Genomic DNA, 121716 nt, shown 5'->3' with positions numbered 1-121716 from the left:
CCTCTGGTTTCTGACCAGTTTTAACCCCTCATCCCGCACATGTGAGAACAAAGGCCTGGAGAAGGAGAGAGGCCCCTGCTGGGACTGAAGGGTTGGGGGAGGGAAGGAGAGATGGAATCTGAGGGTCTTCCAGGGCCAGCCCTGCTACCAGATGTCCGGTTCTCCCTGTGACGCTGGGCCAGGGCTGCCCCTACCACAGGAGCAGCCTAAAGGCAATTTGGGAACCACTGTGGGGCCAGAGAAACACCCCCGCTCTGCAACCGCCTTCCTGTTTGGCAGCCTGGGGAAGGTGGGGTATTCAAACCCACAACTCAGGGGGAGAGAGCCTGGGACCAAATCCAGATTCATAATTAGCCAAAGGATCCCCATTCCCACCCCCTGCTTTGCCTCCAAACCCAGACGGAAGCCCACCCACCTGGTGAGGCCTGGGGGCCAAAGTGCACCCCTGGGAGGCCTAGCTGGGCTGGACCCAGAAAGCCCAATAGCGTGCTCGCAAGCTGCCCCCGTCTGGGAGGAACAGCCTGATTAGGGGCTCTTCACGTCACAGCTGCCTGCCGGATGCAAGATGCATCATCTGGCTCCGCTGCTGAGCTTTGTTTCAGGAAGCAAACAAAGCAGCGAGGGCTCACCCTCACCCCCACTTGTATTCCCGGTTGAGGTCAGGACGCAGGCTTCTCCTCACCTCCTGGGGCTGTGCTAGTCGTCTGAGCTTTCAGCAGCTCTGTGGGGTGATGCCTGGACAGCCACTGCTGAGCGGGACAGGGAAGCTGGCCAGAAACTCGAAAGATCCATTTTAAATCAAGTAGGTCCCTGGGCACCTGAGAATACCTGGGGGAAAAACACTGAGGACCTGCCCAGTATCACCATGGGGATCTGCCTTCTGCAAACGCAACTGGTTCATTAAATGCAAACGCAACTGGGTAGTTGGTGAGCAAGAGGCAAGAGAAACCCTATTTTTTTCTCCCCTCTTCATCCTGGAACGCGTTCCATCAGGCTCGTCAGTCCACCGTACCGGATTTACACTGCGGTGCAACAAATCACTCCAGAACGGACCGGTTTGCTCGCGGCTCTGCGGGTGAGCGCCCTGGGCTGCTCGCCCCTGGGGTCCGCGCAGTTGCAGTTATCCTGTGGCTTCGGGGCTCGGATGGCCTCAGTGGGCCCCATTCACCTGGGCCATGTGCTCAGTGGCTCACGTGTCTGGGGGTTGGTGCTGCTACCGGCTGGGCCCCTCCTGCTCCAGGAGGCTGCCCGGGGCTCCCTAACGTGGCAACTCTGTATTTCGAGAGGTGGGAGCAGAGTCTGTTAGTACTTGGCTCCAAAACGGGCACAGTGTCACTTCTGGTGCATTCTCTCGATCAAATCAAGTCACAAGGCCAGCCCCGGTTCGAGAGGCAGGAAATCGGGAGACAGCGGCAGTCCCGTGGCAGAGCAGGGAGGGCTGCGGCCATCTTTGTGACAAGCCACACTCCCGGCCGGGTAGCAGGTGCATCCCCCTAGCCTCATTTCCAGTCCGGGTTTGACCGAACCGCCTCCCGCTCGGGGCTGGCCATGCCTCTGGTAGACGGGCGAGGAAAGAGCCCCAGGTCTCAGGCTCTCCACCTCGACCTTCCCTCCTCCTCCTCACTCTCTGTGCCTCAGTCGGCCCCCCAGGGTGATGGCGGGGTGCAGGGGAGGAAGAAAGATCTCCTTAGGCTGGGGCGGTGGTGTCATCTGGCACAGTGGTCTCTGAGGGGCAGGAGGCTGCTAGAATCGCGACTTTTTCTCTCACAGGGGCTCGCTGGGCCCCTCCAAGTCGCTGGCTCCCCGAGGGGACGCTGTCAGTCCGCACTGTTCCCCCGCGAGGCCAGTGCACCCTCAGGATGGCCGCTTTCTGCCGGGGTGACTCACCAGACAAGTGGTTCAACCCCCCGCCCCGGCTCCTCTGCATCTGTTCACTCCTTCTTCCCCACGGACCAGCTTTTCTGCCTCTTTATGCCGGTGGCATGGTGAAAGTGGCCTCCCACGGCTTCCACGTTTACCTGTTACCCTTGTGGTCAAACGACTGACTGACCTCAGTTCCAAATGCCTGGAAGAGAACAGTGGCTAGGCTAAGGTCACGTTTACCCCCGCTCTGATCAGCTGTGACCGGGGGACGGCACCATGTGGTCTTAATACGGGTGCTCAGTGCCTGCCACATGGGAAGCACGTGAGAAGTGAGAGATGTTGTGGGCTACCTGCACTGCTTCTCCCTACTCTTGCCTTTCCCCTATCTTCTGTAGACAACACACATTATCTGACGGTGTCTGTGGGTCAGAAGTCCAGGCACAGCCCAGCTGGGTCATCTGCTCAGGGTCCCCAGCGTCCAATCAGGGTGTCAGCCCAGCTGCTTTCTTATCCGAGGCTCAGCTGGGAGGAATCTGCTCTGGACTCACTTGGCCTGGCAGACGCATTTCCTGTGGCTGCAGGACTGGGGGCTGTGGCGGCCTGCTGGGTGTTGGTTGGAGGCCACCCCAGACCCGCGGTCGCCTGCAGTTCTTCTGAAGGTGGCTATGTTCAGGTGGGCTTCTCAACACAGTGCTTACTTCACCGGACCGGCCAAGAGAGTGTCTGCTGGTAAGACGGAGACTCATCAAACCCCCTTACCCCGAGGCGCAGTCAGGTTTGAGAACCACAGACGAATGATCCCTGAGATGCTGTGGAACATTGAGTCCCACCTTTCACTGCACAGTGATTCCTGTTAATTTGTCTAAAAGAGGGCGCCTGGATGGCTCAGTCAGTTACATGTTTGATCTTGGGGTCATGATCTCAGGGTCCTGGGATGGAGCCCCACCTCGGGCTCTCTGCTCAGCGGGGGATCTGCTTCTCCCTATCCCTCTGTGCTCTCTCGCTCTCTCTCTCTCTCTCAAATAAATAAAATCTTTTTAAAAATTTGTCTAAGGGGCGCCTGGGTGTCTCAGTCGTTAAGCGTCTGCCTTCGGCTCAGGTCATGATCTCAGGGTCCTGGATCAAGCCCCGCATCGGGCTTCCTCCTGCTCCGCGGGGAGTCTGCTTCTCCCTCTCCCACTCCCCCTACTTGTGTTCCCTCTCTCGCTGTGTCTCTCCGTCAAATGAATAAATAAAATCTTAAAAAAAAAAAAATGTCTAAAACACCCCTTTTCCAGTTGCATGGCAGGCATGAGACTGGGGGCGAGGGGTGGCCCCTTCCAAAGGATAACACCCACCACTCTCTGAGGGCTTGGCCTCGGGACTATCCTGTGATGGCAGCGGCGTCTCGGGGCGACGTGCGGCGGCTCCGACAGAGGAAGCCCGGACCCACAGAGGTCGGACAACTTGCCAGGGTAGGCAGGGACTGCAGGAGGTCTGCCCGTCGCACCTCCCGACTCCAAACCTGCCTGGGTCTACACCCTGGCTCCACCGGGAGCTAGTCCCGTCACCCTGTCTCCGTCTGCAAAATGCAGGAAGTGCAGGTACCAAAGCAGCCGTCGGGCGGGCTGGCGGCCGCCTGTGAGAGCCCCAAAGTGAGCCCGGCGGGAGCCTACCGGCGCCCGCCCCGCGGCCTGCGCTCTGCGCGTCGGCGGTTCCGGGAGCGCTCCCTTCTCCCATCTGGGCACCGGCACGCGAGGCCTTGCTCGTGTTGTCCCCTTACAAATTTAAATTTCACCTCCTCTCAGCTTGGGCTGCCATACAGAACGCCGTCCACTGGGTGCACAGACAGCTAGACATTTCTTTCTCCCAGACATTTGGGAGTCCGAGATCAAGGCGCTGGCTGGCTGGGTTCCTGTGAGGCCTCGCTACCTGGCTCGCAGGCTCCCCGTGTTCTCACGGAGGGAGCAAGCTCTCTGGTGCCTCTTTTCCATAAGGGCACGAATCCCATTGGCCCAGGGCCCCGCCCTCATGACTTTCTGTCACCCTAATTACTTATTCCAGATATAGTCCCACTGGGGGCTAGGGTTTCCTTCAACATGTGAAGGGGGGGGAACATGGTTCAGTCCACAGCAGGCCTTTTTAGGCTTTCCCCAGCAGAATGAGAGACAACTTCTCCCTTTATTTTTTATTATTTATTTATTTGGGTGGGGAGGGCAGAGGGAGAGAGAGAACATCCAGCAGACTCCCAGCTGAGCACTGAGCCCCTTGTGGGGCCCCATCTCACGACCCTGAGATCACGACCTGAGACGCCACCAAGAGTCAGATGCTCAACCGAGCCCCCCCAGGCGCCCCCAACTTCTCTCTTCAAACCTGGTTCCTCACCTTCCCAAAGGTGTCCTCCCTCACAGACTACTCCCGTGAATAAACACTAGATTCCCCGTCAAAAAGTGCTCAAAGGTGTTATTTGAGGCTCCCCTCCTGCTGGAGGCTGGCTTGGGCCACAGAGGCCAGCCCACACGCCCAGCCCACCCCAACGCGGCTGAGCAAGGCTGCCTGACGGTGCCAGGTGGGGTCAGGAAAGACAGTGCGCGTCCTATGCGGTGTGGCGCGGCGTCTGGGTCAGTAGCCTAAGGGCGGGGAGCGAAGCCACCACTATGTCCAGCAGTGGTCCTCGGCCACCTCTGCTTTAAGGCCACCTCAGGGCCCACCTTGAGGGGTGCACCTGGTGGGGGAGAGCCTCTCTCCCTGGGCTGTACCCTTCTCCCCCTTCCTGGGGGCCGGGCCTTGGCTGAAGGCTCAGGACTCCTCACTGGCCCCTCTGGCTCTCCATCCCTTTCCCCAGGGCCAGGGAGGAGACTCAGTGTCCCGCGTCGTGACGGGCTCCTCTGCCCTGTTCCCTCAGCCAGTAGGCAGAGGAGTGCTTTGCTTTGCAAGCTGGAAATCATCCTCCTTGGCAGATGCCTCTCCTCCCTCATGTCTTGCCCACACCTGGACAGCCCGGACTACCTATGACGTCGCTGAGGCTTGTGCATTGGGTAGATGCGCCATGAGGGATGAGAGCAGGGCAAACAGGAAGCTCGGCTGCAGGAATGGAGAGAAGAGGCAGAGTGGGCAGGCCAGGGGAGGGGGGGTTCTCTCTCTCTCCAAATATTTACAGATCTTAGGACAAAATTTCAACATTGTACATGGATCTTTGAGGTACATGTTAATAATAAGGTATCTTCAAGGTACAAATTCATCTCCTAACACATCTGAAAGGTATACAAAGTCTCAAAGAATCACCTCACCGATAGCCAATTAATTACACGTGACCCCTGAAGAATGTTGGGGTCGAGGTCAAAAGTCCACCTATAACTTGACTCCCCCAAAACTTAACTTATAGCCTACTGCTGACCAGAAGCCTCACTGATAACATAAAGGCAATTAACATATATTCTGTATATTATTATTTACTGTATTCTTGCAATAAAGTCGAGAGGAAAATGTTAAGGAAATCATAAGGAAGAGAAAATATATTTATATTATTGTACCGTATTTATCAAAAACAACCCGCATGTAACTGGACCACACAGTTCAAACCCGTGTTGTTCGAGGGTCAACTATACAAGGGGAAAAGGTATCCTCACAGGGAAGAGATCTAGTGGATTTCATTGTAATCAAGCGATCACGTTTATCATCATGGAACAGGTTGACAATATACACTTCCTGACAGGAAACAATGGAAAGCACTCAATGTCACCGATGTCGTTGACTCACTCAAAATGTTGAACTTGAATCCAACCATGAGGAAACAATTAGGCAAATCCAGGTAATGGGACGTTGTGCAAGGCAAATTCTCTGACCTATTAAGAAATAATGTCACAGAAGAAAAAAGAGTAAGGGAAAGTTCTAGATTAAAAGAGATGAAAGAGACACATGGCAATCATATGCAATGCATGATTCTTAGTTGAACCATGGACAAAAAAATTGTAAAATCATTCAGGGGACAATTGAAAATTTCTGAATATAGACTGCATTGTGCAGCGATCTTCTTTAAGGTTTATTTATTTTAGAGAAAGAGTGCACATGAGGGGAGGGGCAAAGGGAGAAGGAGAGAGAAAATCTCAAGCAGACCCTACACTGAGCATGGAGCCTGACGTGGGGCTCAATCTCACGATCAGGACCTGAGCTGAAATCAAGAGTCAGATGCTTAACCAACTGAGCCACCCAGGTGCCCCTGTGCAGTGATGTTATTATATCAATGTTCAATTTTTTGTGGGGTGTTAGTAATAGTATGATTATACAGGAGATTTTTCCGCTTAAGATATATGATGAAATATTTTGTAGTTAAATACCCTGATGTCTGAAATATACCTACAAATGGTTCAGCAAAAAAAGAAAAAAAAATCTACGTATATATGGAAAGAGAAAGGGAAAGAGAGACAGAGAGACAGAGAGACACAGAGAGAGACCCTGATAATGCAACTGTGGCTAAATATTAACATCTGGTGAATTCTGGATGAAGTGTATATGGATGTTAATTGCACCATTCTTTCACATTTTCTGCAGGTTTGAAATTAAAGCGAAAAATATCAATTCTACTCCATGATATATATTTGTAAAACTGATACAGCTAGCTACTGTGAATGTCAAAGAAACTATGTGTTTAGAAACAATAGACTTTCCCTGTCCAGATCCCTAAAATGCACATATTCAGTGATCCTATTTCCGGAGACTTGAAAACAGGAAAAAAAGCCACGAGCACAAAGCTGTTCACTGCAAGGCAAACAGTAGAAAGATGTCTAAATAACTGACCGGCCTCAGTTGCCTGGAATATTGTTCAGCGATAGAATTATACTGTGAAACGACAGGGTCATGTGGAAACGCTGAGGCTGCACTAACAGAAGGGGGCAGCAGAGAGCAGCCCCCAATAACAGGCCGAGTCAGGCCCCACTCTCTCTGAGATTTGTGATTTAGGACAAGCTACTGAACTCAGCACCCCTGAAGTTCAGTGCTTGAACCCGTAAAACGGGGATAACAAACTTTACCTTTTACGATTGCTCTGAGGATGAAATACCTTGCAAGCCCTGAGCACCATTCCTGGACAGAGGGGAGTGCTTACAGAGTACGAGCCGAGCCGTTACTGTTGTGACTATTTCTTCCCAGTGCAGGAATCTCGGTGGAGGCACCCACTTTGGACTTTGATAATAAAGTGGACTTAGTCAAACAAAACGTGACCATGGACGAAGGGTACCGATGGTGGGGAGCAGCAAGGCACCTGAGCGGCCTCAGCTTGCGCAGGGAACGGTGAGAAGCCCAGCCCAGCTCCGACAGAAGTCCCGCTGACGTGGCCACTCATGGAAGGCTCTGGATGCCAGCCCACTGCCTAGGACTTGGTTCCGTGCCTTCTGGGGGGGGGTGTCACTGGAGGACCTGCCCCACATCGCCCCCCAGCAAGGCGGCCGCCGGAGCTGGAAACACAACAGGATGGCCTCCTGTAGTCCTATGGTTCAGTGTTCCATATATTAGTTGGCTTGTTCAAATCTGTATCTTTCCTGCTTTGTTTTATCAATTTCTGAAAAAGATGTGCTAAAAACCTCCAAACATGATTGTAAATTTGGATGTTTTTCCTCCTAGTTCTTTAAATGTTGCGGCTAGGGACGCCTGGGTGGCTCAGTGGTCAAGCATCAGGCTTCGGCTCAGGTCATGATCCCAGGGTCCTGGGATGGAGCCCCGCAACGGGCTCCCTGCTCGGCGGGAAGCCTGCTTCTCCCTCTCCCACTCCCCCTGCTTGTGTTCCCTCTCTCGCTGTGTCTCTCTGTCATATAAATAAATAAAATCTTAAAAAAATAAATAAATGTTGACGCTGGCAGAGGGAAGAGGAAATGACCAAACAGACAAAATCCACAACACTGTCAATTAAAAAGAAAGCAGGAGGGGTGCCTGGGTGGCTCAGTCAGTTAAGCATGATTCGATTTGGGCTCTGGTTATGATCTGGGGGGTCACGGGATAGAGCCCCAGGTCGGGCTCTGCGCTCAGCGGGGAGTCTGCTTGTCCCTCTGCTCCTCCCTTGCTCACTCTGTCTCTCTCAAATAAACAAGTAAAACCTTAAAAAAAAAATAAAAGAAGGCAACGAAGGGAAAAAACCCAGAATAAGTGAGACAAACGTAAGCATAAAATAAGACTGTATACTCAAATCTAAATCTATAATTACACATAAATGGATTAAGGGCTCTAAATAAAGAACAGAACTTGTCCAGCTGGATTAAAAAATAAAGTCCCACTGTAGGCTCTTTCCAGAAGCCACATCTGAAACAGAAAGACACAAAAAAGTGGAGTCAAGTCAGTCTGCCAGTGTGTCAAGCTCCTCCGGGAGGGAGTGGTTACATCAGGGCATGCATCAGGCAGCAAACTGTGGTCTGCGCACCCTCCCACCCCCCTGGCAGCCCCGCTCCCACTGGACCCCTCCACCGGCCTGGAGGCTGTGGGGAGCCCGCTCAGACTGACAGGTTAAGCCCCTTCTCACTCTCCTGCTTTACAGGCTGGAAGGCAGAGGGCAGACTTCAAGGGCCCCTGAAATGAGCTCAGGGTGGGGGAGGTTTGTACCCTGGTCAGTCCGCAGCCATTCGCTGAAGATTCCGCACAATGGGGGCAGGCAGAGCTTCAGCCTTCTCTGCTCTCCCCCTGCCCCCCCAGGCCCCTGGAATTCCTGAGTTCAAAAAGGCCCCTCTGTTCATCTCACCAAAGACCACATTTCCTTGTGAAATAGGTGAAGGAGATGCACACCGACTAAACTGCATACAGATTTTCCACCAAATTAGTGATTCTAGATTTTCCAGCTAACAACCATAAAAGCTTTTTGTGCTCATGGGGCAGTGGACCTGTGAGGCGAACACGCAGATCAGGAAGCTTCTTACCATTCATTTTATTTGTTTTCCACATTCTCAAAAAAAAAAAAAAAAGAAAAGAAAAAAAAGACTTGAGCTTCCTATATGGTCGGATTGGATCTGGACCACCGAGACTGGGCTCGTCCCGAGCATCCTTGTCTGCAGCGCAGGGGAAGGCTGGAAGGAGGGTCACCCAGCGGGTGAGGGCACGTGCCCGGCTGCCAAGCACCGACAGGGGTGCAGTGCTCCTGCAGGCTCCGCCAAGGACAAGCTCTGCAAATTCAAGGTCACCTCTGCCCTCTGAGCTCATTTGCTCCTTCACTCCTGCTGCTAAGGGTCTGTGTGATGCCTGATATTCATGAAGTCCACCAAACAAAACCTTAAAATGCCATTCAAAGTGGGTGTTGACCACCTCCATGACCGCTGCTGACTAGGGGGAGAAGGGACAGGAGGCCAGTGGGCAGGATTGAGGGGGGGCTGAGCAGGGGCACCCAGAACCCTCCTCCTCCTGACAGCACCCTCCGCCCCTCCCCCCAGCCCTGTCCTCCCCTCTCCATGGGCTCCGAAACGTGCCCAGCCCTCGCTCACTGAAGCCCGAAAAGGAATTCACTCATCTTCCTGAGGTCTTTGAGGGGAAAGTCTAGAAGTTTTTTGTTCCTTTTGCCCTTATCAAGTATGGCTACACATAAAGACACTGCTTCTTTTAAACATTCAATGACATGATCTTCTAGACATTAGCTTCCGAGACAGTCCTCTTGGGACTTAGTCCTGAACAGAGGGCAACGACCCCACTGTGACTGGCGGGCGGCCCAGCCCCTCCCCCTTCCCTCCAGAGGGGCAGCCAGGAGCGCAGGCCAGGCCCTGCCTGTGTCCCGGGACCCAGAGCAGGCATGACAGCTGCAAGCCTACAGCCCCTTTTGGGCCCCGAGTTGGCCTGGGCCTCAGCCCTGGCACCTGGGTTCCCTGACTGCCGAGCTGACCACACCAGCCCGGCCCGGTGGCCCCTCCCGGGCAACGTGCACACAGTTCCCGAAGATTCTTCACATCCAGTAAGGACGAAAAGTGGGAACATAAGGCTGGGGGAAAAGCTCTGAGCCTGGGGAAGGACATCAGGCAGGTAAGCCACAGGCAGGACTCCCAATATACGACCGAGTGGGGTGGGGCCCGGAGCAGGCCCTTCTGGGGGCCTCTCCTCCCAAGACGAACTCAAGAAGACCAACCCAGTCCCTTACGCGTGTTATGTTTTGAAATCCATGTTGAAGTCCTAACTCCCAGTACCTAAAAACATGACCTTACTTGGAGACAGGGTTTTAAAGAGGTGATCAAGTCACAGGGAGGGCTCTGGGGCGGGCTCAGTCCGACGCTGTCCCCACACAAAGGGGAAATCTGGACGCACGCGTTGGGGGAGAAAGCTACGTGGCCATGAAGATGGCCAGTGAGACGCCAGGAGGGAGCCCTGGGGCAGACTCTCCCTCCCTGTGTCAGTAGGAACCGGACCGGCTACCGCCCTGAGCCCGGACTCTGGCCTCCAGGCTGTGAGAGTGAGTGTGTGTTGTTCACGCCTCCCGGTCTGTGGTCTGTGGTCTGTGGTCTGTGCTCACAGTATAACGTGCGGGGCTCTTCTGAGGACCCATCTGGGAATTCTGTTCCGCAGCTGATCTTCCCAGCCTCCCAGGACACTGCGGAGTTCTCTCGAGGGTGCAGAGAGGCAGGCAGCTGAGCCGACCAGGTACTTGTCCTGCTAAGAGAACCAACAGTGGCCCTGGTCCGGCCCTGCGGGGCCCCTTCCTAGGAGCCGAGGGCCTTTCCCTCAGTCCCCCAGTTCTCCTGTCAGACTCCACACGGGCAAATCCAGCTTCAGCCGAGGGGCAGGGTTCTCTCCAAGTGAAACCCATGCCCTCGATTTACCAGGAAAGCAAGGGCCAAGCCCTCCTCAGTGCTGAGATCAGGAAGGGCAGATGCTAGGAAGCGGGGTGCTCGTGGTCCCTCTGCAGCTGCTGGAGTGCCCAGGCAAACGTGGTGTGTGCACGCGTGCAGGCACACCAGTCACCTGCAAGCTAGGACAGTTCCAGTGGGAAGGACAAGACGGGGAAGCAGCATCTGAATGAACCTGAGCCAAGAAGACCAGAGGCGTGGCTGAGAAATGCACCCCCAACAGTGGCCTCCCTGAGCAAACAGCGTCCTGGAGTCAGGGGTGCTCAGGCCAATGGCAAAACTCCCAGCCCCTTCACAGCCCAGAAGTGGGGAAGGTTCGGCTGGAGCAGGGTGAGGGCGCGGGACAGCCCCTAGGAGAAGTGGCCAGGCTCGGGACAGCTTCAGCGGGACTGAGCTGATGAAGAAGGTGGTTAGGGGCCCCCCACCTCGGCGCCCTATGTTCCCCACCCCACAGCTGCTCCTCAGGGGCTCTCTGGCCCCCAGCCATCAGGCTGTTTGGATCCTTGGGCTGGCTGCCGGCCCCAGGCGGCACCATGGCTGCAAACTGCGGCTCTGCATCTACCCTGGCTGCAGAAGCCATCTGTGGGGGTAAGGCAGTAGGCACTGAGGGGGTCGGGGGACTCCGGTGACCCCCAGTGTGTCCAAGGGAGGCATGCACAGGCACCACGGCGCGGCAGCTGCATGCTGAGGAGGGCGGCTGCTGGGAAGGGCTGGAGTTGGGCCCAGAAGGTTCTGCCGTGGGGGCATCTGGAGGCAGCTGAGATACGGGGCGGAACCTTCGGCAGGAAAGGCCTGAGGCGTCACCAGCCCTGCCGCCTTCCGCCTGACTACGCAGGATCTTTGGTTTCGGCCTGGTGGGCCCCTTCTGTCTCCAGTAGGGGAGGTGTCTGTGAGCAGGGCCATTGGCCCAGCGAGGTCCCCGGGAGGGGGCCCACGGCCAGGAAGCCTGGCACTTCGGCCCAGGGCCCCGAGGGCGCCTCCCTAGCCGATCCACCTGGGTCCTCATGGTGGCTACTTCCTGAGACAGGCCTGCCAGGGCCGCAGCGAGCCGATCCAGCTTCTCCGAGAGGGCGGCGCCAAGGCTGCGGAGCTCGGGCTGCACAGAGCTTCCGCAAGGGCACGGCTGGGGGGGCGCCTGCGGCAAAGCCGGACGGATGGTAGCTGCAGGGGGTGGCTCAGGCAGGCCTCTGGGAAGTGACTTCCTATGGGACCCGGCTGCAACCAAAGCAGGGACACGGGATGAGCGTTCACAGGCTGTCGGAACCTTTCTCTGCCCCCAGGGGACTCCTTCAGCATCCTCCCCATCCACTAAGGCCCGGCTTTAGATGGGACAGAAGTGACTCAGGCTTGAGAATATGGATGCCAGTGCTCACGACATCAGAGGTGGCACATCTCCTGGCTGCTCCCCAAATTCATGGACAGGATAAGCCACGGGCTGGGTCTCAAGCTGTCCTAGGACAGTGAGTGGCCTTCCCACCTTCTAGGAGAAGGACCACTCTTCAGAGCAAATGGCATCCCAGACCACCTAACGCTGCCCTACTGTGTCAGTGGGCAGGGTCTGGAGAAGGCTCAGCAGACAGCAAGATGCCAAGGCCGTGGACAGCATCCGGGAGAGGGGCCCAAGAGGGCCAGAGCAGCCAGAGGCAGGATGCTTCCAGTGACGCAGGGGACTCAGCACATCCATCCTGACCTCTACCCTCCCAATTCTGAGGTCAGAGTCATAGGATCTTAGATCTTATTTTTTTAAAAAACCACCTAATCCTTCACTATAAAGCCCCTTGGAACTGGCCTCCACTCCAGACAAACCTCACAAGAAAGCCCGGTTACCACCCGATTGGTGGGGCTGACCTGCTTTCCCCCAGTCCTCTGCACCCCAGCCCAGCTCTGCCCCCTCTTCAGCACCACCAGGTTACAGACAGAAAGAAGTGACTTGTGGAGCACCGTGGGCACCCCTGATGGGCTGGAACGCTGCCTGGTCAGCTTCTTCAGGAAGGATCTAAGCTAAGGCCTAGCAACCTCTGGCCAGCTCAGTGCTCTCAGTAAAACGGCTGTGCCTGCAGAGCAGCGGAAGGGGCAAGCCAGCGACGGAGCCCCAGCCAAGTGATGGGGTGAGGGTCTCGGCGCAGGCCCTACAGTGAGCCAGGAGACCCAGCCCCACGCGCTCCCTCCGCGCACCTCTGACAGGTACAGGGAGGAGCTTGCTCGGGGTCAGGTGTGATGCAGAACCCTGTCTCTCCAGACGCCCTTGGCCAGGTCGCTCAACGCTACTGGGCCCATTTCCTCATCTCTCTGGAAAGTCTCCTCAAACCCCAGACTTTGAATCTGGGTGTTATCTACACTGGAAGGCTCGCCTCTAGAAAGTACTTTTATGAAAAAACCAGCTATTTCTGTGAGAAAACACTGAATGAAATAGCAACCTAGAGTTCGAGGAGAGACCCTTCCTGCCTATGACCCTATGAAGGCTGCTAGGTACCAGCCTGCCCCACGGGAAGGAGCTGAGCAGAAGGGAAGCAGGTGGGGGGCCACCGCAGCTACCTATCCCCTGCCCACCCCCTGCCCACAGGGCTCCTGATGACTTGAGGGGACAGGGAAGCCCCATGTTCACCTGCAACACTTGGTCTTCCATTTCCAGACCCTGGACCCCTGGATTCTTCACTGACCCTGGGCTTCCAGGACAGGGGCCCAGGGGCTGATCCAAGAGGCTGGCAGGGCCCTGGGCCAGGCCTCTTCTCTGGCTGAGGAGCAGGGCAGGGGTTCCCAGCTGCCCCTGCAGAAAGAGCACAGAGCACCGGGGGCATGGATACCCCTTTTGACATGCGGATATTTGGACATGGCCTAAAAAAATTGAACTTTCAACTTTCAAACAATGGTTAAATGGGATGCAAGACAGATACAATTGTCCTGTCAGGGAGCCCGACCCTGGCCGAATGGCCTGCTGGGGCATGTGTGAGGAGGGTAGAGTGGATTCGTTCGGGAGTCCTCCGTAGCCAGGGTTGACACCTCTAGCTCTACCACAAGGTGAAGGCCGGAGGGAGCAGATGGAGAGGACCATGATCTGCAGGCCCCACCCTGGTGAGGGGGGCACCTTATGGGCCATGGGAAACTGGCCCGTGCCCAGCCTGCTCTGCCGTGTCCCACGGGAGGAACACGGGTACGGCCCAGCCAGTGCAGGGGCCAAAGACTGAGTTGGGAGGGAGCTCCCTTCCCCAACTGCTCACCGCACCCCTACCTCCTCCAGCACTGCCCAGGGGGCCAGGCCGGCCCGGGGTTTCTGGGTACACGTCTCTCCAGGGCAACTGGGACCTGCCCCCTGTCTTCTCTTCTGCTTTTCCTGCGGGGAGAAACACCGGGTCAGGCCTGGACTGAGGAGCGAGGCTGCCTGGGGGTGGGGGTGGGGCGGGGGGGCAGGCATTTGACAGGATGACCTCGAAGTTCTCAGAAGACATCCATCTTGGGTACACATACAGTCAGCCGCTCGACCCAGCGACGAGCAAACCCTCCAGACATGGAACCAGGCTGCCCCGCCCGACCTCGTTCAGAAGGCCCAGTGTCACGGAGATTTAGATAATTGGCCACTTGAGCGACCCCGCTCCCCCCTCCCTGTGCCCTAACTCCCGCTAGGATGTTTTAAATTCCCCAGTGAAGAGCGAACCCGCTGAACCCGCTGAACCCGGACACCGCACTCTGGAGCTGAGTAAAGGCAGAGTCCCGGGCGTGCGCGTTACTCTTGCTGTACCTCTCTACCTGGGACCCCACGGCATGCCCCGCAGGGTCTGGGGTCATAGATCCTGTTCCTCCAGGGTCCCTGATGGCTTTTGCTGACATGCGTCCTATGATTCTAAGAACCACAGGATTTACCCCAAGGTGGGGGGGTAAATGTCCACGGGGCTCCCTACGAGTAACATGGGCTGGGAGAGCGCCCCAGGCACCCCTCGCTGAGAGCATCACCTCTGATAGGCTGGGGACCAACACAACACTATATATGTGTACAGACGTTATTAGCACATACAACGTGTAGGTGTTCTAGGGAGAGAGCATGTATATGTATTATGTTCATTGCCCGGCTTTCTAATTCAACACACTTGTTGAACAATGCTGGGGCCCTGGGCCCTACCTTCTCTCTCAAACCCGGCTGAACCTGCAGGGAACTCAAGCATGACAAAAGCAGAGAACTTCCGGCAACAGTCAGGCAAAGTGAGATTCCAGGCCCCCTCCCAGGAGTCTCCGGGCTCACCTGCACCGAGCCTGCAGCGGTCCCCAGGCTCTGCTCTCCCCGGGCCTTCACCAGGGCTGCTGCCAGTGGGGGCGCCACCCGGGCGTGGGGACAGAGGGCCAGGGGCCTTGCAGCCAGGAAGGCGGTCCCTCTCTGGCAACACAAAGCTGGTGTCAGGGCAGCGGCTGCACCCCGGGGGAGGAGGGAATGGCTCCCTGGCCTCCTCTGTCCCCTGCAAACTCACCCTGAGGGAGCAGCTGCCAGAACTCGTCTCCTTCTGAGCTGCTGAAGCTGGAGCTGGGGCTGGGGCTGGGGCTGGGACTGGGACCTGCCAAGCAGGCGAAGCGCAGGGGCCTCCCGGGCAAGATCCCCTTCAGAGAGTTCTCCAGACAGTGGAGTGGGGAGGGTTTCGTGGCTGCGCCTGGGCAAATGACAACAGAAGAACATCCTGTCCATCAGCCTATGACAGGCAGGAGGACCCCCTACTTTAGTGCACAGGCACGCAGAGCTGGTCCCCCTGCAGTTCAGCCAACGGCCCCACACAAGCTCTGGGAGACCCTCTCTGGCCATGGAAGGCGGGGAGGAACAAAGCCAGCGGGGAACTTTCCTGAAGTCTCAAGTCCCTGGTACCAGCCGCCAGCAGTCTGGCTCCAGACAGGCTCCGGGTGTTGAGCCCAGTGGCCCCTACTTGCTTCACTCGGGACCGGGGCCCAAGAGCAGAGACTCAGTCCTGTCCACAGGAAGCCTCCCAGAGCCAATTCTCTTCTGCTGGGAATATTTAGAAATACCACATTTATCCAAGTAAGCCGGACCCTGCCAGCCCACTCCGGCAGGGCTAGGAAGGAACACCGCTGTAAGTACAAATGAGCAGCGGCAAGAGCAGAGGGAGATCCCCCCCCATCCCCATTACCCACCCCCCACCGTGACCCCAGGCAACTACTGCAATAAAGGAAATAACCAGTTGTCTCCCAGAGAAACCCCAAGGCCGCTGAAAACCGTCCCCCGCTTTCCTTTCAGCGACCCATTTACGGTCTTCTTCCAGCACACCTCGGAGCACTGCAGCCAGGAGTCTGGGGAATGCTCACACGGCCCAGCATGCACCCCAGCACCCCAGCACCCCAGCACACAGCCCGAGGCGTGGGGCAGCCAGCACACTCGCCCCAGCTGCCCGGGAGCCGGGCGCTGCACTGGGGTGGAGGGAGCAGAGGAGAGGGAAGGGGGAATCGAGTCCCTCATCAAAGATTTTATTGGGAGGGAAGACATGCCACGGAACACCAGGACAGATGTCAGCTCACCATCCTGGGGCCACCTCCACGGCCCTGGCCTGGTGGCCCCATGGTCTCTGAGCCCTCGCTGGTAGCAGATGGGGCCGCTGCTGGAGGTGAGCGCCTGGGGGCTGGCCAGCCGGAAGCTCCGGGTGGGTGCTTCCCCCTGACTCTGTCCCAGATGAGCTGGCTCACAGGCCTCGCCTCTCAGTCCTGTTTCAATGAGAAGCCAAGAGGCCTGTCAGCCCCATGGGGCACTGAGGCAAGGAAGTCACTGGACAGAGCACAGCTTCTACCATTGTTGGCTTCTTGGGCACGTGAGCTCCAGGTGCGGGACACACGCTAGGCCTACAGGTGTTCCCGGGAGCCGCCCAAACCTTCCAGGACCTCTTTATCCCCAGACCTGGCCACCTGGAGTCCTGGGGGCCCCACAGCTCAGCGAATGTGCCGGACACCAAGGCCCTCGAAGCCAACACAGCCAGGATCGAAAGGTACTCCGCTGCTAAGGCCCTGGCTCAGGCCTGGACTCGAGCAACAGACGGCAGGGCTTGCAACTCACCTGCTTGGCCCGTCCCAGGCGCGCAGCCCCGGCTCCAGCCCCGGCTCCAGCCCCGGCCCCAAGCAGCCCTGGGTGTCCTGCCCTGACTCCACCCACCACTCAGAGGCCGGCGGCACTGTTTGGCTTCCCGGCCTCACACAAGCTTCTGCCCAGGCCATTTCCACCGCGTCTTCTCCTCTCAGGGCTGGAGGTGGGCCTGCCAAGTGCGTGGGGGGGACAGGGCCGAGGCTGGCCTTGTGAGAGTCGCCCTTCCCTGCTCTCCGACGCCGGGGCAGCCGTGCTTTACCTTCCCTGTCTGCCGTCCAATTCTTGGGCTCCGCTCTCTGGGACCCCCTGTCCCCTGCTGAGGACCAGGACGAGGCTGACTGCGGCCTGAGCATAGGTATCTCTCTGAGACAGTTCTCCAGGCCCTGGAGCGGGGAGCTTCCCACTGGGCTTCCTGTGAAAACCCAACATTTGCAATCTTGGATGGTCAGGACTCAGTCTCTGCAAAGCCTGGGAGCCTCGCCGCCACCCCTGTGGCCAGGGCAGCTGGGACCACGGAGGAGGCTCAGAGGACCTGTCATGCCAGGCACCTGGTCCCCAACACGTGTCAGTCCTGGCTGTGGGCAGGCCCACTTGGGCTGGCCCTGGAAGAAGCCAACCTGTCTGAGCCATCGACACAGAACTGGTCAGTGGGCTGTGACAAGGGCGATCAGCCACAGGCATGACACCCTGCTCCACCCCTGGGAGGGAGGCCACTATGCTGCCTCGCCCACAGACAGCCCTGAGGCCCCCTCCACTAGTCGGAGGGAAACGCTAAAGGTGCCTTCACCTCCAGATATGATGTAGCAGGTTGAGAAGACCAACACTAGTGCAGTCGCAACTTGGGGAAAAAAGACAAATAAATCGCAAATACTGCATTTCTAGTGACAGAGCCGTGGAAGCAGCAGAAAGTAGATGAGCCGAAAGTCCAAAAAGGAAAGGCCCTTCCTGCGTGAGCTGACATCGTGGCCATGCTCTTTCTGGAAGGCGTTTGCTGACGCCAGGCCAGGCAGGGCACGAAGAGAGAGTATCAGAGCTTTGGGCTGCCGCGTGGGGCCGGAACAGCAAAGTTCAACTACAAGAGTCCCAAATGCAGTTTCCCTGAGTTCTACAGCAACAGAGGGAGCTGGGGAGCTGGGCTGGAAGCTTCTAAAAGGCAGCACGAACTCTCCTGTGGTTTGGGTTCCTTAGAAAGCTAAGTGCACCCACAGAGGCCGCACAAACAAGCAATGTGCTAACCCCTATGGACGGGTACCGAGCAGTGGTTAGGAGGGATGGGGTGCTGCTAGGGTCCAAGAAAAACGCAGACAAAATTCAGGATGATGCCAAAGGGAGATGGTAAAACAAAAGGCAAGGTGGAAAGCTGCGTACAGAATGCTACCGCCTGTGTGAGGGAACCAGCAGCTGGGCCGCGCAGAGAATGCCCTTGGAAGGTGAGAGAACGCACATGGAGACTCAGGGAGGGCGGGGGTCGGGGGAGGGGTGGAGGGAGACATCATCTCTCCTCCGCAATCTTTTATAGCTTTTGAACAAAACCCTGTGATTGCCTATTAAAAACTAAAACTTAAAAAGAAAAGTTGGCTGCACTGGGGGGGAGGAAAGAGCCCCCACAGCCTGGCAGGAATCCAGGCTGCCAGGGGCACTGGGAGGCCCCAGAGCTCCACAGGCTCCAGCTAGCCCGGGGCAGAGTGCTGGGGCAGCTCTAGGCCTTCCGCAGACAACAGGATACAAAGGCGAGCCAACAGGGGACCCAGTGTGTGTGGACAAGGCAGACCAAGAGCGCCTGGATGATTCAAAGGGGGACACTACAGAGTCCTGCAAAATTCCAAAGAGGTGTGACAGCTAACCGTGGCCACCTCTTCACCAGGCGGGGGGGAGGAGGGGAGGCGGGTGCTTGGAGAGACACAGGTCACCACAGACACTCCTTAAGGTGCTTTTATATGAACCTCGGGACATTTTGTCTTCAGTCAGAGGTCAGTTTGATATTATAGGCATTTCTTTGTGGCTGGGATAAGGAAAAAGTTGACACTAAAGGAGACCTTTTTCTATTTTGTAAGGGGTCTTAGCTGTTGTCCTGCCCCTTCGGAGCTAAGCACCCCCCCCCCCGCCCCCCACCCCACCGCCACCCTGCAATAAGTCCCATGTCTGCTCCTGCCTCAACATCCCCAGCTCTGGTCCAGACACCAGGGATGGCAGCCTACCCCGGTTGGGTCAGACACGACGGTAGGCAGGGGGCCTCTCATCCTTCCCCAGGACTGACCCCCAGGCTCAGGCCTGCCAGCTCACCTTTTCCAGGCGGACGCCCCTGGCTGCCCCCAGGGCTCTGGAAATCCAGGTCCCCATCGGTGCTGCTGGATGAGGAGAAGCTGGGAGGGGTGCTGTGGGGACCTGAGGGGAGGGCAGGGCTGCCTCTCACATAGCCCTGCAGACTCAGAGCCAGAAGAGGCCCCACAGTCACCTCTGTAGGAAACAGCACAGCTGACATCATGAGAAAGCCACTGGACAAGAGGTCCCCTGGGCCCTGGGCTGGGGGTGGGCAACCAGGATACCTACCCTAAAGGATCTCCCACAAGGGTCTCTCCTTAAGTTAGGGGTTCAAGCACTGGTTAAAAAACCCACGTGAACCCAACTGTTGGTCTCATGGGGCTAGAAAGTAGGAGCCCTCAGAGGGGGCAGTGGGCAGGAAGAGTCGGGCTTCCACCACATTCGGGAACTCTTATCAATAAAGGGGCTACAGAAGGGCCTGCACCTCCAGAGGCCCAGGATGAGGAGCGGGGCACCTAACAATGGGCTCAGCACCCCTGAGCCCAGGGCCCCGTCTACCTTCAGTGTGTGATCTGCAGGGCTGCAGCTCGGGCCTCTGAGACCCGGGGTCTCCTGGCTGAGGGCTCTGGAATCCAGAGGTGGCCGGCGGCTGGGGAGGTAACGACCCACTCAGGGGAATGCCCTTCAGACAGGCCTCCAGGGCTTCCAGGGGTGAGCTCGAGGCACTGCCGGCTGGGACAGGGGAGATGGCCCTATCACCATCTCAGGCACGTTCCCCTGGCCCGGCCCTAGGCTGGCTGCCCCAACCTGCCTTCTGCAGGGGCAGCAAGTCCTGCGCCAGGCGTGGAGGCCTGCCAGGCAGGACACCCTGTGGGGGACTTTGATTCACTCTCTGTTCCTACAGGGCAATGACAAATCTGTACCCCAGCCCAGGGGTAGGGCGGAGAGACCCACATGTATGTAGGGACCAGCTTCCTGACAGGCAGGAAATCTCTGTAAACTAAAGTCCTTGCGATGGAAAGCTCCCAGGCCCTTGGATTAAGGAGGATGTAGGTGAAGAGAGGGGAGTCACTGCCTGAGGACAGCCAGGGCCTCCCCCTGTGGGCTGGACCTGCTCCCTCCCCTGTGGGCTGGCAGAACCTTGTTGGTGAGGCTGAGAATCCCACTGGAGGACTTGAGAGATGCCCCCAGGCCTCACCTTGAGCTATGGGACCCCAGCTAGGCACTCGGGCCCCTCTGGTCTCTCCGTCGCCCCGCTGGCTGCTGGCGGCAGAGGGGCTGTGGGTCCACTTGCTGAGCTGACAGGACGCAGGCACGGGGAGGCTCTGGGCCCAGCCGTCCTCCATCTTCACCACAGAGAGCACGCTGCCAGCTCCTGGACCAGGCCCGGGAGGAGGGGTCTGCAGGGGTCTGGGCCCTGTGGGAAGCCCCCATGAGGCCATTATAGGGTCAGGACAGGGCTCCCAAGGCCCCCGGCCTCCACAGCAGTCTCTGGCTCCAAGGTGGTCACTGCTCAAACACTAGTACATGGAGCAGCTCACACTCCCATCTTGCCCCAGGTCCTCTGGGGCACCTCTAGAGGTTTCTACTGAGGGACGCCACATCAGGCTCCTCGGGGGGCACCAAATCAAGGTCTTTCCTCCAAGGCCAGCAAGTCTGTGTCAATTCGACTTCCTCAGCAGTCTGAGAAGCTACCGAGTATTGGTGAGCTACAGTGTGTGGAAACACTACCCAAGCCCACATGAATATGACGCGAGCACCCAATTCAAAATATGCCCCAGGTGTCCACGGGCCATCTTCTGTTCTCGGGCCTCCCCGTCCCTATGCTCCATTCCTCCCTTCTGGAACTTTCAGCCCTACTCTAACAGCCAACCTGGATAGTGATCATGGACTGATGAAGCACCTCCTACAGGCCTAACTCCATTTACAGGGATGGTCCCTAGCATGTGGCAACTCCGACCTACACGCAGAGGCGAGGGCCTAAGGGCCTGATGTGGAGGCCTGCCTGGAGCTGGAAAAGGAAATGGATATTGTCCTGGGGCCCTCCCTGCCCAGTCAGTGGCTTTTACCTCCAGAATTCCTTTGGCAGGTCCCTGGGTCCTCCTGTAGCGGTGGGTCCCCTACTCCTGAGGGGCGAGGACGCCTGTGCCGGGCCTCCGGGATCTCCTTCAGACAGTTCAGCAGACCCTGGAGGGGACAAGCCCCGGAAGCTGCCTCTGTCTTCACTATACAAAAAAGGAACGCATTTTCACCCTGAGCCCAGTCATGACAAACAACAAAAAGTTGACAGTCCAGGTAAGGGCCAGAAATCTGGAAATGTGGGTCTTCTTGCAGTTCATTTAGACCCGCACAGGCCACTGTCTCCTTGTGCTTAGTTTAAAAATGCCTGTCTCGGGCGCCTGGGTGGCGCAGTTGTTATGGGATGGAGCTCCATGTTGGGTTCCGTGCGCAGCACAGAGTCTGCTTAGGACTCTCTCTCCTCCTCCCTCTGCCCCTTCCCCACCACCTCTATCTCTCCCCCCCACCCCCACCTCTCTAAAATAAATTAAAAAAAAAAAAAAAAAAGGCCTGTCTTCACACCTCCCTGAAGCAGACGGCTGGAAGGAGGGAGAGGAGAAGGTGCAGCATCAAGGTGGGGCACGTACAGGGGGAAAGAAGCGAGCAGACAGGCCCCTACCTGCCCGTGGCTCCCTGGGCCCCAAGCAAAGCTTCTCTCTAAGGACCAAGCTTTTCACAAACACACACACACAAGTACGTTACTGTATCTGAGACTCACTGTACCCAAAGGTGGGAACGATGATCCCCTTTCACAGATGGGGAAACCAAGGCTCAAAGGCTTCAGGAACCTCTCAGAGTCTTCACAGCTCCTGCCCCTAGCACGCCCCCCCGCCCACCTACTCTAAGTGCCCACTTAGAGTGATAACTCGGCAGCTCCTCCTCAAGGTCCCATATTAGGACGAGTTAAAAACACAAAAGGATCCAGGGCCAAGTCTGTTTTTGAGTTTCCTTCTACCAGCTGACCAAATGTCATTCTCCTAAAAAAGCCACCCGGCTCCAGCAACAGGCCACCGATGACAGTAGGGCAGCCGTATTGGGAATGCTCCTTTGGAAAGAGACTGTATTTGCAGAGACACGGCCACAGAAAGGCAGTTTGAGCTTTTCTGGGGCTTCAGAAACCTTGCCCTGAGGAGACAGGTCCCCAGGGGACTCACCTCCCCAGGGTGGGCTCTCAGGCCTCAGCTCCGCTCCGGTTAGCTGGGAGGTGCCCTGGCTGGGGACAGGAGGCAGCAAGCCTCGGGACACCTCAGGGTGCTGGGGTCCAGGCACAAGGATTTCCTTCAGGCAGTTGATAAGGCCTTGCAAGGGGCTGCTCCCAGGAGAGATTCCTACAGCACCTGCAAGACCAGCCAAGGTCAGGGCCGCCCTGATGATGGTGGCTATGGGACTCTCAGAAGGTCTGAAATTCCCACCTGTGTGAACAGGGACACCTGCCATGTAGGGCCGTCAGGGGGCCGAGATGAGAGAGCCACCTGACAGGCTTGTGTGAACCGAGCATGCCTCCATTTCCCTCCCCCGCTCAGCTCCAGGGCACAGCCCGCTCTCAGCAGAGCCAGCCTCTCACCTGCCCCCAGCGTCGCTCTCCCCTGTCTTCCGTGGCCCTTCTTCCTGCTGGGGCTATAGGGAGGAGGGCTGGGCTCCCCACCTGGGGCTTCCAGGCCTTCCTTCTCTGTAGGTCTTGGTTTGTCAGGAGTTTCTGTTACAGGAGAGACAGAAAGGTCTTTCTAGCCCTGGCTCCTGGCCCTGAGGAACTGCCCCAGATTGGTCCCCATAGAGGACAGGCCTCTCAGCCCCCCACACATCCCTGGGGGGCAGCCAAGTCCTGGAAACTTGGATTTGTGGCAGAGTCAACTCCTGCAGGCTGGTCCTAGGAACCCATCCTGGCAAAGGCAGGGCTCCTTTCCCTGTTTCCTTCTGGTGTCATTGTAAACACCAAGACTGCTTGCTCTGAGTAACACGGAACCCCCCAACTCCAGCCTCTGACTTTGGCTCAGTAAGAGAGTCCGGCAGCCTTGACAAGCAGGGCCCAACCTTGTACTCGTGCTTCTCAAATCTGAGCATGTGGACCCCCAGAGCAAATCTGCCAAGTGACACCTAAAATGGGGTCTGTTTTTCAGGAGAGCCAATTTTAGTCCGTATTCATTTAAAATATTTTAAATGAAAGATATTCCAACAAATGCAAAATTTGCAAGAATTTTTAGAAATACAACGAGACCCCAGAGAAATTCTAGCTGCCCTCCTCTGCTCTTAGGGCTGCCTTGGTGAGAAGGTCTGAGACTCAGGTCAGGCGCACACAGGGGTGTCCCTTGCCAACAGGCCGGCATGTTGGAAACTGCCTTCCGCTCCCTGTGCATGACCACACAGGACTCTGCAAGCAGGGCTAGGAGAGAGCTGCTCAGGGACCGAGTATCACACTTCCTCTCTGCTCTACGGACAGAGGCCCCTGTCCTGCTCTCTGGGGAGCGAGCCCACTTTAGCAATAAGAGAAACTGAGTCCTAGAGATCATGAAGAGGGCACAGAGTCCAGTCCCCCTGCCTCCAGAGTCAGAGCCCTGCCCCTGCTGGGTCGCACTCACTGATGGGGACGGGGCTCCCCTGGCCCCCGGCTCCAGGCAGGTTGCTGGACGATGAGCCACTGCTAGATGTGGTGGCCAGGTGGGGCCAGCCAGTAGGCGTGTCTGGAAGGCAGCCGAGCAGGCCTTGGAGAGGGCAAGTCTCCACAGTCACAGCTGCTATTGGGGAGGAGGGAGAGGACACTCAAAACGAGACTTAAGCCCAGCAGTGGGTAAAACGCCCCCACCATTGTCCCATCCGGGCCCTTCCTTGCCCTGTGCCATTGACAATGACCTGGATGTCAGTATCCTCTGCATTGTCATTCCCGGGCTCTGAAACATAGATTCATAGCCCCAGCATTGGTCTGATAAGATCCTCCCCACCCCCACTTTCTGGGTCATTTGCCACTGAGCAGGCTCAAAGGCCAGGGCTCGTGGGGACAGACTTCTCGAGGAAGTACGGTCTGACCTGAAAGCACCCAGTGAGCAGAGCAGGCGGCAGGACCAAGAGTCCGAGGATATGGGCAGAGCACAGGCTGGGGGACTGGGCCCCACTGGCCGTGCAGACTGGGCACGGCTTCCTTCTCATCTCCAGAACAGGACCTGGCCTCACCCGCCACACAGGGCATGATGCGACAGGTAGAAACCAGCATGAGAAAGGCCAGGAGCCCTGTCTCACGCCCTACCCATGCCTTCTTGGGGGCAGACATGCTACCAGGGATGACCCAGACTGCTCCACCTAGGGTCTAGCAGGGGCTTGGCAGGCCCACAGCACCCAGCTTTAACTTGATATTGTCCGACTTACCCTCGGGGCTCCCCTGCTCCCCGTCCGGGCTGACTGCCCCGCTCCCACTCTCACTCTCCGGGCTGACCTCCCCGAACAGGAACTCCGGAATCTCCTTGACCAGCTGCACCAGGGCAGTGAGGTGCAGGCTGTGCGGGGGCGTGCCTCCTGCCGAAGAGGCCGCAGTGAACCCCCACACCCTCAGCTCAGCACTCACGCTTCTGCATGTGACTACTACCCAGAGTTTCATGTCATCCTCCTACCACGCGGGTAGCAGCCCAGAGGAGACTGACCTCCGGGAAGTAAAAAGGATCTGCCCCAGGCACAGCTGGGACTAGGGGCTGGGGACTCTAGGTAGTGTCCCTCATTACCTGGTACTTCTCCAGGGGAATGCCACGGAGCGCGGCCTCCCCACCCCTCCCACCGGCCAGGCCCTCTGCCCTTCCTGGCACCCCTGCCCTTGCGGCCCCACCCAGGCTGGGCCCGTGGGCCATATCTAGCATCTGAGGTCAGCCATGTGGCAGCACCCTCGGAAGCTGCAGGCTGGCTCTGCACATCAGTGGCAGGAAGGAGGCCTGAATACGGGGTGCTCTCCACGGGTGACCCCAGGTTTCTTCCTAGCATTGCATACAACGGGCAACAGTGTGCCAGGCTCACAGCCCAGGGCGGCAAAGGGTGAAAGGTCCCAGAGAGATTTGGCTATAGAGTGTGGCAAGGGCTGAGGGCACAGTGTTCCCTGAGGAGTAAAGCCAGGGGCTGAGGACTGCATGGCGGAAGGGACTTAGAGTGAGTCCAGCTGGGCCCAGGACACCCAACGGGGCCTGACCCTCAACTATCAGAACTACTCACCCAGGGGGCCTCCTCCCCTAGGAGGCTCCTGCCCCTCACCAGCGTAGCTCCTGCCTTCCGTGGCTCCTCCAGGCTCCGTAGGAGACAGGAAGGCAGAGAGGGGGAGCAGCTCATCTGTCCCTGGGAAAGAAAAGAGGGAGGGACAGCCCCTGGGAATGGAAGCTGGCCTCCACCTACCACAATCACGCATACACCTGTTTACGTGTGTGTTCACATGATCACCCAAACCCCAAGAACTGCGGGGCCACCGGAGGCTCAGAGACCAGGCTGCTCGGTGTTTGGCCCGTTCTGGGGTGCCCTGACCGAATCTTACCCACAACCCTGGTGCAGACTATGGAAACAATGGCATAAAAGATCTGTGAGGCCCTCAGCTCAGCCTGAGGCTCTCGGAACACCACCTCAAACTGTATTCATTCTATAGTTAAGACTCAGGCCTGGCGGGCTCAAGGTGACTCAGGACCTGCCTGAGTCACCTCCCTTCACTTTTCCTCGGGGCTGGGGCGGGCTCCTTACCCAGGGAGCGCAGCGTCTCGTAGTTCTCCCGCATCACGTCGCGGTACAGTGCCCTCTGCCCTTCCCCCAGCAGCTGCCACTCCTCCTCGGAGAACCTCACGGCCAGGTCCTGGAAGGCCACGGACACCTGTGGGCACAATCTCCAGGGAGTTGGTGGCTCCCTCCCAGTGCCGCCAGCCTCACCGTGTCTCCAGGGGTACACCAGGGAGTGGGGAGCAGTGAGAGTGTGGCGGAGGCCTGACACGTGGGAGCAGGTGAAGGAGTGCTTCACGGGAATCTGCTCACGAGACAGAGATGGGGTTCGGACTGTGTCCACCAAAAGGTATGCTGAAGTCCCTACCCTTGTCCCCCGTGAACGTGGCCCTATTTGGAAATAGGGTCCTTGCAGATGTAGTTAGGGTGAGGTCAGACTGGAGTAGGGTGGGCCCCTAACCCAGTATGACCAGTGTCCTCATAAGAGAAGACACACAGTCACACGGGGAGGAGAAGGCGTGGTGACAATGGAGACAGAGAATGAAGTGACACAGCCACAAGCCAAGGAAATGTGGGACCACCGGAGGCTGGAGGAGAGGAGGAGTAGAGCACCCTCTGCCCCTTCCCTAGAGCCTTCGGGGGGCATAGCCCCCCACGGCCCTGGCTGGGGTTCCCTCGCCTCTGGCACAGTGAGAGGATCCACTTGCCGGTGAAGCTGCCAGTTTGTGGTACTTCGTTACAGGCACCCCGCCCCCAGAAGTCCTCACAGTCCGTGGCCGTCAGCCTGGGCCTAAGAAAAGGCCGACTCCAGGCTGGGAAGCCCAGCCAGCTCTAAATTCACCACGGGAGAGTCACTGGAGTTAATAAGCAAACTTCGCCTCGACTGTGCAAGGACCTGAGGTCCTATCGCTACGGCATTAAAACAAGATCATAGATAAAACAAATAGTAAGTACGACAAAGAACAAAACACTCCGTACCTTTTAGTGGGGATGACCCAACAGTCAGGAATCAAGCAGGCAGAATGCTTACGGGGCTCCTCCCAGCCACACCCCAAGACAGAGAGCGAGAGAGAGAGCATCTCAAACAGCCCGGGACGTCTCGAGGAGGCCAAGGCTCCCACACCAGGGCAGACGACCGTGCGACCAGGAATGAAGAACAGCCGTCGACGCACCCATGCTCACCGGTGGCCCTTGATCCTCAGACCCCAAATCCTACGGCCCAGCTGCTCTGCCAGACTCCAGGCCCGTGCTGGGCTGAGCCTGCCCTCACTTTCCCAGTCTCACTTGACCTTCAGGCCCCGGCCAGCCACCGTGATCCCCGTGGCTGTGACCCATGGCATTTACCACCAAGCCCGTGCAGCACATGGATACTATGCTCTGCAGGAGCCCTTCCAGGCCACCAGTCAGGCTTCCTTGCCCCCTTCCCCTCCCCCCATCCCAGCCCTCTCCTGGACCTCTCCACTCTGCATCCCTGTGGGCTTGCAGCCTGGTATGCTGTGGCCTACTCTGCAGGGAAGGGCCTGGAAGAGACGTGGAATCACCCTTGGACAGCATCCCCTGCTTTGCAAGATACAAGAAACATTCGGTCCTAACTTCTTTAAAAATCCTCACTAAGTGGGCTTTAAAATGGCCATCAGACCCCAGAAGATTACCAGCATCTGATAGGCATGTATTTAAAATTACAGCAAAGATTTGTAAGAAAAATGACTGAATAAAATGTAAACACTCCTAATAAAGAAGTTAATCTACTGCCTTGTTTCATCAACTCAAGTCAGTGACTTTAAAAACTATTGCTGCTACCAACTCTCAGCGTTGTCACCACCAGCATCTGCCCCCCACTCTGCCCGTCCCCCTGACAGCTGGAACCGTATGGTCACGACTGCCCTCCACTGCGCTGCTGAACTGGTCAAGACCCCGTCCACACAGCCGGCTGGAGGCAGCCTCTCCGCGGCCTACTGCCTTTGGTCCAGTGGTTCTCAAGCTCTCCCGGCCAGCCAGCAGACCTTCTGGAAGTCCTCCCCACCCCTCTAGCCCAAGTACAGTGTCTCCCTTTCAGGAACACGCTCAGACACCCTCAAAAACATCTCTCAAAGAGCCATCCCCATTTCTTGCTGGATTCTGGACAGATACAACACAGCCAACAGTAGGGTCTAGCTGCTGACCCTCTCCCCGTGCCCTCTCCATGGGACGCAGGTCATGTGAACCACAGCCAGCCTGAGCATCTCCCACCTGACGGCCACTGCCGGAGATCAGGGCATGTGGCCGCTCCTCTGCAGGCCAGGTTTCCCCGACACAAGCTACCCTGCGCGTGCACCAGGTACGCAAGACACTCAGCCTAGCCCGGCCCGGCTCACCTGAACACTCGCATGTTATGGGCACTCTGCTGGATGCCAAGTGAGCTGTGTCCCATGCAGGCTCTATTCTCAAGGGACCCAGGCATCAGAAGTGGGATCCTTTGTTTCGGAGCATTTCAGAGCTCTCATCGATTAACAAAACGGATCTCTGCAGGCAGCTGGTCAGACACTGTTACCCCACGTGTGGGGTGAGGGTTCACACGGTGCCAAGTGGGGAAGCAGCGAGTGGAGCTGGTAGACCACCACAGCGCCAAGTCTAGGAATGGGGCCCTCTGAGCTGAGATTTCGGTGCTTTTTCTGCTGTGCTTAATTGTGACTGTAATAACCAATGACCTCGGCAAACCTTAAAAAAACAACCATCAGACAAACATCTCATTTTCAAGATTATTATTTCCCAGTCAAGTTTGAACTCAAGATCTTGAGTTCAAAGAAATGTTCCTGTAGACACTGCTGAATGGCAGAGTCCAAATGGCATTGCTCTGGCTGGGACGTGGAACGTGGGAGGACCCAGCAGAGTCACGTGACACTGGGGGGGGCTAGTTTATCCCGAGATGTCAGCAGACAAGTTCTCTGTTTAACAAATTGAGTGAAAAATACTCTCTCCTCAGCTTCTCCCATCAGAAGCTTTTTCCAGGGGCACCCGGGGGGCTCAGTCGTTAAGCATCTGCCTTTGGCTCAGGTCATGATCCCGGGGTCCTGGGATCGAGCCCGACATCGGGCTCCCTGCTCGGCGGGAAGCCTGCTTCTCCCTCTCCCACTCCCCCTGCTTGTGTTCCCTCTCTCGCTGTTTCACTTTCTGTCATATAAATAAATAAAACCTTTAAAAAAAAAAAAAGCTTTTTCCAACCATTATAATGACTGAAAAAACAAAAGCGCTTTTAGGTTCAAACGATTTACTTCTGGTTCCTTTTAATTAGGGCTGATTTCCCTGCCTCATCCTTGATTTACTAAATCAGGAGTAAGCCCAGAAATCTACGTTTTCAAGCCTCCCGTGATTCTGACACATTCTCAGTTTAGAGCCACAGGGCAGGGGAGCACTGCAGCCCAGTCATAGGCTGGAGTCCTGCCCAACCCTGCTGGAAGTGAAAAGTATGCTGGGGAACGGACCCCTGAAAACAGATTCGGCCCTCTTTCTTCCCAGGAGCCAGCTCTCAAACGTTGTGCATTTGTGAACCAGAAATCAGACAATTGCCTAGACCTTTAAGGAGCAAGGATCATTTAATGCCAATTTCCACCCAAAATGGGATGTCTCTTCAATTTCTCCTTGAATGCCTTCAGTAATGGGTGGCTCACCACATTCCCGGCAGCTGGTCCTATCCCTGGCCCAATCTGGCATTTAAGAAGTCCTGGACACAGGGGTGCCTGGGTGGCTCGTCAGTTAACTGTCGGCCTTCGGCTCAGGTCATGATCCCAGGGTCCTGGGATGGAGTCTCGCATCAGGGCTCCTTGCTCAGTGGGGAGCCTGCTTCTCTCTCTCCCTGTGCCCCTCCCCGCCTGCTCATGCGTTCTCTCTCTCTCTCTCAAATAAATAAAATCTTAAAAAAAAAAAAAAGGAAGCAGCAGCAGTCCTGGGCACACAGATAAGGTAGGTACCGCATGGAAGTCAGAGCTGGTCAAGAGCCAGGAGCCAGGCTGCCAGAATTCCAATCCCTGCTTTGCTTCATATTAGCTATGCGACCTTGCCAAACTACTTAACCCACATGGGCCTTGGTGAACTCATTTATAAAATCAGGATCATAACGACCTGCAGCATGGGGATGTTGTGAAGAGTAAATGAATTAATATAGGAAAAGTGCCTGGAACAAAGGCTGGGATGTCGTAAGCGCTGTGATTAGTGTTAGAGCCCCCGCACCTATTTGGTCCGCCTGCAGGTCAGAGCCGGAAGCCCCAGCTACACAGAATGGGCTCTTCCTCACACATTACTCCTGACTTCCAGTGCCTCTTTATCTCCTCGCTAAATATACCCAACTCTTTTAGACATCTGGAAGAGATGGTTTCCAGGTCTTTCACCATCTCAGCCTCAAGACACATTCTTCAAGACAAAGTTCTTATAAAATGGAAATGGGACCTGGCTGTGGCCAGTACAGAGGGTTCAATCAATGGCCTCCCTCTGCCCAGAAAAAGCGGAGGAAAAGTGAGGAGTGCGTGTGTGAGCAAGCATGAGTGTGCAAACACGTGAGGCACCAATGCTTGCCTCAGGGGAGGGAAACACACTGCTGGCTTGCATCTGGACTGGCTGTCTCCTCCGGCCCTGCTTCACCTCCTCTGTGGCTCTCAGGCCTCACTCCCTCAACCAACTGGAGAAAAGCTTTCTGGATTGACCCAGGACTAATGTAACTGTGCAACCTCCTAGCTCGCTGCAGCCATGCCGGTCCTCCTAGAACACCCTTTCTACCCTGTCATTAGCCCAGCATGAAAACCACAGCTTCTGTGCCCACGGGACCCATCCATCTTTCCGCAGGCCTTTCCAGCCTAGACCCATTCTCCCAGCATGCCTCAGCCTTGGGTTCCCAGTTTGAACCCTGCACGCTGCTGCCCCTCACTTATGGGCTGTGCTCACACATCCCTGGGCTTTTGGGAGTCACAATGGACAGGACAAGAGGCGTTCCCTGTAAATATCCATCTGACTGTTATCTACTGCCCCCCCCCCCCAAAGCCACTCCTAGCCACCTTCTCTGTGAAGCTACACAGTGTGAGGATGCATCCTTCTTGGAACATCAGACCTGAAAGACTGGTGGTCCAAACCCCTCATTTTGTAGAAGAGGAAACTGTAGCCTGCGGAGAGCCTAGCACAGGACCAGCGGGCATACCCCGAGCAAGGGTGTCCTTGGGCTGCTTCACTGCGCAGCCAGAGCCGCAACGAAGGCTGCCCCTGCTCCCACAACATCCACTTTTCCTGGCTTCTCCCAAGAGCTTGCGGGCCATGAAGGACTGGAGGTTCTGGTTCTGGTTGGCTAGATCCGGCCACAAAATGCCCAGGCCCATATCCCAATACCCACCCACCTTCAAACCACGGAGTCTACAATTGACTGAGGTTGGCCCAAGTTCACGGCCACGAAAATTACAGAACTGGCTCCCTGCACCCACCCTGAGGAACCGCAACAATTCCCCATTGGTATCATCATATTTTTCTGGCATCTTCCCAGCCCCGCACACTACCCGCCCGCATTGCCCAGGCTACGACAGATGGGGGCTCTTCTCCACCTCTAGAATCTACACACCTTACCAGGTAGATAAAACCTGGGGCCTTCTTTCATGCCCCCTCCCCCAAGGATTCAGGATCCTACCAAGAATAAAAGCATCAGATTTACTCATTCCCCCGAGGCCTTCATTCACGCCCACGACTCCCAGGATAACTAAAAATTAAAAGAAGCCACGCCGAGGGAGGGCGATGTGTAACCCAAAGGAACGAGTATCCGAAGGTGGAGACAGGCTCCACGTACAGGGTACTGGGGAACGAAGCTTGGGGAGGGGGTCCGGGGTCGTCCAAGGACCTCGACTTCTCCGCGCGAAATCCCGCGCACCAGCCCCGCCCGGCCGAGCACAGCCCGATACCAAAGTTGGCGGACCCCCGCGTCTTTGTCCCTCTACCACGAGACCGCACCACGCCGCGCCTAGCTGACCGGCCGAGGCGTCCGTCGGTCCGTCTGTCCTCCCGGTTCGCCTCACCTGTCGCGCCATCCCGGGACTCAGCGTCCGCTCTCAGCTTCCGGCGCGGCCCGCGGCGCCCGTAACCCGGCCGCAGACTGTGCCGCGACCCTCGGCGAGAGCGGCGACTGAGGTCGGCGCGGGAGAAAGCGGGGCTGGGGTCGCGGGCAGTGGGGAAAAGGGGAGGCCGAGCACGCCCCGGCCTCCCGGCTCCCCCCACTCCAAGAGGGGTGGTCGGGCTTCCGCCCGGAGACCCCCAGCCTCGGCGGCCCGCTGGGCGCAGGCGCGAACTACACGTCCCAGAGGGCGCCGCGGCGCGGGCCGGGGGGCGGTGCCGCGGGCCGCCTCCTTGAAGCCCCCTCCCCACCTGCTTCGCTGAAGACCTCAGGAAGCTGCCGGGAGGGCTTCTGCGCCGGGTCCTGCCTGGTGGCCAGCTTGCGGATGTGTTGTTCCGAGGTACGCGTCCATCCGTCATCATCCATCCATCATCTGTTCTTGCGTCCAACATTTACTGAGTGCGTCCTCTGTGCCAGGTGGAGACGCTCGGATGAAACGGGACCCGCCTCTCCCAGAGGTCACATCCCGTAAACCGACCGTTTCCGAGGCCGCGGGGAGGTGTGTGTGTGTGGCGGGGGGGGAGCGGCCGCTGGGGTGGGGAGGGGGCTGCAGGCCAGACTGCGCGGGCCGCGGTCGGGGGTGGGTCTGAGTGGCTGCCAGACCCCCGCGCATCCTCAGATCTGCCACCCCGTCCCCTCGCTCAGCAGAGCATCGAGCCGGGTCATGACATCTCGTGTGTGACCAATTGCTGGCCTATTTGGTTGATTTAGGTGACCCCAGAAGCGCCTGGAACGTAGAACGCCCTCAAATAAATGTGTGATGAGTGAACGAAGCGTGGGCCCCACCATTGTCCTGGTCTGGACCCGGCGGGCTGGGGGTGGGGGGAGGGCCCCGGCTGAGGACTAGGAGCCTTATTCCCGCTCTGGAGGACCACCCCCCGTTAGAACAGCTCAGGGAAGGTGGGCGTGTGGAGCCAAACCGGCTCTGCGAGACAGAAGCAGGGGTCCAGCGAAGCGGAGAGGCCCGCCGCCAGGGGAGCCCGCTTCCCCCGCTTCCCTCCCCGGTAGGTCCTCTTCCTCTGGAATATTTGGGGAAAGAGAATTTCTCGCGCAGCAGTCCCAATGTTGGTCCCTGCAGCAGCTCTGGCCTGCCATGGGTCTCCGCTGGCCTTGCTGCTGGTCACCTCCCAGAACTCTGGGGTACAGTGTTGACATCCTTGGCTCGGCCTCCAAGGAAAGGCGCGGGGGGAGACCACTCTCAGTCACTGCCCAGCTTCATACCCGGGCCGAGCCCCCTCCTTCAGACCTAAAGAATCGCTGACACCGGACCAGGGTGTGTCTGTGTAGCCGGTTGTAGGAGCATTTGAAGATACCACAAGCGTTTCAGAGCATGGAAAAGGAAAGCTTCAAGCTCAGCACCCGATCTCGGGACCCCTAAAGGCCATAGAGCCTTGTGGTAAAACCCTTGCCTGTGCTGTGACCCACGTTCTTGCTGAGGTAGACTTCCTCCCACTAGCCAGCGTGTACCTGCCCCCACACCAGACTCTGGGTCAGCCGTGGCTAAGATTAATTCACCAACAGCCAATTTGCTGAATGACCAGTTTGCCAAAACTCAATTTGCTGAATGGCCAGTTCTCCCAGTGATTGGGAAACCTTCCTACCCCTCCACGCCCAAAGTTTTATTTGTACCTCCGACCCCATTCCTGCATCCCCCCCCCCCCCCGCCTCTGTATCTGCAGTGCAAGATGATTGTGGAGAACTGTCTTAAATTCCATTTAAAGTGTTTATTTGGCAGTTCTGGACAGGGACAAAGGCAGGAGGGCGGATGGAACAGATTTTTTTTTTAAATGCTCAATAATTCAAATGGGTTTGCAGCAAATCGATATCCAGTGGTTTAATTTTCATCACATTTGGCTTTTGGCTACCTGGCCATTCTGTGAATTGGCTTTTGGTGAATTAGCCAGCTATAGTTTTCCCAAGCAAATCGGCTAGCTTTCTCTTAAAGATAAATGGTGCTGTCCACTCCTCCATGTGAAAATGGCTCAATTTAAAAATATTTTCTAGTTTTCATTATTTCTTTTTCTATCCATGAGGTTATTTAAAAGTACTTTTTAGCTTCAAAACGTATGGGTCCTTTTTTAAAGTTATCTTTTTGTTATTGAGTTTTACCTTGTACAAGAGAATATAGTATACGATGTTGCTTTTTGTTAAGGATTTTCTGAGACTTGCTTTATAATCAAGTATGTAATAAATATTTGAAACTTTTCCATGTTTTCTTTGAAAGAGCATATATATTCTAACGTTGGTTGTAGGGATCTAGTTAGGTCTATTAAATCAAGATTATTGATTGTGTTGTGTCCTCTCCATCTTACCATTTTTTGCCTTTTGATGTATCAGTTACTAAGAAAGATGTATTAAAATTGATTAATGTGCATTTGTCAACTTCTCCCTGTATTTCTGACAATTTTTGCTTTGTATATCTTGACACTGTGTATACAAGTATAGAACTGTATTTTTCAGGGAAAGTTCATTTTATTACTATGAAGTAACACTCTTTGCCCTAATAATACTTTTAATCTGTAATTCATTTTATCTGATATTGATATAGTGAAACTAACTTTATTTTGGTTAGTATTCATTTGGTATATCTTTTCCCATCCTTTCACTTTCAAGCCTTCTGAATATTTATGTTTCAGGAGTGTGTTTTATAAGAGCATATAGCAGAGTTTGTTGTTGAATCCAGTATGACAATCTCTATCTCAATTGGCAAATAGTCCATTTGCATTTATTGTGATTAGTAACATATTTTTATTCATTTCTCCCATCTTTTTTGTGCTTTCTATTTATTTTGATTTTTTTTCTATGCCTTTCTTTCCATTCTTCTATTGAATTGGTCACTTTTTCTTTATTCACCTTTGAGGAATTCACCTTAATTCACCTGTTGCTACTAATTTGAAAATTAATTAGTCTTCCTTTTCTATACTTTTAGGGGTTACTCTTTAAATTTTTACACACACATCTGATTTGATATGGTCTAACAATAATTAGTATTTCTACCCTTCTGCCACACAAAAGAAGAACTTTAATGTATTAGTTCAATCACATCATTGCCCTTGTCTTCTGTGTAATTGTTCTCTTTGGTTAAATCTTATTTTTAAGCCCTCCCCAACTCATTTTTTTGTCTTGTATAATCAGTACTGTTTGGATTTACAAGTATGCTCACTAGTATTTTTGTTCACCATTTTTTCTCTTGTCTTTCTCCTTCCTTCTGGGTTCAGTGTTCTTCTTTCAGAATTACAAGTTTTAAAAGTTCTTTCAGCAAGGATATCTTAGAAGTAAATGCTTTCAGTTATATTTCTGTCACTTCTGAATGATAGTTGAACTGAGTAGAGAATTCTAACTTATGTTACTGTCTTTCATGCAGAATACTTTTTTTTTTTTTTAGATTTATTTATTTGAGAGAGAGAGAGCATGAGAGGGGGGAGGGTCAGAGGGAGAAGCAGACTCCCTGCTCAGCAGGGAGCCTGATGCGGGACTCGATCCTGGGACTCCAGGATCATGACCTGAGCCGAAGGCAGTCGCTTAACCAACTGAGCCACCCAGGTGCCCATCATGCAGAATACTTTTTTCCATTGTCTTCCACCCATCATTGCTTCTGTTGAAAAGTCTGCTGTGATTCTAATTATTATTCCTTTGTACATGACTTGTCTTTTCTGTTTGGCTGCTTTTAAGATCATCCCTTTGTCTGTGGTATTAAGGCTCTGCCATGTGCCTAGCTGTGGATTTATCTTTTTTAGAACTCATTCCTAATCTGAGGTCTTTGTACAAGTCTGGAAATTTCTCAGGTATTATATCATTATATTTCATACGTGTAGAATTCATATTTGACATTTATCAGAACTCTATTCTATTCTGCCCGTCTCTTAGCCACTCTTTTTTGTTTTGCATTTTTTTTTAGACCTTTGTGCTTCATTCTTGGTAGTTTTTTAAGATTTATATTCTATTTCATTCACAAATCTCTCCTCTTTCTGCCTAATCTGCTATTATACTATTAATTTCAATTATTGTATTTTTCATTTTAGATGAGGTTGCTTCCTCTTTTTGAACGTCATATATTCTCATACATTCAATTTCCTGTGTCTTTAATAATTTTGACCACACTTACTTCATAGTATCTATATGATATTTCTCCTATCTGACATTCTTTATTTTGTCTGATGGTTTTCACCCATGGTTGGCTGATTCCTTGTTAATTTTATTATTTTGAATTGTGAACCCGTTTTAAGTCAGGTTTCATCCATAGGAATTCTGTGTGGCCTGGCTTGCAGATGTGCCCTTCAGTGTTTGTGTCTGCTTTTTCTGGGTACTCCATAATCATTATTAGCCTAGGCACACTTTTTATGTCAACTTTTAGCTTGGGGAATTTCTGAACCATGCAAGTTGTGTAAATTCAAAGTTCTAACAAGTGTGAAGATAGATCTGCGGTTATGAATTTTCAGGGGAGATGCCCCACCCCCCCCACCCAAGAGAAAGACCTCTTGTCTGCTTGTGCTGATGTCTCATTAGCCCACCCTTTTACTAATGGTGTGGCTCTCTGGGAGTCTGACTTTACATGCGGGAGGGGCATTTCAGGTCTAGACCTAATCTCCTGGATCCACATGGCTGTTAAAACCCAACACCTCAGCTGTCTCACCATAACCACAGGCATTCTTGGGGTCAGAACTTTAGTTCATCCCCCACCCCACCTCCAAGATAATCCTTTATTGTCATGCGAGATCAGCTGTACCTGGGATTGGATATTTGTTTGATATCATTTGATAAAATGATATTTTATGTTTCAATTCTGGGTGTTTTGAGGTAGAAGGAGTTTTAGATGATCTAGTCTACCATATTTCTGGTAACAGAAATCCTTCTATTTTAAAATAGCCCTCTCAGGCGCCTGGGTGGCTCAGTTGGTTAAGCAACTGCCTTCGGCTCAGGTCAGGATCCTGGAGTCCCTGGATTAAGTCCCGCATCAGGATCCCTGCTCGGCAGGGAGTCTGCTTCTCCCTCTGACCCTCCCCCCTCTCATGTGCTCTCTCTCTCATTCTCTCTGTCTCAAATAAATAAAATCTTTAAAAAAAAATAAAAATAAAAAAATAAAATAGCCCCCTCTTTTGTCTAGCTGTCCTTATCAGTCACATGACCATTTCTTCATTTGACTGTTTTGCCCACCACAGTTTTTGCTCAGCTCTGTCTTTCCTATGTCTGATATCAAGTGGGAATCAAATATGTCTTGAGTGAATGGATGATTCCATGGATGAACAGATGAATGTCAGTCACTGCTCTGATGTCAGACAACATTGTTAGGATGGAGTAGGGGCCAAAAAGCCCATCCATGCCTCTTTGGGGAAGATGGATTAGGGACAGTGGAGTGCTAGAGCTGGCTCGCGCTGGAGAGTCACTTGTTAGTGTATCTGCCCCATTCCATGTTTGGTGATCTTATGTTTGTAGCTTGAAGTTGACCACGGTGAGATTATTTATACCATGGAACTGGGAAACACTAAAAATCAGTAATGCCCTTCCCCCAAGAGCTGGTTGTTAAATATTTAGCAGCATACCACTGATGTGGAGCAATGAAAATGTGTAGAAAAAGTAAGCCTAAGCCTATGTAGAACAAGACCTGTGGTAAGTGAAATATGAAGTCAGAGTTGGAGGAACCTATCACTCTGGGGCTGTGGTGCTCAGTGACAGGGTTTTAAGTTACCCATGACTTTTTTTTTTTTTTTCCGGATTTGGGAAGTCTCAATATCCTAAGGCTCAGTATTAGGGAAAGGAGCTGAATCTTTAGTGAACAAAAGTGAGAGTAGGGGGCACCTGGATTTGAACCAGGGACCTCTTGATCTGCAGTCAAATGCTCCACCCCTGAGCTATACCCCCAGATGTAGGTGTGGACCTAAGTAATACCTTTACCTGTGCAGCCACACCCAACACCCCTATAAATTTTTGTACCAAATATTCATTGGCCGGGCCTCCTGGAAGCTACCAAGCCTACCTCACTACAGTTTTCTCTCTCTGATGCAAAACAAGCAACAGGTTCCCCTCCCTGTAGCTGCCTCCTTGCTTTTTCTGGAAGAGCACTGACACCAACATTTAAAGCTGGAAGGGCCTTCAGAGTCACTAGTCTGTGCCGTTCACAGTGGGCATCTGAATACAGACATTCAAGATTACTAGTCTTCCACCACACAAAGCCCTTTACTAAAGGGATCAGAACCTGAATCCACTCTTCGTGATCCTTGGGTTTAGAACCCTGTTACTGAACCAGCGACTCTCTTATCTTCCTCTTGCCCCTATCTTCCATCGGTCAAAACATGTAAAGGCCACATAATTGGAGCCATCTGAATAGATTTATACAGCCCTCAGACCATCAGGGGACTAGAATGCAGGCTTCATAGAGCATGAATGTGCCACACAGCTCAAAGACCAAAGGGGAAAACTAATGGGGGACACCAGGATTTGATGTGGTGCATGAACTGCATCCCTTGGGCCAGTCTCAGATTTTTGTGCTTAGGAATCATCTCGGGAGCTTGTCAAACATGCAGATACGATCTGGGGTTAGGAACAAGCTCCTTATGGAAAGTCAGGAGACCGACCCACTTTGAGAAACACCTGCCGCAGGTCTATCTCAGCTTCCCTTTGCGCCACCTGCAGGAAGACTCGGGTACTGCAACACCTAAAAAAAAAAAAAGGAATGGGTTTGGATTCCAGCGACCGCTGGGATCAGCCAGGATTAGCCAGGATTAAAACCAAAGACCATGGTCAAACTGCTCATCTTCTGAATCCTGCTCTAGATCAGTGGTTCTTAATTTTAGGGTGCCTCGGAATCATCTAGAGGGCTTGTTAAAACAAAGATGGCTGGGCCCCCACGCCAAAGGTTTGTGATGACGAGTTCTCAGGTAATGCTGATATTGCTGGTCTGGGGCCACACTTTGAGAAGCACTGCTCTAGACCTCCACACACCTGTGACCAGGCCCTTGTCATACTTGCAGCCACACCCAAGGCACGTGTCCACCGTTACTTCTGCATGTTCACCAGGCACTGGTGCCTTCACTCCACCAAAGACAGTGTCCTGAGGTCCCTCTCCTCTCCTCCCAATGCCTGCCTAGGACCGACTGGGGTGCTCGTAGTTGTCAGTTAGCCCTCTTCCCATTTTCCCATTTAGTAAACTAACACCCAAAAAGGTTTCTACCCCTCCCCAATATGGGGAGACCTTGTTCAAGCAAGTAAAGGCAGACATGCACCTCTTCTCTCTGGAGCAGCCCAGGATGAGTTCAAAAGCCTAGTTTGTCTCAGCAAACTCAGGCTCGGGGCGGGGGGGTTGCAAAATTATTCCTGTCCACAAATGAAGCAGAAGACAAGAAGGTATCTTTGGCCCCACAAAGGAAAGTATCCAGGTTAGAACGTAGAAATATGGCATTCTCCTCCAGAGATGCAGCCAGACTTTCTTGTCTGGAGATTTCCTTCATAGAAATGTACTTCTATTCTTAATTTGCTATGAGTCATTTTTTTAAGCCATGAGTAGTGAGAAAGACAGATAATTAACAAAAATCTATCTTACTATAATACAGGCCGTAATGCAGGCTGTGAGGAAAACAAAAACAGAGCAAGGGGATAAAAGTGATGGGGTACAATTTAGACAGAACCACCAGAGACAGAACTCACCAGGCCTTGCTGATGAACTGATGGTGGGCAGAGCCCTGAGCGAAGAGAAGGAGCACCGGGAGGTTCTGGAGGGGCGCCCTGGGAAGAACAGCAAAGACCAGTGTGGCTGGAGGCAAAAAGGGAAGGAGTTAGGGGAGGAAGCAGCCAGGGCCAGCTCCTGCAGGTCCCATAGGCTGCAGCATGGACTTAGATTTTGTTCTCGGGAGAGGAAAGGTACTGAACGGAGCGGGAAACATGATCTGACCCCCGTCTGAAACGGTCGTCTCAGTGGAAACAGAAGTAGGGGGGAAAAGGCAGGGGGAGACCTGCCAAGAGAGTATGACGACAGGTCAGGTGGGCCTGGACCGCAGGTCGTGACCATGAGAACTGCTGAGATGCACATAGTCAAGTCAACAGGACTTGCTGCCGGCTTCGGATGCCAAAGAAGGAAGTGACCCAGCAGTGGCTGGCAGGGGTTTGGCCCGAGTCGCCAGGAGAATCATACCACTTAGGTGGGCAACACGGGGTGCAGCAGGGAGCTGGCTAGGGGCGAGAAGTAATAATTCTGTTCCTCCCATGTTTGGTTTGAGGGGCCTATTAGATCTTGAATGAGGATGTCCAGTATGAGGCGCTGGCTCCGAAAGGAGGCTGCAGGTCCCAATGGAGGGTCCATCATCCATGGGCTTTTCGTGTCCTTGTTTCTCCCCAGGGTTCATCTCTGTTCTCCGTCAGCTGTGGATTTAGTGAGATTCTGCTCTAATAAATGCTTTCAGATCTTGTTCATCTGAAATGTCCTTCCTTTGCCTTCGTGCTTAAATATTAGTTTACCTGGATCCAGAATGCAGGCTTGGAGGAGGTTATTTTTCTTCATATGTAAAAAATATTAATTTTATAATAGTATAAAATATCAATAAAGACAACTTTATTATTCAATTATTCATCTCACCAAAGCATCAAAATTTTTTTAATTTCAAAATGCCGTGGTTCAAGATCTACACAACTAAAAGGTCATGTATATCAGTGCTTAATACTTTGGATTATAATTCTCAAACTACAACCTATTTTTTTAAATAACACACACAATAAAGGAAGGAATTACATGATTTAGAAAATATGCATTTTAAACAATCCTTAATAATTATGACCATCCTGGGTTTAGTGTGAGCATATTTATGTCAACGAACAGTGCAAACTGTACATTTGAGGCTGTGGCGATTTGAGTTATGGTTGGAATTTTTTACTTTGGGGGAAAATGTGGGGGGGGTTCCTACTAAAATATAGATCTGCCTGTTAGATCTGTTTAATTTTACTTTATTTATGTATATATTTTCATTTAAACATACAAATTTTTAAAATAAGAATGTTTTCCTGATTATAATAAAGCAATAAAGACGGTATAGACCCACGGGACAAAATGGATGACCGCTAACTAGTTTCGCATAGAAGAAAAAAAAAATCAGTCCAGCTGAAATAGAGTCTGTAGAGAAGTTTGTAGGGGAGGTTGATGGCCAGAGGGATGCAGTTCTGCAGGTTCATTGAGAATGAATGGCAGTTAGCATACTGGAGGATAGCCGGCTATTGCAATATAGTAAAAAGGTGCTAGTTAGGGCCTCATACCATGTGTGGGGGTATAGCTCAGGGGTAGAGCATTTGACTGCAGATCAAGAGGTCCCCGGTTCAAATCCGGGTGCCCCCTGTCGGTTTTCTTTCCACCCGGGGCTCAGCTGACAGATGGTGGGAAAGGCCATCTTCTGCTTCAGGAGATGGAAAAATTGCTCGTCCAGAATTGGAGGTTTTGTCCTGACCCTCTGACGACCTACGTATATGTTTGATCTCTCCTAAGTCCACAGGAGGCCGGGGGCGCACCCAGAAGCAGCAGCTGCGAGACTTCATAGGTTCAGCCGCGCGGGGGGGGGGGGGGGGGCGCCGGGGGGGCCTGTGCGCATGTCCCTTGGACCTCAGGCCCAGGGACCCGGATGCAGGAGGCCGGGGAGGGCGCCTTTATTGTAAAAATGACGCATATCTCTACCCTTCCTCCTTTCCCCCTCCATCCCGATGCGCCCTAGATCTGACAGGCGCATTTGGGGGAGGACTACGCTGGGTGATTCTAAAGGGCGCTTGGCCTAAACGTATTTGGTTCTCAAAGCGGGTGCCCTCGGCAGGGGCCCGAGAAGCTGCCAGGTGCGGAAGGAGGCCTGGTAGCAAAGCGGTCCGTCCCGGCGCAGCAGAGCCCGCCGGTCTCAGGCAAGCCCACGGAAGACGTCGGCTACTTGCTGGGTTAGAGCTCTGCCTACGGCAGCTGGGGGGAAAGGCGCCTTGCTCCTAGGCGGGTCATTTGAACACACATCCCGCGGTCTCTGATCCGTAATCCAGGGAGCCCCCACCGGCTGTCATTAAAAATATGTATGTTGTAGACTTTATTTCTTAGAGCAGTTTAAGGTCACAGAAAAGCTGAGCAGAAAGTACAGAGAGTTCTCATATACGCCCCCCCACACACACACGGTTTCCCTGTGGTTAAGATCTTGCACTAGTGTTAAAACTGGTGAACGAATATCAATCGATACATTATTATTAACTGACACCTATAGTTTACCTTAAGTTCCCAACAATTTAACGGGTTTTGACAAATGCATAATGTCACGTATCCACAATTAACTAACGTCATGGATAGTCCCACTGTTGTAAAAATCCGGCCTGCTATAACTAGTCATTCCTCTCCCCTCCTGCCAATCCCTGGCCACCGCCGATCTTTTTACTGTCCCTAGTTTTGCCTTTTCTAGAATGTCATAGAGTTGGAAACATACTATATGTAGCCTTTCCAGATCAGCTTCTCTCACTTAGCTATAGGCTTTGCTCATTTCTTTTTATGGCTGAGTAATATTCCATGGTATGCACCTGCCGCCGTATTTATGTAGACTTGTCGGCATTCCAGATAACTGCCTCTTCCTGCAAGAAGGGAAGAGAGAAATTAAGAGTATACTTATCTTGATTAGCACTGAGTAATATACATATAATACTGAGTAATATACGTATAATATATGGAAGTGTTGAATCACTATACTGTACATCTGAAACTAATATAATGCTGGATGTTAACTACATTGGAATTGAAGAAGAAGGAGGAGGAGCGGGAGGAGGAGAGGGAGGAGGAGAAGGGAGGGGGGAAAGGGGAGGGGGGAGGGGGAGGAGAGAAGCAGCAGATCAGGCCTTTTCCAGAAAACCTCCCCAGGCTCTGACAGCACTATCCAATTTCCCCCATTCCTTATTCTGGCATTGATCCAGTCTCACTTATGAGACTTGCGGTAGATAATATGCAACTATCTTTCTTACACCCCCAATGTTTGAAATTCCTTTCCATTGGGGGGGATCCACAGCTGTGCATGACTGGTGGAAACCAGGACCTACCTGCACTACCAAAGGTACCAGACTTTGCCCTCCCACCAACCCCAGCAATGCCCTCAGCTTAGCCAGTCACACACACATGATTGAGACTTGGAACATGGAATGAGGCAGGAGTTTGGAATTTATTCCAGGGGAGCTCTGACATTGGCGGTGGGGCTGATGGCTGCAGCCAGTGTGCAGTGGGGGCATCACCAACCCCCTAACCAGGATGCTGTTTGGGGGCAAAGGATCTTGACCTCCTGGCTGTCCTTTAATTCTGCCCGTTTTCTGAGTGTAGATTGCTAGGTTTCCTTGAGAGGTCTGAGATTTTTGTCTTCGTGCCAGTCATTTCCTTGTTTGCTTCAATTAGCCATTATCAGTTTCTATTTTTGAGATGGAATGCTGGCCGTGTGAAAACTGATCCTAGAAGTCAGGTGCAGGAAGTGAGGGGAACATGGCATTGGTTATCTGGTCTGGTTGGGGCTAAAATCAGTGACCATCCGGCCAGTTATTCAGGAATTGGAACCTGGCAGTCATCAGTCACTGACACACAGTGACAAAGCAGGGAAGTTCAATATTGACTGGGTCACCTGGGCCGAAGTGCCCGGGGAGGGCCAGGCCCTGATGTACTAAGTTACCATAGAACACCAGCAAGCACCGTACAGTAGAGTGGCTAATTCTGTCAGCACGGGAACTCAGAGAAAATGAAGTTCAAATGTGTAAACCCTCTACTCTAGCCAGCACCAAGTGCAGAGAGCCTTAACTCTTACCTCGGAATAACTGAAAAGGCCTCCAACCAAAAGTGGGTTACTGACTTACAAGGTCAGTTAAAGGAACAGTATCCTTGTCTCATGCGTGAAAGATAGGACACGAATCAGAAAAGAGTGGGGTCTTCGCACCCACTCGGCGTTTATCCAGTGGACTCAGAAACAAAGGTCAAAACCAGGCGTGGAGGCCAGGAGCCAGCTCCACCAAATGCACTTCACACACCCCGCCCCCCAAACCTGGCCATGCCAGGGAAGGGCACCCAACTTTCCAGTTACCTCCCCTAATAAAAAGATGGTGTTTTAGGGCACCTGGGTGGCTCAGATGGTTAAGCGTCTGCCTTCGGCTCAGGTCATGATCCCAGAGTCCTGGGATCGAGTCCCACGTCGGGCTCCCTGCTCCTTGGGAGCCTGCTTCTCCCTCTGCCTCTCTCTCTCTCTCTCTCTCTGTCTTTCATGAATAAATAAATAAAATCTTTAAAAAAAAAAAAAAAGATGGTGTTTTAGAGGCCAGGCAAGCAGCCAGCAGCCAGCAGCATGGAAGCAGGTGGATTATGTTAGAAACATCATGGATGGGGCGCTGCTTTGTTCTCACTGGAACACTTATTTTGAGTTTACATCATGTTTTTGAAGTGAAACAGGTTACCTGTGTACAAAGGAATGCTATAGGTAGGCTGCACGGGAATGAGGAAAGAATCTCCCTTCCTCTCCCCCATCTCCCACCGCAGTGTCCTCTGCGGTCTCTGGAAAGTGAATCTCACCGGTCTCTGATGCCCCCTAACATCCCCTCGGTTACTGCCCTGATGCCTCCTCCGAAGGACTGGTGGGTGTCCTCACTGTGTGAATGAAGGTCTGCAAACTGGGAGGGAGGGAGGGGGAGGGGGTGGGGGTGGGGGGCATACGCACGGCCTGGGCTCTCCTGTTGTGGGGCAGAGGAAAGAGAGATCTCTGACCTTATAGCAGGGGCCCTTGGGTCCGGGCTGTGGGCCCCCAAACAGCAGCCTTCTAGCCCCCTCGGTTATGCTGCCGGAAGGATTCAGGGGCTACTGCCTCGCTGGCGCTGTCTCTCCCGGGTTCAACCAAGCTCCTCGGAGACTGCCTCAGGAGGGGACTGGGCCGGGGAGAAGGTGGGGGTGGGGTGGAGATGTGAAGGAAAACAGAGAGCCAGCAAGGGTTAGGCTGGGGAGGATGGGGTAGAGCCGGTGGAGCTGAGGGAGGAGGGAAGGAGGGAGGGAGGGAGGGAGGGAGGAAGGAAGGAAGGGAGGGGGGCGGGGTCCCGCAGAAACCCCGTGTCTCCCGCAGTTCGGATGCGGCTGCAGCGGAAAAGCGCCTACTAGACAAAGCGAGGGGTCTCTGGGGAATGGGAAAGCGGCCTCACGGCTACAGAGTGGTCCCTGGTGAGTTTGTGCTGGGCCTGCTGGTCTCATAGGCCTACCAGCAAGGAATAGAACTCACGCGGCGCTATGGGATGCTTGGGTGTGGCGTCACAGGTGAAATAGTGTAAAGAGGAGGCAACCAGACGCAAGGGGGTGTAGCTCAGAGGCAGAGCGTTTGACCGCAGATCAAGAGATTCCCCGGTTCAAATCCGGGTGCCCCCTGCTGGGCCTCCGCTTTATTGCCGAACGCGGAGGAATGGCTTCCCGGATACCACAATCCATTTAATGTCACCAGATGCCCTCCTTGCCACTTTCCCCCAGGCCCCGCCCCGTGTCTTTTCCTCGCTTAGCATTTTGAAGTGTGGTTGACCCACTGGCTGCAATTCTTCACCTCGCGGTTTCTGTGGCTTTTGCTTGTGACTCTTCTTTTTCTCCCCGACGGGCGAGTGCGCTCTGCACCCCCTTGCTCTGGGCTCGGCCATAGGTATCAGTCTGGACCAACCAGGAGACAGAACCCACACAGTAACTTAAGTGGGAAGTTTAATATAAAGAATTATTGTGTTATGCAAAGAGTTACTACAAAGGTGCAAAGAAAACTAAAGTTATGCGCGGGGAGAAGAACCCAAAGAAGGACAAATTCGGAAGGGGGCCCCTCCCCAAAGCAGGAATTAGACCCCGGGGGAAGGTGTGGTTGCAGCCCACTCGCCAGGTTGCCGCAACCTGACCTCGTATTCACAGTCTCCGGGCAAGCAGCAAGCAAACCTCTTGGGCACGGGAGAGGCACCTGGGGGTGTGAGGTCTGGAGCGTGCAGCATCTGCGCCTGGAGGGCTCGGGGGACCAAACCTCTGAGGGGCAGAGACAAGCGGGGCTGGCTGGCGCCCGCAGGTGCATAAGCAGAGTTGGGAGGGCCCCGAGAGGTGGTCGCCAGCCCCGCCGGGGTACGAGGTCGCCATGGGACTCCATTCTTTGGGGGCCTGGCTGGGTCCTCACACACCCACACCTCTGACCAACCATGCAACAGAGACCAAGGGGAAGGGGAAAAAAACAAAACGAAACAAAACACCACCACCACCACCACCACCACCACCAACACGCAGCAGAAATTCGGGAGACAATTTCCTTTTCTCCAGCAACGTCCCTCCAGCGCCCTCTACTGACAGCTGTTCATATTACAGGAGAAACGCTTACAGAAACCAGTCGGTTATTGCAGGGCAGGTATGGGGGCATGAATTTGGACCGGAGAGTCAAAAAATTGATCGCTGGCACATCGTGTGACTTGTTTTGGCCAACAGGATGTTAGCAGGTTATGCAGGAAGGGGCTTGAGATCAACTTGCAAGGTTGGGTTTGTCCTCCGGCACTTCTGCTATTACCATGAGATGTGTTTATCCTGTGAGCGGCTGCCCCTTCAGCCTGGACCCCAGCGTGGACACACATGGCCCAATCTTAAGTCCAGTTCATCAAGAGGAGCCAAGGCCGGCTGGACCCGCAGCTTGAAGCGGCCTTACTCAGACAAGCCCAGCCTCGATCAATTGATTCACATTCAATATTCTGACCCACGGGCATGAGAATAAATGCTTATTGTTGTGTGTCACCGGTTTGGGGTGGCTTGTTTTGCGACACTATTGTGGATTAGACTAGCAAATACTAAAAGTGACATACAGAAGGGGGCTCCTGCTATAACAAAAGCCTAAAGTACATGGCATGCCTTTGCAATGAAGCAATGGGCAGCAAAAGAGCTGTTAACAATCAGTGGGAAAATAGGAAAGTACTATTGGCAGGAAGATCAGAGGCTCGTGGTAACCTGGAAGGCAGAAAATGTGCTTGCACTTGTAGTGTTAGGGTAGGATATTTCAAGGAAAAACATCGAATGCGTGAGCTATTTTGTTACAGGCTGTTTTTGATAAGGTACTGCAAAAAAAGATTTGAGTTCAGAAGAGAGGTTACTGGTTTGCAGTCAGAATTTAGAGGCAATCTAGATAGCTCAGAATTGCATAGTCAGAAAAATGAAACCATTCTCTCCAAAACAAAGGTGAGGCCCTTCTTACAGCACTTTAGGAAAAAGACTAACTCCAGAGCCTTCCCGTAAGACATAGTCTCAAACCAAGTCAAGCTTAATACACTCATAGTTTGAATGCACTTTATTAAGAGCACTGAAGAATTAAACTGGTGCCAAGTATATCCTCTCAGTTGGACAAAAGTATTCCTAGAAAGACTAAGGGTGTGCCCAAATACTTATAATTGAGCCGGAGGGAGAGCATATGTCAAAAAGAATTGTGATCATGTGGCTTTTGGCACATGGAGTCAAATAAATAGAAAACCCACACGTTGCTTGAGAGAACTGTACTATCAAAAGCATTACGAGCTTGGACGAAAAGACGTGAAGACTGGGAAGTTAAAAGGACCTGGGCTTCTAACATTCTACCGGGGGAAGCAAGCTGAGAAGAAAGCTCAGCCACCAGAAAGGACATATTTTCCAATGATCTCTTTAAAAAATTGCAGAGGGGGCGCCTGGGTGGCTCAGTTGTTAAGCGTCTGCCCTCGGCTCAGGTCATGATCCCAGGGTCCTGGGTTCAAGCCCCACATCGGGCTCCCTGCTCCATGGGAAGCCTGCTTCTCCCTCTCCCACTCCCCCTGCTTGTGTTCCTTCTCTCTCTGTGTCTCTCTCTGTCAAATAAATAAAAATCTTTAAAAAAATAAATAAAAAATAAAAAATTGCAGAGAAGCCTGAAGGAAAAGGAAGACTTCTCAGAGTCATGCAAAAACAGTGAACGGGGAGCTCTCCCGAGGCAGCAGAACCAGAATCTAATCATACTGAGTTTTGGGGTGGTTTGTTATATGATATTATTGTGAGAAGCCTGACAAATACTGACATTGGGATCCAGAAGGGGGCTCTGGCTGGAACAAAAGGTAAAAGCTGAGTATATTGCGCATGCAGGAGAGAGGTAAGTAATTACGACCAAGAGGGCAGACCCCAGTGGATTAAAATGTTGGCCCCGGTTCTGAGCTTATTCTGTGTGCACCCTTTGCCATGAGACTTTTCAGATGCTCTCATGTTCCCAAGGAACAGATTTCCCCGCCCTTGATGTAGGGCTTGGTCCTGAGACTCGCTTTCACTGATGGGTTGTTAGCACATGGATTACAAGCTGAGGCTTGAAACCTGCTCGCATAGTTGGGCAGGACATTTTTGCATTTCTGCCACTGCCAGGAGAAAAGTGCCCCTGCTAGCTGCCACTCTTCCAACTTGGACCCAGGAATAAACAGACTTTCAGCAAACCTGAGCCCAACTCACATCAAGGATCCAAGCACAGATGGACCCCCAGCTTGAAGCAGGGCCACCAGGTCAAGCCCAGACTAGATCCACTGCTTGCCATGCATGAAAATAAATGTTTATTGTTGCATTCATCTGGATTTAGGGATGATTTGTTATGAAGCATTATTGTGGACATAGCTAATCCAGGCATGATTCTTACACTTCCTCTCCCTTCCCCTCCCACCAGGTACTGAGTGAGGTGAGGGGAGGAGACTGCAGTTTATCCAAGGAGTTCAGGTTGTCGCTACAGAGTAGAAAAGGGCTATTAGACAAGGGAGGGTCTCTGGGGAATGGAAGGCCCGACTCCTGGCCAGAGGGTGGTCTCCAGCCAGTTTGTGGTGGGCTTGCCAGTTTCATAGGTGGACCAAGAGAGAATAGAATGTCCAGTGCGCTAGGGAATGCTTGGGTGTGGCAGCGCAAGTGAACTATGCTAAAGAGGACTGTAATTCTAGTAAGGGGGTATAGCTCAGGGGTAGAGCATTTGACTGCAGATCAAGAGGTCCCCGGTTCAAATCCGGGTGCCCCCTGCAGGTGGCTTACCTTATTGCCAAGTGCAAATGAACAACCTCACTTAGGGTCCTGCTCATTGTAAAGTCACCTACATCAGCACCCTCCCTGAGTCTGTGTCACTTTCCCCAAGTGCATTCTGGGGCAAGGCGCATGTCACGGTGCTGTTGTTAATGATGTGTATGTGGTAGAAGTTTCTTACTTCCCTCTTGAAGTTTATGTTATGATCAGCGGTTACCTAGCCTGTCTGCACCGGAATTACTTAGGGACCATAGTAAAAATACAGATCAGCCCTAGGAATTAGGATTTAGTAGAACTGAGGAGGTGCCTGGGAGCTTCTGTTTTGGGGAGGCACACCCCCCCCTACTAACTTCGATGGTAACATCCACTCATTCCAAGTGGCTGGAAAATTATTTTGGAACTTACAACGCTATGTCATTTTAAACAACATTCTGGTGGCAAACATCAATGATTTTTCAAGTTAGTGCCTTCAGCGCAGGACCGAGGGAATTGTAAGAGGTGGGCGAGAAGCACAGAGAGTGGCCGGGGGTGCAGAGGTAAGAGAATGTGACCATGGTAGCATGGTGACAGATCACACGGGCCCAGTCCTGCTAGGCCTGATGACAGCCCATAACTAATAACTTGACTCCACAATGAAGTTCAAAATTGAAACACACTTATTAGACAAGACCGAGTAAAGCATTTGACTGACAACCTGGAAGTCCCTGATTCCGATTCAGATGTGTTCTTTTTCCCTCCCAACCTTTGAGCCCTCTTTCCATCTTTTGAGGATCCCCAAATATGTGAGCCCTGGTGGAAGAAATGGCTCTGCTTGCAGCTGCAGAATTAAAGGCTATTTCCCTTTTTCTCCCCCTAGCACTTCTGGCCAAACAGGTGCTCCTGACTCACACTACACTCAGACCGAGTGACACAAATTCCAGGGTTGGCAGAGCTCAAGCACCGTCCAGCAGCTCCTTAACCGGTGCCCAAGAGCCTCGCAGGCTGAGTCCCCTTGGATCGCCCCTGCCTCATGAACCTACAAGCCCCAACCTTCCCTTCCGGGCTGCGGGCTCCCTGCCACCTGGACAATGATTGTCTCATCTTTTCCCATGGACAGAACCAGTTTCTGTTTCTGTAACAATGTGCCTAGCCTGATACAGCATTTGGAGTTGGTTGCAGGCAAAAGGTGCACATGAGTTAAATATTAGGGAAAAGTGGGGTGGATTTAGGATTTCTTTTCTGCCCTACTCGGGATAGAAGAAAGTGGAAATCCAGTGGATTCTTCAGGGCTGGAAATCTGAGAACCCAAGGGCTCTCAGTGGTAAATGAGCTGATAAATCGATCACGTAGATTCAACTGACCAATGGACTGGTGGCAGCTTATCCACCTGGGAAGCATTTAATGGCTGTTTATGGTTGATGTCCATTCTGGTCAATGTCCGTGCTGTAGAGACGGCTAAATATTTTGAGTATCACCCTTTCTTGGAATAGAGTTCCCACTGGAGGACAAAACCTTCAGGGACCAGCTGTTGTTATAGAACAGGATGAAGGGCCAAGCCAAGGCTGATAGTCTAGGGAAGCTCAATGTCATACAATGGAAAGCTCAAGTCTATATTCACTTCTGACAGGGACAGACATGGCAGACTTCTTGACCACTGCACTAAAAACTCAGCTCGTGCTGCTGAATGACTGAGATCCTGAAACACAAAGACAAGATCATCCAATGGCGAGCCCAGCTGGGTCCACAGTTGCACCCGCCTCTTGGATGCATTGCCGCTGCAGTGAAGCTTCCCGGGATGTCAGGGCACCTCCTCAAATTCCACAAGCAAGTTGCTACATCTTGCTTTCACCTTAGGCCTTATTGGGGCTTTTCCTGTTACCCAGGTAATGGTTCCAGGGAAGACAAAATACTCAGGCACAAAGGATCTCCCTGAATGGTCAGGTAGAACAAGGGGGGTGGTTACTCCTTGCCAAGTTCTACCTCCGTGTATGTATGTTTTTATACTTTATAATCCTCAAAGCTTTTCTCTAATATTTAACTCACGTGCACCTGCACGCATGCACACACACACAAACTTTGATATCTCCCGTTTGAGCGAATGTAATGGCCTAGCCTTTCTGCTTTTTAGTCAGTAATGACCTGAGGTTTGTAATAAGAGAAACAGCCCTGTTACTTAGTCAAGGGGGTATTTAGCAGACACGTCAGCAAAAAATAAAGAACAGGAAAACGCTGAACTCCTAAGGTCCCTTTCTCTCATATGTCCAGATGTGACAACGACTATTTCCTTGGTCAAGCACAGCGGCCATTCCTATATATTTGCTGATGCAAGTGCCTCAATAAAAACTGGTGTTGTGGGCATGTAGGAATTGTTTTTGGCTTCCCAACACCCATCTCCGTTCCTAGTAACATCCCGGTTTTCCTTGGATGCAGGCTGGTAGAACGGGAATCTAGGACCTTCTATACCTTGGGGGTAGGCATGCCCTGATGCTAGCTGTCTCATGTAGATGCTATCCTCGGGGTTCAGGTCACGGACAAGAGACAAAGCGCCCAGAGTGGCTGGTTCTGGATCATGCACATGGAGGTCCCTGACCACGCTGGCCTCTTGCCCTGAGTCTCTGAGGCCCATGTGGCCATGCCTTTCCCAAGCTTTATTTTCTGCCTCCTAGCAATTCTGTGATGTATTTCCAATCAGTTCTTTTCTCAAATTAAAAAAGGCAGTTTGCTGAAAAATACCACCTGATACAACTGCCTTCAGCTTCTTCTTGCTTTCTAACAACTGGAATGTGGCGTGATGACACACTTGGACGGGCCCAGTGGATGAGGGACAGAAGCTTTGTAAGAAAAATCCATCCAGTTCTACAGAAATGCAAAAACTCTCCCAAATAATAAGACCATTGGAGCCACCAAAATGAGGTCAGAGATCCTGAATCTGGATGTCCCTGTGCTCTGAGACCACCAGCCTGGACACTGGGTCCTTGGTGCAGCATCATCAGGAAGGGAGCAGGTGGGATCGGGGCAGTTGGGACCTGTCTCCACCGACCCATTTTGAATCTTGTTGGAATCAGCCTCTTTTCAGATAAAAGCATCTCTTGTTTAAGGGACACAGACAATTGGAATTGTTGCCTTTTTTTTTTTTTTTAAGCAAAACTAACTCGTGTGGAGAAAAGCAGATAGGTCATTTCAGAGATAATACGTTCATAATTTGCATATCACTTCTTACAAAGATGATACTGTTCTTCTATGATGCTTTTAACATGAAAAAGAATTGATTACTTTTTCATGCCAATAAGAAAAAGCTTTTAGGACACCTTTCCCGGTGGCTAGAGAGGATTCCTCTGTATGACTGCTATGACTGCAATTGATTTAGCCAACCTGCCTTTGTTGGTCACCTATACAGTTTCTGACTTCCACCATACGGACAAATCTGCAAAGGGTCTTGTTAAAGATGCATCTCTGTTTCTTACCTCGTTTTGTCTCGATATGCTATGCGCATTTGGATGATTGTCCTTTCTGTGCATCCTTGGGGTCTCTGTGGCCTTTTAGCGTCATAGGGGTAACTTCCGGGGGAAACATCCACAGAGGAAGAGACCCCTGGTCACAGCCCAGGAAGCAGTAGAAGCCTGAGTCTGGTGCTCAAATAGCCAGTCCTTGTATCTGGTCCCAAGTCATCCAGCTGTGCTGAGCTGACGGTGGGGGGCCAGCATGGTGCCATGACCTCTCTGGTGAGGCATCTTCCCTTAAAGTCAAGGAGTAAGGGATGAGAAGAGCAGGGCGGTGGGGGGCAGCAGAGAAAGCAATGTAAGGCAGCCCAGAGAACCCCATCGTGCCAAGGATGAGCGTCAGAGCGGGACCAGAGCGAGTGGGGCTGGTGAAGTAAAGCCTGAGTGGGAGGGAAGAAAAGAGGGAAGATTCCAGCTCTAAATGATGCTTTGTGCCCCCCCACGGAGCCTGAGGAGGTGGCAGTGCTGTGGGCAGGGAAGATTTCTAGACATCTCTGGAGAAGGAAAGAGTAAGTTCAGAGTCAGACAGAGGTCTGTCTGGATGAGGTTAGTCAGTCAGTCAGTTCCCCTTAGTGCACTAGAGATGAGTTACAGTGCACTATGGCCCACAGGTGACATGGGGCCCCTCAGCAACGCCCAAGCCGATAAGGGGGCATAGTTCAGGGGCAGCGCATCTGACCACATACCAGGTAGTCCCTGGCTCAAGGCTATGTGTCACCTGTTGGCCCTTCCTTTTGTTCTGACCACATGTTTGCAATCACCCTGTCCTGCATCTGGGCTCCAGTGACCATAAATCTCTCATTTCCATTTCTCTGCCTTTCCATGCATTACACCCTCTCTTCAGCTTATATCTTCCGTCCCACACACGGAAACATGCAACAAACAGAATAAGGGGACAAAAGAAGATAGATGAAGGGGGTAGTTCATCTCCTGCCCAGTTTAGTGCAAAGAGGCCTTTAATCATAAACGTGGATTCTAGTGGTAACTTGGTCATTAAACCAAGCTGTGTTTTGTTCGGGCATGATTTTAATTGCTGTCATTTTTTTTCCAGATCTCTACCATGTAGGGCACAACGTAAATCAATAGCTCCAAAATCATCAAGAGCTTGTTAGAAGCTCCCATCGTCCCTTGTCCCCTTCCCAGAGAGTCTGGTTTAGGGGGCCCAAGAACCTTGACTTTTCCCAGCCCCCCCCAACCCTAACTTCAGAGGGTCTGTTGAGGAGCCAGTTCTGAGCCCTGCTCCTTCTAAATGAGTCCAGAGGATGTTCAAGCTGCAAACCTCAATGTTTTCAAGGCCGGGGCCTACAGCTAGGGGCTGAGGAGAGGAAGAACGCTAGTTCTGAGTAGAGGCAAGAGGCAAGGGTGGGCGTAGCAGGTGGGGCATGCTTACAGGGGCATAGGATGGCAGAGCACTACCAAGAACATATCACAAGGTGGAGATGGTCAGGGTGTGGCTCTGCAGGATTAGAGTGCTTATTAGACATACATAAGCAAGTGGGGGTATAGCTCAGGGGTAGAGCATTTGACTGCAGATCAAGAGGTCCCTGGTTCAAATCCAGGTGCCCCCTATTATGCTGGCTTTTACCCCCTATAACAGCTGTTGTTCCCCCAACATTGAAACCTCTATGAGGAAAGAAGAGATGGACCAGGACTCCTCGGTTTCACCTCCTGTGTTTCTCAGACACAAGTGGGCTCCACCACCCAACCCCACTGTGCTGTGCTGGTCAGGCCCTCTCTGGTGGCTGCAGGCAGGGCTTTGTGTTATTCTTTGACTGCCCAGTACCTGAACCCCAAACCAAAATAGTGAGTCTTGGTGGAAAGCCCAGCTCTGCAACCTGCTGTACCAAACAGATGTGCCAAACATTGCCAGCCCCTATCCCCCTGACTGCTGGCTGGGGGCCCAGCTCACACTTTGCAGAGTGAGCTTCATTCCAGGATCTAGAGCTCGGCGCAGCTGTTGGTTCATCCAGCGCCCCCTGGGGGCCACAGTGCCTCCTGCCCTGCATGCTACTCCGCAGTGGCTCTGGCTGGGATTCGGGCCGCTGGGGTCCCTTGGAGCCTGACTCTCCCACCGTCTCTCCAGGGCCATGGGCTCCTGACAGCCTGCCAGGGACTGTCTAGTCTGTTTCCATCAGACAGAGGCACATTCTGGGTTTGCACCTGTGTGCGTGACTAGTATGGGAACTGGTACCCAGGGTAATTTGCAAGCAAGAGATCCTCAGAGAAATGCAGATATGTGGGGATCCGGGGTTAACTACCAGACCTCGTTGTACTGAAGGCAGGAAAAGTCCCGGTTGGTCCCTCCTGGCTAGGAAGCTAGCAAACCAGTGTTAACAGACGCATTGTTGCCTGCAGTCAGCTGAAATCAAGTGCCCACAGAGAGCAAGCGCCCTGGTGGCAGATTCTAACACCCCAGGAATGACTAGATCATACTACATCCAGTTCTCAGAAGGACACACGGGGCTTCTGACGACTGTGCCAAGAAAATCTGCCTAAGGCACCACGTGGCAGAGCCGAACACCAGAGGCAAACTTTGATCCAGCAGTTGCTAAATTCCCTGAAATTCGGAGACTCTTGGTCTCTTGGGTGAATGTTGGGGCATTTATCAGGGAAGAACAGTCCTCCCAAATTTGTAATTTATGAGAGGATATGGAGAAATCAATCCCAACTCCAAAGGCCACCAATCCCCACGGATTTCCTCTTATATCCGGACTGATGGAAGGGCTCACAGAGGGTCCAGCACCCCTGTCCCTGCCCACTGAATGCAGAAGCTGTCCATTCACTGTGGAAACTGAAAACACCCAGGGGGTCTTTCCTGTCCATCAGAATCTTTGCACTTTGGAATCCAAATAGCCTGTGGCTCCAGGAGGGGACAGTGTGCGGTCCCCGCCCAGGGAGAGGCAGGTGTGGTCTGACTGTCCTAGGCAGTGGCTCAGCCAGCAAAGTCAGAGTCCCCATGCCAGTTCAGAAGGTTTTTAGGCTTTGGTAGCCCAAACAGGCAGCCTTAAAGCCCATCCCTGCCCCCTCCAGATGTGCAAAGCCCCAGACGTGAGGCCTTTCAAGGCAGCTGGGGCTGCTCAGCGGGAGGGTGGTGTTAGCCTTCCTGGCCAGATGCCTCCCCCAGGCTCAGCCCCGGGATTCGGCCTTGGGATGAAGAAGGGGAAAAAGAGATCCATCCAGCCAGTAGTCGAACAGGTGAAGCTGGGGGGAGAGGGGAGCAGGGGTTAGAACAAATGAGCCCAGGAAAGGTGGAGTGAAGAGGGAAGGTGGGGGAGGTAAGAAAGTGTATCAGCGAGAGACAGGAGGGGAGGGGCTGAGCAGGGCGGAGGGGGCTTCAGGGCATTCAAATGAGGGTCAGTGGGAAAGGGGAGGGAGCTTCTGGCCAGGAGAGGGTGAGTCAGCCAGGACATGGGGCCGGCAGGAGTAAATAGAAACTACTGGGTCTTGGCTGAGGAGGGTCCCTCCCTGGGGGAGGCCACAACCATGAAATGATGTCAATTAGGAAACAATGTGAAGTAAGCTCTGGGTCCGGGGAAAAGATCTGACTGCGGGTCGGGAGGGCCACAGTTCAGATTCCCAGGCTGCTGTGAGCTCATCCTGTTTAGTCCTAGATGTGGGGTGGACATCATTCAGATCATTATTTGGGGAGGCCTATCTCCTCCAGCCCGGGCAGGAAGGAAGCAGCTGAAGGCAGTGGGCCCCGTCGCGTCTTGTCCCAGGTTAGGGAAGTGGAAGGAGCCCAAGATCAGCCATGTGGGATCTGGCCCCAACCCTATGATTAATCAGGTGTGTGTGCTTGGGCACATCTCTTAATTATGGCCTCTTTTCAAGCCTGTAACATGGGGCACCAAACTAAATTGGTGGTTTCCAATTCTGACTTTCCACTGGGATCATCCCATGAGCTTGTTAAAAATAGAGTCCCTTGGCCCTGCGCCCAACTATGCTGATTCAGGCAGTCTGACCTGGGGCCTGCGAGCTGTATTTCCATGAAAGCACACGCCATGGCTCTTACCATCTCACACGCCAGGTGCTGTGATGGGCCGTCCAGCTGGGGACCCTTGGCCTTAGAGAAGTCCAGAGCCCTCCACTGACACAGCCCTGCTTTGACATTGACGTCCTTGGCCAAGGACAGCTGGCATAGGCAGGGGATGGTGCAGAAGGGGATGGTGGGCAGGAATGCCTTCCACCTGAAGCAGAGCGGGTCTCAGGGACTGACAAGACATGAGGGGGTATGTCAGTGTCTGAAGGAGTTCTGGAATTAATGACAGAGGCCAGAAGTCTTCCTGTCAGAGTGAGGTGAGCTTTTAAGGACAGATGTTGCTTACCTGTTCTTGATTTTTGGAATGCGACTCCAGCTTCCTTTCCCTCACTGGAGCCCGTGATTCTACACCAAGGACAGAGAGAAAAGAGGCCCCGGAAGGTCTCTCTTCTTCAGCGTTTCCCTCCCTGGAGTCAGTCCCACAGCGCCAAGCACAATCCTGCTCTTTCCTGGGGGCGTGGGTCTGTGAGTCCTGAGCAGGCCTCAGGGGGAGCTCCACAACCTGAGTCAGGGAGCCTCAGGCCAGAGCCTCTGCAGGGCCGCCAGCACGCTGGGCTCAGAAAACTAAGCAGCAACCCTACTGCAGGGCTCCTTCTGGCTCAGCTACTCTTGTAGGACAGGGAACCCACTTGTGATTAAAAGTTAAGGAAGGGCACACACCCAGATTTGAACCAGGGACCTCTTGATCTGCAGTCAAATGCTCTGCCCCTGAGCTATACCCCCTGAGCTAGGAAGATGGTATAAGTAACACCTCTTGCCTGTGTTGCTACATCAGGATTCAGTTTTGCTGGTTGGAATGTCCTGGCCAGTTCTGCTTCTCTCAGCTCTGGCCTTCCTCCTGCAGGAAGCCAGCCCTTCCTCTTCCTGTCTCTACTGTGTGCACCTGGCTGAGGATGCCCCTGGTCGCCTTGTTAACCTTTACAGGTGGGCAGAGCTTTAAAATCATCCAGATTTCTCTCTTCAGCCCTAATGGTTGTTGAGCATCCACAGCAGGTCAGGGACACTGGGACGGTGACATAACTGTGACAAGTTGCAATTCTTTCCCTGTGGGGAGAGAAGGTTCAGAGCCCATGTCCAGCGGTTACTTAATTACACAGAACGTCCATAACGGGCACCTGCGTGGCTCAGTCCGTTAAGCGTCTCCCTTCAGCTCGGATCATGATCCCGGGGTCCTGGGATCAGGCTCCCTGCTCAGGGGGGGGTCTCCCTCTCCCTCTGCCCCTCCCCCCGCTCGTGCTCGCACTCTCTCCCACTCTCAAATAAATAAAATCTTTAAAAAAAAAAGAATATCCATGATAATTTGTCAAGTGAAAAGGCAGGTTACAAAACCGTGTGTCTGAACAAAATTGTTGATGATCTCAGCTTTTTTCTGTGCTTTTATTTATCTTTCAAGTTTTCCATGTTGAGTTTGTGGCCTTTGTAAAAAAAAAAAAAAAGTTACTTAGGAAAAATTATACTCTAGGAGAGTTCCACTCCTGGGAATTTATCCCTCAGAAATACTCATGTGAGTGCACAAAGACGCTGTAGGTGGAGACTCGTTGCAGCTTTTACCTTTTTTGTTAGCAATAAATTGGAAACCACCTAACTCTCCACTGACAGGGAACAGGTTACAAAGCAGTCAGAGGATGGGGTATGATGCAACAGAAAAAGATGACATAGGTCCGGAGTATGACAATGAGAAGACTCTTAATATCATTAAGGGCAAAAAGCAAATTGCATGGCATGTGCATGATATGAACTCATTTGGACTTTTAAAAAGATACCAGGTATATATATTATTATAATAAGGGGCGCCTGGGTGGCTCAGTCGGTTATGCGTCTGCCTTTGGCTCAGGTCATGACCTCGGGGTGCTGGGATGGAGCCCCTTGTAGGGCTCCCCGCTCAGCGGGGAGTCTGCCGCTCCCTCTCCCTCTGCCCCTCCCCCCTGTTCATGCTCTGTCTGTCTCTCTCTCTCTCCAATAAATAAATAAAATCTTTTTAAAAAAGATTATATACACATACAAATATTTACGTATAAACACATAATAAATTTTTATATATATAAAACAATTTTTTGAGAGAGAGAGAGAGAGGTGGGGAGGGGCACAGGGAGAGGAAGGGGGAATCTCAAGCCGACTCCACGCTGAGCCCAGAGCCTGACCCAGGGCTTGATTCCCCCCACCCAGAGATCGAGACCTGAGCCGAAACCAAGTCGGACACCCAACCAACTGCGCCACCCAGGCGCCCCTAAAAATATAAATTTAAATATAAATTTGTATATTTGTTTACATGTTATATACTATATATAACACATCTATAAAATATGTATATCATCTACTATGGGAGAAAATAAACCAGACAGCTACTGCCAACGAGGGGGTGGGGGATTCTTTCATTTTCCAATTCACACACGTAATAACCCAAACGTCTACACACTCCAGCCTTGCAGGTACTGCGTGGTTAAAAAACAACTGAGAGAAAGCACTACGAATATTCTTTCCTTTCCTGCCTTCCGCAGCTGCACGCCTCCTGATTCCTGCTCCTCCCTAGACCCCGCCGGCCCCAAGCCCCTCCCGATCCGTCCTTCCCCCACTACCCCTGCCCCGTGGTGGTGGCAGGCATTTGTCCTTTCTGCTGGTTTTCTGCCCCCCCCACCTCCCCTCCAGCGCTGTCGTCATGGTTTCACACACCGGGCGTCCACTGTCCACCCAGCCAGGATGCACGGTGTCCTCGGTTGGTGTGAGGACAAAGGGCCAGCCCACTGCCCCCCCGGGGGACCCCAGCACCGCCCGGCCCCTCAGCCACACACCGCCGCTGCCACATCTGGCTTCTCCGCCCCGACCTCTCAGCCTCCCCAGAGGCCTCTCGGACTCCAGGCTCTGGGGCCAAGGGTATAGGGAGGGCGCACCCGACGGGCCCACAGACCATGTAGGACTCTGAAAATCATGAGAGGAAAGCTCGCCTCCCAGGTCAGTGGAGACTCACAATAAAGTCAAAGGGTGACATTTCCAAAGGTAGAGAAAGGTTTTCGTATCCACACTCAAGAGCAAGACAATCGAGGAAGGGACAGGCCCCGGCTCGGTGATGAAAATCGCGTACACACAGCCTCAAATACGCAGGCTCTCTCCCGTAAGAGGGAGATGGTTAAATCAGGGGGCGGGGGCCACTAGGGAGCCCTCAGGAAGGGCAAGAAACAGAGACAGCTCCTGCACAAATCCGGAGGGTCCCGCGGGGGAGAGGTCACACGGACGGAGGCTGCCCCCAGAAGTCACTTTCAACATCAGAAGGTGTCGTGGGAGGGGAGGCACAGGAAAGGAACAAGCCACCCGGCTCTCGGCCAAAGTTCCAAGTGTTTACGAAACTGGAAAAAGAAGCACTGAGTCAGAAATTTGAGTCTCTCGCTAACAAAAAGGAGTCAGCTTCAATGAAAGGGAAACTCCAAAGCACATCCCTGAGGATAAAAGAAGTCTTGTTTTTTCAGGCACTCATGTTGTATGCTGATAACAGAACGCAGGATAGAGAACCTTTGCAACCCGGGGTGTCAGACGGAGAGCTCTGGGTCAGCTGACCGAGGTAGACGAAGTCTGACCACGCTGTTTCTATGCTGCCCTTTCCCGCCGTCCGGTGTAAGGGGGTTGAGGCCTTCTTGCTGTCAAAGAATTTATTATGAGAACCTGTTTTTAGCCCATCAAAAGTGTAGATTTCTGTTGTTGATCGAAGCCTGGAGGGTGGGGAAATGGGAGAAAGGTCATAAAAGATGATGGGTGTGAGGCATAACAGAAATCATGGCTTGCCCTTGTGAATTCCATGCCATATCTCGGAACTCACAACGAATTCTGAGACTGTCTACCAACATGCTCCGCTGCTCCTTCTCCAAACCACAGAAAGTCATTACACACTTTAGTTTTGAGATGGGTGATATAATTCACGGGTTCCTTATGCAGAAGTTTACTTGTAAAGCTTGAATAAGATATACGATTGTCTTTAATAGTTCCTCAATGTGCACTTGAACATGTGGAGAGGGGCCTACCCTCTGAGCCACAGATCCCAGCCCTTTGGCTTGGAAAGAGAAGACCCCTTCCACCCCATTCACAGAATGCCTGAATTGAGAAGGGAGAGTATTGAGGACACAAGGCAGAGACAGTGACTGTCCCTGATACTGTTAACATCGGGTCACCGAGGATGCCCACTTAGAGATGAATCTGAGAAGATCTAGAACACAAGGTGCTGGGCAGACCGAGCAACTATGGTATTAAGCTTCACCATTTGATGGTTTGGGTGGGGGAAAACAACTTCACATTGACGTCTAATAAGGAAGAGGAAGTTTTAAAAAAAATGCAGCATCAGTTTAAGTTAGGGATAAAGAGGGGGCACCCAGATTTGAACTGGGGACCTCTTGATCTGCAGTCAAATGCTCTACCCCTGAGCTATACCCCCTCCTGCTATGGTGTGACTTAATTAATATTCTTCATCTGTGTAGCCACACCCAGACCACCTGTAAAGTGATGAGTAACCCCTTCGGAAGGCGCTCTCTCGGGGACCGCCGGGCCTACTTCAGGGAAAACTCACCAGCATGCTGCATAACAAGCAACAGGCTCCTTCCTCAAAAGCCTCACACCCTGTGTCCTCCTGGCCTACAGCCCGTAGGAAGGTGGGAGCAGTAAAAGGGTGAGGGGGCCGTCCCAGGGACAGAGTCTCAGGCCCCACACGTGGTGGGCAATCTGAAACAAGACAAGTTTGCCTAAAGACAGCACTTAGCAAGGGCTAAGCTCTTAAGGAGCAAGTGAGTTGAAGACAAGAAAGAGAAAAGCAACCCCGAGCATCCACAGCCCCTGGCAGGCTGACTTGGCGTGGGCCCTGAGTGAGCACTCTTCATCTGGTCTGAAAAGCTACAGGGAGTTATTTTAATTCTTGTTGGACTCGGGTGGATGGTGCCCTAGGCTCCTGGTCAAATGAAAATCCTCTCTGAAGGAATGCACCAGGAAACAAGCTTCCTAGAACTCCCACGGGTCGGGTTTTAATAAATCTAAGTGTTCGAGAAGCAGCATAGCATGGAGACCCACAGCATAGACTCTGAAGGCAGAGAGCCTGGATCCAAGTCCTGCCCCAGCTGTGGGACCTCTGGCTGGTTACTTCCCCTCTCTGTGCCTCGCTGCATACGCTGTAAAATGATAATAACATATACTTGATGCACTGGTGGGTAGATTAAATGAGTTAATCCGCATAAAACACTTGAACCAGGACTGGCACATAGGAAGCTCTATGTCACTGTTTGTGACTGAGCAAATTTAAAAACGCACGAGGAAACTAGCTAACATTCGTGAGAGTCGACAGAATAGGAAACATGGGAACTGGACCTGCAAAAACTCCACCTATGACATTATTTGAATGAATCAAAGAGTATCTTAAAAGAGAGAAATGAAATCTAAACTGAGGAGCAAAAGATTCAGAAATGGTCACATATATTCGAAAAACTAATCAAAACATTCTCGAAATGAAAGATGTAATTAACTTGTTTTTATTTCTTATTGAAGTGTTATTTACACAAAGCACACAAATCTTAAATGTACAACGCAATGAATGTTGACATATACACACACCCAAAACCACCACCCAAATCAAGACACAGAAAATTTCTGGCACCTCATAGGGTTCCCTTGCAGCCCTTCCCAACTGCCCCCTCTCCCCAAAGATAACCACCATTCTGTCGCCATGGATTAGTTTTGCCTGTTCTTGGATTTATTCTTTTGAGTTTGCTTCTTTCACCCAACCTCAGGGTTCTCAGACTCATGCCTGTTTAGCCACTGTGACAGTAATGTGTTCTTTCTGATTCCTGTTTAGCATTCCATTGTATGACTGTACCATGGTTTATTTATCTATGCTGCTGCTGGTGGACGTTCGGGCTGTTTCCAGTTGGAAGCTATTAAGAGAAATGCTGGTATGAACCTTCTTATATGTACATGTGCACTCTAAAGTATATAGCTTGGAATAGACTTGCTGATTAAGAGAGCGTTCGCATTTTCAACTCAACTGATAAGGCCAGACAGGTTTCTGAAGTGGTTATATCAAATTGTACTACCACCGACAGCATAGGAGAGTTACTACTGCTCCATATCCTCGTAATGCTCAGTACCATCGGTCTCCATTTTAACCATCCTGGTGAGAATCTAGTGGTATCTCCCTGTGGCTCCAATTGCATCTCCCCAAAGACTAATGATGTTTGAGCATCTTCTCATATCCGGATTGGTCATTTGAGTGTCTTCTTTTGTGAAGGGCCTGTTCAAATCTCTTGTTCATCTTTCTATTGGGTTGTCTGTATCCTTTTTATTGCTTTGCCCAAGTTCCTTTTGTGTTTTGGATATGAACCCTTCATCGGTGATATGTATATATGTGTATCATGTATTTACAAGGAAGTTTGGAGGGACCATGTAAGAGTAGAAGTTTTGGTGAAGGAAATGACCTTGTTGGGAGACAGGAGAGTGAAGAGCTTTGCCATTCATTGAGTAGGAAGTTGGTATACTGGCACCTTTATCAGCTAAAATCGTGGATTTTTCCACTGACCCAGCTCAGTCCTGCTAAACTCACTCACTCTGTAAGTTGTATTGTCCTAGAAAATTTTCCATGCCATCTGAATATTGTATTTTATTGGCACAAAGTCACTCATAATATAATCCTATGATCTTTTTAATGTCTTTGGAATTGTAGTTAGGTATCCTTTCAAATATCTCTTTTATTGGTTATTAGTGTTTTCTCTTTTTCCTTTGTCAGTCTTGTCTGGATTAACATTTTTTATTATTTTTTTCTTTTTTTTTTCAAAGATTTTATTTATTTATTTGACAGAGAGAGAGAATGAGAGAGAGAGAGCACAAGAGGGAAGAGGGTCAGAGGGAGAAACAGACTCCCTGCTGAGCAGGGAGCCCAATGAGGGACTCGATCCCGGGACTCCAGGATCATGACCTGAGCTGAAGGCAGTCGCTTAACCAACTGAGCCACCCAGGCACCCTTATTATTTGTTTCAAAGAACAACTTTTGCTTCATTGGTCCTATCTCTTATGCATTTGTTTTCTATTTAATCAGTTTATGCTTTCATTAATTCATCTTCATTACTTTCCTCTTTATTTTTCCTTTGGCTTTATTGTCCCTTTCATTTTTTAAAATTTTTTATTTTTTAGAGCGGGTGGGGCGGGTGCAGAGGGAGACCAGGAGAGAATCCCAAGCAGACTCCATGCCCACCTAGCACGTGAGTTCAACACGGGGCTCGATCTCACAACCCCAAGATCATGACCTGAGCCGAAATCAGGAGTCAGTCGCTCAACCGACTGAGCCACTCAGGCGCCGCTTTACTGTCCCTTTTATATCTTTTTTGGGATAGATGCAGAGCTAGTTAATTTTCACCTTGTCTCTTCATAATGCTGTGGATGCAAGAATTGCCCTCTGCACACTGCTATGGTTGCAACTGACAAGTTTCAATATCTGGTATTTTCATCATCATGTAGTTCAAATATTTTCTAACTTCTAACTCAATTGCAATTTCCCTTTTGGCCCCTGGATTATTTAAGAAGTGCAGTTTTTAATTTCTAAGAAGGTGGGATTGTCTAATTATTTGTTAGGTTTTCTTGTTATTTATTGTTACTTGAATTTTAATTTAATTTGGTCAGGATACATACTTGCTGTGCTTGAAATACTTTGGAATTTGTTAAGACTTGCTTTACACTCAGAATATGGTCAATTTGTGTGAATGTTCCATGAGTGAATGGGGGGGAAAATGCAAGTTCTCTAACTGCTGAGTGTAAGGTTCTTTATGTGTTCATTAGGTCCTATTTGTGAATCATGTTGTTCAAGTCTTTTATATCTTTCTGATATTATCTCTGCTTGTCCTATCAAATCACAAAAGAGGGTTTTAAAGATCTCTCGCACGATTGGAGGGTTGTCCATTTTCCCTTTTTAATCTGTTAATTTCTGCTTCATACGTTTTGAGGCTTTATTTTTAGGTGCAATCAAATTTAGAATTGTGGTACTTAACTGGTTAATTGAACACTTTATCAGTACAAAATGACCATCTTCATCCCTGGTAATGATTTTTGCCTCAGAAACGATTTTGTCCCGTATTAATATAGCTACAAGACATATGGTTGTCATAGTTACATCTCTTTCTGTCCTTTTATTTTCAATATATTTATATCCTTATGTTTTCTACCTATCTCTTGTGACCATCCTATAGTGGTTGTTGTTTTTATCCAGTTACATTCTTTGTCTTTTTACTGTGGTATTTTATACATTTATATTTAATGTCAATACTGATAACACTTTGGTTTAAGCCATCTATCTTCTTCGTCCTTCAAGTTCTAGGTTCTTTTGCCTCCTTTACTGTCTTCTTTTGGCAACTATAGGAAGAGACAGCGGGAGTTGACAGATGAGATCCCTGCACCGTGGAATGGAACTGGTAAAAATCCACAAGAGGCCAGGGAGCTAACAGATTTCTCTTGCTGGTAGGATCACACAAAAGATGGTTAGTGTGGGGCTAACAGATCTTTTAACCAGAGTGTAGGCAAGGGAACCGGCAACCTTGTCTGCTATTGAGAGTGACCTAGACTCCTTGGATTGGCATTTGCCTAGAATAAAAAAGAAGGAGCTAGAGAATAAAATCATTAGCACTTTTCCTGTGCTGACCTGGGTGGGGACAAGTGTCTCTAGGGGACAGCAATTTTCTCACTGTCCACAAAAGGCGGACTCACAGAGGTGCAGAACTCGACCACAGCTCCAATAAAGCTACACCCCTCCCCACAGCAGACCCTCTGACTCCTTCGTTTCCATCACAGGCTCATCGAGGACATACTTCCCTCCCCCACTTCTGTCTTCTCACTCCAGCACAAAAGCTCGTGCAGAAGCAGCCAGACTGCAGCTGCTTGGTTTCCCGCCACACCTCAGAGACCCCTCTCTTCCCCTCTCTTCTTTCCCATTCTTCTCAAAGAAAACATGCCTCTCCTCCCTTCCAAGTAAACCACTCCGTCTCTACTCTGGTCCCCACAACTGAGCTGACTCAATTCTTTCTCCATCTTATTCCTTCCCCTAACCAAAAGCCGGCTCCGAACTCTAGCCTAAATTAGATTAGGCTTCCCACCTTCCCCATAGCTACTCTGTATTTCTCTCTGGACAAAAGTAATCCACGCATCTGACTCTACCTTCTCACACTATTGCTCATGCTGTACCTCTCATCAGCCACCAAGTCCTGTATATTTTATCCTGAAAGTCTCTCTGGAATTCCTTTTCTCCCCTGCTTCTGCTTCCTTACTCTGTCTGCGTCACTGGGTGAGTTCTTTAACTCTGTTAGCTTCAGTTTCCTCGTCTTAAACAGGGATGAGTTTCTTGTGACAAATACGGTTCACTTCAGATAAACTGCCCGGCGTGGTACTAGCACATAGTAGGTGCTCGAAAAAAAAATAATACCAGTTAAGGAAGGGTCTTTTGGCAAACTTGGTCATGTAAGCATTCTCTGTAATGTCTCCTAGGTGATGTCCCCTAAATAAAGGGACTGGCAAAGAAGTCCTGCTTCTTTGCAGTCCGAAGGACTCCCTGTGACCCACAGAACAAAGTCTGAATTCCGAAACGTCCCTTACAAACAAACTTTCCTTTGTTGAAAGTCTGCATCTGACATTAGGTCACAGTCACGTGCCCTCCCCCCTGTCCCCTGCACAGCCGTCGTGCCCACACACACACTTCCAGTCTCCTCCAGGTACACACACACCCCTGCACGCATGGTCGCACACACATGTGCACCCACTCTGCACACACAGGTACATAGAAACACGCACCCGTGCATGACTTTTCGATCCAGAAAACACTCCAAATACATGGCGCCTTTGTTTCTTTGTGCATGTACTACCCACACACTGCCTGACATTCACCGTCCAGACCCAGCTGACCCCACCATCTCCGTAGAGCCCTCGCCGAGTCAGCCCAGAGGCGCCAGGCTCCTTTCTAGCTAATATATTTTGTGTTGCAAATCACTCTTCCCCAAAAGAAGGAGAGCCTCTGAAAAGAGTGAGGAAGGAAAATGTCTGACTAGATTTGGCTCACCTCTGGACCCCCAGGCCTGGCCTCTTGCTCAGCACAAGAAGCATTTGAGGAATTTAACTGAGAGGGCTGATTGCTCTCTGGGGTTTGGTCCTGCCAAGGGAGAGAGAGAGATGGGGGAGGGGAGGCAGCAGGGCTGCGGGCAGAGGGCTCAGAGGTGGCCCAGGGGGACCCAGGGGTAAGGGAGAGTATGCAGCAGAAAGACAGATGCATTTTCAGTGGGCAGGCTGCCTGCTGCCTACAGGTCAACCCTGCTTATTCAGGAGGGCAAAATCACGGTGTGGCTTCAACACAGAAAAGGTACTTGCTGGGAAGATACACTCATTCCTCTGTGGGGTGACAGGACATCTAATAGCTTAGACCTCGTACACTAGACAGGGCACTGAGAGGTCTCCGGATCACATCTCCGTGCCCACTACTCACTCTCCATTCTCTCCATTCTATTCATTGAACTCTTGTTAAACGTCAAGATCCCTCTCCCTCGGTAAGTGGGTGAGCAGCGGAGATCAGGAACCTTCTGGACCAAGGCAAGCTTCCAGCTCTGAGTCCTTGTCTGACTCAGCAGCCCATGGCCTCTTCAACACCAGGCGACTTTTCTCCCAATTCCACGGCTCTCCCAGGTAGGCAGACGATCTGTTTGAGACATCAGCCCACAATTATTCCCACAGGCTAATAGACTCAGAAGGTCCCGCAGGAGGTAGCTGAGTCTTTGGCCTTGGAAACAGGAGAAAGAGCAGCAAAAAGAGAAAAAGAGCATCATTGGAAGTGTGTTACAGGTTGACTGGGTATGCGTGAGGCTCAGAGGAGAGAGCATGAGTCTTGTACCACAGCTGTGTGAAGCCAAGGACCTCCCTCACCTGGTCTCTCCCCAAACACACCAGGCCCTGAGAGTCCTAAGTGATAGGAACCTACCCCTGCAGGAACCCTGAAGGAATGCAGGATGCCATAGCCCATTGCAATCCAGTGGCAATGCAAAGCCTTGCCACATAAAGTAAGGGGGCACCTGGATTTGAACCAGGGACCTCTTGATCTGCAGTCAAATGCTCTACCCCTGAGCTATACCCCCAGACCGTAGATGCTACATAATTAATACCTTTCATCTGTTTGGTAACACTCAGCTCTGCAAAATGAAGTCATGGCCCCTTTCCAGGACTGTCTTTCTAGAAGTTGCCAGACCTGGTTCATGGTAAGACATCCTCCCTCAGCCCTGCAGCTTGCCAGGCCTCAGTCCCTGGTGGGGTCATTAGCAAGCAAAAGAGGAGAGAAGCCGCCTGAAGAACCCAACCCATTGCCTTTTTGCTTTAGCCCAAGAGCTGGCCAACCGGTCACCAAGGCCAGGTTCTGATTTGCTTCCTTGGTTTTCACCAGTCACCAGAAGATTACCCTTTCCCCATCAAAACTGCAGACCCAGGCCTCCCTGACCACTTTGATTCGAGGGGAGCAGGCAAGGTCAGGTGTAACCACATGCCTCCGTTCCCTTAACGTTTATAGGAAGCTGTAGAGGGTGGTCTCTATCTTTCACTCGCCCTGGAGTCCACAGACAGAAATGGGCTGTTGGTTCAAATGCTATGAGCACAACAGAGATTCAGGGGGTTTACTACATAAATTGGGCTTATAGGAACAATTCTTTAGACTGGAAAGAAATTCAAGTAGTATAAGAAGCCCCATGGACTCCCTCCTAGTCAGGAATCAACTTATACCTATCATAACATCTCTGCCACAGGGAACAGAGACAAGCACCCCCTGCCCCCGGTGGCCCGGTTTTATGAATTTCTCCAGAGGACATTGGTCCTAGAGTTTCATATCCACTGGAAAGAGTAACTCAACATCCACTAAGACCAAAATCATTGCCCTTAGCAGACACTCTCCAAAATAGTTCAATAATGAAAGGACTCACAACCGCCATCTGTTCATTTACCTGAGGGCAGATTTGCAGCTAATAATAACAACTGACATCTGTGTACTAGGTGTTGTCCTAAATGCTTTAAATTCTCTCTCACACACATACACACACCCTATGAGGTGGTACTATTATTATCCCCCATTTTATAAATGCAAAATCTGAGGCACAAAGGAGACTGAGCAACTTACCTGGGGTGACACTCCCTACCTCACCCAGTGACCCTTAGAATCAACCAGACTTCCCACAGGAACTTGAGGTCTTCCTACTGCTGCAAGATGTATACAAGGAACAACTTACCTTCACAACTCCGAGGCATGGAGAAGGGCTTGGCACTGGCCGATAGTTGGTGTTCAGTGAGTCAATGAATATAACTGGACAATCTGTGCACAACCTCCTGGCACCTTTCTTTTTAACTGGGAGCCTAGGATGGAAGGGGGACTGGAGGCAGGGGGAAGGACCATCCAAACTTGGACATAAGTAAGGGGGCACCTGGATTTGAACCAGGGACCTCTTGATCTACAGTCAAATCCTCTACCCCTGAGCTATACCGCCAGACTGTAGGTGCTACATAATTAATACCTTTCAACTGTTTGGTAACACTCAGTTCTGCAAAAGGAAGTCATGGCCTCCTTCCAGGACTGACTTTCTGGAAATTGCCAGACCTGGTTCATGGTGAGACATCCTCCCTCAGCCCTGCGGCTTCCCAGGCCTCAGTCCCTGGTGGGTCATTGGTGGGGAAAAGAGGAGAGAAGCCGCCTGAAGAACCCGCAGTCCATTTCCCATTGCCTTTTCGATTTAGCCCAGGACCTGGCCTACTGTCTCCCAAACTACCCACCCCATCGGGGCTCCCAGCCCTTCGCATTTCTCCCTTCAGTGAAGACAGAAATGGACTCTAATTCAGACAGTGTTGCAGAGCTCCAATAGTTGGGGGAGCAACACTGTCTGTCTCCCTTGTCAGAGTAGCTAAGCCAGGCTTTAGACCCCAGAAGGTTGAAGCAAGCACGTGGGTGAGCTCTGGTGTGGGAAAAACCAGATCCCCAGAGGGAAATGTATATCCCACATGGAGAGAACCTAGATGCTACGATTTGTCTCCGTAGGTCTCACCACGACTCCACTGTGCCAAACTGTTTTTGCTGGGAAGGAAGGGTGAGGGTGATGATTTAAGGTTACCGTTTACTGTCTGATCCTGGGAAGTCTGTTGTATCTACTCTGGTCTGCCCTGGAAAAACCCAGCAGAATTCCCAGCATGCGTCCCTGCCTTCTCTTTGAAGACCCAATAGAGTGGAAGAAATTAGATATATGCAGAAAGGGAAAAGGCTAGGTGCCAAGAGAAGGAGGGATACCCAGAGCGTTAGTAGAGGCAAACATGCAAGGGGCAATCCACCCAGATTGCCGTTGTGCAAGGGCTGACCAGTGGCTTCCGATTTCAGGAAGGATCATAATTAGCATGGATGAAGGGAAATTGGAATATGGGCAACAGCTGTGAATAGGAAAACCAATAGGGTAGGGGGCACCCGGATTTGAACCGGGGACCTCTTGATCTGCAGTCAAATGCTCTACCCCTGAGCTATACCCCCCTGCTTCCTAGGGCTGTCTAATAAACACTTTTCACCTTCATAGTCACACCCAGAACTCCTATTGCACATTGGGAGTTTCTATTTGTCTCTAGAGAGCTGATAAAACCAGCAATTTATTCCTCCACAAACTCACCCCAGAGAGGTCCTCCCCAGAGCCCCCGGCCTTACCCCACTACGTGCCTGCATCTCCGCCCCCTCCCCCCGCCCCGTTCTTCAGTCTGTGGTGACTGCAGCAACCAGAAGGAGCATTGACTTTAACTACTGGGAGGGCTTTTAAGATTTATTTGTCTGTGTTTCTCTTATTCTACACCACAAAACAGCAGCTTGAAGAGATCCTACCTAACCTCTTCGGAGACGCATGCAGTGCTTACATCTGAAGATGTCTCTCCAGTGTGTGCGTCTATTCATCAAACCTGGGGGGTGGTAGTAGGGGCAGCTGGGGAAGTTAGTGAAATTTCCAGTCCCCGACCTGGATCAAGGCATGGTCCTAGAACCATCATGGAGACATGAGGAAGCTACACATAGCTTCTGGATTCCAGCCAGGGAACTCTTGAGCTACAGTGAAAAGCTCTACCCTGAGTTACACCTCCACCCACAGAACACGGATGTTTTTAATATTATATTTTGTGTTTTTTACTGAAGTATCTTGTGCAATTATTTTTAAAAGTCAAATATTGTTTTTAAAGATTATCGGAAAAAACTCAATCCTTTGTATCTCCCTCCTGCCACCCAGAGGCAACCACCCTCTACTGTTTTGTCTGTTTCTTTTAGTCTATTTGCTGCCATGATTTCAAATAATATAAATATCTCATGATATGTAATATCAAACTTAATCAAGTTTAGACATCAACTGTCGTACTTTTCTGATGAAGATCATAATTTATGTGCCTCCTTCCCTTCTCAGTTTTCTATTATAACTATATCTCGACTTTTGGTTAGATAATTTTCTATGTTTTTATGTTTAATATTTTCATTGTTATTAGTTAATAGTGTTCATGGTGCTAAGTGGAACTAAGAATTCTGGTAAAACTTTTGGTTTTTCCTGAAGTTAGTAATAACCTCATGTTTCAACTGCTTAGTTTTCTTTGAATATCTAAGGTTTTCCACAAACTTTAATCACTCCCTAGCTACCAGAAGAGCCAAAATGAACTCCAAAGAAGCAATTCTAGCTTCTCCATCCCCACTCCCTCCTGGCTGATGGGGATGTCAGGGATGAGGAGGGCCTGCTGAAGGCCAGGCTGAGGCCTGGGGTGGGGGGGGGGCGGGGAGGAGGGAGGGCAAGGAGGCTGCCTAGCAATGGAACAGGCCTGCTGGTGAGGTGGGAGGCACACTGAGAACAAAGGAATAGCAACAGAACAACAAGACCCTGAGTCTCAGCTTCTAGGGGAAGAGTGTGGACCAAGAAGTCTGCTTCAATTCCGAGTGCCCCTCTTGTAGTCTGGCTTAACATCCACATAGACGGTTCTGAACTTTTCATTACTTTGCACCTGCTAGGTCCTGAATCTGTGAAGTCTACAAATAAAAACTATACTGGCTGGAACCTTGACAAAGCCCACTTCGGCCTCAGAAGGATGAGCTCCTCATGGCAAACTCCCTCCGCTCCCTCCTGCCCCACTCACGGGCCCTCATCCCAAACCATCTCTCACTGTAAAGTCCTGATGCATGCAGCTTCTCAGAGACTCCTGGCTTACCTTGAAAAGACACGTTTATGCATTGGGCCTCAGGAAATAATGTTGATTAAATAGTACCACCTGGTGCTCCTCTGGAGGAGAAAGGGCAGAATGGTCTGGGGTGCAATGCAGTGTCTTTCCCACCAGAGCAGAGTGACCCGATCTCAGTGAGAGATGAAAACTGATGCAGAGAGCAGAGGGAGAAAAGAAAAGTCTGGAGGGCTGAAAAAGGATGGAGGGTTTCAGTGAACTAAAACCAAATTCTGAGTCCTGAATATAAAGCCCTTCAACCCCTGGCCCCTGCTTCCCTTGGAGCTCCAGCCTACTCCCTCTGCTCTTTGTCCCCAGGCACTTGGGACACCTCTGGGGGCACTTTATGTCCCACCTTTGCTTATGCTCTTTCTCCTGCCCTGATTGCCCCTGCCTGCATCTCGGCAAGAACCAAGGAGGCTTCCTGGAAGAGGCACCAGCTTCCTTCCACTCTTCAAAACATGCAAAGAAACTGCCTTACCCCTTACAACATAATGGTATTTGTTTCTTAGGCTAATATTTTATGTGAGTAAGCAGATTGTATCTACAATGATATTATTATTGACTATTATGATTCCTTTGTTTGCGGCGGGCAGTCTGCCAGGGATTATGCAGGACTGGCTTTAGATTTTTGCTTTTAGTTGTTGCCTTTGAGTCTATGGAGAGCTCAAACAGAGTAAGAGGTTTCCTGATGTCCTGGATAAGAATTTCAAGTGGAATAAAACAGAGCAGTAAATTGACACACTGAAGACTGATACAGCTTGCAGGAATGACTGGGCGAGAAGCACCCCTTGCCATATGATCATGATGTGGGCATATTGACCTGAAATGTGAACACCCTCGAGGGACAACTGGTCCACCATCTAGATGCTGGCACAGAGTATAACTGGGCGCTAATTAGAACACCACTGAAACCACTGTCTTTCCAGTCTGACTCCGAAATTCTACCAGCCAGCATTAAAGAACTCCCTGACCAGGTTACCTTGTTCATCTTCCTGAAAAACATGTTGCAGCATCCTCACTCCCGTGGGCCCTGCCTGTCTCTGCTGCTCAGATGGAAAGCAGACATCCCACAGTGCATTCCCGGGGTCCCTGTTCAAGGCAGGTGACTGGGGTCCCTGTGTGAACGCAGGGGACAGAGAAGTAGCCCCAGGGTGGCACAGGGCCTCATGAGTGAAGTGGCTCGCAGCCCCTCATATGTAGAAGCCAGGTCCTGGCAGTCAGCGTGCTTCCTGAAGGGCCCTCTCGCCACCCTCCCTTTAGACCCTCTGCTCTGTACACTCCCTGCCAAGGCAGCTCAGGGCAGAGCGACCGGAGCCCTAGGGGTCTGCTGTGGGCACAGCCCTGAGCTCAGTAGGGATGAAGTGCATGTGAGAGGAGGCAAAGGTCCATTCTCCCCGCCACGGAGGTGGCCCTGTGTGGTAGAGGTGGGACAACTCTCAGGAAGGGTCACATCTGCGAGGCTCTAAGGGTAAGTGTTAGCAGGGGGCCTCGGTCAGTCCTGGAGAAGTTCACCTGCAGCCACAAGAAGCTGGAGAGGCTTTCTAGCAAAAAATCTACACCGTCTGGGCTCCCTTCTCTCCTTGCAGGGAGACTCAGCTCTGCAGGACCCAGCGGCGACAAGGCAGTCCTTCGTAAATAAAAACCTAGAAGGGGGTAACAAGGCATGTGGTTTGAATGAGAGACACTTGATCTGCAGGTAGACCCCCTGCCTCCTCTGTGTCCCTCCTTGCTCTAGCTGGCTCCTAAACACCTGTGTCGCCCCATCAACACCTCTCTTTATTTTTAGTCAGCCCACGAGACCAGCTCCGCCAAACACTGGATCCATTCCTGCTCACCTTCTCCTTCTCTGGCCCCAACCTCCTTCCACCTGGCAGCCCTGCAGTTTCTCCTCCCGCCCAGTGCATGACCAAGACATCTAAAGCCCCTGATGTTACCCTAGAAAGGCATTTAGAATGCTCCCGAACAGCAGTTGCTAAATGTGGCGGCCCAGGAAAACCATCTAGTGTTTCTGTGATGTGGGTGGATGAAAAGAAGGAAGGGTTTTATTGAGAAATAAAGCTCTTCAGGCCCCAGCTCAGACCAGTAAACCAGACTCTCTGGATTGGGGGCCTGGGAAATGGATGTTTAACCACATTCGCTGGCAATCCTCCTGCTCAGACACACCTTGGGTCCATATATCACCTTAACAACACACCACGGTCACGGCTTGAACCACATTCCTGATTCTGGGACTTTCCATTGTGCCAGTCTGCCAAACATCAATCGACAGCCTGAAGGTGCCATTTGGTGTAGGTACTAAAACTAAACTTGGGTCAGGGGGCACCCGGATTTGAACCGGGGACCTCTTGATCTGCAGTCAAATGCTCTACCCCTGAGCTATACCCCCTGCTTTGCTATGGGTCTAAGAAATACCTTTTCACCCGTTCTGCAACACCCAGCTCCCCTGTGCACTGAAATTTCTATTCATTTTTAGAAAGTCTGGAAATGTGGAAAGTTTCCCTTCAGGAAATCGGCACCTTTTGGCCCTGTCCCTCCACTTAGATACCCCGACCTAACTCTGGCTCCCAGAAACTTCTTCGCTCACAGTCTTGCAGCCTCGTTTTTCTTAGCACCGCTTTGAAGACACTGCTCGAAAAAACTCATTGCTAAGAGCTGGACCACTTCTGCCTTCCTTGCTCTCCTCAACAAGCTGCACCTCCTTGCAACTTGCCTTCTGCACCCTCCCTTCCCACCTTCATCCCCCACACCGCTGGATGGATCCGGGGCTTTGTTGCGCATCTCCCCTCTGCTCTGCCCTCTCGCCACAGCGACCTCCTGGATTTTGGCAGCATCCTGACTGAACCCAGACAAATTACTGGAAGTATTTAGCCGGAGAGGTCGCAACCCTCATCCTGGGGCCCAGGAAGCTGCCCCAACTGTCCCAAGGAGCCTCCGACCAGAAGGTCAGCCCAGCTGGAGCAGCAGAGACTGTGCCTGAGAACCAGGACCAGAGATGCCTCTGCTAGACGGACCCCTGCCCTGAGACACAGCCCTGCAGCCTTAGCAAGTGAACCTGGCTGGCCCCTGGCCAACACACGACCAAGATCAAAAGTCCATTGATCTCAAAAGCGTAAGAGAAAAGACACCCACCCAGAGGCCGTGAGAGTGCCTGGCATGTGTGTGTCAGGTAAACCAACACTCACGGTGCACAGAGACTTGCAAAGGAAAGCCCGGGGAAGGGGAGTGTCTCCCCATCATTCCTCCAATCTAGTTCAGTGTCTTTCAGGGTTTATTCCACAGGTAGTAAGTCCTTCTTGTTGAAAAACTAAAAAGCAATGTCTCCACATCTTTCTACAGTACCCGCCACGACGTTAAGCATAAAAGTTAACAGGTGATAAATTTGTTGGACGGCGGTACAGATAGCAAACTTCACAACGGCGTCTAAGGGTGGAGTAAATACAGATTATCTGAGGTGCCATCAGCCAAATGAACACCGCTAGTGTTTTGGTGTCTGTTCCTTCAAACTTCGGCACCCCCGTTCCCCCGAATTGGGGCGCTCCTCTCTGTTGCCAGAGATAAGCCAGTTCACGGCCCCGCGATGCCCTTCAGCTCTCCCTTGCTGGTCTCCTGGCTCTCTTAGCAATATTCTCCTCTCTTACTGAGAAGGGAAGAGGCAGGGAAGAAATCGGAGAAATACCCAAACTAAAATTCCTCTTGTTAAAAACAAACCAAAAAAAAAAAAAAAAAGGAAACCCATTAGGAGGGCATCAACAACAACAACAACAACAAAAACCCCCCTCCACGAATCATGATACTCAGTGGGGCAATGTTGGAAACCTTCTCTCGAGAGCTGGAAACAAGGCAAGGATTGTACCTAAAACCAGGGACGGTGAATTAGGGCAAAAAAAGGGGAGGGGAATGGAATGGAAGAAACAAAACACCCATTATTCATGGATACTAGGATTATCTCCATAGAAAATAACCTACAAATTATTTGAATTATCAAGTTTAATAAACAAGATAAAACATAAAGTTATCAAAATCAAATCTACTTCTATACATCAGTAATGAAGAATTGGAAATAAAATATTTGAAAAAATGTCATTTAAAATAGTAACAAAAATGCAGGATCCCTAGGAATAAATATAAGCTGTAAAAAAACCTTTTTAAAAGAATATTTTATGTATTCATCTGAGACAGCGCACTAGCAAGGGAGAGGGACAGAAAGAAGCAGACCAGGACCCCGAGACCATGACCTTAGCCAAAGGCAGACGCCCAACCGACTGAGCCACCCAGGCGCCCCCAAAACCTTTGTTTAGACTATTTTAAAGTTTCCTTGGAAAACATTAAAGGAGACCTAAGTGAACGAAGAAATATGCTATGTGTTTGGATAGGACAAAACAATAATTTGGTAAAGATGTTAATGTTCCCCAAATTCATCTGTACATTTAATGCAATGCTAATCAGATTCCCAATTGTGATTTTCATAGCGCTTGACACTCTAGTGCTAAAGGTTGTGCGCGAAGAGAAAGGGCTGGGGACAGCTAGGATTTTCCTAATGAAAAGGAGCTAGACAAGGAAACAAGCCCTATCCGATATGGATTATATTATAAAGCGGCAAGGCAGTGTAGTATTGGCACGAGGATAGACAGACAAGACCAATAAAGCAGGATGAAGATTCCAGAAATGGAGCCATTCCTCAGAGAGAAACTTGCTATATGGGAGAGGAGGGGTGGCAGGCGGAGCAGGGGGGAAAGGATGCGCTTTCCAATACGGATGCCAGGACAACTGGACATCCCGACGCAAAATAAATCCCAGGTGGAGCAAAGACTTAAATATAAAAGACAAATCTCTTAAACTTCAGAAGAAAGTATAAGAGAAAAACCTTTAAGGAACTTGGCGTAGGAGAAGAACGTCTTCCTTAAGACACACACATAAAGACCATGAATAAAGGGTGGGTGATGCATTCTAGTTCGCTAAAATGAAGACCTTCTCTGTGCTTAAAAAGCTTCCAGAAAGAAAGTGAAAAGGTGAGGCACATATCAGGAGAGATTTGCCCGTGAAGGTACAGTCAGAAAGCAGAAACGACACTGGGCATCTCAACGGAGAGAATGTAACGTGGGGAACTGGTTCAGCCGTCCTTAGGACGTGCAAGGAAAGAGAAGGAAGGGCAGGGCAATGCAAGCTTCTAACCCCAGGAGCTGAGAGGAAAAAAGGGAGGAGCTTGCAGTTATCAGAATGGGGAAGCCTGGAGGCGGGGCTCTGGAGAGTGGGGGCTCCGGCTGGCCAGGACCGGGCGCTGGTGCCTCAGGAGCTCCGGGGGCGTCTCCCGGGGGAGCGCTGCCCGTCAGGCTGGTTCAGGAATGGCCAAAGAAAGCCGGCAACCAGAACCCATGCCTCCGGTATAGAGAGGATCAATGCCGGGGCCACCCTGGCAGGAGCAAGAGGAACAAAGCACGCTCTGATGTTCCGCTAGCTTACTTGGCATTTTCTAGTACGATATAAAAATGGAATTACACTTTATGTACTTTTTTGCCTGGTTTCTTTCACTCGGCATGGCTGTTTTGAGATTTGTCCCGGTTGTCGTGTGTATCAATAGTTCATTCCTTTCCCTTGCCAGGTAGTAGTCGACCATAGGCTCTATTAACACTCACCACTCACCTGTTCTGGTCTTTTGTGCTATTTCCAGTATCTGGCTATCACAAATAAAGCTTCTTATCAACATTCATGGGTAAATCTTCGGACATATACTTTCATTTCTCTTGGATAAATACCTCCGGGTGGAATGACTGGATCCAAATGGTGGTGACATTTTACATTCTGACCAAGAACATCTGTGTTCCCTCTAGCGGTCGTTCCCCATCCTTGCCAACACTTGGTACGGTCCGTCTTTTTTAATTTTAGCGATTCTATTAGGTGTGCCACTGTATTCGGTGGTTTTAATCTCATTGTGGTTTCGGTTTGCATTTCTCTAATGACTAGTAATATCGAGCACCTTGGCATGTGTTTGGTATAGCTAGAACTACTTCCCCAGAACCATTCCCTAGTGTAGGTGCCAGTGAGAGTTGGCCGACAGAAGAACTTGAGTGACATCTGGGAGGCAGAAGTGAAGCGGGAGCCACGACGCTCGGAAAGTCGTGGAAAGTTGCGGTGGTTCCGGACTGGTACACACAGGCACAGGTGTCAGCACCTGTGAGGGGCGCCTGGGTGGCTCAGTTGGTCGAGCTTCTGCCTTTGGCTCAGGTCGTGGTCTCAGGGTCCTGCGATCGAGTCTCGCACTGGCTGTAAACTTTTTCATTCGTGTGGGAAACATACACAAATGCACAGATTGTAAGTGTTCATCTTTATGAATTACCAAAAAAAGAAATGCACCTGTGTAACCCTACATCCAGATCGAGAAATAGAACATTATTCAGAGGTGGATGGGAAATGAGATGTGGAGGGCCGGAACAGGGGAGTGGCTCTTCCCTGAGTATACATTTTCATATGGCCTTGACTTTGGAATCATTTTAATGTTTTACGTTTCAAAAAAAAAAAAACCTGCAATAAGTATAAGGAGATAAGTCTAAAAATAAATATAAACAAAACCCAAAACCCTAATGGTATATCATTTGATAACATGACCACAAAAAAGAAAACATTCTCAGTCCTATATATTCTAAGGAAAAAAAAGAGATTGAACTACAATGAGACATTGAACTTCCCTTGGTAAGTTGCTTTGGTATAACTTACAAAATCTATTTTTGAGCACAGGAGAAAATATATTGATACTTGGGGGAAGCAGGGCTCTAACTATGGGGGGCAAGGGATATTGATGTGGACTGGAGGAAGGCAAGGAACTGGAACTCCCCCTGGAGAGGGGCTGGAATTGTCAGCAGCAGGGTGAATATACACATGGATGTGCACACACGTGCACACACACATTTCCTGACCTTGCCCTCTGAAAAGGGCTAGAAACAACGATGCAGTGGCAATGAGCACTCCTAATGCTCGAATTGAAGTTACTAAATACCATTAAAAGGAACCAGGAACTAACTCTTGGAGAAATGGATGATTCCAGGTCCGGGCAGGAAACCTTAAAGGTGAACAACGCAACATCGCATACCAGAAAGCGAGAGAGGACTCCAACACTGGTGAGTACAAGTCAACAGAATGCAGGGCTCGCTTGAGAAGGCCTGGTGACAGCTCAGTTTGGGACAACTTGAGCATCCAAACAAATTAAGATAGGAATGTGTGATAGCTCATTAAATTAAAGAATCCATGAATCCATGCTAATACTTTTTTTTAAATTTTAGGTGGAGAAAGGAAAGCTGTTCTTTCCAAAAAAGTCAACTAATAAATGTAAAAGGACTGATAGAAATATCAAATCACCATTTTATAACCATCAGTGTAATAACTGATTTTGGTAAGAATCATTAATGGATGCTAAATTTGCAAGGTGAGGATGGTTGGGGAACAGGATATAGAAAAATCTGTCAAGGGCGCCTGGGTGGCTCAGTTGGTTGGGCGACTGCCTTCGGCTCAGGTCATGATCCTGGAGTCCCTGGATCGAGTCCCACATCGGGCTCCCTGCTCGGCGGGGAGTCTGCTTCTCCCTCTGACCCTCTTCCCTCTCGTGCTCTCTATCTCTCATTCTCTCTCTCTCAAATAAATAAATAAAATCTTTAAAAAAAAGAAAAAAAAAGAAAAATCTGTCAAACATCATTTTAACTAAATAACCAAATTCAATCTCATCAGTAGCGGAGCCAAGTGACATCACTGCCTCTTGCTGTCATTCACGGACATAAGATAAACATATATAACACACACATATATAACACATAAACATAAACATAAAACCTGAACAGGACATAGTATCACCTATGTAGTCATTTTGCCAAAATATTGAACTTCAAATAATGAGGAAACAATCAGACAAATCCTTCTCTCCAAAAGTAAACCACTATCCTGTTAACACATTTTGGGGCCTATTTATGGACTTCACATACTCTTGGTGAGATCCAGCATACTGTCATGCATATGTTGACCGCAGGGACATTTCTGCCAGTCACCCAGCGCGGAGTCTTCAAAGCTGTCAATTTCATGAAAGAAAATAGAAGACGGGAGAAGTATTCTGGATAAAGCAATCTAAAAACACGTGACCACCACATACAATGCACGAGCCTTGACTGGACCCTATGTGGGAAATAAAAGATGACTAACAATGACATTATTGGGAGAACTGAGAAATATAGAATACGGATTGCATAATAAATGACTGAATCATATCATTGATAAGCCTCCTGCATGTGTTGTGGTTATGTAGAATGCCTTTGTTCTTAGAAAATCCATGTTGGAATACTGAAGAGTGCCAGGATGTCCTCAACAAACTTTCTAATGAGTCAGGAGAAACCTTACACACACACACACACACACACACACACACACACACACACACACAGAGAGAGAGAGAGAGAGAGAGAGCGCATGTGCAAATGTAGCAAAATGTTAGCAACTTGTGACCCCAGTAGAGTATAAAAATTTTCATTGTACCATTTTTATAACTTTTCTCTAGATTTGATATTTTTTGGAATAAAAAGTTAGATTATGTTCAGAATTTCCTTTATAAACAAAAAGAAGAAACATTACCAGCAACCAAAACCCATGCCTGTGCCTCCTGCCAGTTGTTAACATCCTCTCTCCAAAGTAACGGCTATTCTAACTTCTGACCCCATCTGTGTCCTATTTTTGGATTTTACATATCTGTCTCCCCGTATTGTTTGCAATATCCAGCCGCACTATTGTATGTAAGAAGGGTTTGTTTCCTTCCATAGCTGTATAGTATTCTGCTACACGAATATTCATTATTTATCTAAGCTACTGTTGAAGAAGATTTAGGTTGTTGCCAGGTTGGGGCTGTTATGAATAAGCAGCTGTGAAAATTCTTGTGCCCGTCTTTGATGAACTTATATATGCACTTCTGCTAGGAGCACAATTGCTGGATCATAGGTATGCAACCATTCTGTTTCATAGTTAATGACATACAATTTTCCAGGGTGTTTGTATGTACCAATTTATTGGCCATTTGGACAATGTTTTCTGTGAAATGCCTGCTCCGCTCCCATTTTCCTCTGGCGTTGTCTGTCTTTTTTCTCACTGATTGGTAGGCATTACTTTTATATTTGGATATAAGTCCTTTGTTAATTATATGCATTGCAAATATCTTCTCTTTGACCTTCCGCTCTCTTAAAGCTGTCCTTTGATGAACTGAACCCTTAACTACAATGGTCTGATTTATCAGGATTCCCCTTTATGTTTAGTGCTTTCAGCATTCTCATTAGTAAATCGTTACATTTTCACCAAATCACAAAGATATTCTTTAAAGGTTTCTTCCAGAAACATATTGTTTTATTTTTTACATTCGGAGCTACGGTCTACCAGGAATTGATTTTGGTATGTGGGGTGAGAGTCTAGACCTTTTCCCACACGTTTTATCCAACTAACCCAGCCTCGCACACTGGAAAAACCATTCTTTCCCTCACTACTCTGTGCACCAAGTTTGTCATAAATTGAGTCCCCATATATGTGTAGATCTGTTTCCGGACTTTCTCTTTCGCTCCATTGGCCTACATCCTTACTCGCCCATCATTACCACCCCGTCTGATTACTATACACAGTCTATCTGGTGGTGCAATTCACCCAACTTCGTCCCCCTTCATGAGTGTATTGCTGTTCCTGGCCTTTTGCATGCCCATAAAATTTTTGGAATCAGCGTGTAAATATCCACAAAAAATTATATGATTTTGGTTGAGATTATTCAAATCTATAAAGATGGGAGGAGAACTGTTGTTGTTGCTATATTAGCCCTTCATTCTACTAACTTAGTACATCCCACTACTTTTTAGGTCTTTAATTTTTCTCAGGGATGGTTTATAGGTTTCTGTAGAGAGATATTATACATCTTTGATTATTTTTATTCCTCAGTAGTCGGTTTTTTGTATGTTATTCGAAATAGAACTGTTCACAATTTTTCTACCTTTTAAATTTCTGTCATGTAGAAATAGAATTGATTTTTGTATTGACATCTTGTATCTAGCAACCTGGCAAATCCACTTAATACCAATAGTTCATCTGTATATTTTTTTTTAATTTAATTTATTTATTTGTCAGAGAGAGAGAGTGAGCACAAGCAGGGGGAGTGGTAGGCAGAGGGAGAAGCAGGCTCCCCGCTGAGCAAGGAGCCTGATGCAGGACTCCATCCCAGGACCCTAGGTTCATGACCTCAGCTGAAGGCAGACGCTTAACTGACTGAGCCACCCAGGCGCCCTCATCTGTATATTCTTTTGGATTTTCTGCACACATAATACTATCATCTGTGATTAATGGCAATCTTATTTCTTCCTTTCTTATTATTTGTGCTTTTTATTCCTTTTTTTTTTTTCTCCTGACTGCACCAGCCAGGGCCTTGGAAACATACTTAAATAGAAGTGGTAACTCTGGATGTCTTTTCCTCTTTCCCAGTCTCAAAGGAAAACCTTCCAGTGTCTCATTAAATGTGATGTTTACGGGATGCCTAGGTGACTCGGTCGTTAAGCGTGTGCCTTTGGCTCCGGGTCGTGATTCCAGGACCCTAGGATCCAGCCCCGCATCGGGCTCCCACCTCCACAGGAAGCCTGCTTCTCCCTCTCCCACTCCCTCTGCTTGTGTTTCCTCTCTCACTGTCTCTCTCTCTCTCTGTCACATAAATAAAATCTTAAAAAAAAATAAATATGGTGCTTACTATGAAAGCCTTCTAACCCCTTTATCAGGTTAATAACATTGCCTTCCACAGAGGGCTGAATAATGGCGCCCAAAGATATCAAGCCCTAATCCTGGAAACATGTAAATGTTACCTTATATGGAAAAAAGGGTCTCGGCAGAGGTGATTAAGTTAAGTATATCAAACTGGGAGATTATCCTGGACAATCCGGGTGGCCCTAAATGCAATCGCAAGTGTACTTACAAGAGAGAGGTGGAAGAAGATTTGCGCGGACAAAAGAGGAGAAGGCAATATGACATGGAGGCCAAGACTGGAGGGATGTGGCCACAAACCGAGGAATGCTGGGCAGCCACCAGAAGCTAAAAGGGGCAAGGAATGGATTCTCCCTCCGGGCGCCCTGCCAACACCTTCATGTCAGCGAAGTGAAACTGATTTTGTACTTCCGGCCTACGGAAGCATAAAATAATAAATGTGGGTTGTTTTAAGCCCCGAAGTCTGAGGTTATCTGTTACAGTGGCCAGAAGAAAGTACAGTCCCCATGAATAATATGCTAAGTGTTTCTAAATCATGAAGAGATGCTGAGTTTTTCAAATGCTGTTTCTGCATCTACGAAAATGATTGTGTGATTCTCCTCCTTTATTCTAGTAATGTGATGAATTATATTGATCAGTGTTAAATCAATCCTGATTTATTCCTGGAATAAATCTGATTGGTCATGATGTTTTCTCCATTTAGACAGTCTCAGATGCATCTAGTTCATAAGAAAGATTTTCCCATACTAGTCCATTCTTATCTCGTCAGGTTTAAATACCAATGTTACATTGGCCTCATAAAACATGTCGGAAGTAACCCCAATTTTTCTAATTCTCTGGAAGCTGTATATGTGTTTAGTATTAGTTCTTCCTTACATTTGGGAGAATTCGCCAGTGAAGCCATCTGAGGCTCAAGCTTTCCTTCTGGGAAGGTTTCTAGTTCAAGAGTCTATTTAATAGATGTGAAACTATTCAATTTTCTATTTCTTCTTGGTCAGTTTTAATAAATTATGTTTTTCAGGGAATTTGACATTTCCTTGAAAATTACATCTAATTTTTCAGATGTCTTGGTATCGAGTTGTTCATAATATTCCTCTTATATCTCTTTGGTGTCTCCAGGACCTGAAGGCTAGTCAGCTGAACAAAACCTCCAGCGTTTTTAGTATCACAGAGGATTTTTCTGTCACTTATTGGTGCTAAGAGATAGTCTGGGAAATGTAATTTGGACCCTAGCTCAAGAAAAATCTGGGACAATTTAACAGATTCCTGTGGATAAAAGGGAATATCTGAAAATAAAACTGTCCAAGGAAGATGCCTGGGTGGCTCCATCAGTTTCTCTCATATGTCATTCCTTTTTTTTTTTTTTAAGTAGGCTCCACCCCCAACGTGCAGCTTGAGCCTGACTCTGAGATCTATTGACTGAGCCAGGCAGGGGCCCCTCATTTGTCAGCCTTCATATTATCCATATGTATTTTCTCTTGATCACTCTTGCTAATGGCTTATCAATTTTGTTAGTTTATTCACTGACAAATTTTGGCTTTGCTGATCCTATCTATGAACATTTGTTTTCTGTTCTTTATGATTTCATTCCTTCTACATTTGGGGGGGTTCATTTATTGTTCTTTTTCTAATTTCTTGAAATGGTAATTTGGATTATTGATTTCTCAGCCTTTCTTCTTTTTCTAATATGTGAATTTAAGGATTTAAATTTCTATCTAAATGTGATTTTAGCTGTAACATGAAAACTTTGCGTATGTTCTAGTTACATTATCATTCATTTCAAAGTATTTTCTAATTTCTATGAGTTACTTAGAAGTGTGTTGTTTATTTTTCCACCCCACCCCATGCTTCAGACCTTCTGATTCCTGTCTGGAATGTTCCTTCCTTAACCTTGTCTGCCTAGCAAACTCCTGCTGACCCTTCACAGTTGGGTTCAAGTTGTGTGATTCTCCTCCTTTATTCTATTAATGTGATGAATTATATTGATCAATGTTAAATCAACCCTGATTTATTCCTGGACTCAAGAAGCCTTCGCTGCACCCGCCTCAGGCAAAACGGAGCACTCCTTCCCTCTACTGGGTTTGTCTCCATATTCATCCTCTTTTCACTGAACAGGGAGCTCCTTTTAGACAGTCATGCATCTGTCATCACTGTGCTGAGCCCCGAGCAGTTGTTTACTTCCGTGCTTTTTACTTGCATGCTTGTTTTCCTTGGACAGTTTTGGGTTTGTTTGTTTGTTTTTAAGATTTTATTTATTTATTTGACAGAGAGAGAGAGAGCACAAGTAGGCAGAGAGGAAAACAGAGGGAGAGGGAGAAGCAGGCTCCCTATGGAGCAGGGAGCCTGATGTGGGACTCAATCCCAGGACCCTGGGATCATGACCTGAGCCTAAGACAGAGGCTTAACCGACTGAGCCACCCAGGCATCCCCCTTGTACAGTTTTAATTTCAGATATTCCCTTTTATCCATTGGAATCTATTAAATTGCCCCAGATTTTTCTAGAGATAGGGTCCAAATTACATTTCCCAGACTATCTCTTAGCACCAGTAAGTGACATAAAAAATCCTCTGTGATACTAAAAACCCTGGAGGTTTTATTTAGAAAATATGGTCACCTTGACTATATAGTCTTCCTGCCCAGTACCAGGCTGAGAACCTGCTAGTAACTCAGTATGGACTTGTTGACTAATTTCTACTGAGTGGATTTTGTCCCTAGCCAAGCTAGAAATAACTTGGTGTCCCTATAAAATATTCCTAATTTCAGCTGATTAGCCTTTGTTGTGACAGGTTCCCCCCCACAACCCTCGAAAACCATAAGGCAGTACTGTATTCATTACGAGGTCACCCAAAATTGATGACTCAAGGGTTAGCCTTATAAAACTTCAAAATCTCTCGTAAAAATGAGTCAGAATCTAGTAATAAGCTTGTTTCTATTATAATTAATAATGTCTTTGCTGGGGTGGGTCATGTTCTGCACAGTAAGTGTTCTTTAATGTACATGGTGAGAAATCTAATTTTCCTATTTTCAAAAGCTGTGGGTAACTTAGTTATGGGGAAATTCAATAACTTCAGTTATTGAATGTTTAAAGTAAATCTAAAAACAAACTCTGATGCTTGTTTCATATAAGTCTGGATTTTTCCACATGGGGAGTTTGCTTAAAGTGAGGCCCACCTACATTCTTTTGCTATACTCCTCATCTTTACCAGCTCTAGGTGACCTCACTTCTGCCCCAGAGAGTCCAGGCCCAGAGCCTTTCCCTCTGTTGAGGAAGCCTGGAATGCCCTAGGGTTCAAGTCTTCATTCCTGAGGCTCAGAGCTCTGTCCCCATGGGAGATGCCGGGGCCCTGGAATGGGTCACTCTCTAAGCTGTTATCAGTCACTGGCACCCTCAGCGTAGACAAGTTCTGACATCAGCATATTAGAATAACTGAGGCTACAGAAGGTTCTAGAAAGTATGAAGGGCAATCACGGATGCCAGGGCACTAAATCTTCCTCTACACATTTGCTACATGCCCACCTTACCCCAGCTCTCTTAAACTACCTCGGAGCTGACCTCCAGGTTGGCTGAGAATGGGAACTCAGGGGCGGCTGGGTGGCTCAGTCGGTTAGGCATTCAACTCTTGAATTCGGCTCAGGTCCTGATCTTATGGCTCGTGAGACTGAGCCCCACGTTGGGCTCCACACTCAGCAGGAGTCTGCTTGGATAGTCTCTCCCTCTGCCCCTCCCCCTGCTCGCTCACCCTCAAATAAATAAATAAATCTAAAGAAAAAAAAGAATGGAAACTCAGCAGCACCTGAGACCCCAGAGCTAGCTTTCTCTGACTGAGGCATGGACCTCCCCACCACCCCAAAGGGAGACCCCGAGTGACGAGGGGTGTGGGAGCAAGAGAGAGGTGCTTGAAGCACCTGAAGCATTGAATCATCATATTTTTTCACCAGCCAATAAGTCCAAACAATCTTTTAAAATTCAAACAAGCATGGAAGTGTTATAAAGGCACTACAAAACTGATGTGATCGTTCGTGTATGACAACTCCTGGCTTGCTGAGGCCACTCCGGGTAGCATCCAGACCCACGGGACACGCCCTCGCTCTGTCCTGTCTTGGAGAGATGCGGTGCGGAATGCTGCTGAGGCGCTGGGGTCCAGGTCCCGGAGCCTGCCAGAGCCTCCTGGCAACAGAGCAGGGGCGGAGAAGCTCCTTAGAGCTGAAAACAAGCCCCACCCCCACCCCCAACCCCACCTCTGTGCAGCTTTTCCTGAGCTGTTCCAGGAAAGGCCCCGGCTCGGCCCAGTGGAGGAGCTCCAGAGCCAGGGGGGAGTCAGGCTTGAACAGACACCACCTGCAGCTGAGGACACCTGCCCTCATGCCTGGCCAACCTCCACCGGGTCCTGGTATCAGTCAGGATGGGCGAGGTTAAGTTGCGGTAGCGATCGACCCCCAAATTGTGGGACTTATTACAGCAAAGGGGTTTTTTTTTGTTTTTGTTTTTGTTTTATGCTCCTGTTACATGCTTATCAGGGTTGGCTGAGGGTCCTATGCAGTGTCTCCTCCCTCCAGGATGCAGGCTAACAGAACAGCTTCCACCTTCTCAAATATTGCTGAGCACCATCGTGGTGGGAAAGCAATCTCTGGAAGGCCCCAACTTATAATTAAATGCTCAGCCCAGAAACGACAACTCATTGACCAGACCAACCAGAAGAGGCCAGGAAACACAATCCAGCCACATCCCTCAGGGGAGCCAACTAGAAATATTTGGTGGCCAGCAGTAATGACTACCACAACCTTTTTGAAAGGCCTAGCACTGAGATTCTGGGCTGTGTGCCTGGGCCCAAGAGAAAACCTTAGGCCTAAGGGAGCAGCTAGAAAAATGGAGGTCCCTGCACACAACTATGCCTGCCCCAGCATAGGAAGTACAGCAGGGGTTCCTGGCTCAGCAGCCCCTACATTTGAACCATCTGAACCACACGCTTCAGGCCTCTCCAGTTCCCTGGGTTGACAGAGGATCTCATGCTCACCCATCTCCCCTCTCCTGCAGGGTGAGCTGTAGATAATCCATGACCACCCACCTTGGATTTTTCTGGGAGGGTGGAGGTGACGGGAGTGGGCGTGGGAACGGACCAGCAGAGAGTGATGAGTTCATGAGACCCTCGCTCATCACACCACAGAAAATAATCAGTCAAGATTAATACTATGGGATTACTGCATGCTCTGTAAACCTACCCTAGTGAGCACGGTAGAGGAGACAAGAAAGAAGAAATAGCCGCTGCTGTCAAGAAGCTTATAATCTATGAGGCAAGTTAGGACACCGTTACCTTGTGTTATCATTTTTCTCGAAGTGTCAAATAAATGGTACCAATATTAAGTTATGAGCTTGGCCAAGGCAGAGTTCACTACAGACTTGATTGGAATAGAAAGGCTTTGTGGGAGAATTAGGGCATGAGCTGGTCTGGGACAGATTAGGGGGCTTTGTCTGGATAAAAGGAGAGGAAAGAATCTGAGGATAAGGCATAGGCATGGAAATCCTCACACCTGCTTCTGATGCATATACGGACAGACCGCACCATCAAGTTGGAAATGGAGGGAGAGGTACAGGTCTTGCTTTAATCTAAAGGCAGGGGGAGAGGTTAAAAAATAATAATAATAAAGTTAAAAAAATGGGGCCCCTGGGGGGCTCAGTCGGTTGAGTGGCTGACTCTTGGTTTTGGCTCAGGTCCTGATCTCAAGGTTGTGAGATCGAGCCCTGTGTCAAGTTCTACACTTGGTGCAGAGTCCGCTTGAGATTCTCTGCTTTTCCCTCTGCCCTTCCCCCCCTCCACTCATGCTTGCTCCTGCTCTCTCTCTCTCTCAAATAAATAAATAAAGTTTAATCTAATGGGGGGAGGGGTTGTCTTTACTCTTTTTGCAAACAGAGGCTGGAGAGCCAGCTAGGGAGACTTTGCAATGGATTCTTGTCTTAGGTGGAAAATTGGGCCAGTCATTCTTTCCCAAACTTGGCTGTGCATCAGAGCCCCAGCCCCACCCTTGCACCCACCCCCTACTATAAGCTTGTTAAAAATAGATCTTTTCTAAAAAGTTTCCACCACAAAACTCAGGACCTAGCCCCAGAGATTTTGCTTCTGTAGATCTGGGACGGGATCCAGAAATCCATACCCTTCACAAGATTTCCCACAGATGGAGCTGGTCTGAGAATCCACTCGGATAGGCAATTTCTACCCAGAAATGGCACATATCAAAAGTTGGATTTTTAAGTCACGTTCCTGAAAACTAGCTCCTGTTTGTATTCACTTTGTCTCTGTTGCAGGTACGCGCGCCACCCCCCCCCCCCACCCCGATGCAGCAGCTCAGCGCTCGCTGGAATTCGTGCTCACATTGTATATCATTTACAGCTTATTGTAGATCATCTCCTTATTGTGTATCATTTCCAGCTCTCTCTTGGTTGTTCCTTCCTCCCTGTTCCCGCTCCGGCTACATTTGGCCGGAGGTTTTCTCACCTCACGCTTGGACTCTGCAGGGTCCTCCCGGCTGATCTCATCCCCCTCAACCCTCCCCACACTTCGCTTTCAGGTCAGTCTCCCTATCAGCATCACAACTGGCTCATTCACGCTCAACCCCATTACTTGAATCCAGCTCCTCGGCCTGAATAAAGTTTGTAAAGCTTATCAAAATATGGCTCATCTTATTTTCCCCTGTGGTTTAAAGTCCTAGCCAAACGGGACCATGGACCGTGTTTCTCCTAAACATGCTTTGTACCTTCCTACCCCCGTTTTTTTCTCGGCTGTTCCCCTAGCTAACATTTCTGCTACCACCCTCTGGTCTGAGATGCTCTCTGCTTATGAAAATCCTGCCCATCCTTCAAGATCCGGCTCAAATTTTATCTACTTTACAAGGTCTGCCCTGTTTGGAAAACACAGAGAAAAGGATATACGCGCATAACACACACACGTGCACACACACACTTTCTTCCCAGTTGCATGCTAGGCAGCTTGCCAGCCTTGGAAAGTACAAAGATGAATGGGTCCAAGCACCTGCGGGTGTGGCTTTCAACTCTGCTCAGAAGGGGCAGCTTTGTTGGAGGTAGGAACCAACCCAGTCAGCTCCTCTCTCCTGGGAAGAACTCATTCCCGAGACACAGGCTGTGCCCTGCCCCACACTGCTCACACCCTCCGTGAGGCAGGTGATACCTTGCCTCACGGAAGCCCTGGGACCCTGAGGGGCCATATCACCGTGGAGGTAACACCTCTGTTTCCTCGAAAAGGAGGAAGCCCCCTTCTCCAAGGTAATCCAGGAACTGACCAACGTGTGGTATCGTGAGACTATAAGCAAGCTATGAAACAGAGCCCAGCACAGAGGCCACAGCGGGAGCAGACAACAGCGGGCTTCAGTTGGGTCAAAGCCAACTGGTGGTGAATGGAAGGCCAGGCTCAGGAAAAGTCACAGAACAGCCCCATCCAATCTTCTCACTGGACATATGGAGATCTGCGCCAGCCAGTGGCAGAACTTTCCTTATTCCACTGACTCCTAGTTCTTCCCGCAATACCCCCAGGGCACACGTCCCAACTTAGGCTTCGATATGTTCCCATGGCTGTTTTTTGTCTCGTTTTGTTTTTTAATCAAGCACCTTACCAGGAAGCTAATAAATCTTAAAATTCAGATCACCTGTCTTGCACCAGCTCTGTGCCTACCTTTACATTTGCAATTCTGGGCATTTTTTTCTTAATAATATTCTCTAAGTCATACAAAATGCAACCATTTCAAGCCCATAAAACGTGGGTCCACCCTGGCAGAGGGAATGTGTTATTTGGGAGGGGAAGGAATCCCGTGGAAACAAAGCTAGAAGAAAAAAAAAATAGGAAAAGGAGCATGGGCAGGTTTAGGAACATTCCCCTACAGTGAGCGGGTCTACTATATCCTTTCAGGGACTTATTCCAAAAGGCAAAGGGTGCCATGGGCTGCAACCTGGCAAGCCCCTATCCTTCCCCCAGCCCATCCCCACATTTGAGGGGTAACTTTCAAGAGCTGGGGGCATGCGAAAACAGCTGGGCTAACATCAGTAAGAAAAAGAAAATTAGGCTCAGGGAGCCCACTCCTGAGTAAAGTCCCGACCCCCCTCCTGGGGAGATTCTACTTTTACACATAGAGAAGAATGCATCCTGGATGACCCCCATTCTGTAGCTTCAGGCCAGGCTGATGGAGAGAAAGTAAAGAGCCTGCGAAGACCCCTGCGTGCTAGACCCCAGAGCCCACTAGAAGTCTAGACCACGTGGGGCACCGGTTTCTCTTTAGGAAAGAGTCCCACCTAGAGGAAATTCTGGAAGTTTGAAATGCATCTTTGTGACCACATGGGGGCCCCATTCAAAGGCTCCTTCATTCCGCAAGCCTGGGTTTGCCTCTTAAGGAGTTTTTCCAATTATTTATTTAATTTTTGTCTCCTTTTTGTTTAAAAATTCCGTTCTTATTACTAAAAAATAAAAACAGGAATTGAAAAAAAAAAGGTTAGAAAATGTATAAAAAACGGCCCGTGGTCTCACTGTTAAAGAAAAAAGAAGCTACTCTGTGTTGCTCTGTATGCTTCCAAACTCGCGCATGTGTTTTTTTCTTTTACACAAAACTGAGATCATTCTGGACAGACTTCTCCTCTTAAAATACCACGAACGTCTTCCCACACCAAGTTCTTCATCAAAATAATTATAAATATGGTATTGTGTTCATTCCACTTAGAAATATTTGTTATAAATAATAAACACATTACAGAAAGTTCTAAGTGGCTGTCTACTGGGATTTACCGAACTATTTTCCTATTGTTGGAAGAATTTATTCCATTTCAAACCAAGACAGACGTGAGTTACAGCTGTCCAAATAAATAAATACATGAAAAGCCCAAATTGCCTGGCAAAGACCTAAAGCAGCAAAGGCGACGTGGCAGATGCCCTGTGGGAGAAGGCACAGGTCTCCTGGGGCTGTGGCCGTGGTCACCCTGCCCGGCCCGGCCCGGCTGGTCCCTGCAGCCGGGAGATTCTTTTTAGTAAGCGAGTCCCTTGGGGTCCGTGGGGTCCAGAGCTTGAGGCGCGGCAGGCTGCAGGTCAGGCGCTGGGTCCAGGCGGTGCCTCAGCGCACGCCCGGCCGTAGGCCGGTGGGTCGGTGCGGGGTGGGGGTTGGGGAGGGCGGTCTGTAGGCCGGTGGATCGGGGGGGTCAGGGGCCAGTGGGTGGGGCAGCGTTGGTGGGGGGGGCAGTGGGTCCGGGGGTCCAGAAACCTGTGGGCCAAGCAGCATCGGTGGTGGTTCAGGGGGTCGGGAGGCCGGTGGGTCGGCTGGCCCGTGGGTCGGACAGCGCCGGTGGGTCGGTGGACCGGTGGATCCAAGTGGGTCGGTGGGTAGGGAGGCCGGTGGGTCTGTGGGTCAGTGAGTCAGGGTGTCGGAAGGATCGGCGGGCGGGTGGACTGGTGGATCGAGAGGTCAGGGAGTCGGTGGGCGGGGTCGGAGGTCGGGAGGTCAGGAGGTCGGGCGGTCGGGGGTCTGGAGGCCGGTGGGTCCGGGGGCCTGTGGGTCCGGGGTCGGGCGGTCGGGGATTCGGGAGGCCGGTGGGTCGGGGGTCGGGGAGACCCAGGGATCAGCGGGCGGGTGGACCCGCGGGTGGGTGGGTCTGCTGGCCAAGGGGCGGGGCGGGGCGGGGCGGGGCGGGGCGGGCGCCGCGCCTGCCGTTCGCCTCTCTGGGCTGCAGGTGGGGCTGTGCGGCCGCGCTGCCTCCAGGAAGCCTCACGGGCCTGCGCCGGCTCCCAGGATGCAGTGTGGACCGGCCGGGCGCTGACGGCGGCGGCGCGTCTGCGGGCGGAGCGGCGCGGGCCGGCCAGCGAGGAGCGCGGCGACGCGGGCGGGGAAGGCAGGGCCGGGCGGGCGCCGCCTGCGGAGAGGCCGGGGGCCGACCTGCGTGGAGCCGCGCGCGGCGGCGGCAGCGGCGGCGGCGGCGGCGGCGGCGACTTCCTCCGGGCCGGGCCGGACAGTGCACGGCCATGGCCGAGGCGGCCGCGGCTCCGGTAAGGGCGGCCCGCGCGCACCGACGCGCGGACTCGGGGCCCGGGCCCCGCACACGGCGCCGCAGGCCCTGGGGAGGGGCTCCGTGGGCCGGGCCGGGCCGCCGGGCCTGGGCTCCGGCGAGCGGGGCGCGGGGTCCGCCGGGGCCTACGGCGCCCGTCGGCCGGGCCCCCCATTCGCGGCCGAGCCTGAGCAGAGCGGAACCGGTCGACCCCGCAGCGGAGGCCGCCCCACGCCGAGTTCCTGCAGCCCTCCGCGGCTTCCTGCCCCCGCCCCATCCGCTGGCCCCTTCATGTCCGCGCCCCCCACCCTGCGTCTCCTTTCTCTGCCCACCGCTCTGCTTCAGCGTTCCCTACCCCCCAGCTCCCCCCAGCGGCCTGGTGGCACCTGGGAGGTGTCCGAAGCGGCTTCGATTCCGCACACACCGAGTGCCCAGCTCGATCGAGGTCGGGGCGGAAGACAGCTGCTCCCTCTTGTAGAAGCAAGCAGGCACCATCGCTGTTAGGCATTATATTGTCCTCACAGCAAACCTGTGGGGTAGGTGCTCGTTCCGTCATACAAAAGAAAAACCCGAGGCCTGGAGAAGTTAACTTGCCTAGGATCTCACAGCCAGAAAGTGTGTGAAAAGATACAGTTGGTCTGTATTCAGGGACACATTGTGTGTTGGGGAAGCAGACAGGGACCCTGGTGATAACGATGCCAACAGAAAGAGGTGAGTGGTTCTTGCCTTGAGGCAGAAAGGTGCTCTGGGAGGGCAGAGGAAGGAGAGGGAGGGTCTGGCACCCCTTTCTGGCCTGGGCTTCTGTGATTTGAGCTGGGCTTTTGAGGAAGGCTAGGATTTCATCAGGCTGAGTGGACCAGTGGAGCTTTTCCGGTAGGGAGGTCAACTTGCGCTCAGAGAGAAGGCAGTGCCCAGCGGGTTCAAGGACCAGAATCCAGTCCCTGCTCCATGGAAGATGGTTTTGGTAGGGAGGCAGTGGGAGAGAAGGCTGCAGGGAGAGTTGGAAGGGGTTTTAATGCCTGGACTTCACCCTATGGGTGGGGAGTCCTTGAAGGATTTGGAGTTCTCTTGCCATCGGCTCCTCTCAAGCATGGGGTTTCCACTTCCCTGGCAGGAGTCTGAGGACAGCCCCATATTATCCACCCACCATTTAGTAAGGAGCTGGGCCTGAGCACAAGCGGTCACCACCTCCCACTAAATAGTGCGAAGACCCATTGAAATGGTAAGCACACTGTGTGTGCCTTACTGTTTATAAAGGAGTTTATGCAGGTGTCCTTTTCCTGCAATGTAAAGATTGCATTCATATGGCAGTCAAGTGCACTCGGGGGCCGAATAGGATTTCAGTAGCTGGGGAGCCGGGTGACAAAGTGAATGGAGACTTCTGGAGCAAACTCTTGGAGGCTGGGGTCAGGTGGCAGGGACTGATCAGAAAGGACAAATGGGCAAGGGAAGGAATGGCGGCTGTCGTGGAGGGTGGCCCAGGGTGCCAGCCCAGCACAGTCCCTGCAGCCTCGGGGCAGAAGCACCCGCCTCCTGAGAGCAGGAGTCCCACCCACATCCAGCTGTGTCCCTCTAACAACTCTCTGCCCATCCAGCTCCTTCCCAGCGAAAGCCCTTCCTTCTTCAGGTCAGAGGTCATCTGGTGCGGCCTCCCTCCAAACAACCTCAGAAGCGCTAGGGTGCTTGACAGTTGTTTTTGGCCTCTGCGCACACACCTCTCACTATTATCCCCCCATGCTGTAGTTCTCGGTGCCTTTCTCCAAATGAGCCCACACTGCTCCCCACTAGTCACGTCTTCGTTTTGCAGATAGTCACCAACGATTTGTTTGGGAATAGTTTCCAGAATGTTGTAAGGAAACGTGCGCCCTCAGGCACAGCCAGAAGAAGGCGCAGATATCTGGACCTCCTCTCTGACCCAGGGGGGCCCACCTTCACATGTGGGTGGGTCGAGTGGTTCAGCCCCTACCCAAGGCAAAATGCGCCCTTTCCTCGGGGTCTCCAACTGCCAACTGTCAGGTCACTCAAGCTACGTGTGAACTTTCCAGCAACAGGGAAGTAAGTCACTGCTTGGGGGAAGCTTTATGACGGTTGTCGTACGCATAAAAGTCTAACCTTATGGCATATGTTTTACCTTCCTCACCAGTCTGTAAGGTGTGTCACTGATCCCGGAGTAGCTACAAAAATGTCAGAAAATAATTTTCCCCTTGGGAGGGGTGGGGACAGTGCGAGAAACAGACTCTCAGGGGGCCCGGTGGACCTGTGTTGATTTTGTCCCCTTGACACACCCCTGCCACGTGGGTCAGAAAGTCTTAACTCTTGGCTGGTGGGGATTTGCAGTAACGGTGATTTTTAGTTTAAGGAGGAGTAACTGGGGAGGGGACAGAATCAGATGGCACTGTGGGGAGAGGGACTAGCTGTTTGATTTTTATGTTTATTAAAAAGAGAGAGATGCTTTAAAAAAAAAAAAAAAGAAAGAAAAGGCAGTTGAGCAATGCTCATGTTTGTGCCGGTTCAGTGAACCAGCTGTTTTTTTTGCTAGGTCATCATCCGTAGACAGTTCCTGTGTGATTATGATGGGAGGTGCTGGCTGGGCTCTAGTAAATCTGCAGTTTACTATTTATCCACTGAAACGCCCCAGCAGTGCTAAGTCACTGTTTATTTAGCAGAATTGCACTGAGCACCTTCTATGGGGCACACACTCTGCTGCAAAAAGCTGAAATACTGCCTTCAGAGAGCCCGTACAGGCAGATGCGGGAGGTCCCCGGCCAGTGCGTGCCGAGCCCTGGAGGGAAGGCACCTGCTCGGACGTCGGCGGTGTCTGAGTTACTCAGAGGAACTGATCCTAGGCTGAGATCGGGCGTGTGGCCCAGGGCGTCCCCGCTTTCATTCCCAGCTCTGCACCTCCCGGCCCAGCTCCCCGGCACCTAGAGGAGAGGGGCTCAAGGAAGCGGTGGATGGAATGACTGAAGGTGGACTTCTCTTTGTTTCTGAAAGATCTCCCCATGGACGATGGCAGCCACAATTCAGGCCATGGAGAGGAAGATCGAATCGCAGGCTGCCCGCCTGCTTTCGCTAGAAGGGCGGACAGGGATGGCCGAGAAGAAGCTGGCGGACTGCGAGAAGACGGCCGTGGAGTTCGGGAACCAGCTGGAGGGCAAGTGGGCCGTGCTGGGGACCCTGCTGCAGGAGTACGGGCTGCTGCAGAGGCGGCTGGAGAACATGGAGAACCTGCTGAGGAACCGAAATTTCTGGATCCTGCGCCTGCCCCCGGGCAGCAAGGGGGAGGCCCCCAAGGTATCCCACGGGCACCTGGGGTGGCACAGCCCGAGGGACTGTGCCTGTGAGTGTGTGGGTGAGCGCGCGCGACACTGTTCAGGTGCCCGTGACCTTTGATGACGTGGCCGTGTATTTCTCTGAGCAGGAGTGGGGCAAGCTGGACGAGTGGCAGAAGGAGCTCTACAAGCACGTGATGCGGGGCAACTACGAGACGCTGGTGTCCCTGGGTAAGGCATAATACTCATTCTTCTGTTACATGTGACTTTGAGAGTCCTCAAAACTCTCTCTCCATGTGGGTGGTTTTCGTCGCAACAATATGTAAATCACTAGAAACTCTGACCGTGCAAGGAGTTACCTCCTCCTCCTACTGAAGATGAGCATCAAGTGACCGAGTCGAAAGCTCCAACAACCTGATGAAGTTCATGGGTGGCCAGACAGAGAAGGGTGGTGGCATTTCTCCTAACCAGGCACAGAGCACGGACGTCTCTGTCCTGCTGACACAGAGTCTAAAGCCTCAGGCTACTCTCAGGTCCAGGATGGAATCGACCCACATTCCTTTAGCCTTTTCTTACAGAGATAATGTGGCCTGTAAGATACCTGGCGACACTCCTCCGGGTTAGTGGAGAATAGGGGCAGACCATGTTTCCCATGGCCAGCGCTGTCTTTGTGCCTCAAGGCTCTCCTCCCTCAGACCCTGGGGCCGCGGTCACTCTCCACACATGGTAGCCCCAAGAGGCTGTTCCTGCCTGGGCTGCCTTCCTCTTGCGATGCTTTCTGTGTGACCCCAGAAGGGAACAGGGCCAGGCATGACGGTATATTTCAGTTTGAAGAAATGCGTTGCTTCTTAAGGGAGAGACTATCAGAGTGTCTTCACCTGGGCACGGACGTCTGGGGCCAGATGGTTGTTTGTTGTGGGGCTACTCTGTGCAGTGTAGGATGTTCAGCAGCATCCTGGCCTTGACCCACCCATGCCAGGAGCACCGCACCCCCAGCCCCCAGTCGTGACAATCAGAAATGTCTCCAGACTGCCAAACATCCCCTAGGAGGCAAAATTGCCCATGGTTGGGAACCAGTGCTCTATACTAATCTAGAAGTTTCGTTTCTTGGCCACTCGTGGATTCCCAGGCTGCCTGTCCACAGCTCTGAATGGAACCACATGGCAAAAGCTAACCTTTCTGTCCTTCTCAGACTACGCCATCTCCAAGCCTGAGGTCCTCTCCCAGACTGAGCAGGGGAAGGAGCCATGCAGCTGGCGTCGCCCGGGCCCCAAGGTTCCAGATGTTCCTGTGGACCCGAGTCCAGGTGAGGGGCTGAGGGAAGGCCAGGGACACCAGGCAGTCAGGTGGAAACAGGAAAGTAGAGCGGCAGGGAGGGCATGACCTTCTTTCCAGGAAGAGCCGAGGAGAAACCTCAGACGTGAATATTTTAAATCGAAGCTTTTTAATAGTTATGACCTGTAGCCTGTTCCCCTAACACTCCAGGAATACTGGAGTGGAACGAGGCAGCAAACCTGGTCTTTTAGAAGAGAGGTAGAGCCAGTGCACACAATTAGGGGGAGAGGGAGGAGAACACTCATAGGGAAGGTAGGAGTGCGTCGAAGACAAAATGTAATTCCTTCCCGGTTTTATGAAGAGCCAGCCTTGCCCCTATCCAGGAGCCAGTCCCATTGGCCACATGTTTCAGCATGGTTAGAACGACGGATTTGTTTAAGGTGAATCTGGATATCTGAGATCACTGCCTCGGATTTTCCTGGAGCCAGGCAGCACCTCTGAAAGTTAAGGGAGGGACAGGTGGATGCGTGAGAGAAGCCAGGTCACTGAAGTGAAGCCCTCGGCAGGTGTGGGGAGGCGACAGCCCATCCCTGGCCGGGAGGACCCTCCCCGCCAGCGGGCTCGGGCCTGCTTTCCGCCCAGAACCGCCGTGTCTGTCCCACCTGCCTCGGGGTCCCCTGGCGTCCGAACACCTGTGTTACTAAAAAGTCTGGCGGTGCTTCGTTTGTGGTTAACGACGTGCGTCTTCCGTGTTCGCTGTTTGATCGCAAGTAGGGTTTCAGGCTGCGGGAGCGGCGCATGCGCAGCGCCGGCCCCACGGCCGTGCCCAGGGGAGCGCTCGCCAGCTTCGTCCCGCAGACGTCCTCTGAGACTTTGCTAGGCGCCAGGGACAGAGCTGCAAGTGGAGGACAGAAAGATGACTAAGCAGGGCGCTGCGGAGTCTGAATGGAGAAGGGGACTCGGACACGGAGCCCGGCCTCCTAGGCTGCGGCGGGGGGGGGGGGGGGGGGGGGGGGGGGGGGGGGGGGGGCCGGGGGCCCGCGGTGGGCGGTTCCTTTTACTTAGATCGTCCTTGTGGAGGCTCTCCGCTTCCCAGCCCGGCATCCGTGAGAGCGAAGAGGGGCCCAGAAATACGGTGGCTGCTAGCGAGACCCCACCATGCCCTCCCCTCCAACACAGACTCCACTCTCTGCCTCCAGCCCGTCAGCAAGAACCCCGTTACCCCCTACCCAGCTCAGCGAGAGAAGCCGGGCCCCCAGCTCGCTCCTCACCCTCTCTGGGCTTGGGCATCCCCTTGGCAAACGTCCTCTCCACTTCTCTTCAGCTGCTAAATTCTGCCGCCATGCCTCGGGGAACTCGGCCCCCAGCAAGACCTCCAGTCCTCCCGCTCCTCCCTGAGCATCCCCGCCTGTTCTTGTCCAGATGAGTCCTGGTCCTTCCAGGGGCCCTGCCTCCGCCGCAGCCCACCCCTTCCCCCTATCCCCCCTAGCCCAGGCATGGAAGGCAGCCGTGTCGCCGCGTGCCTGCTCCATGGGGCCTCCATGAAAGGCCTAGAAACCCCCGCCTTTCACTCGGATGCCTCCCCTCTTCCTACCGCCTCCTGCAGACCTCGTCTCTGCTCCTACCATTGTGGCTGGCGAGGGCGGCATGCACAGACGGCCCTCTGAGCACCCCAGCCTCCACTCCCTCTCCACCACCCACTCTGAGGTCATTCCCTGTTGCCGACAGTGATGCATCCCTCCCATCATCTTATTTTGAGCTCGGCCCCTCCTGTCCTTGCAGATCTCTCTTCCCAGTGCCCCGACCCCAGCATCCAGCCCTTTCACTGCCCAGCTGGTCCTGGGTGCCCTCTTTGCCCAGCCAGGACTCTGGTCCAGGGTCACCCTCGCCCCCTCTCCCCCGTTAGTCATTGTGCTCACCCGGCAGAAACATAATCCTGGTTAAATCTGTCTGCCTGTCGTGCACCTGCTCCCATGCAGCTGCACGTGGCTGGAGAGAGAGAGAGAGACACACACACACACACACACACACACACACGCCCACCCGCCTGCCCCGCCACAGCCCTCTATTTCTCACCTACAGTCCCAGGAGTGTCTCCTTGGTCCAGTTGCCCAGAGGTTGGCAAACTGTGGCCTGTAGGCCAAATTTTGTTTTTTGGCCCACAAGTTTAGAATGGTTTTCATGTTGAACAAATACTGTTTAACTGAAAAAAGAAACAGAACTCACTGCCCTTCCACCCCACCGGCCTGTCTGTTCCACCCATGCCCCGTTCTCTGTGTTGGCTGCAGCGGTCACCCCTCCCACTGAAGGCCTGCTCCACTGGGCACTAGATCCAGTCCAGGCCACCTTGGCGAGGACTCACACCCCCCCATCCTTCCCATCAGCATCTGCCCCTGCCATCATTTGCCCGGTTTGGACACCGACCACTCGTGACCCCACACCCCTGCAGCAGCCCCCCCCATTTCTGCCCTCGTCGCGTCCCGCTCCCCAGGAGCGCCCTCCTGCAGTGCCTGCTTTCTCCCATTCCTCTTCCACTCTGGAGGCCCTTCCATCAACACTCCTGTCAAGGCCACAGGGGCCGCCATAGCGTTAAAGGTCTGGTCTTACCATTGGTGACATTTGCCACCGTTGATCACTCTCTTCCCAGATTCGCTGCTTTGACAGGATGCCTCCCCCTCCTGGTTTCCTCCTGCCTTACTTAACACCTTCCCTTTGCTATTTCCCCATGCTCTTTCTGGCCTCTAAGTGTCGAGGTGCCCTTCCTCCTCTCTATGTGGCGGTCTCCACCATCCCGGCAGTGGCTGGGAGGGCTCCGTGTGCCACCTGGGTGCCGACAGTTCCCACGGTGTGCCTCCTGCCTGGCTCCTCCCTGAATTCACACCCGGCTGCCTGGTCTGTCTCCACTCGGGTGGGATAGATGGCTCATGCCAAGCACGCACCCAGCGGAGCGCCTCCTCCCCTCGTCCCTCCACCCCACGTCTCCCCTGCTGCAGTGGCCAGCTACCCACCCTCCAGTTGCAGGCGGAGACCCAGGGCTCGGCCTCAGCCCTTTCTCACACCCACAGCCATCGGGGATCCTAGTAGCTAGCACTCCCTTCAGACTCGTCCAGAATGCTATCACACCCCATCTCCTCTACCCTGCCACCCAAGCCCATCGGCTCCTGTGGTCACCTCCCAACCAGCCTCCCTGCTCCTGCGATGATCCCCCAGAGTAGGCCCTACGCCCTTTCCTTCAAATCCCCTTACGGGCTTCCCACTGCCTCGGAGACTCTGGCTCACGTATCTGTTTGTGTCTCACTCCCTCTGTTCCCACCATACCATCCTCCCTGCTGCTTCCCCCAACACTCCAGGCTGCCCCAGCCTCAAGCCTTTGCACTTGCAGCACCCTCTGCCAGTGCCCTTCAGGTCCTCCCCAGGCTCCACCCATTACCTCCTTCAGGGCTCTGTTTATTTAACATTTAAATCACCACCTTATTTAAAATTACAGCCCCTGTCCCCACCCAGAATTTCCAGTCTCCTTTCCCTGCTTTGGTTTGTTCTACAGCAGAGAGCATCATCTATTATGTGTATTTCGAGATTGTTATATATATTTCACATTTACAGAATCGATAGAGATCTAGATATTACATGTATTTCAGAGAGAGAGCTGATAGATTTCACGTTTGTAGATTAATATATGGCCGGCCGGGCTCTCCCCATTAGGATGTAAATTTCAAGAGGACAAGCACTTTTATTTCTTTTGTTCATATGATCATTCCAGGCACCTTGAACTGCCTAGCACAGAGTAGAAATTCAACAATTACTTGTTGAATGTATGTAGCGTATACGTAATTTAAAATATTTTTGTGTTATGTGTGTTAAATTCCTTGTTAGATTTCCTAGTCTCATTCCTCCCCAGGGTAACCAGTTGTCCTGAAGTGGATGTTTACCCTTTCCATCCGCATTTGGAAACTGTCATTTAAAGCTATTATGTACATATGTAGCCATAAGCAACATATAATATGGTTTTGTGTGTTTTGAGAAATGGTATAAATGTCATTATATTTACACATCAATATCGTGTACTTCAGATTTATCTCTGTTGATGCAGATAGATCAAGTTCATTCATTTTAACAGATGCTTAATATCCCAAAAGCAACTACATTCCAGCTTGTTCTCCACTGGTCTGTTGATTTGCACTTCAGCTGTGTCTGATTTTTCACTCTCACGAGTGGTGCCGCAGTGGGCAGCCTGACCCTTGTCTGTCTGTGTCCTGCGCTGCGGCCTCTCCGGGGAGCAGACCAGGGGGGACCCCCTGCATCGCTGGGCATGCTTGTCTGCACCTCCACCATTGCCATGGTTACGCAGCTGGTCCTGCTCCCATCAGCAGCCAGGAGTGCCTGTTGTCTTACATCCTTGCCCTCCTTCAGCATTAGCTCCTTGCCAATCTGATGGAGGTTGAGATGGCATCGTGTTTTAATTTGCGTTTCCCCGACTCTTAGTGAAGCGGAGCGTGCTTTTCGAGTTTATTTGGTTTCTTCAGTGAATTGTCTTTTTCTGTTTTTCTACTGTTGCTTTTCACTCTCGTACTGATGCAGACTTCTGTCTATAGGTTCCGGATCCAAACACTTCATCTGTTATTTGCATCACACATGTCTTCTCCCAGCCTGTGGCCGGTCTTTCAACTTTGTCTTTTGCTTGTACAGAAGTCTTCATTTTGGGTACAGTCAAACCTACCAGTGTTTTCCTTTATGATCTGCTTTTTTCTATCTTAGGATAGCCTTCCCTACCTCACTGCAGGTCAGAAAGACATTCTTCTCCATCTTCTTATAAAACTTTTAAAGTTTTGCTTTGCACATTTAAGTCTTTAATTTATCGAGAATTAATATTTGTGTAGGTTACGAGGGAGAATTTAAATTTCCCACAAGGACATCTGATTTCCCAACAAAGTCTGCTGAATATTCTGGCTTTTCTCCAATGACTTATAATGCCAGTTTGGTCATGAACCAGGTTCCCCTGCATACACTTGGTTTCTGAGCTCTTTATTTTTTGCTTTTTTGGTCTTTGTCTCTACACCAACACTCCCTGTTCTAGCTTCATAAGAAGCCCTCATATCTAGAAGACTAAGCCTTCCCTACTTGCTCTTCAAAAACTTTTCAAGACTCTGTTCATGAGTTTCAGAATCTTTATGTCAAGTTCTCAGAAAATCCTGCTGGAATTTTGATTGGAACTGCATTTATCATTTCATTTCTGGAGAATAAGGCTCCTCACAATATGAGCCCCTCTCCCCGTGGGAAGACTCACTGAGTGAAGGCTTCCGGGTGGCCTGAATAGGCTTCATGGTTTTCTCCAATCGTTGTTTCTATTGTGAATGGCATTTTCATATTAACTACATTTTAAATAGTTATTACAAGTATATAGCTCTGCTGTTGACTTTCTTTAGTAAAAGACCCCTTTTGTTCAACCTGCTTATTATTTCTAGTAATTGACTTGTCAGTTTAGATTCTCATGGATTTTGTTCCGTAGACGGTTGTGCCTTCCTCATAACACAAAAGTTATCTCTTCTTTTAAAATTGTTATAACTTTATTCTTCTTGTTTGGCAGTTTGGCCAGGATGTTGAGTGCTCCCAGAGATGGCCAGCATCCTTATCTGTGAGGTGCTTCGAAGGTCTGGGCAGTAAGGCTGGTTTTTGCCAAAGACTTTTGATGATACTCTTTTTATAAGTTTATAGACGTGGGACACCTGGGTGGCTCAGTCGGTTAAGCGTCTGCCTTCGGCTCGGGCTGTGGTCCCAGAGTCCTGGGATCGAGTCCTGCATCAGGCTCCCTGCTCAGCGGGGACCCTGCTTCTCTCTCTGCCTGCCACTCCCCCTGCTTGTGCTCTCTCTCTCTCTGACAAATAAATAAACAAAAATCTTAAAAAAAAATATGTACAGAACAAAATCCATGTAACCGTTAGAGAGTAAGAGTCATACCCCAGCATCAGAAATAGATCACAACCCAGAACCTTCCATTGCCCCATGGTCCCTCTCTGATCCCATTCCCCTCCCTCCCTTTTACAGATAACCAGAAAATTCAGGAGATGTGATCAGTCCCTTGCTTTTCTTTATATTTTTATTCCTTATCTATATATTCCTAAATAACACTGCGAACTTTGTAGGAATGAGCTCACACCATCCATATTCTTCTTTAGCTTGCTTTTCTCACTGGCCCTTGTTGCTGAGAGTCGTCTGGTGTTGACGCGGCACAGCTGCCCCTTTTCCTTTTCACCACTTCATGGTTTTCGTGCTGTTTCTAACTTGTTTGCTTTTAGGAACGATGCTGTTGTGAAAATTGTGAAGCATGTGTCAAAGTTTCTCTAGGTGTAGACCCGGGAGTGGAACTGCTGGGTCGTAGGAAAGATGCATGTTGGGCTTTTCCAGGTCACGTCTGTGTGCTCTGTAAAGTGGCCTGCCCACGGTGCCCAGCCGCCCACGGCCCCTCATCCTCACCAGCCCTGGGAACGCCTCCCATCCTCATCTCTGCCCATCTGGAGGGAGTGCATCGGTTTAAAATTCCTATTTTAAAATGTGCATTTTCCCAATTAACGAGGTTGAACATTACATCCTCTGTGTATAGACCACTTGTCTCCTCTTCTGTGAAATGCCTGTTTATGCCTTTTGTCCGTTTTTCTTTTGTTTTCCCTTTACTTACTGATTTGTAGGAGCTCCTTTCATGTTCTGAATATTAATCTTTTTCTTGGGCGGGTGTATTGCCAATATCTTCTCCATTTATGGTATATTTTAAAGAACAGATGCTTTTGATTTTAATGTACTTGGATTTTACCTTTATGATTTGTCCTTTTTATGTCATAAACAATTAAGAAATTTCCCCTACCTCAAGGCAGTAGTACACCATCTCACGTTTGCTTCAAAAGTTCTGCCTTTCACATTCAAGTTCTTAGTGGTAGAGGGAGGTTGGGACCCTGGTTCTTTCTCACTAGCGCTTTGGGTCATCTTTTCCTTTGCTCTGGGGGTCATCTTCCTAATTACCTTATAACAAGTTCTGTGAAAAATCCAGCTGGGATTGTGGTTGGAGTTGCATTCACTCTCTCAGTCGCGTTGGGGAGAATGGACCCCTGTGCTGTATTGAGGCACATTATTGGGGAATGTCCTAAGCCGCCTCCATGTAGCTCATCTGTCTCATGTGCCTCAATGAAGTTTTAGAATGTTCTCCAAACTTGTTGTTAGATATATTCCTAGGTTCCTTGTATTATTTTTTTTAAAGATTTTTTCCTTGTATTTTTTTTTAATTGCTATTGTCAGTGGTGCTTTTTTTTTTTTTTTTTTTTTTTTTTTTTAGAGAGAGCTTGAGATCTGGGAGGGGAGGAGCAGAGGGAGAGAGAGAATCGAGCAGGCTCCACTCCCAGCCCAGAGCCTGACACAGGGCTCCGTCTCACAGCCCTGAGATCAAGACCTGAGCGTAAATCAAGAATTGGAAGCTTAACCGACAGAGCCACCCGGGCGCCCCAGTGGTGCCTTCTTTTTTTCAACATGCTTTTTCTGTTTGTTGCTGACACCTGCTGGGGGGCTGGAGGGGCAGGGAATTCCTTTTTCCCAGTGCCTGTTCTCATGCAGAAGGGGTCAATTCTGTGACGTCCCTCCCTCTCTCTCTACCCCTGGGCATCCTTCCAGGGGGCCCACCAGGAACATACCTCATCATCAGAGAGTTTGGGAGCAGAACTGGACAAGCACAGTCCTTACCCATCCATCCAACCCCTCCTTGGGCAGCTGGCCACCCCCAGGGGCCAGGCCATCTCTGTTGCTCTGCTGGGGACAGGCTCCTTCACTGTGGTCCAGCAGGGGGGACTTCCTACCCTAAAGCAGTAGAGTTGCACTGACTACTTGACCCTTAATTTTCTACCTGTCTTCTCCTTCGTAATATAAACATACGAGGTCATAAAATACCCTCTAAGTACCATTGTAGTTGTAGCTCACACATTTTGATAAATACTATCTTTATTGGCTGGACGCCTGGGTGGCTCAGTCGTTAAGCGTCTGCCTTCGGCTCAGGTCACGATCCCAGGGTCCTGGGATCGAGCCCCACATCGGGCTCCTTGCTCGGCAGGAAGCCTGCTTCTCCCTCTCCCCCTCTCCCTGCTTGTGGTCCTCCTCTCGCTGTGTCTTTCTCTGTCAAATAAATAAATAAAATCTTTAAAATATATATATATATATATATCTTTATTGGCATTAGGTTCCAAATATCTTCTCATTTTCATTGTCATTTGTCCTTAGAGCCTTGGATTATTTAGAAAACATACATATTTTTAAATTTTAGTACATATGAGGAGTTTGGGGATATCTGTTCTTGATTTCTGACCTAATGTTATAGTCAGAAAATAAGGGTATAAAGTACAAATCTTTTAAATTTACCAAAGTTCAGGGGCGCCTGGGTGGCTCAGTCGTTAAGCGTCGGCCTTCGGCTCAGGTCATGGTCCCAGGGTCCTGGGATCGAGCCCCGCATCGGGCTCCTGCTCGGCGGGGAGCCTGCTTCTCCCTCTCCCACTCCCCCTGCTTGTGTTCCCTCTCTCGCTGGGTCTCTCTCTGTCAAATAAATAAATAAAAATCTTTAAAAAAAAATTTACCGAAGTTCATTTTATGGTCTAGAAAGTATTCATTTTTCCCTACTGTTCTGTGTGGCTTGAAAAACTTGTGTTTTCCTTGTCTTTAGAGCCTACCACGTCCATTTGATCAGGCTTGTTAATAGTGTTACTCGAATTTCCTATAACCTTGAGTCAGCTAGATTTATCAGTTACAGAAACAGGTGTGTTGAACCCCCCGCTCCCCCCCCCCCCCCCCCCCCGCCGCTGAGAAGTTGGGAGTTGTTTATTTCTCCTGGAGTTTTGCTTTATTATTTTGAAGCCAAGGTATTAGATTAAACATTTATAGAATTATTTTCTCTTTCTGGTCAATGTAACATTGCACAGTGACCCTTTTTATTTCTATGAATATTTCTCTTTTCAAAAGCTATTTCCTCTGATATGGTATAACTACATCTTTTTTTAAAATGTCTTTATTCTGGCTTTTATTCTTTTACACTGCTCTTGCATCCTTCTGTTTTAATTGCGTCTTTTGCAAACAGCATATAGCTAGGTTTCTTCGGTTTTTTGTCGTTGTTGTTGATGTTGTTGTTGTTTGTTGTTGTTTTTTTTTTGCCAGAGAGAAAGAGAGAGCACAAGCAGGGGGAGTAGCAGGCAGAGGGAGAAGACGTGGGGCTCGATCCCAGGACCCTGGGATCATGACCTGAGCCGAAGGCAGACGCTTAACCACTGAGCCACCCAGGCACCCCAGTTTCTTGTTCGTTTTTAGTGTAATCATCTTTACCTTTTAAATGTCCAAAGCGGTGGGCACTAGGCACATGTGGCTGTTGGTCACTTAAAAAGTACTGTAAAAGGGGCGCCTGGGTGGCTCAGTCGGTTAAGCGTCTGCCTTCGGCTCAGGTCATGATCCCAGGGTCCTGGGATCGAGCCCCGCATCAGGCTCTCTGCTCAGCAGGGAGCCTGCTTCTCCCTCTCTCTCTGCCTGCCGCTCTGCCTACTTGTGTTCGCTCTCTATCTCTCTGTCAAATAAAATCTTTGAAAAAAAAAAAAAGTACTATAAAAGGGCACCTGGGTGGCTCAGTCAATTAAGCATCTGCCTCTGGCTCAGGTCATGATCCCAGGGTCCCAGGATTGAGCCCCGTGTCGGGCTCCCTCTCAGTGGGGAGTCTGCTTCTCTCTCTCTCTCCCCCCATTTCCTGCACTCTCTCTCTCTCTCTCTCAAATAGATAAAACTTTTTTAAAAAGTGATGTAAAGATGAAATACATAAATTTTGGACATTTTTGATATATTGGGTTAATTAAAATATATTATTAAAACTAATTTCACCTGTTTCTTTTTACTTATTTATTTTTTTAATATAACTACTAGAAAACCTAGAATGAGCTACGTGGCCTGCACAGTTTCTCCAATGGACAATGCTGGTCCAACCTGCTTACACTGATCGCGTTCGCTAGCATGTTTGGATTCTCACCCACCATCTTGAATTGTGTTCAGACCTTGGACCACCTTTTCTATATTTCTTTTTTAGTACCCTTCCTTTGAGAGTTCTTCATTTAGATTCTTTCTTCCTCAAACTATTTTTTTCCTTTTAAGATTTTATTTATTTATTAGAGAGAGCACACAAGCGGGGGTCGGGGCAAAGGGAGGAGAAGCAGGGACTTCCCCCGACTCGGGACTCGATCCCAGAGTCCTGGGATCATGACCTGGGCTGAAGGTAGACACAACCAACTGAGCCACCCAGGCGCCTCTCAAACTAGTATTATTTTTAATAAGTTTGGAAGTTATATGTTCTGTTTCTGTTCTTTTAGAGGAGACTTTAGGAGTTTTTTTTTTTCCTTACAAATATATCCTTTAGAAGTCTTTTGTGGGTCTGTGAGTGACAGACTCTCAGTTTGTGTTTGTATAGGAGTTTTTATGTGTCTGAAAATACTCTTACTCCATTCCTGTATTTGAGGGATATGGATTCTAGTGTGAATGTTATTTTCTCCTAGCCCCTTGAAGATGCTTTGCTGAGAGGGAGAAGCTGAGAAGCCATCCAACCGTCCAGCCATTGTGGCCTTGTGGGCGGTCTGCCTTGTCCTCCACCAAGCAGCCTCTGACTCTGGGGGCCTGCAGTCTTTCCACATGTCCAGGCAGGGATTTCTTTCTCTTGATCCAGCTTTAATCATCAGTAGTTTTCAACAGTTTGGGAAATTTTGCAGTATTATCTCTCCGAATATTGCCTTGCCTGCCTTCTCCCTACTTCTTCATTTTGGAATGTTTTCGTACTGTCCTTCATAACGGTGGACGTCTCTTCATATTTTCAGCTCCGTCCATCATTTCTTATCTGTCTTCTAGTTAGCTCACCATCCTCGGCTCAGTTCTTTGCTTTCTGTTGTTTTGCCTATAAACTGGATTTTTAAATTTCAGTGATTTTATTTTACAATTCCAAAGTTATATGTTCTTCTTTTTTCAAAATCTGACTGGTCTGTTTGGGTAGGCTCTGATTTATCAGACTCTCCCCCTTTTTATTTTTCCAGATATATTAAACTTTGTATTCTGCGTATGATAATTCCAGTATCCAGCATCTCTGCAGGCCAGATCCTGCAGTACATGACCTCTGATCCCCTGAGGCTGCCACTTTTTTCTTGTTGAGGTGGTGATTTGTAGTGGTGAGCTCAGTAACTCCTGCAAGCTATGTGGAAAATGCTGTCCTCCTGAGATTCTCTGTCCGCCTCTACTGGTTCTCGGGGCCACCACGGTCTCGGCCTGGAGGCTTTCAGGCCACTCTGTGGTGTGACCTGGCAGGGGACAGCCTTGGGCACAGGCCGCAGTGCGTCAACTCCCAGGGTGGTACTTAGGTCCCTGCACCCTTCGGCTTGTTCTTTTTTCTGTAGTTCTTGGGAGTCAGTTCGGCCATGACTCTCATGTTGTTTGGCTCCTCTTCTGGTTGTAAGTTTAGTTTTTTCATAGGGACCTGAGTTGTGGGGGTGTCCCCTGGGGGGCAGGTTTGCATTTGCCTGTGCTGGGGGGCCTCATGGGTTGTGGCGGGGGAGGGGGGGTTAGCCAATGTTTCTGTGGATTTCTCAGCTTCTGGTCTCTGCACCGTGTGGGTGGTATGAATTCAGTGTGGACGTGGGAAAATTCCACTTTCTTAGGGTGGCTGTCCCACCCATGGCCCTAGACAGGTGGCAGCTTCCTGGTAGTGCCCTCAGGTAGATGGAATTTTTCTAGTCCCCAGCTCACTAGGACGGAGCCTCATGGCTCAGACAGCTCAGCAGGGCTCTTAGCCTCGCTTGGGCATCAAAGCCCAGTCCCTAAGGCCTGTGGTCCTGTTCCAGCAACTCGCTGGGTTGCTTGGCTCCTGTTTGAACTCTTGATTGACTTTGCATTAGCTGTTTGATTCTTGTATCTGGAATCTTTCTTTTATGCTTACTTATATACAGGTGGGGAAGTGAGGTTTGGGGGGGGATATTTGGAGTGACTTTTTATATAGCATTTCTGTTAAAAGAGTGAGGGCAGGACTTGCCCAGAGCAGCTCAGTCTTCTGCGTGGGCCAGAGGTCCCGCCCTGAGAATGCCTTCCCATCCTGCTCTATGCTCAATACCATGTGACCTCATGCTTTGCCCAGAAGGCCCTGCTGTCCCTGCTGCTCTGGCCTTCCATTCCCACCAGGTTCTCTTGCTTTTTGACCCCTGTAAGCCCCTGCGTCCACGTCCTTGGCTGGATGTGTGTCCGCCCCAGGCCCGAGGGGCCCTGATGCTATATGTTCATGCCCTTTCCCTTTCTTAGGCTCGGGGCCCCCAGTTCCTGCCCCTGACCTCTTAATGCAGATCAAGCAGGAGGGCGAGCTCCAGCTCCAGGAGCAGCAGGCTCTGGGGGTAGAGGCATGGGCAGCCGGACAGCCAGATATCGGGGAGGAGCCGTGGGGCCTCAGCCAGCTGGACTCCGGAGCAGGAGACGTCTCTACAGATGCTGCCTCTGGTGAGTGGCCACAACCAGAGCAGACACCAGGAACGAGATGCAGGGACTAAGGGCAGGGTGCAGGGAAGGAGCTTCTGGAAGCACTGTGGGAGCTGTGGGCTCCTGACTCATGGAGAAGTTTCCCCACCTGAAGGCAGGGGGCTGTACCAAATGATATTTTGCAGGCCCCACCGTGGGTTGGATGATGCTCTTGTCTTGGCATCTCTCTGCCTGACCTTCATCAGCTGCACCCCCGTTCCTGCCCCCACCATTGGGCATTTAAATTGCCAGATGCCTCATATTCAAGAAGCCTGTATGAAATAAATAACATCTGAGCCTCCTGGTGCCTCAGAGAAGGAGCAAAAGAGAGAACTGGGTGTGGGAGAGGCGGGGCTGTTTGCTCCCACAGAAAAGGCGGGGTCTTAGGGTCTAGCCTGCCCTTCCTTTCGCACAGGCTTTCCGCGCCCTTCCTTCCCCTAACCCACGGGCTCTGATCTCTTCATTGCAGGCGTCCACTCCAACTTTTCAACCACTCTCCCACCCACTTCCTGGCAGGCGGACCTCCCTCCCCACCATCCTTCTTCAGCATGCTCAGACGGGACACTGAAGCTCAACACAGCGGCCTCCACGGAAGGTATGGGGTGGCAGAGGACGGGAAAGGGTCGCATCTTCCTGGGAGGCCGCCTCAGCCCAGGGTCCTCACTCTTACCAGTGAACTGCCCTGACCTTTCGGCCAACAGGCCGTTAGGTGTCTGTGACGTATGGACTCTATACAGTCTGTCCTTTATCTCCTTCCAAATTCTTACACTTGGACAGCCTTTCTTGAGAATGTTTCTGGCTGTCCCTTTCTCATATGGTCTGAACCAGTAACCCTGGTAAGCTGATCCGTTGAGAGGATGTGCCTCCTGCCCAGGCTCAGCAATCCTGGCTCCTGGCTGGCACTGAAAAGCCAAAAGCAAACCACAACCGCTTCTTAGGTATCAGCACTACCAAAGACAGGTGTCTGAAGGCCAGAATCAGAAGAACAACTACCAAATTTATGTATTGGCTTTCTTTTCACTTCGGTTTTGAAGGCCAGTTGTCTGTTACTTTAATCATTTCTATCATATTTTAGCCCCCCCAAAATGTGCTAAAAGCCTGCATCCCTGATCTAAAACTTCAGGATGTGAGATTCAAGTGCATTTATATAAAATCAAAAACATTTATACTATTTCACTAATATTTTTATCATTAGCATGCTAAGTGCTTTCAGACGTGTCATCAGGTTTAATCCTCATACAACCCTATGAAATAGAGAATTCATAGAGGAGCTGTTGGTCAGAGAGCTACCTGAAGCTCACAGCTGGCCTGGGGGGCGGGGGGGGGGGGGGGGGGGAGGGGCGGAGCACAGTACAATCGTAGATACATCGGAGCCCAGCACTGGGCTTCTGCCCTTTGGCTACTTGGCCACCAATGGTCAGCTTCAGGATAAACGCATGATTAGTCTTGATTGCCAGCGTGAACTCGGAACGTGGTGAGCGGATACATTGGCTTTACCTGTGAAGGGCCTCATCCACAGGCTGAGGCAGCCCCAGGCCCGCGGGGAGGATGCCCTGCTGAGCCGGATCCTGGGGCAGGGAGAGTAGGGCTCAGCGGTGGTCGGGGAGCTGAACAGCCCGATGAAAGTATCAGGTCTTCCTTCTCTAAGTAGGTACCGGGACAGAATGATACGGGGTCTTTCTGTCTTTCTCAGCAGATGTAAAAATTGTGATAAAAACAGAAGTCCAGGAAGAGGAGGTGGTGGCCACACCCGTGCATCCTACTGACCTAGAGGCTCATGGGACCCTGTTTGGACCAGGCCAAGCCACAAGGTTTTTCCCTAGTCCTGTCCAGGAAGGAGCCTGGGAGAACCAGGGCAGCTCCTTCCCCAGCCAGGACCCCGTGCTGGGGCTGAGAGAGCCCGCCCGGCCTGAGCGGGACATGGGTGAGCTCAGCCCGGCCGTGGCCCAGGAGGAGACCCCCCCCGGGGACTGGCTCTTTGGGGGGGTCCGGTGGGGCTGGAATTTCAGGTGTAAACCCCCTGTGGGCCTGAACCCGAGGACTGGGCCCGAGGGGGTGCCCTACACCTCCCCTGACAACGGAGAGGCCGTGCTGGACCCCACCCAGGCCCCGAGACCCTTCAGTGACCCCTGTAAATACCCCGGCCGGACAAAAGGCTTCGGCCACAAGCCAGGCCTGAAGAAGCACCCCGCAGCCCCTCCGGGAGGGCGGCCCTTCACCTGCGCCACGTGCGGGAAGAGCTTCCAGCTGCAGGTCAGCCTGAGCGCGCACCAGCGCAGCTGCGGGCTGCCGGAGGGGGCGCCGGGGGGCGCGGCGGCGGCGGCGGCGGCGGCGGCGGCGGGCGGCGGGGCGCGGGACGGCAGCGCGCTGCGGTGCGGGGAGTGCGGGCGCTGCTTCACGCGGCCGGCCCACCTCATCCGCCACCGCATGCTGCACACGGGCGAGCGGCCCTTCCCCTGCACCGAGTGCGAGAAGCGCTTCACCGAGCGCTCCAAGCTCATCGACCACTACCGAACCCACACGGGCGTGCGGCCCTTCACCTGCACCGTCTGCGGCAAGAGCTTCATCCGCAAGGACCACCTGCGCAAGCACCAGCGCAACCACGCGGGGGGGACCAAGGGCCCGGCCCGCGGCCAGCCCCTCCCGCCCCTCCCGGCCGGCCCCCCGGACCCCTTCAAGAGCCCGGCCTCTAAAGGACCCTTGGCCTCCACAGACCTTGTGACCGACTGGACTTGTGGCCTGAGCGTCCTGGGACCCAGCGATGGCGCGGACCTGTGAGCCACCCCCCACCCCCCCGAGGCTGGCCCGGGCGCCCGGCCCCTTCGCCCCCGCAGACCGCGCGTGGCCGAAGTCCCACTCGACGTCGGGGTGGTGGTGAAAGCGGAGGCGGGAACGGGAGCCTGGGGGAAGCAAATTTCCAAGTTGCTGAACTGATCACTGGAAAAAGAGACACTATCCGGCTTCCACCCCTAAACAAAGTAGAATTCTCTGATTGTGAAACTGAGCAACATAGAATTTTAAGTAATTTAATTATGAAAACTTTTTTTTTTTTAAATTCTTGACGAAAAAAGCTGGAAAATAGTCGTAGCACCAGTTTAAACTTTATAGTGTACTTTTGGTTTCCGGAGCGTGTGTTTGTGTGGGCTGTGTCCTTACCAAGTCTGACAGTGAGTGTGCCCGGAGTTGGCCGGCTGGGGACACAGGCCCCGCTGATGTCTAGGGATGGGCTGGTGGTGGCACAGAGTTGGGGGGAGTTGAGACCACCCCCTACAAAAGCTATGCTCAGCCTGGGGCGGAGCAGGGCTGCAAGCTGGTCGCATCACCACCTGCTCTACAATGTGGAAACAACCCCCACCTCGTGTCAGCTGGGAGAAGGACTTGCCCACCAGCAGCCAGTACCATTTCCCAGCTCTCCTCCATCTGAAAAGGCCGCCAAATGTGCTGGCCTATTATGGGCCATCTGTCACCCCTATCAAAAGGGGTTTGGGTGGTGTCACCCTGTTAGGTGACTCAGAGCCTTATAACAGAGAGTCATCTGAAAACCCAGTGTTAGGGCTGCAGAGGTGAGGCAGCTGAGGCGGGCAAGTGGAACCCTTCGATGTCACATCCCAGCAGAGCCAGGAACAAAGCCTGGCCTGCCCACCCCGGAGTGGGGCCACTTTCCACTCCCAACGAAATGCCTCTCTTTCCTTTTCTCTCTGTGTGGTGTTTCTTCATTGTCAAAATGCTTTCCCTTCGCATCTCATTTGATTACTGTGACCTTGTGAAGCACGCAGGACAAGTGTTCTTTCTTGTTAGAGATGAGGAAATAAATTCCTCAAGGGGGACACATCCCAGCCTCGCTCGGTGAGTGCAAGCTGCCGTGCCCGCAGTCGAGGAGGGGCCTCTGATTAGACACAGCTCATCCTCCTGGAGCATCAGTTTTGGGGGAGGGAAGGTTTTCGTCTTTGCCCTCTTAAGATTTGTGCCACATGTGCTGGAGCAAAATCGTCAGGCATCAAGATGTAGCTGAGCACCGGCCCCTCTGGTGTGCGTGCTCACCATCCCCACCCCCACCGCAGGGGGTGCCCGGTGGCAGGGCTGAGCGCTTGCTCATTCCCCGTCTGACATCTTAGAGGTAGAATTAGAAATGGCCCAGCTTCCTCGATTCTACCGCAGTGCTGTCCCTCCTACACGAGTATCCATCCCATTTTGTTGGAGCATCCACTGGACTGGTTCCCTTCCCCCAAATGGGTCATTTGTTTCCCCTGAGGAGCAAGAAACCATGGCCTCTGTTCAGTCAGCTCCCTCATGCGTACTTTTATTAGGCAATAGACTAGTTAAGAAAATTGTTTCTATGTACTGTATATTTTGTACCTGTTTACACTTCTAATATTGATATAACTGATATTTTGAAAAACAAAGAGGAAACATCCTGTTAAAATAAAACCTAACCAGCACCAAGGCGCTTTGGTTGGTTCCATTCTTAGACCGGTGCTTCGGCACTGAGGCCTCCAAACCCCTCTTGCTCACGAGCTGTGTGGCCAGCTTCCTCCCGCCCTCCCCCTGCGCTTGGTCACCTCAGACCTAGGGAGGCCACCGTCCCTGAGAGCTAGGAGTGGAAGAATCCAGAGAAGTTTGACACCGTGGAGGGAAAACCATAGTGCATCCCGTCACCGGGCTTCAGAATGTAATCATGGTTTGTGTAATTTGGCTTTATGTAATTTGATGTGATGTACGTGAAGATAGGTCTGAGGGGGGAAAGGGCAGAATATCAGAAAACAGCGGGTGCTGGATGTTCTCTCCTTGCATCTTGGCTGGGCAGGGGCGAGGAGAGGACTGACGATGCCTGCGGTGGTGGTTATCCCGGTCCGGGAGCGAAGTCCGCCTGTAGCGTCTGAGCCAGACTCACACCGACGTTCCCATCAACCGGAGTTAACGATTGTTAATGTTTTCTCTCGTGTGTTCCGTCTCTTTCACATTTTGATCTTTGTCTTTTTAAGAAAATGAAAATGTAAAATAAAATCTGCGTAAAATTGCCCCAAGGGCACGGGAGTGGGGCATGGAGAAAGAGCAGAAGTGCGTCTCACCCAGGCCCACTGTGATGATGGCGTCCCTCATGACAGGCAGCCCTGACCTCTCTCATGCGCTTCTTGCCTACCTCCCCGCTCCCCCACTGGACGTGTCTCCAGTCCTGGGCAATCAGCCAGGGACCCTTCTGGTGTCTGCCCAGCTCACCGTGCCTCCGCCCCACTGCCGCGCTCGGCCGTTCCCACACGCTCTCCTGCCACACGCCCTGCGTGCGGGAACCCCGGGTAGCCTGCCAAAGCCGCCAGCCACAGAGTGGTTCCCTCAGTGGCCGACTCCCAAGGCTCTGGCTTGGGTGCGCTCTCAAAACAGAACGTGGGAGGACAGGGTTGGGAGGGCGCGGGGTGGAGCTCCGTATCAACTTCCACAGGGGGCACCTGATCAGCAGTTAGGGAGACCAAGGCGAGCGCCTTGGCTGGGGGCCCACTGCTGCCCTGAAGCAGCCTGCTTAGGCCAAAGCACTGCGGTGCCTTCTCGGTCAGTGTCCTCTTGCTGCTGTAACAGATGACCACAAACTTGGTGGCTTAAATCAGTACAGATTTGTCTTATACTTCTAGAAGTCAGAAGTCCAAAATGAATCTTAGGGAGCTAAAATCTAGGTGTCAGCAGGGCTGCGTTCCTCCTGGAGTCCAGAGGAGAATCCATCGCCTCGCCTTTTCCCACCCGTAGCAGCCACCTGCGTCTCTCGGTTCGTGGCCCTCATCTTCCGCGGGAGTCACTCCAACCTCTGCTTCTATCATCACATCATTTTCTGACTTTGACTCTCCTGCCTCCCTCTCGGAATCTTGCACAACCCTGGGCCCACCCAGATAATCCTGAATAATCATTTCATCTGAAGATCCTAATTTAATCACACCTGCAATAGCCCTTTGGCCATGTGAGGTGCCATCTTTTTTTTTTTTTTTTAAGATTTTGTTTCAGACAGAGTGCATGCGCAAGAGAGAGAGAGTACAAGGGGGGGGGGGCGGGCAGAGGGAGAAGCAGACTCCCCAGTGAGCAGGGAGCCGGATGCAGGGCTCGATCCCAGGACCCCTGGGATCATGACCTGAGCCGAAGGCAGATGTTTAACCAGCCACCCAGGTGCCCCATGTGAGGCACCATATTCACAGGTTCTAGGGATTAGGATGTGGACATCTTTGGGGGGACGTTTGGCTTACTACACGTTCCAACTCCCAGGGCACTCCTCATCTCCTGTCTGAGGCCAGGCCAAATCCTCCGTGGATGCTCCTATGTTCTGGCACCAAAATAATGTGCTTAAGTGAGAACATTTGAGGTTCATCATGCTCATCAGCCACCCTCTGCTGCCCATAGAAAGGTACCCATCTGCTGCCCGCCTCCTCCTGACATCTTTCTTTACCTTCATCTTTCTACAACTTTGTTCTATTCCTGATGCTTCCAAAGATGGCCCCCATCCCTTCCAACTTTCCGTTGTTCTGTAGCAGTGCTATGTTATCTTTGTCCTGTTCCCGGGCAGGCTTAAGACAAGAGGGGTCAACTGTGCCATAACCATTTCAACAGCATCAAGACCTGTGAGGGTTGTGCTGGCCCCTTCAAATATTACTCTATTTCATCTCCATTCTCGGGAAGATACCCCTGCTCCTCTGAGGTTCCTGTCACCTTCTCGCTCTCCTTTTCTCTGTCTTACTCCACATCACTGAAGGCTTGTCAGAGTCCTCCTGGACCTCAAGGGTGTAGCTCCCCAGCCCATCCTGCCATCCCTCATACTGACCCAGGGTGACCTTCCTTACCGGGAAATCTGAGCGCTCTCACTCCCTGGCTTAGAGTCCTTCAATGACTCCCATCACCTACTGCTGAAAATCCAAATTTTAGGCCTGCATAGCTGACCCTCATGAGGTGGCTCCTCCCTATTTTCATCTTCTGCCTAAACTGAACTGCCTGCCTTCCCTGAGCACCATGCTGTTCCATGTCTCTGCACATGCTGTTCCCGCTGCAGCAGTGCCCCGCCCCCCAGCTCCCCCGTGCACCTGGCACACTCCTTACCCCTCGGGTCATGGCTCAGCATCATCCAGCTGTCCCTGGTCTCTGCAGGGGGCACTGATGTCTCCCCCGTTTCTCACAGACCCTTGCTCGGGTTCCTTCTGTCTTCATATTAGGCTCTCCCCTAATTTGTATATAATGTGTTCCTGGAAGTGCGTATAAAGGTGTGTGTATAAAGATGAGGCAGTACACTTACACAAATCCTAAGGCAGGCTTCATTCCCTGACAGCTATAAACAAAATTCCTGATTTGACGTAATCATCAAGCTCCTTTTAACCCCGAGTATTGTGCAATTTATACATGATTATTTAAACACATTAAAAGTGCAATTTAGACATTAAACATATACTTAAATAATCTGTCTTTGAAAATAGGGCAAAAAGGAATAAATGCAAATATTGTGGGTTGTATAACCTGATATAAACATCTGGATATTCCAAATGGGGTGCCTGGGTGGCTCAGTCGTTAAGCATCTGCCTTCGGCTCAGGTCATGATCCCAGGGACCTGGGATCGAGCCCCACATCGGGCTCCCTGCTCCGCGGGAAGCCTGCTTCTCCCTCTCCCACTCCCTCTGCTTGTGTTCCCTCTCTCACTGTTTCTCTCTCTGTCAAATAAATAAATAAAAATCTCTAAAAAAAACCAGATGGGATATAATAAATATAATTTTAAATACAGAGTTTAGAAAGGAGTAAAGGGAAATCCTGGTGTACCAGAAACGAAGACAAAACAACACCCACGTTATAAGCACGTGAACAGTTGCTGCATCTAAGAGGGTGGGTATATAAGAGAAGGGTATATAGGCCTTGGGCTTGTTGAAGGTCAGAGTTGGAGCTGACGCCTCCTCCAGAGAAAGGCCCTTAAAGATCTCGTCTTCAGAAAATACATGGTTCAGAAAAAATGCACCCCAACACTAAAAGATGATATGCTAGTTGGGTCCTCAGGAAGCAGATACCAAGTCACAGTTTGGAGTGCAGGGCGTTTACTGGGGAATAATGCTATAAAAGGTAAAGGCAGGAGGAAGCAGGATTTTGCAGGCAAAGTCTCAGACCAGGACACAGACCTAACATCCATGAAAGGGAAGAGGTGTGCAAGCAGGTTTGGGCAGCAGGAACTGAACATACTGTGGTTCTGACAGAGTTTGAGCCAACCAAAGGATTCTAGAGCAAATAATTCCTGTTAGAGGAGTCTTGTGTTGAGTAGAAATGCCCAGGCCCTTGGACCCCACCTGCTCCCTCACTGGCTGGGGCTGCCCGAGAACAACGTGGACTTAGCTTGAAAGCCAAGGCATTTCCTGAAGGCGTTAATAACTACAGCTGCCAGCTAACTGCACTCCTTGTAGCTGAATGGTAAATTCTGAAAGATCTGATTGGTAGAACGCCATGGCCGTCACAAATGACAAAAAGCTTATGCCTCAGGCTGGGCTTTGGGTAATGGCAGTGGGCAGGGTGATATATTCCTTAAGAATCTAAAACTACAGCTTGTATGTCATGGCGGCTGGGATTCAAATTTACATTACCCACAGGGCTGACCAACTGACATAAAAACTGGGGCCACTGGGCCAATGAGAGCACTTGAGGTTTCTGGCTGAAGGAAACCCCCAAACAGGAGGAACTATCCTACAATCCAGACCACGAGCCCGGCTCAACATAAGCTCACAATTACAAATTGCAAAACCCACAAGGACACAGTCTGCCATCAGGGAGAATACAATAAACAGCAAGATCAAAATCCAAGAACTTGAATTCGTGTACAGATCATCCAAAATAGAATGTAACAGGAATAGTTTTATAAGGCATAAAGCTAACAGAGGGCAGAAAGTAGAAGAAACAGCATGGGAAAAGCCTGGCAAATAGAAACAAATCGGACGTGAAGAAAAATCAAGATACTGTTAGAAAGAAAGTGACATTTGAAAAAAACAACAAAATTTCTGGAAATAAAATTGTCACTGAAATTTAAAAAATCCAACGGACTGGTTAAAAAACTTACCTGGACACAGCTGAAAGGAATTAGGGAAATGAGCTACAGATGAGAAAAATGCCCAAAATGAAAGAGAAAATCATGGATGGAGATATATCATATGATATGTTTAAGAGCAAAGACAAAAACACCTACCATACACCTATCTAATCAGATTTTCTCATCTAGAAAAAGATAATGAAGAAATTAGGAGGAGGGCGCCTGGGTGGCTCAGTTGGTTAAGCGACTGCCTTCAGCTCAGGTCATGATCCTGGAGTCCTGGGATCGAGTCCCACATTGGGCTCCCTGCTCAGCAGGGAGTCTGCTTCTCCCTCTGATCCTCTTCCCTCTTGTGCTATCTCTCATTCTCTCTCTCTCTCTCAAATAAATAAAATCTTTTTTAAAAATTTTTAAAAATTTAAAAAAAAATTAGGAGGAAATACATTTTTAAAAGAATGGCTGACAATCTTCAAGACTTGATGGGAGACATAAATCCTCAAATTCAAGAGGCCCAAAGGTATAGCCACACTTAGAAACATCGTGGTGAAACTAAAACCACCAAAAACAAAAGGCAAATCTTAAAAGCAGCCAGGGAAAGAGATTGACATGAAAGGAAAAGGTGTCAGAGAAGGCCATAGGCTCTTCTAGGATAACAACAGAGTCAGAAGACAACGAGCTAACACCTGCAGAGTGGTGAGGGAGAATACTGTCGACCTAGATTTTATACCCTGCTCGATTATCACACACAAGCAACGCCAAATAAAGACGTTTGTCAGAAGATAAAGACTGAGAATGAACCAGTTATAGACCCTCGCTGAAAAACTGCTGAGGACTGTCTTTGGGAAGAAGAAACTTGAACCCAGTACAGAGGAGGAGGAATCATAAGGAGAATCACGAGGGGGGGGGGAAACAGTAAATATGGGTGAATATTAACACATGTGGACTTCATAAGACAATAATAAAGATAAATTTGAGAGATACAAAACAAAGTATCTATGACACTAGACAGTGGGGAGGAAGGACGGAGCGTGATGTCAGTGAAAGCATCCTACGGTCTTGGTAATTTCTAGGCAAGGGCAATCATACATATTTGTAAGTCAATCATACAAACTTAAATGTTCATCATAGCCTCTAAAAGAATAGGAGGGGCTCCTAGCAGAGGGAGGAAAGGTGAATTAGGAAAACTTGATTCATCTAATAGAAGGTGGGAAAAGGGGGAAATGAGCAAAGTTATGGTAAATAAAGATCACAAAATAAGATGACAGAAAAAACCCAAATAGTTCTCACCGTTCACTATGAATAGAAAATAAGCTCTTTGGTCAAAAGACACATTGTCAGATTATAAAACTAACTAAACAAAGATCCAGCTCTATGCGTTGAAGTTTTAGTGAGAAATATTCCTTGGGGCATAAATTTTCCTTTCTCCAAGACTGCCCCATAATCACATTATGTCAACTCTCCTCTTGCTGGCTATTCTGTACCATGATGACATGTTGTCAAAATTCCAAAATGTCTCACCACTTTCCCTCACCAAAAAAGTCTCATTCCAGCTTCAGTCCGAACCATACTTGAACTTCAGTGGCAAACTCAGTCAGACCTTGTGTCCTCTGACTGGTGGGGAGAGCACAGGGTCTGCTCCTCAAACCCTTCCTCCTTTCTCTCCCTGGTCTTCCCACACTTCCTTCACCCAGACTCCAGCTTAGGACTTCACAAAGCTTCACTTTTGGCCAAAGCGTGGAGAGTTCCAAAAGGACACGAAGGAGGATGTTCTCGTGTGTGTTGCCATAGAGACTTCGTTCAGCTTGGTGCCACCTGGGACTGTGGGGTTCCACTGGTACAGTGGGTTCCTGGAGGGGGGATGTGAGGTTGTCTTGGGGTAGTACTCAGCTCTACCCTGAATTCCTCTGACATGGAGAAGCATTTCCTGAGGGCTATCAAGAAATGTCTGCCCCTAACTCTTCCCAGGAGTAGCCACCCATTATGTGGCCTGTGGCATATGAGCGCACCAGGGGTCCCCCGCCCCCCACATGCTGTGCTCCTTTACAAGAGGGCAAGGCAACTGCTTGGGTCTTATTGCACCACTGGGGTTCGAGGGTTCGAACAGGGTGGGAGTAGCCCCTCCTTTTTCCTGTGATGTCTTTAAGCCTTCAGAAATCGCTACATTAAAAGCCACCTGGGGGGGGCGCGCCTGGGTGGCTCAGTCATTAAGCGTCTGCCTTCGGCTCGGGTCATGATCCCAGGGTCCCGGGATCGAGCCCCACATGGGACCCCCTACTCGGTGGAGAGCCTGCTTCTCCCTCTCCCACTCCCCCTGCTTGTGTTTCCTCTCTCACTGTGTCTCTCTCTGTCAAATAAATAAAATCTTAAAACAACAACAACAACAACTTTTAAAAGCCATCTGCTTCCATGTGCCAGCATGCTCACAGACTTCAGGGGATACGTACCAAGTGCTTCTCTTCTTCCCTATGACGGAAGAGGGAGTCTGGAAAAGGCAACGAGCGAAGTCCTGGGCCCCACCGAGGACACTGAATGGCCTCACGTGGAAAGGGGAGGATGGCCAGGAACCGCCTTCTCTCTGGTCCTCTTTGTATGTGTGGGGGGAGGTGAGGGCGCGCTTCCTGGTAAAGCTCCGCAGGTGAGTGTCCCAACTCCGTCTGGCCACAGGGAAGTAAATTGTGGGGCCTTTGGTCCCAGCTTACACCTTTGGTCCTCAGCTCTGGACCTTAGCCTCGATCCCCAGACATGGACAAAATGACACTTGACATCTTGTCACATGCTGTTTACAAGAGACGTGCCTAAAACTTAAAAGTACGACATGGTGCAAAGTAAAGAGTTGGGGGAGAAAAGCCATACTAGCAAACGCTCATCGAAAGGAAATGGACTAGGAAATACCGTTAGACAAAGCCAACTTTAATGCAAGAAGCATTACTAGGATAAAAAGGATCACTGTGTTATGAAAAAAATAAGGTACAATATACCTAACAGCATGGACTCATAACATATAAAGCAAAAAATGACAGAACTGTGAGGAAAATTTTGGAAAAAAATCACAAAGGGAGATTTCTATATACCTCTATTTGATAAAACAAACAAAAATTAGTAAGAATCTAGAATATTTGAAAAGCATATTTAACTAATTTTATCCAATTAGAGATTTTATGTTCAAATACATGAAATATTTACAAAAACTGGCTACAAAACAAATTACAACAAATTCCAAATAACCAATTTTATTCAGACCCCTTTTCATAGTCACAGCATAATAAATTAGAA

The 121716-nt window shown here is 50.8% G+C and overlaps 2 protein-coding genes and 10 non-coding genes across 26 annotated transcripts; 5 read left to right on the top strand and 7 right to left on the bottom strand.

Annotated features, from left to right (window-relative positions):
- Positions 1–4121: 4121 nt before the first annotated feature.
- Positions 4122–32197, bottom strand: KRBA1 (KRAB-A domain containing 1). Of its 9 annotated transcripts, none has more exons than XM_027574555.2 (20): positions 32071–32197; positions 25729–25855; positions 25216–25335; positions 24388–24534; positions 23607–23762; positions 22595–22726; positions 22185–22367; positions 21042–21197; positions 20171–20389; positions 19531–19704; positions 18994–19167; positions 16970–17122; positions 16155–16337; positions 15104–15280; positions 14881–15012; positions 13876–13977; positions 13252–13413; positions 8742–11861; positions 5602–5687; positions 4122–4926 (listed from the first exon to the last, which is right to left on the bottom strand). In XM_027574555.2, exons 1-18 carry the CDS (start codon positions 32179–32181, stop codon positions 10939–10941), a joined length of 3531 nt encoding a protein of 1176 aa, XP_027430356.1. In that variant the 5' UTR covers positions 32182–32197; the 3' UTR covers positions 4122–4926; positions 5602–5687; positions 8742–10938. The 9 variants fall into 9 exon arrangements, with proteins under 9 accessions (XP_027430356.1, XP_027430358.1, XP_027430359.1 ...); XM_027574557.2 differs by having other exon boundaries at positions 10008–11861; XM_027574558.2 differs by having other exon boundaries at positions 4122–5687; positions 8742–10452; positions 10620–11861.
- A 5409-nt stretch (positions 32198–37606) lies between these two features.
- TRNAC-GCA lies at positions 37607–37678 on the bottom strand. The gene has a single exon. It is a non-coding gene; the product is annotated as a tRNA-Cys (tRNA).
- Positions 37679–41063: 3385 nt separating this feature from the next.
- On the top strand, positions 41064–41135 carry TRNAC-GCA. The gene has a single exon. It is a non-coding gene; the product is annotated as a tRNA-Cys (tRNA).
- Positions 41136–45109: 3974 nt separating this feature from the next.
- TRNAC-GCA lies at positions 45110–45182 on the top strand. Its single transcript has one exon. It is a non-coding gene; the product is annotated as a tRNA-Cys (tRNA).
- Positions 45183–48727: 3545 nt separating this feature from the next.
- Positions 48728–48799, top strand: TRNAC-GCA. Its single transcript has one exon. It is a non-coding gene; the product is annotated as a tRNA-Cys (tRNA).
- Positions 48800–53775: 4976 nt separating this feature from the next.
- TRNAC-GCA lies at positions 53776–53847 on the top strand. Its single transcript has one exon. It is a non-coding gene; the product is annotated as a tRNA-Cys (tRNA).
- Positions 53848–60663: 6816 nt separating this feature from the next.
- On the bottom strand, positions 60664–60735 carry TRNAC-GCA. The gene has a single exon. It is a non-coding gene; the product is annotated as a tRNA-Cys (tRNA).
- A 6631-nt stretch (positions 60736–67366) lies between these two features.
- On the bottom strand, positions 67367–67438 carry TRNAC-GCA. Its single transcript has one exon. It is a non-coding gene; the product is annotated as a tRNA-Cys (tRNA).
- Positions 67439–68755: 1317 nt separating this feature from the next.
- Positions 68756–68827, bottom strand: TRNAY-GUA. Its single transcript has one exon. It is a non-coding gene; the product is annotated as a tRNA-Tyr (tRNA).
- A 953-nt stretch (positions 68828–69780) lies between these two features.
- TRNAC-GCA lies at positions 69781–69852 on the bottom strand. Its single transcript has one exon. It is a non-coding gene; the product is annotated as a tRNA-Cys (tRNA).
- A 4017-nt stretch (positions 69853–73869) lies between these two features.
- TRNAC-GCA lies at positions 73870–73941 on the bottom strand. The gene has a single exon. It is a non-coding gene; the product is annotated as a tRNA-Cys (tRNA).
- Positions 73942–91182: 17241 nt separating this feature from the next.
- ZNF746 (zinc finger protein 746) lies at positions 91183–114520 on the top strand. 7 transcript variants are annotated; one of them, XM_027574731.2, is made up of 7 exons: positions 91183–91326; positions 95329–95628; positions 95756–95837; positions 96799–96912; positions 109212–109403; positions 109891–110016; positions 111118–114519. In XM_027574731.2, exons 1-7 carry the CDS (start codon positions 91228–91230, stop codon positions 112197–112199), a joined length of 1995 nt encoding a protein of 664 aa, XP_027430532.1. In that variant the 5' UTR covers positions 91183–91227; the 3' UTR covers positions 112200–114519. The 7 variants fall into 7 exon arrangements, with proteins under 7 accessions (XP_027430532.1, XP_027430531.1, XP_027430538.1 ...); XM_027574730.2 differs by having other exon boundaries at positions 111115–114518; XM_027574737.2 differs by lacking the exon at positions 91183–91326 and adding an exon at positions 91334–91671 and having other exon boundaries at positions 111115–114520.
- The last annotated feature ends 7196 nt before the right edge of the window (positions 114521–121716 follow it).

The sequence above is a fragment of the Zalophus californianus genome, chromosome 12 (assembly GCF_009762305.2).
Source record: "Zalophus californianus isolate mZalCal1 chromosome 12, mZalCal1.pri.v2, whole genome shotgun sequence".
Classification (NCBI taxonomy): Eukaryota; Metazoa; Chordata; class Mammalia; order Carnivora; family Otariidae; genus Zalophus; species Zalophus californianus.
Note: the sequence above shows the minus strand (reverse complement) of the source record. Positions and strands in the feature narration are given on the sequence as shown.

Coding starts and splice junctions, on each gene's coding strand:
- KRBA1 (XM_027574553.2), bottom strand. CDS start 32,181: ATGATGACGGATGGACGCGTACCTCGGAACAACACATCCGCAAGCTGG. Junction 20,390..21,041: donor CTGCCAAAGGAATTCTGGAG/GTAAAAGCCACT, acceptor GGCTTCCCACAG/GGCCCAGACCCCTGCAGACC. Junction 13,414..13,875: donor CCTGGGCAGTGCTGGAGGAG/GTAGGGGTGCGG, acceptor CTCTTTCTGCAG/GGGCAGCTGGGAACCCCTGC.
- ZNF746 (XM_027574730.2), top strand. CDS start 91,228: ATGCCCTGTGGGAGAAGGCACAGGTCTCCTGGGGCTGTGGCCGTGGTC. Junction 95,838..96,798: donor CGAGACGCTGGTGTCCCTGG/GTAAGGCATAAT, acceptor TGTCCTTCTCAG/ACTACGCCATCTCCAAGCCT. Junction 110,017..111,114: donor CACAGCGGCCTCCACGGAAG/GTATGGGGTGGC, acceptor TGTCTTTCTCAG/CAGATGTAAAAATTGTGATA.